The sequence below is a fragment of the Tachypleus tridentatus genome, chromosome 1, assembly GCF_004210375.1.
Source record: "Tachypleus tridentatus isolate NWPU-2018 chromosome 1, ASM421037v1, whole genome shotgun sequence".
Classification (NCBI taxonomy): Eukaryota; Metazoa; Arthropoda; class Merostomata; order Xiphosura; family Limulidae; genus Tachypleus; species Tachypleus tridentatus.
Genome location: NC_134825.1, coordinates 83,943,711 through 84,087,889, shown reverse-complemented (window position 1 = coordinate 84,087,889; position 144,179 = coordinate 83,943,711). Strand labels below are relative to the sequence as shown.

Sequence of the window (144,179 nt, the reverse complement as noted above, 5' to 3'; positions counted from 1 at the left end):
GATAGTAGGACACTTTGTAATGATATTTTGAAGTGCGTTACTGTAAAATTAACAAAGAATTGGTATCAAGCCGTTTATCTTCGTCGATAATTCCACCTAATGTAAACAGTGAACAAACAGTCAAATATTCTGACTTTGGTAATCTTTATACTGATCTTTCTGTTGATTTAAAAAAAAAAAGTCTTACATCAGAAATTTTCACAAATCTGATCAAACAACGATTTGTCCTTGTGGAACATAAATGTTTCTATGGTAATATTGATTTTAAAAGGTTTCACGTCCAACGAATTTTTACAAACTAAGTTTTCTTTCACGACACTGTTTTGTACAATTTACTCAACGTCTCTTTCTATAAACGTGGGTATATGTGCGATAACTTTAACTCACAAACGCATTTATTTAAAAATTAATTTTGATTAAAATTAACTGTTAATAAAGAAGACTACAATATTTTTTACATATTAGTCATGGTTGTAAATTTATTAATAGTATTGTTTTACCAAGATTTATTGCACTTGTAAGCTTATTTAGCAAACAGAATTCACCCTAGAAGAAAGTTATTTCACTATAAATTACGCACATTACTTAGATTTCAATATATCTTTTTTGATGAAAAGTTAAATTTATTACTAAAACACATACTTACAAATAAATAGTTTATACATTTTTTCCGTAATACAAATATTAAAAAGTTACGCAATAGTGTTTACAACTCAGTGCCTAACCGATAAATTGTATTTTAACCTTATAAGATTTCATAGACACGGGCTCATGATTTTACTTCGTCTTGTTTTGTTTTTATTTTTTCACAACATTTCTTCTAACGCTTTTATTTTTAACAGCAAATTTACTCAGTTCCATATAAAATTCAACACTACTTGTGAGCGGTCATGGGAGTATTACGCCCTCTTCAAAACCATCACGACCACACTTCAATTTTTAATTTTTTTAAAAAATTCAACAAGCAAATAATGAACGATGTTAGTTCGGAAACTATTATCACTGCCTTTCTCTAGCTATTATAAGTTATATAATACTTCATTACCGCACATCATGATCTCGTAAATTTAATTAGTTTCTGGTTGTGCTGTTGGTTGTTGTATCTTTCACTGCTGGTACTTCATTATGTATCGTTAAGTAAACTTGCTAGGGCATTCGTTTTTGTATCTATGATAAATATAAATTTACCTCTCTTTTATAAAGATTTTCTTATGTTAGTCATGTTTTTAATACCAGTGTTAGAACTTGGCTTGGGTGTAATTTTCCAGATACATAGCTAGTGTTGTTGTTTTTTTATGACTATTTCGTTTTCTCTGTAACTTCCATCTGTCATTTTTTGTTTTTCAAGAACTACGAACACATGAACGATCACAAACTCGGTAAGGTTTCATTTGTTAGTTTGAGGATTTTTTGTGTAATCTAATTACTGGTATTTCAATGCATTTTGTAAGTAATTATCTTTACTTATATGAAGTTAGTTTTGTATTGCAGAATTAGTATATTGTTTTCAGCTTGAAGTATTTAATCAACCATAGTAACCGTCAACATGATTAAATGCACTTTAACCATTATAGATTTCATATGCGTGTTTATCTCTGACGTTAGTTAATGCTAATCATTTTAACATAAAGGGTTAGCTCCATTTGGTTTAGGGTTTCCTTTTGAGTCGTGATAAAGGTAATAGGAATACGATGTTGCTTGGCTTTTATGTAAGTACAATTATTGAAAACAAAGATATTGTCTTAACCATTCGTGAAAAAGGTTTATTACAATCAAAACAAAGTATACAATTATTTACAAAAAGACTGAAACTTATTCTTTATTTCCTAATATCTAAACTTTCTAATCACTAAATATATATGAATATATGCATAAAATTAATTTAAAATAAAACCATAAAATAGATGAATTTAGGCGTCAATTCGTAAACACTAACTGTACAATAATCTTTTTAAGAGTTTAGACGTAAATTAAAGAAAATAAAATTTAAAAAAGTTAACTTAAAAGTAATCTTTCACATTGGTACGTTGTTGTAAAAAGAAAGCAATGATACTAATCAGGGATCAACTAAAACTTTATTTTGTTGCTGTTTTGTTTTTTATAATCACGTTTCGATACTTAATTATTGGGCTGCTTTTGTTTTTACATCGTAATTCAACTGGATTAATGCATAGAAAACATTCACTGTAATAATGCCCCAAGTCTAATCTTGATCACAGCACAGTTCAACACAAGAATCTAAATATGGATGACTGTTTTATATGCGTCATTTGTGACGTTCGTAAGATATACAATATACTCTTTGTCGATAGTTGATACACATCTAGTCTTTGTCCTTGCAAAATCGTTTAAAGGGATGAGATTTCAGTTATTAAACGTCAAGTTACTGCAGTTTTTCACAGAAAATTGATTTTAAAGGATTTCTGTAATGATACAGTCTTGTGTAGAGCTTAATTTTACTGTGAAAAAGGCTGATAAACCAACTAAATAACACAAAATCTCAGAATTGTAATAGAACTAACCAACAATGGTTCACTTTAAACCATAATAAATTAATCGACCACTAATCATGTAACAAAATAAAACACACACACACTAACCCCACCAACTCATATTTGGAGATTATACCAAAAATAACTACCCATATAACCCCAAAACACTGATAACACTAACTCCAAGGAGCTTCTAGAGCACTGTCAATCAGCACTTTTCCTATAATACTAATCTTTAGATGTACAATCATAAACTCCACTAATAGCATAATACATTATTCTTAATATGTAAAAGTGTCTTCACATTAGAATTTTCAGTCCTTTTTTTCCCCCCATTCTTCTTCCCCTTGAATGAATACAAGTGAATCTAAAAACTATATTTGCAACATAAAGACAAAATATTGTGAAAGAAACAAAACTATAATAAAATAAAGTTGTTTTTTTTAAATGAAGTAATTTAAACACAAATACTACATTTTTTTCTTGGCAGTGGGCTTCATTTATTAATCTAATATTTTTTTTATTACTAACCAGATGGTGTTTTGGCGCATTTTGAATTTCACACAAAGCTACACAAGGGCTATCTGTGCTACCTTCCCTAATTTCACAGCGATAAGGCAGCCAATCAACACCAGTCATCACTAACTCTCAGGCTACTCTTTTACCTGAATAGTAGGATTGATCGTCACATTATAACGCCTTCATGGCTGAAAGGGCGAGCATATTTGAGGTGATGGGTTTCAAACTCGTGACCCTCAGATTGCGAGTTGAGTGCCCAAACCACCAGGTCTACTAATAAAACAAAAAAAAGCTCTGTTTTATTTTAGTGGAGTGAAGGAATAACACATGTATTTACTACTCTCAAGTACCACTTAATTTTTTGAAACAAAAATACAAATAAAAAAACGTTTCATACGATATAACACTGGTAAGAAACAGGTTAACCATTGACATAACTTTTAGTCTGGCAAGATATAATGTGTTTGTAAAACAAAATCAAGCTTATTAAAACATGTCCAACAAACAATTATTTATACATCCGGTCAGTATCGATGATCTCATCATCACTTTTTGTTAACACATGCTCTTGAGTAACAGAAATAAATATAAATCCCGATTCTGTTACAGAGTGACTTCGTTCACCAGCGGCAGCCTCCTGGTGGTAATAGCCACACCTCCATCACTGTTCATACTTTGAACGCTGTTGTGGTCGTCAGTGTCACTTGGGTTGCTATTATAGCCCAATACGTCTATTTCATCTGAAACAAAACAGCACTTTTAGAAACAAATTATACATAATCAACGAGGAACATTTATACAGATCAATGTTCACTTCCTGTAAAAGATGGGGAAAAAATTGCATCCAAATTTACATTTGTTTTGCTGCCTGTACTTCTCAATACTTATTTGCTTCTTAGCCCTAAAGTCATGTTGTTTTTTCACGAAGAAAGCTTGGAAATAGCCATTACCTGACTGTGATGGCAAGCTTTCCGAGACACTGGTGTCTCCACTCTTGAGACTGACAAGAGCTGCTCCTAAATGGTCCCGTCTACGTCTCAGGTAGCGCTGTTCTCGCAAGAGTTGTTCTTTTAGCAATTGTTGTTTCTTTTCCCTCTCCTCCAGACCCTGGTCAACAAAAAGGGTGTTTAATATCTAAAACAATCAAGATCTTTACATCAGATCCTGATAATATATATAATATATTTTAACATGCATACAAAAGTACAGAGTCTAAAAAACACCACTACACAAGTGGCAATTCAATAATTATCTACTACAGGATAATCCAAGACAGAAAAGTCCATTTATCAAGTCACGAAGATTACCTAGGGAAGAGTGTTTTTACATATTATCCAGTTTTAAAATGGAAGAAAGGAAACTGAATAATACATCCCAATTTTTAAAATGGCTTTAAAGTACTTACTTTGATAAACAACTTGGCTTTGGTCAGTAGACCTAACGTGGTGTGTCGACTAGAGTCAGGATCGAGAGGAACCATTTCCTTCAAATTTTCCATACAGTCACGGAGATGTGCCCGTCTGTAAGTTAATGTAATTCAAATATTCACAAATTTTATACCTCTTAGAGTTTAAACAAACATATATCATAAATTTTAATCAATGAACATGTGTGTGAATTACAACTTATAACCAAAATTATTTACTTTGAAGGTTGTAATAAATTATATATAATCACAATTCACTCCACGCTACTGCAAATACCGAACAGACATCTGACGGACGAATTAGGTATACACAAATTAATAATTAAACGAAAGTTTGTGTGTAGTTTAATTATAGCAGTCTTTAGAATAATCCCTGAAGAAAAGCTTTATCTTAATAACGATTTAGCATTTCACAGTTAAATCAAAACTGTTAACTGTAGCATGAAGCACTTTACGAAATATTAAATATATACTAATAATAATCTGTCGACATTCATATTTTCAATTTGCCATTTGATAAACAATAACCTCAACAAAGTATAAAATCGTCACAGTATAGCATACTGATAAATTTCCATTTAATCAATATATTATGGGGACTAACTTCATCGAGAAAGCTCAATAATTTCAAGTTACTGATGGGAAAGTTAGGAGACAGCACACATTAACACGAAAGTGCAATCTATAGCTTGCCACCCATATAGCAAGTACACTTTTATGTCACACCTTCTGTACCATTTCAATTTATCCCTTGTTCAGGTTATAGGCTATCGTAGTTGACATCAAGAAACAAACCAACAAAAAAGATTAGTTTTAATCTCAAAGTCCTTGATGTGTAAAACAGTTAACCACTTCCGATTTGAACGCGTGTAATAATGACCTCGAAAACGATCCAACTATTGACATCAGTCATATAGTGGATAGCTCAATTAAATAAGCATGTCATTGAAACTGTTGATTATACATCGGTTGCAACTTTAATGTTAAAATTCAAAGTCACAAACTGACCGAAACCTGGATCTTTACACCAAGGTCATGACTCTAAACGAGTATTCAACTCCGAGTAAAGGCTTTTTTTTTTCATTTCTACAGAATTACGACTCCCTCATAGTACTGTACAAATGGCTTGGGGGGTATGAATTTCACACTTCTTCATATAAATGTGGAAGGGTGACTTGTTGAACGTTATAGATCACGTACTTCGAGTAGCGATCTGAGTACTTTTAACTTGCATTTATGTCACATGTTTACAAATATATTTTATGAAATTTGTTTCGCCCGCTGCATATAGTTTGCGTTGTACACACGAATTTCGCGCATCATCATATATACTTTTTTAAATGGAAAGGTGGCTCGTTACATGCTGTAGATCGGTCTAACCTCATAATAAAAATCAGTGTAACCAAGAAATAAAATGTTATTAATAAAACATCTGTGTGTTCAACACCCTTTCTAAAATACTATCTAAATTATAATTTACTGATGACGTAACACGTTCTACTAAATTCATGTTTTTTATACGCGAAGTAGCTCCATATTTGTACTTCAAAGAAGATGCTATACCATAAAAAGGTACTGACCTCTTTAACACGTGCTGCAGTGAATTGAGATTAATTCATGCTTGAAGCACGTGATAACAGGCATGTCAGAACAAACAGCGTGATAATGGATATATAGAGAAATACTATATAATATACATACATATTAAAGAAATGCTATAGATTATATATACATATTCATAAGTGTTAGTAATTTGTTTAAACAAAACACTTACAAATGCCGCTTACTTTTTATCACAGTAAAAATGAATGGAAAAATAATGTCTGCAGCAAAGTTGGATAAAACATTTGTTCTTAATATAAAAAACAACACAACTATTCTTATGTATCTATAAGTATAATATATATTTTAAGAAAACGCATCCCTGAGACATCAATCAGAAAGTACACAAATCGTATATTACAGCATCTACTTGGTGAACAATGTTGAATATGCTCAGCTTACACTTGCATTATACCAACTACTCTGGCTAAACGAGATATTTCTGTTTGAAAGGCAAAGCATTGTACTGAAAGGCGAATCCTGTTAAATAAGCTTTCACGTCCAATATATCATTTTGTTTTTATTTCTGTTTCATTAATTGTTCTGAAAGAGACATATGTATACATTTTTATGTAAACATAATTGTGTTTCAATATGGTGTCTTTATTGCTAATTACTTTCAACCGATTGCTTTTAAAATCGCAACACCGTTGGAGTTCACGACGTCGCTTTACTTTTGATGTGGTTAACTGAATATTCTATTTAAATATTACAACGAACTTTTAAGATTTTGGATTTTCATTCCAGTCATTCTTCTCAAAATTAATTTCATCTAAAACACCAGTACTACGAAAGCTTATTTAGACTATATTTTACATATAATTTACTGTTAATTTATTTGTCAGAACAATGTAAAAATTCCAGCATCGGTTCAATTATCAATAAGAAGAGCTTCAGTAAAGACAAAAATAAATTCTTGATACAGCGCTACTCTGAACATCATGTTATTCTTGAAATTTTATTGTTGGTTTGGGTAAGTTGAATATAATACAGATAGACAAGTCACATTCAACTTGTTACACCAAGTTATTACGGGTTATATCAGTGATATTCACAAAACAAGACTGTTTTAAAAACAAACACGCGTACACTTCTGCTGGATTGTGAAAACGACAGTACTGGTGTTTAACTCGTGATTTAAAACAAATAAAATATTCTAAATTCTCCCACTTATAATAGTGACTGACAACAGTAACAATGACACTTAAAGCAAACTATATTACATGTTACACACTAAATGGCTAAACAGAGCAATATACAGATAAGTGTCCGTTTTGGCCTACAAAACTGCTTGTGCTACCTTTAGGCTTCTAATTTTAAATGCGGTCACATCAGCAAATGTATAGCAACACTACATCTAATATACCTTTAGATGCTATGTTCTCTGACATAGTATCTGCTGAATCGAGTTTTTAGCCAGAACTCGAATTTTATCTGTATGATAACTAACATAAAACAAAATATTAAATTCGTTTATAGTTATTTCAAACCTTGTAATTTCTTTTTGGTTTCAGATAATTAAAAAAAAAAATTAACCCGCATTTGTCAACAAAACCAATATCATAACAATCTCAGAACAGCTGTTTCAAGTTATGTCAGCTTTCATATGTCAGGCTAGACTTATCGTATGGTAATCCAACTAAGTAACATTTAAAGTAATTCTGACATATTTCAGTTTAAACTTTTTTTTTCGTCTTCCGAAGCTACAGGCATTAATATAAACACAGCTGCTCATATTACGTTATTTATTATTCAAGTCCCACTCAAATAATATTTCACTCACTGAAAACTTGCACAACTTCCCAAACCATCACGCGACATTTTTATTTTTTTATTTATGTCTTGATAAAGAAAAGCCTTTCCACATGTACACTCAGTGACTAGTGGTCTCAAACAGAATCGTACGAACATTGTATGGGTAAACAAGTAACCTAACGACTGCTTACTACCAGCAGGAAATACATTTCCTATCAGTAAACAACTTATGAACAGTCTGAACAGATATAACCCAGAAATGTTAACATTGTCAATTTAATAAAAACAAAAAATATCGTTAGGTTATTAAACACGTCTTATTTTTTTCCAAACTTTATCTAATTAATAGTTAGATGTAACTAAAAGTAGTAAGTACAAACTAGCTTGATACATCTACATGTAACAACTGAATGTATATATGATAATCACATTATTCATTCAGTTCACTTCCTGTTCAACAGCACTATTCAACTGTCACTATAAATGTCCAGTGGTCTTACTATGAAGATTATTTGTCATGTCACACTCTAGCACTGATTTTATACAATCTTAAACAAAACTGTATACATGTGGTTTATAGGTGCAAAATAATTAATAATTAACTTCTATATACAAAACACACAGACATTTCTTAAGTTTACAGGAAATGATTATGGATAACTAAAGTTTTCATTGTCTCAATATATTATGGGAATCCAAGGTACCTACATAAAACATCAGGTATCATCCAATATATATATAGCTAAATCAGAACTTTTTCACAAAAAATGTATTATGAGATATGGGCAAAAACAAGTTTTGTCAAACCTCATAATGAAAATCAGTGTTACCAAGAAATAAAATGTTATTAATACCCAATATTTAACAGTCTTGAAACAACATACTATGATAAATAAATATGTTTGTTTTGTTTGCAGACACCATACCATGTACAAATGAAGATAGTGTTGTCTAATAATATACTATGGACAACTAATGTTAATCTTGCTAGCAATATATGAAAAATGTATATTTTTCAACCAATATATTTACATTCAAATCTGGTTTTGTCTGACTATGTACTTTACACAACTATGTTTAACCTTGTATAACATATTAACATATCACACTAATAAAGCTAGTGTTATCTAAACATATACTATGGAAAAAATAACATTCTTTAAGAATGAAAGACCATCCAAATTAGTCTTGTATCATAATTTTCTACAGTTAAGTCTTTTCAATTAATCATAAGCATAGGGGCTTGATTTTGTCCAGGGGTCAAACATGTTTTGCATGAAAATACAAGAAAACCATACAGTGCTAGTGAGTTAAAAAGATGCAAGTGAAAATGTTATGTATCAGTAATTTATTTTCTAAAAAACATAATTAATTTGAAAATATAAAGGTTATATATATGTACTGAGCTTTTACACACATATTTTGGGTGATTTTTGCCCAAAAAACTATTGAAGCCAGAATTGAGGGGAGTAATTGCCCTCTTGACCTCCTACTTCCTACACCTATGCCAACAATAAATAAACAGCCAAGTTTGGTCTTACCAGAAAGTGCACGAGTATCTCTGCTTAGTCTTGCAAAACACAACATATATTGAACAACTAAGTACGATCTTGTTTGTACATAGCATGAACAATGTATGATCTTATTAAACAAACTGAATATCCAAACTTTGTCTTTTCTGACAACAGAAATATTGTAGCTTTGTAGCATGATATTGTCTTAGAACATAATAGACAACCAATTTTAATTTATTTTTATAGCAACATATAAATAAGTAGATTCAGTTGTATCAAATTGTAAAAGGGCAGCTATGTTTAATGGTATGTAACAGCATATAAACAACTATATTTTATATTTTCTGAATTTATAGTCTTAAGAAAATAAATAATTGTAGAAGATTCAAGTAAATTTAAACTGTTGCTATAAGAGAACACACACACACTCCTCATAAGTCTTAGCATATGATTTTATATTATTTATATACTTTTAGTGAGAGAGGCTTATGCATCAAAAATCTTTTGTTATCCAAGATTGTTTAATTAACTTTTTACTATAAGTTTAAATTCATTTTGACAAAATAAATATTTTAGAGTTGCATGAAAATGATCACATAAGTAGTTGAAACATCATACCTGTTCTAAAAACAAATTTTATTTACTATAAAACTTGTAAGAACACACACTTAACAAGCAAGAAAATAAATTAATTCTTTGTTTTAACTAGAAATCTCCAGCATCAATCAGTTACTTCAAAAAAACTTTTCCTTTTGCCCTCATCAGAAATGTTTTTAGAAATACTTTTGGGCTTTGCACATTTTTCTTATAAAATTTACAAACTATTGAAAATCTGCTTCTCTACAAAAACACATCTTTTATTTCAAAAGACTACACTGGCTTCACTACTTGATGTTTAAGTCAAATAATTAATGCACTGTCATAACCTATTCAGTTTTATTTTTCTATCAAGGTAGTTAGCTTTTGAAATGGATTCTCTTAACATTTGATGGATAGAGAATTTCAGAATGTTTAAATTAAAGCTTGATGAACATTTGAATGATAAGGGCTGTTTTTTTTTGTTTTTCTTAATTTGGTTTAGAGGGTGAGATGTCAATATAAACAAGCAGGTTCCTGGTTGTCCTTAAATTACAGTTCCTCATGAGTCACCCCCCAGATTTACAATGCTAAAATTACGGGTTTGATTCTTCTCGGTGGGCTCAGCAGATAGCCCGATGTGGCTTTGCTATAAGATAACACACACACACACTCCTCATGAGTCTTAGCATATGATTTTATATTCTTTATATACTTGTAGTGAGAGAGGCTTATGCATCAAAAATCTTTTGTTATCCAAGATTGTTTAATTAACTTTTTACTATAAGTTTAAATTCATTTTGACAACATATTAAAGATCAAAAGCTTGATTATGTGTAAAATAATTGATCTGAATTATGATTTTTTTTAAGTTTCACTGCATGGTTTACACACATAAAATAAAACAAACAAGTTTAACACTCCTACGATAAGACGTTTCTAGTCCTGATTTCTCCAAGCCCGTTCCCCTGGCTGTGGTTTCACTAGATAGTAGATAGGGACAGTGGGAATCTCGTTAATCCATTCATTAATGGATTTAAATGGCAATTTCATTTAAATACAAAATTATTAGCCTAATATTAATAACCTTTCAAGTTGTTCTGGGGCCTATTAGGCCCCACTTTTCGTAGGAGTGTTAAAAAAAATGCAAAAAAGCCAAGTTATTTCACTAAGCCTTTATTAAATAGGTATAAAGCCATCAAACATATTTTTTTAATTTAGTATGAACAGTTGAGAATTTTGGAGATACATTTCTGAAATAAGGCAAAACTAAATATGTAAAAGCTTCCATCTTCTATTTCAAATAAATACCAAAGAGTCAGGGGGCTCATTATAAATATAGGAAATTTCAAATCAAACTTAGGAAGTAAAGTGCCCATACACAATAAGATTTTAAAGTGGTTTTTGTTTTCAAACAATAAATTAGCAAAATAATGGAGCAATATAAACAACTTTTTAAAATTATCATAAAATATTATATATTTTTCAATCATACAATATTCGAATTTACATAACTCATTTGTGTAATACAGCTTTTAGCCTTTTATGTGTATATTAGTATATAACTTTAAAAATATGGCAGAAAAAGTAATGCCAGTGCTTGTGAGAAACTTGTGATAATGTTAGGAAGAAGAATCTACAAACCACACTTGTTAAAAACTCAATATTTTAAGCTTTAATGGAAAAGCTGCACATGAAAGATTTCAGAATAAGTTACTATATTACAGAAGACTCAAAAACACCAGTCCACACCAGTCCATACTAACTACAGTCTAATCAAAGCAGAATAACCTTAACACTATTAACAAGGAAACAGTGATATGTATTTAAAAACTTAAGCAACATACCTGTTTTTTTTCCAACTCATTATGTGTTGTTCTGAAAAAAACAAAAATAAAAACCAACAAACTGTTAACATTAACAATTTACATGAATTACTATATAATATAAGAACTGTTTTATGCAGCAAATATAATTTTTTAAAATGCTTGTGAACATCAAGAAATAAACTATGGGAAAATATCCTGACTGTGTAATTTATCAAGACGGTCAGTCCAACAACAATGATAATAACCTTATATATGGAAGTATATTATGCTAAAGTATTAATAAGTTGCCACATATCAACTTATAACTATAATAATGTGGTTTTACTTTGGAGGAACATATCACAGGTAAATAAACATGTATTTAATGCCCAACAGAGACCTAAGATGTTCTTCGCTTACAAGATATTATGGTGCAATAATACTCAATCAAAACAAGGAAATGTTAGAAGGTTGTAGTTACATGATGCACTACAATAAGTGTCAATTCACAACAACTTAACTACACAATGTATGATTTGTATGCAGTTACTTAAACACACCTGCAGGAAACTATCACTTCTAAACATAACTTTAAAACTCATGCTACACTTAAATGATGCAATTCATAAAATTCACATCACATTTAAATTGAAACAATTGTTTATATCTAACAAAATCACTTCCTGACAATTCACAATGACAAGAATAAAAAATATGTGAAATTGTGTAAATAGCAGGATTCATCAGTTTTTTTCAACAGTAATGAACTAAACTATGCAAAACTGTTAAAACCAAGATTCATTGTAATGTTTCACATTATTCAACAGAAATAGTAATGTTAGAATTACTACAGGAAGTTACACAAATTTGTATCATAAAGAACTGTCAATCCTACCACATTCAAAGAATGGTTCATATGATTAAGTTCTTTCAGCCTTCATCTTAATTCATTTGGTATATTTTTCTGTGAATTATTATAAAAATTTAATCATTTTATAACTTCCTTTTTCTATTAAAATGCACACTTTTCAACATAGCCTCTTTACAATTTTAAATGTGACACTGTCTGATATCAGTAATATGAAAAATAGAATTATTTTCACAAACTTCTGCAAATTCAGGTATTCCAAGTATATTACTCAATATATTCACCTGTTAAAGTGCCCTTGTGAGTCTGACTTTTTTGAAACTGCTCTCCTGTGTCTAAAGTCACATGATAGTGACAATGTTGATGCATAACCATGTTCAGCTTCTGAGAGAGACAAAAAAAAAGAGGAACAATATAAAAAGCATAGTTTTACATGATATATATGTTCCAAAAGCATAGGACTGGTTATGGATGAAATGCACAATCAATTCATGAGAAAATTTAGTGGTCTCATGATTTTAGGTATACCACTTGGAATAAACACCATGATTGATGTTGATGTCAGAACTGATGCAGTTTTTTTCAGGAAGCAAAGTTTTACACAACAGACTGACATCTAAGTGTGCCAGTTATGCACAGAAGGATATAATGAAAAATAGTTTGTCATACAGGGCTTTAATTACATAATAATAATTTTATGTTGTTATTTTTAAAATAAATGATACTCTAATTGATCAAACAATATCCAAATAAATTATGAATATCTAGTATATCTTAAGAAAGGATCAGTGTGATATAAGGCTATATCCCAAATGTAAAATACATGTTAATTCAAGTGCAATTTTTAGTATACTGTTTTAATACATATTATCATATGCTTGAAATATTGTATGATACTTAAGAGTACTGGAAGCAAATATCAAGAAGCTGTTGCAAGAATTATGAATGACTGTTTGAGTGTAATTTTAATCACCTATTACTAGCTAAAACAAATTTTTCATAATGGATAATGACCATCCTGTATCTTAAGAGTTACAATGAGTTTAAAGACACTGGAACTGGTTATGAGGTGTAGTTCTTTCCATTTACACACTTAATACTGACAGTGGAATGGACATGATACTTTCTACACTTATTCATCAATGTTTCCATGCTTTTTGTGCCACTGGAAAACAAAGGTGGATAACATGGTAGTATCTCATCTAGGTCTGATACAAGAATTCACACATTTTTATCACAGTAATTCTTGAGTGGATGAAGAAGCAGAAATAGCTTGAGGACACTTGTTTTGAATTCTATGCAAAACTACTAAAGGATTATTTGTGCTAGCTGTTCCTAACATAACAGTGATAGACAATAGGGAAAGCAGCTGGTCAAAATCACCCATCACCAACTCCTGAGCTACTCTTTCACCAACAAATAGTGGGATTGACTATCACATTATAACACACCTATGGTTGAAAGGGCAAGCACATTCAGAGATTGGAGCTTAATCCACAACTCTCAAATTGCACATCAAGTGCTCTAAGCACAAGACTATGCCAGGATTAAGGGGGCTTGATCAAGTGACATACTTCTTTCAATCGCAGGTGCCTTCCAGCAGCACATGTAGTGTGCTAACTTCCAGGTTTAAATCTGGACCTACACAAAAAGGCATAATTTGAATGTACAATCACTGGAAGAAAATTGATGAGGCATGGTACATCAAGAAAAATTGTCCCTATCAGAAAAACTCTACCCTCTTTATACAGTTCTGGCATTTGTAAAATGTCAATGCCAGTCTTGCTGAAACACAAAGCAAACATTTTGATACATTTACCTGTGAAGGTAAGACATGCTTCAACAGGGTTGGATGACTTAGAATGAGAAGGTCTGGTGAAGATCAAATTAAATGGCATCCATATTAACATTTATATTTTCCTTTCTATGATGAATGTCTCATTAAATAATTGCTTTTGTAACAGTCTACATCCATGCAGAAATAGTATTTTCATACTTGTCAAATGAAAATTATTAGAAATATTTATTTGTAGAAGTAATAAAAAAAACTTTTTTTTTGTCCATGGGCACTGAAGTAACACATAAATCAAGTTCCACTTTGGACTAAAAACACCCCACTTCCAGACCTAGCTACAGGCTTTGTTACCTAATTTTAGGCTTAACAAAAATTTAAATGTATGTTTGGCTTTGTGCAATTTTCCTTAACATTTACCTTAATTATAGTTACAGCATGCTAGTTTAAATTGTAAAATATCACATTTCACTTCAAAAATACGTACTTAAAAAGGACAACAAAGTTTCAATGCAGCATCACAAATAGAGTATTAAGAATCCAGATAAACTAAAAAAGAATCCCATCTTGAAATGAAATCTCAGTTGTCAGCATCATGTGTGTACTTGACTATATTTTCCAAGTCATTAAGAATTATTAATAATAGTGCTCTTTTGAAACACTCTGTCATTGTACTTGTTTGGTTATCATTACTTCAAATAACAGATAACATACTGTTCACAATTAGTATATAGTGGGAGCATATCATTTAGTATTTAGTACAGTACTGCTTACCTTGTAGCTTTAGATAATATGACAAGAATATCACTTCAATACATTTATTCAATACCTTTAATAACATGAGTAGGTTTACCTTTAAAAGCATTTTGGTTTGGTTTACACTTTCTTCTGTGGACATAGTAAGAAGAAATTTTATGTAAGAATGTCTGAAATGATAATTGTGACAGATTTATACAAAATCTTTACCATGTTTTTCTATGTTATTTTCTCTGTTTCTGTACATTTACTGACGATTTAGTACCACTAAACAAGTTGACACCTAGTCGTTTCAAGTTTAACGTGATACATATACAATATTAAACGTAAAATCATGGCTTAAAGTACTGTTATACAACACATTCAAATTTAAACTTTATAATTGTTAGTTTTAAAGAGCTTCACAACAATGGTTACCATGACATATAAGCAATGTCTTAGACCTTTGCTTGTGGCATTTTCTCCGTAACCTCCAACTGTAATTATAACAATATAAGCTGTAAGTTCTAAATGTAAGAAAAACTGCACCATTCTTACAGTTACACATCTACAACCAACCTGGTGTGTACCCCAGAGGTGTCCCTGAACTATAATGCAAACTGTACAACCCAAAATTTTCTTGCAAGTGGGTTGCGCATAATCCTTAAGTTAAAGTACAGTTCATTACCAGAGTGACTGTTAGATTACTAATAACTATAACAAAACAATTGCCCTTTACTTCGACCTAAACAGCGATCCTATCTAACCAACGTGCTTTCCACGTCAAAATCAGCTGATCGCTGTTGCTTCGAAACGTACATCAGACACCATGTTGATTTTTGTTATAAACTGAAAAACAAATATTCTGTATTAGGTGCAATGATTATACTATAGTAAAATTATTTCTAGCACCCACCTCTTTCTCTTCTGTCTAAGTATTCGGCAGCTTGTATAAGTGCTGCAATGCTCATCTCAATCAAATAGAGAACAACAACCAATAACACACAACACGAATATGGCGGTCCCTTAATCCTTCGTTCCCTGACGTTTGTTTTGTTAACATCGTTCGATAACATATTTCGAGTGCACTCGGATTATTTTATTTATTTATTTTTTATTTTTTTACGATCAAACATGAATTTTGTAAACTGATTGGCCACTTTGAAGTAAGTCTGGTGTTCGGAAACCTTCCGAACACACCCGAAGTTGTTGACCAATTAATATCAATGTTTGTAACGTACTCTTCAAAATACCTCCACGTGCTTTTCACGTTTATGACAGGCACTTCTGATAGTTTGGATAGGAGCAATATTATTAAAAAAATTTAAAATTCACTTGAAAATACACCAATATAAAGTACACTCCGATGGAAACGGTTCGACTTAGAAAATTAATGTATAAATCAGTAAAATAAGATAAAACAAATAAGTTTATAATGTATTATGATCTCTGGAATATTTATACTTGCTAACAGAATTTCATGCATTCTATTATTGAGAGAACATTAAAGGTTTATTCCTGAGGCAAGAAAAAGAGTGCTGCAATTTAAATAATCCTAAAAAAGAAAGAGGAGCATAGAATAATGTTTATTTTGTATTAATCGAGATACTTTACAATATCTGCTTAATCGAGTGGAGAATATAAGAAATGTTCACACTGTAACATCTTTCACAGGTTATTTTTCGCTTCAACAGCAGGAGGTTATACTATTACAGCTTTAAAACTAAGGACTACTTTACTCCGTTTTTCACATAACAAACCTCATCAAACAAACTATAACTTTATAATTTGATGTAAGAGATTTATTCTGAGCAGAAAAAATTGAAATTAATTAAGATGCTAGATTTTATTACATAATCAATTTCCTTTTCTGTTGTGCAACTCAAGAATTGAAAACAATTAATTTCACAGCCTGTATTCGCTTCTTCTGTGTTGGTATTTGGGTATGTTAATTTTTGAATACCCAGGAGGGTCAGGTGCACGAGACCTCTTCCTCCATACCCCTTCCTCCTCACAGTCTGTAGTTTCACTGTGTCGGTATTTGGGTATTGATGTTGTTAAATACCCAGGAGGGTCAGGTACATTTGACCTCTTCCTCCTCACAGTCTGTATTAAAGTTTAATTACTTGTTTTGAATTTCGCGCTAAGCTACACGAGGACTATCTGCGCTAGCCGTCCCTAAATTAGCAATGCAAGACTAGAGAGAAGGCAGCTAATCATCACCACCAACCCATAAGCTACTCTTTTACCAACAAATAGTGGGATTGACCGTCACATTATAACGCCTCCACGGCTGAAAGGACGAACATGTTTGGTGTGACGGGGATTCGAACCCACGACCCTTGGATTGCGAGTCGAAAGCTTTAATCACCTAGCCATGCCGGTCCCCGTATTAAAGTTAAATCGACATTTAACATGTATAATATGTATTTACATTTATTATGACAGGATAAAAAATAATTTAAATTCTTTTTTTATAGCTACAAAATAATGTATATAATTAAAATTTTACTTACTTATAATTATTAAAACAGTCCATAACATTATTCATGTAAATAAAAGTTATCCACTATATTTTGATTTATTTCCAAAAGATTGTTGTTGTTGTTGTTTTGAATTAAGTACAAAGCTACACAATGGGCTATCTGTGCTCTGCCCACCATGGGTATCAAAACCCGGTTTTTAGCGTTGTAAGTTCGCAGACGTACCGCTGAGCACTTCCAAAAGAGAGAGAAGAAGAAAAAATAATGCCCAAGTTAAAAAAACTACTAAAATTACTTGAAACATAAACAATCTGATAACCAGTTAATTTAATATTTTCAACAAGTAAAATAACATCAAACATATATGCAAGAATAAATAAGATTGTTCAACATTGAACACAATGAGAAAAAAAAGGCATTTACATAGCTTCTCTAAAACTTGCAAATTCCATTTTGACTAAAGAGAAAAAATTAATTAGTACTTGAAATTGGGCTATATGTGGTCTACCCACCAAAGGTTCATAGCGTTATAAGTCCGTAGACCTGCCGCCGTTCCACTGAGAGCAACATTTATTTATTTATATTTTGACTCAAATCTCAACGTTTCGGTTTATACAACTGCGAAGTATTACTTCCACTATCTATTAGTCATTCTTACGTTATACTGTTTATTCACAGTTATTATAATGTTTTGTGGTGTTGGTGTTGTTGATGATCATTCTTACGTTATATCAATGGTGACTGTTAAACTATAGTTATTGGCCATTGTTACGTTAGTCAAAAAACTTAGACTTTTTTTTAAAATACTTCTTATAATTAAAACACAAAATTATATTGTAACATTTAAACCCTGCATAAATTAAATCTGAAATATGTAATTACAGTTTGAAAAGATCCATGAAATTTAATTATGTACTTGTGTAATTATTACTGTTCTGATAACAACTGTATCGTTTAATTTTTGTTTGTTTGTGGTTGAGCACAAAGTAGGCTATCTGTGTTCTTCCCACAGATATCGAAACTCGGTTTCTAACGTTCCAAATTTGCAGATATAATGCTGTGTCACTAGGAAGCAGACATCATGTAATGCTCATCAAGTGGTCTTCACTCATTTTTGACGTGAAATATTTTATAGTTGATACACGCGCATGATAATGTGTTCTTTACTGTTTACTAATTAATGTTTATGTGGTAACTTGTATTATAGGTTAGACCAGTGGTTTCCAACCGCCTGTCTGAGCAAACATCCAGTGAAAACAATACTTATAATACTAATAATTAAACTGTTATAATTATTTCTACATAAATATTATTAAAGTTTATATCATATATTGCCAACGATCCGGAATATTTTTACGCATGTTCTGTTTCTCTATGGTATATTAATAATAAAAGGTTGGGAATCACTATTTTAGGCGTTACTAAAAATACAACCTTGGATAAGATCAGGTCGTTGTTCAGTTGTATCCTAGTGTAAAACACACCTTACTTAAAGTACCCAAATAGGTCCACGGAATAATAGAAGATTTAAACAAGATATTTACTAGGTTTGAATTTCTTTTTCAGAAACTGACTTGGTTCGCTAGTGACAAATAAATTTTCTCATGGTTTGCTTCTATATTGTTTTTAGCTTGAAAACACAGCTTCAAACTGTTGGAATTATTTCGTACAAGTGCGAACTTGTCTCTCTCTCTCTCCACCTTTTTGTATGAAATTCCTTTCCCTCCACCTGTGAAAATGTAGAAATGTTCTTGCATTAGTCGAAAAAAAGAAAAAAACCACTAGAATATTTAAGAATATGTTAATAGAGTGACAGCATCACGTGGTGACAAAATGATAGTTTCATCCGAGTAGGAAACTTAGTTTTCAGAGTTTTTCCTACTTGGATTTCATTGTGACTCGTTCTGCAGAGATTTAAATTGGGGACAAAAAAAAAAAAAAACTGAAGATATAGTTACTGCTCCAGTACAGGCGATCGTTTACTTATCTAAGCATGTGCACACATTCCTGGTATGTGCGTGTGTTTGTTATAAGGATTGTTTTCTCTCTCCTCAAAACGTGTCCAACCTGTATATTTCTCACGTAACTTAAAAATGCAGACGAGTTTGTAGATTCAAGTAAATCAATGTATATTCTCTTCAACCTTTACATTATTTGCGGCCTCATTCTATTCTTGTAGTGAAATCAGTTTAATTGAGAATATTAGTTTTCGAATTTCATTAGTCAGTATATACATGACTTAAGAGTTGCTGTAATGCTTTCGGATCATTAAAACAAACTCTATAGATCAGATAAAAGCGTATACGAATGTATGAAGAAATTAAAAACGTTTATTTGTGAAAATGTTCCCCGCATTTCAATAAGAAATCCCTATCACAGAAATAGATCAAATGCATCATCATCATAAAAGTTTAAAATTGGTGTATAATCCATCACTTGAATTATTGCTCAGAAAGAAAAAACAAACTATTTATTTGCAGTTAAGCACAAATCTACACATTGGGCTATCTGTGCTCTGCCCATCGTGGATATCGAAACCTGGTTTCTGGTGTTTTAAGTCAAAATACATACCGCTATGCCACTGAGAGGCAAGCACCAAAGAAAACTAACACAAAGTCTCTCTGGTGGGTCAGTAGTTTTTAAGATTTAAAATGTTAAAATCAGAGGTTCAACTTCCTGTAGTGGAAAGATCAAATATAACCCTTTATGCAACTGTGCACGTATGCACATACACACAAAATAACAATAATAACACTTCAACAACAGCTAATACAAAACAGGCTTTAAAGCTTTTCTTACAATAATAAGTTTTCTATTTCTTATTATAAAGAGGTTGCCATTTAAGAAAAAGTAGATTTAATTATTACTCATTATCCACTTGGTTTGTTGGTAGTTGGCCACTTACATATATTTTGTTGCCATGTTGGTTGTCCTTATGTTACGTATGCACAGTACAAAAGCGTTAGGACAAAAATATTTTGTTCTTTCCATTTTATGGGGAAATTCTGCTATGTCATTATAGAATGTAAATTTCAACACTATGGTAATGCTTCCCTAATCCATTTGACAATTGAATGAGCCAGGGTGAGAATACTTATTATTTAGAATTCTCATATACTTGTTACAAAGGCATGTCATACGCGTTCTACTTGAATAAACATACTAATCAAATTTAGGGTTTGAAATAAGTGTCATGGTACCCCATACAGTGTCTTAATCGTGTAAAAAAAAAAGAGCTCGTATATGGTACCAGTATATGCTAGAAAAAAAATCAACTTAATAGCACTTCACAAGTAAACCTTCATAACAATGTTTAACACCATATATTAAGTTTTGTTGTCATGCTATAGCCCAAAATGCATATAGAACTGTCAGTAGAGCAGGAAATTCACATAAACACTCAATGTGGTGCTTTTTGAACTCTGACAAATTGCTGCAGACTTGAAATTCTCCCCAAACACTATCACGTACACTCTAGTTTGTGAGACTAAGACTGGTGAATTTGAAAATAGGTAAAGAATAGGCAGAACATCTAAATTCAATGATACTGATCTTAAGTATATTTGTTTATGCAGCCTTTGGGACAGAAACAAGACTGCTACTGATCTCAAGCACAAGATGAACCACCATGTACCAAATGACAGAAAAGTGTCCAATCTATAGTATCAAGAGACTCAATGATAATGGAAAACTTAAAAAAAAACTCTTTACTTCAATCTCCAAATATTGCTAAAAAGTACAATAACTGGCCTGTTGATGACTGGAAAAGGGTGTTATGGATGCTTGGAGTTCAAATTTGAAACATCTGATTCAAAGCATAAGTTGTACATTCAGTGGAAGAAAGGTGAAAGATACTTACCTCAGAGCATAGTACCTAACAGGAAGCATGGGAGAATCAATATGATGGTTTGGAAGTATTTTTCCCTGAGATGACAGATGTAAAACAGATGGAATAATTAACCAGTGCAAGTACCAATAGATACAAGTCCATCATGGGATACCCAGTGGTTTGCTTATTATCATTATAGGTTTCTACTACCAAGAAGGTAATGACTCCAAACATTCATACAACCTATATAGAAATTACTTAGCTTAGCAAGGAGCTTCAGGAGTCATTCAAATGATACAATAGCCCCGATCTCAACCCAATTGAGCATGTCTGGGAATTGATAGATTTAAATCATGACAAATAAAAAATTGCTTTTAAATAAACTTTACAGAAGTATATTAGAGACTTTTGGAGTAAAATTCCAAATGATGCTTTGATTAAATATGTTACCACAATGCCTGAAAGACTGTCTACAGTTATTAAAGTAAGAGGAGACACACAAAATACCAACTGTTTGCTGAACGGAAACACTTCCACTGAGTTTCTGTTGTACTAAATATGAAGATTAACAAAATTTAATGTTTCACTCTCCACTGTTCTTTGAAAATAGCCATGAATCTACTTTTTTACTTTGTCCCAACACGTTATATGTATATCTATTTGACTACCTGTTATGTGTGTAAAAAAAAAGAAAAACTATTATTTAACCATTTCTATAACCAATTTATCAATCATGTCTCGCATGTTTAGTATTCCTCTGCTTGTCCTTATAAAGCACCATGAAGAAAAAACAGGCAAATTCATATGCATTTAATAAATGAAAGTGAAATATTCCTGAATTTGATCAATTATATATTATTACAGATAGAATTAGCATGCATATGAAACTTTTAATGTACTTTTTATCATATTAATTTGGAACATGCTTATCCCTTTGTTGATTTGATTTTTGATTCAGTTCTTTGATGATTTGTGAAAATTTGGTGTCACGCTTCTTAAATAATGTTTACCCATCAGGAATTTAAATCATCCATATCTTTTGTTTTCACACATACAAGGTTAAGGAACAGATAATAATGTGTTACATTACAGGCCTCCCTTTAACTTCAACTGAGAAACAGCAATAAAAACACAAGTGGTACTTTTAACAATAAGTTAGAAAAATTGTATGGAAGGTAATGATGAAGTGCAACAATGCTATGATTTATTCAACATAACTAGTTGTCTTTATGTGGCTCTCCCATAATTTAATTCATAAAAAAACACATGCACTACATGTGATTTGTGGCAGTCTTTTATAATATTCCCATTTCTTTTACCTCAACAGTGAAACTGTGATTGCCAATCAAGTGATCTATGCATTTCATGTAAATAATCATGTAGGTTTTATCTCCTCATCTAGTATGAGAGAACAAAAAAACATGAACTACTTCCCTGGATTTTCTTCATATAGACAAATTAGCTATATAATATCATTACATATTTTCATTCTTCTCTCTTTATTTAAACTGATGTTACAAATCATGGGATAAAACAAGTTTTATTCATTTTGTTGTTAACATGCAAAGCTCTTATGAAAGAAAATAATATACTGGCAAACTAAAAAATATATAATATATACAGAAATATTCTTATTAATGAAAAACAAATTAGGATTAATAGGATATTTTTTTTTCAAATGAAGAAAAATTATGGAAAGCAAAATAAAGAGTTTGAAAAAGCAAGGCATCTTAGAAGTTTGATAGCTGATGATGTCATCAAGTTGGTTAACTTTTTTGTTACTAAATATTATTGTGTAGCTACTAAAAGAAAGTTAACGTTTTCCTAAACTGAAAATGTGTATTTCTGATGCTTTCCTCCACTTACAAATTTTCAATGCTTGCCACTAGCCTTCCACCTCCTGCTTCTGCAAAACCACATACAAATGGTTCTGCAGCAGCTCTCCACCAATATGAACATGACACAACCCTTATAATAACCAGTTCCTTCTCCACATTTGCACTTGTTAATCACCTTAGGTTTGTTCAGAAGATCTACATCACATATCACCAGAATTGGAGAGGCTGGGTTAGAATGTGAAAGGAAGGAGCTATCTATTTATCTATTAGGAAAATGTTGACTTCCAATACAATATCTTACTTCTGCACAAAAAATAGCTAGAATCCCATATTGAACTGGTGGAGGGGTAGTGGCCAATGAAAAAAAAAAAAAGCGCTCTCTTCAGGAAGCACCCAAAGAGAGACCATGAAGTGTAAAATTAAAATACCTCAGTGGAAGACTACACTACATCTGATCCAGATATACTCTTCACTCTTTTATGACTGTGTCATAAACACAAAAGGCAGAAAAACATGAAGGAATTCCATAATATATATTATCAAGTACCAAGCAGGGGTAGTTCAACCTCATCCAACACTTGGCAGAATGTGGAATTGTTCTTCAGTAGACAGAGGATCACCTACCTCTTCACCATAAATTTGAAGCTGATAGAAAAAGATGAGCTTCCATACCAAAGTCCATCTCCACTTATGCTCATTTCCAACCAACAAGCAGACATGGGTTGGATGGTAGGAAAAAGGAAAACCTGGTTGAATGATGTCACTGGTCCAAACCTGGTCCACTTGGTATGGTTCTGTGAGGCCACAGCAGGAGGAAGATATCCAGCTGTAAAAAGTGGGAATATATGTACTGCATCCAGCAGCAACTAAAACCAGGTCCCTGATTATGAAAAATCCACTTGAAATAAAAATGTATCTCAGACCAGTCGTTCTGAAATATGTAACACCAGATACATAAGGAACTAACACCCAGTAAACATTAGGAAGAGGGACCATCTCCAGTCCAAAACATGGTGGCACTGGGCATTTTTCATCCAGTCCACAGTAAGAGGAGAGATACCCAGTCATAACATGAGAACTTACTTAGATTAATCATTTCCAACCAATACCTGACACCCCAAGAACCACACCTGGAGGATGGTAGGAAGGAGAAATGTTTATTGTATATCAGTTTTGCAGTAGGAAGAGTATCATGGTACTGATACAATTCTAACCATGACCAAGTCATTTCCAACAAACACCAACCTGTGAGGAATGTACATTTGGAGGACAGTAGGAAGAAGTCATGCAATAGCAGGGAAAAGCAATCTGTTAGATTTACAGACATTAATATGGCATAATGCTACAACAAAAACCTGGCAGAGTCTCAAATTGTACATCAGGTCCATGGTAGGAAGTGTTATATGCCATCAAAACCCATGGAATGATATTATCCTACTCTCAAATGAGTGGTATGATGCATCACTTAGGGAGATAGGCCTCCATGATCCACCATCCCAGCAGCTAGAAAGTGGTAAGTGACGAGGAATCCCACACTACATGAGAAGAAATAAGGAAAAAACACATTTAAGAGACCACTGAAAAGTACAAAGGACCATATCACCAGAGACAGTGTAATGGGTGACCTTGATATCCTATTTTGAAAAGTAGAGTTATCACATCAACTGAGCCAATCAACCAATATCAGGCAGTATCTGGAACTGTACATCAGGTCAGCAGTAAGGAGTATTAGATATGGTCAGAAAATCTTGTCTGCTTTACTCATGTGTGTCCATCAATGTACAGCCTTGGATAAACATATTTATGAAACAAACAATTTCTAGAGGGAACTACTATAAGTCCTACAGAACAGACCATCTATACTGTGCATGCAACCAAATCCTGTGATGTAATTGTTTTGGTACAGATAATAAATGAATGGAAACGTACAACCAAGACCTAGTAGCATCTGGAATTGTACATCAGGTCCACAGTAGGAATAGCTACAATGTAAATGGCATTGAGCATAGTAACAGCATGGACAGTTTGAATTTAAAAAAAAAAAGGTCTATCTAGTCAGGTGTCACTTGCCACAAAGTGAGATTCACAATACACTAGTAAAAAAGGCCACTTTGAATAAAGAAATAATAAAAACATAGTAAAGGAAAACATAAGTCTGTAATTTAAAGCAAAACAATGACAAAGTGTAAAACAATGTCTATACAGTACTACTGTCAATCAATAAGTGGTTAATACGTGTAAAATTTGGATAAGATGCTGGGTTGTGACAGGTGTTTTATCACACTCCTATTGGTGAAAACTGTTGCATTACCTCAAACAATAAATCCACAGTTGATATAAAAGTCATTTAATTTTGAAAACCCACACAAATAATATGAAGGTGAAATAAATGGTGTGATGACAAGAACAGAGAGATAAGAAGAACTAAATAGTGATTTATTTCAACATTAAAGCATAAGACAATTTATAAGTTAAATTTCATGCAGTAGGGAATAAAACTTTTAATAAAAAATATGTTTATATGTATGTCCACATGTTCTATAAACAAAAGACACATACTAGAAAAACATTTTACTTTATAAGATGGAATGTTCCAAAAAACATTCAGTCTATAGAAACTGAGTGTCAGAGTAGATACAAAGACCAGTTATATCTACATAGTGTTAATTGAAGTAATAGTGGCATTATAAAAAGTACGAAAATGAACATGGGAGTTCAGCAAAAATTCTACCCACTGAAACCTCATTAGTACAAAAAATTACATTCAAGATTATTCACAATTAAGAGAATCTTTCATACAGATAATCTTTGCAACAGAAAACTTAAAAAAAAAATATATATGAACAGATATTTCTTATAACAAGCATGCATTTTATATAAGTAACTCCACAAAATTGAAATAGGAATTGATTAAAACAAGAAATTAAGAGATTATTACTGATCAAAGAACACCTGCATTTGAAATGGGTACCTGTTTATGACAATTCTTTTAGAATAACCTTCACAGCAGGGATGTACATATTAACCATTACAGGTACCAAGAGGTCAAAATGATTTATATTACAGTCACCTCTCACCTCAAGTTACAGTGCTTCAAAACAAAGATGAATATAAATATTCACATTATTCAAATATGATTTTTTCTTATATATAAGAAATCCAAATGCAAACCATGTTAATGTATGAAAAAAACATAATATGACACCTTGATCATGTAACTTGTACAATTATTGATGATGTATGAAATAATAGACCGATAAATTTATTTTACATAGTTGCTTTTTGTTTACCAGTCCATACCCACCATTACTAGTTTGTATTTTGTGTTTATCAATGAATAATTGATGATAATGTTCTCTATATTAAAAATGGCTGATTAAGCTATTCTATTAGTCTTGATAATGAACAAGGACTAGTTCATTAAAAATGTTTGGATCAATGAGGTTCCACTGTATTTACTTCACAATTCACTTTATAGCTACCTTGGGAGTGCTCTACACAAATTTTCAAATTGACAGCAGTAAGCTTCATCTGGTTTCACTACTATAGAATATCCTTAAAATACTCCAATATGCAAATTTTATGTAAATGTAAAATGCTGTTTAACATTACACTGTTGAAGTATTATAGAAAAGTGCAGTTAAACAGCAGTTGCAGTGACTGATACATTATAATGTAGCCCTATGGACAAATGTTTTTACCACATACAAAATTAAAATTATTTTTGAATATTAACAAAAAACAAAACTGCATTCACATACAAGCAGTAGTTTAAAAGCCATTCCTATGTTTTTTTGAGATTTTAGGTCAAATGTATCAGGTAAGAAAAGTTTCTTTAATTTTTATCATTGTTTTCTGTGCTTTTAGCAAAGCACTTTTAGAAAAATAGTGGATCATATGTCGAGTTTCTATTCCATGATTGGTCAAAAATGGTCTGTTATGGCACTGTTTAAATAGGATATCTGAAATGCTATTTTCTTACCAATCTTATTTATACACATTTTTGTGACAAATTTCCTTGAACAGTGGCAACAAAGTTAAACCCAATTTTTGGTTAAGGTTCATAGGTATCTTTAGTCTACACTCATGGCCTTGTTCTTTGATTGAATTCCATAATTTTCTCAATTTTAGTTAGAAATTTTAAATTTGTTATTAGCCATTCAAAGGCAGACAAGAGCATAAATCATACAAATGTTATCCTGAGTGGTGATCACAATGTTATACATTCTAATTTGTATTGGAAACCAAATAAATACATACACATTTCTTAACTGGTCACACCAACTGTATTTTGTTTAAAAAATCTTTTGAATATTTTGTATAATTTATTAAAATTGCAATAGATAAACAAATACATGCTATAAATACCCACTATAACACCTAGAACACATTTTCAAAGAATGCAAGGAGAACAAATAACTAGCAGCTTCTCTGGTAAACAATGCTAAAACATAACAGTCTTTATAGACTGCAAATAGAATAAAGTTAATTTTTCTGGTATCTATATTTATTGATAGTATCTAAATACTAACAAAACAGACTACCTAACGTTGTTGAACTCTGCATACTTGTTCTATTTCACGTAAAGATAACGGAGGGGTATATGTGCTACCCATCCCTAATCTTGAAATGATAGGTTTCAAGCAAATAGTCAAAACAACCAACTGACAACTCCTGAGCTACTTTTTACTAACAAATATTTGGACTGACCAACATACTATAATTTTCTTGTAACTGAAAAGCTAAGCATGTTCAGTAATGGATTTTGATCTCATGATTTGCATATTATGAGTTAAGCTCTATTCATCAGGCCATGCCATACTGACAAACTCTGAAAGCCAACGAGCACATTACTAGTGAAATGTAATAAGCCTCACTGTCTAGTATTAATACATACAGGTCTCAATTGTATGTGCTTTAAACATAGCATCTGTGACCAGAAGTACTTTATATGCTACATCCTTTTTTGAAACAATAGCTCAAGAAATGTGCTCTAGCAATCCATTTTGTAATTAACTGCATATGGCCATTCCACATATGATTTTATCTCTTCCTACAAATATTCCTGATAAAGTCACAAACTAATACACTGATGGAAATTAAACAAGCTATTCTTATGCAACAATTTTAACCCAAAACTAACAGATACAAAAGTTGGCATATGTAACTACTGTTTTATACCAACATACTTGTTTTTTGTACATCTACTGTATATGCACACTTTTTATGTTTCCTCATTTTGAAAAAAAAAGCCAATATTAATCTGATAAGACTGGGTACAGACATTTTGATTCTTAGTGCCAGTTTTTTGTGTATCAATAAGTACAAATCTATTATCTGATACAAGTTTTTAACCCTGTGTTAGGTTTTCTGTGACATTCATGGATTATAAATATCTGATATCTCTACAAAGTGCATAATTGGAGGTGTCACATTCCTGTGCTTTTGTGGTAAAAAGGAGGACATGGTTCTTTTTTGTGAAGCACAGCTGAACCCTAAAGGACTAATTTCTTGTAGAATTTTCTTCTTTGTACATTTGTAAACATTAGTAAGTATTTCATACTTTATATCACATATAAGCATGTATATAAAATATTTAGATATATATATTTTTTGTTTTCAGATACAGAATGACCAGTGGCAGTAAACAAAGGGAAAATGCCAAAAAATATGAATATGTTGGAGGAATTACTAAGTGACAAATTTGTTTACAAGTCTTCAGACAGTGAAACTGATGTTGTAAAAGAAAGCCCACATATTTATGACACAGAATACAATGAAGAAAGTAGGAAGATGATGATGACCATTTATCAGTACAACTTCTCAAAAGGAAATGAGCCAGAACTGCAAATGGTTGGTTAGGCAAGAACAGTGTCACCAAATTGACCAAAAAAAAACCCCAAAGGAAGTGTACATACTGATATTTATAATTTATAAGAAAGTGTGCATATTCATGTTCATAATGTATAAGGAAGTGAATACACCCATGTTCATAATGTACATAATGGTTGTCCATAGCCAATTTGGCAAGCCATAGGAAAACATCCTTCATTATATGGTCATAGTTTTTTATGCTTCTGTTCCAGATATCTTAGTTAATAATAAAAATGCCACCTCTGCAGGAAATAGAAAATTATATGACCAAAAAAAGTAAAACAAGACCTATCTCCAAAGAAGAAACAAAGGCACGTTTAGAAATTGTGATGCTGAGTGGTGTCTATAAGACCAATAGGATTAATTTGGATTATTTGTAGTGTAAAAATGGTATTGGTCTGCCTTCTGTTTTTGCTTACGTTGAGGTCTAAGTTGCCCAGCATAAGGTTTGACAATAAAAGAAATAGAGACAGATGAAAGGTATTCGACAAGTTAGCTGCTATAAGAAAGACTTGTGATAAATTTGCTGTTACTTGAAAAGTTAATTATTTCCTTTCAGACAGTGTGAGAGTGGATGAAAAGTTTGCATGTCAGGCAATATATCCCTACTAATCCAGGAAAATATGGGATAAAGATACTTATCAGGGCAGATGCATCATTTTACATATGCAACTTGGAGGTTTAAGCTGGTAAGCATTCTCCTAGATTAAATCAAATTAAGAACTCCTCTGTAGTCCCATGGTTAACTACTCCCATCTCAGGGTCAGATAGGAATGCAACATTTAACAACTGGTTCACAATCTATAAACTTGTTACAGAAATTCTAGACGATCATTGCTTGACATCAGTTGTTGTCCTTAAAGAATCACAGACAAGAAATCCTAAGAGAATTCTTGGATGTCAGTAAGAGATCTGCACACTCCAACTTTTGATTTTAGGAATGATGTAGCACTGGTTTTGTACATCACTAAGAAATGGAAAAATGTTATCTTATTTAGTAGTATGCTTCATCATGATGCAGTTGACCCCATATCAAAGAAAGCTGAAATAATTCATTTTTATAAATAAACCAAAGGCAGGGTTTACATGGCTGACAAACTCGTTGCATTGTACAATTGTTCAAGGAATAATACAATTGGGCCCTTGAGAGTCCCTTTTTCAATTATGCAATATAAGTTGCAACAACTTACATGCTACATACAAACATAACACCACACATCCACTCCCTCAATGTACATTCATGGGCCTGGTACAAGACTAAATGAATATCAGAATAAATACTAAGTGTATGAAATAGTCTGTCAAAGAGAACATATCCAGGTTTACACCAAGAGTAGGACTTTCATCATCTTAACACAATCACAGTGAAACCATCAAAAGTCAGTGCCATTACTATGAAAAATCCAAGGACAGAGAAAGTAAAGTAACATGCAAAGTGTGTAAGTTTGTTTGCAAGAAGCACTCTATAACTCAGATCATATGCAAGTCATGATGAGGTGTATCAGATGAAGATACTTCTGATGAAGTATATTTTTGGGTTATAAATGTTCATGTTAATACAAAAGTATCCAACTAGTTTGTGTTAAATTGTTACACTTAGTTTAGGTGGTAAAAAAAAAGTTGTAATATTCAATGTTCATTCATTGATTAATAAAATAAAAGATTTTGAGTACTAGTTTTTTTGTTTCCAAAATAATAGTTCATTATTATTTAAGTATTTTTAAATTAATATTTTATGATGGGATCCATTTGAGCTTCTGAAGAGTGACTATGGAAAATACCAACAGAGGGCTAACAGCAATATAACACATACACACTTAAATATTCTGATAATGTTAAATCACTTCAGGCTTAGCATTATGAGCTTCAGGATTTGTAAAATTGCTCCCAGAGATGCTGTAAAGTGAAATGCTGAGCAGATGTGGTGTATTTCTTCTGAAACAGTATATTTCATGCTTTTTAGAAAGACCATTTCTTTAATTCTGTTATGCTGAAATAAAACAACTTTTTTGAAAAAAAAATCAACATTATATTATACCTACAGCTCCTTATTACACTTAGATTACATGTCACAAATAACAATCATGAATAGATATTTTTAATACTCAAGTTAATACATTTTGTATTTCTTTTAATATATTTCATTAATGGATTGTTTTCTAATCACAACAAAAATTTCAATTACAAACTTAGAACAATGTTTTATTAATACTCTGTTACTGTTCTTCACACAAATATTCAATCTCTTTCTTCAAGTCATTCCCTTTCTCTCCAACCATCTCACAATAATGCAGTGCTCCCCAACGGTTGTTCACAGATAGCAAGTAATGTGCATAGTCTAGTAGCACTGTATCAATAATGTCTAGTGAATTCAGTAAAGGAATAGCAGAGTTCATTAATTTGATTAAAAAAAACTGTTCCTTTCCATTCAAAGAAATCACACCTTCTGACAACCATTCAACCATCAACTGAACTTAATGAAACAAAACTAATCTATCTTCTATTAGTTTCTTACCAACCATGTGAATTGTGTCTTATACGAACAAAATAAAAATATTTTTTATAAATTGTCTCACCAATCATTCTACTTGCATTTTATGTGAATAAAATAAATTACTTTCATTCTATATTTGTACTCAGAGCAAAACTATCTGCTGCTGTCCCTAATTTGGAGCTACTGACCAGAAAGAAAACAGCCAGTCATCAGTTTGGTTTGTTATGAACATTGTGTGAAAATACACAAGGGCTATCTGCATTAGCTGTCCCTAATTTAGCTGTACAAAATTAGATGTAAAGCAGCTAGTCATCACCACTCACCTCCAACTCTTGGGCTACTCTTTTACTAACAGATAGTGGGATTAACTGTTTCTACAAACAAAATATATTCTATGAACTACACCACAAACTACTAAGTGTACATCATGTACCAACAAATTATTTTAAAAAATCAGGTCAACAGTAATTAAAATTATGTACAAAACAATTTATATTTAAATAAATATGTCACTAAGTATTCAATTCCAAGAACTTGTAACTTAAAGTGAAGAAGAATGTATAAAAATATTTCAACTATTCTCTGTTTGCTTTATCTAATACCAGGGATCATAAGATCAGCTGAAATACAACAGACAGAGTAGTGGTTGAGATGCTAATTCAATTATTAAATGGCATAAACACAAATTATATTGTGTGAACTAGATTAAATTAGTTAAGTGTAATGTTTAAAGTTACATTTCATACTAATAACATGAGTTTTGTTTAAAAATTAGATCAACAATCATTCAGTTATATCTTGTGGGAGCAATGTAAATCCAATTCTATGTATTAATGTCTCCATGTAAAATCATTCAACAACAAAATGTTTTATCAAACTTCCACATTATACATCTCATAAAAAAGACGGATTTTTCTGTTAACTGCCTCACTAACTTAAATTAAATCATTTATTAACTCTCTTGCTATGGGTATCCTTCACTGTGCATAACAAAGTCTTAAATGTCTTACAGTCAAAATTTTACTAAACTGATTTTTGTTTATGTTATATCATTTAGTATAAAGTCTTAGCTAATAATCCACATTTTAATAGTATGTAAGTTTTAATTTCTTAATTCTACAAAACAATATTACAAACAATCATGAAATTAATTTCCCCTAGTGTGGCATACACGATACATTTTTTCTAGATATCTTGTTCTCTCTATTTTATCCATCGTCCCTTCAAAAGGTATGAAATTAAATGCAAATTATATACTATAAAATCGTTATTCCTCAGACAAACCATAATTTTTATCTTTCAATTTTATTTGGTTACAGAGCTATCAAATAGAAAATCAGTTCCCTTCTGTCACATCCTTTTTTTGGGGATTTATTAACAGTTTTCTCTTATGCTTAATTACATATTACCTAAAACCATGAGTAAGTCAATGTTTCCATCTGTAAAATAATGTATTGTATAACATTGTGTTCTAAACAGATAATTGTCAATTTCAGTCAGAGTACAAACATCATTCCCATGAAGAAGTTAATGACTAGCTTGAATGAATTTTTAATAGCTCATCTTGCATAGTTAGAAAGTTAGAAACATTTTGTGAGTTAGGAGAATTTATCTATTTTTGCATGCTGTTACTCTATGTTTACAGTGCATTATTTGATTACATAAAAAAATATTTAGTTCATTATTATCATTAGTGTAAAAAATAGAGGCCTAAGTGCTCTTGACTCTTGATAGTCTGAAAAAAGATTAGTTAAGTACTTTATTTCTTGTTTTTCATGTTTATTCTTTATGTATAATTATAAAAGAGACTAAATTATAAAAATAGGGATATTTTTAAAGTAAGTTAAGATTAGATTAAGTAAACTAAATAATATTAACTTGATAAAAATGTTTCATGAGGCATGCATTCAAGGAGCTCATAGTAGGTCATGGGTAGTGTAATTTGAGAGCATTGTGAGAACTGTACATGCCCTAACGGATTTAAAACTTATAATTGTATAAACAGCAGTTAGATATAGTTCAAAGGGCAATGAAACAACAAAATTTAATTGTAAATAATAGATGTATACTGTTACAAATTTAAAGTTACTTAGGATAAATGAATGTAGTTTTATGTTACAATTTGAAGTCATTCTATAAAGGAAAACAAGTAATTTAGATTGTTTTGTTTTCAGTTTACAAGGTCAATGAAATACAGAGATCCTATTGAGAGATAGGGTAAGGAAAATAATAGATAAAATAATATAGGTCATATGGTTTGTCAATTTGACGGAGGCCATGCTGAGAGAGTTAATAATATAAAAATCCTGTGTCTATATATAAAAAGAGCAATAACAACAAAAAAGATATCATTTTGTTCATTCTTCTTCATAGCACCAAATTCTTGGCATGCTTGGAGGAACAGTGCTGCCCTCTCTGTCATGCGTAAAGTACGAAGCATTTCCAACACTTTCTCAAACTGTCCCATTGACAGAAGAACTAGAAGAGCTTTAGTCTAGAAGTAAATGTTCAAGTTCTTGTTAGGTACATAAGCCACCCAGCAATGTTATGCAGTAATAATTTAATATGAAAGTAAATTTCATAAATTATTTAAAAAGTCAAAATTTAAGTGATTTTCTGTTAATTGGTAAAATTTACCCTTGGGTTCATGATTCAAAACTCAAGATTGGCTATATAATATTTATTCACTAATCAAGGTAAGTTTAATTGTCTGCAATTAGAGGTGAAATATAGATTATTTAAAGTATCAATGTGTTCATGAAGTATTTTCACCAACAAGTCAAAATTAACCACAAGTTACAGTTAAATTCATTCAAGAATCAGAATTAACTATGAAATATAAATACACACATCACTGTCAAACATGAGCTATCTATGAATTATTTTGTTTACTTACGAGTTTGTAAACTTTTGTTTGTAAGTTTACTTACGAGTTTGAGTTATTCACTCATAAATATTGGTTACCTAATACAATATTTACTCACAAGTCAAAGTTTAAGTACAAATCCAGATAAAGTAGTGGTTATTTATCCAATAATTATGATTATTTATAGGCTAATTAGTGGTTATATATGAGTTATTTACCAATCAAAATTAAGTACCAATTATTTTTTCATAAATCAAGATTAACAAGTTGGGTTACTACAGTGCTACAGATTGTATCTCAGAATGGCTGGTATGGGTATTAACACTTTTATTGACAAGCAAAGTAAAATGTTTCGACCTTCCTAGGTCATCTATATGTTAACAAAAAAAACCTGTTTTTGTTAACCCTAGAATGGTCAAAATTTTGTTCTCTGCTTATCAATAAAAGTGTTAATACCAATACCAGCTGTTCTGAGATACATTTTTGTTTCAAATGAGTTTCTTGTCATGAAAATGCACTACATATTCAACCACAAGCATTCACTAACCATAATTATGTATTTCTGTAGATGTTAAAATATAAATGGACATAAAAAAAACAGCACACACTCTTTCTGTGATTTTTTGTGAGATTTATTTTATTTACACAAAGATACACATGCATGTTTTAAATTACCAAGCAATTAAAAATATCATTTCATTAATTTAAAAAAATCAATAAAATTTGTGATTAAAATGTATCTTAAAAAACAACTTATATGCATATTCATGCAAACATTAAATACTTTTCATCATTCTGTATATGTTTAGTAGTAAAACAAAATTAATAAAAACTTACCTTTTGATTCATGTGAGAAGAACAAAGATAATCAGTCCATCGTTTTAGGACTTCCTGGCATTCTGTGTAAGGAAGTATGACCTAAAAAACACACTTCATAATAAATATTTATGCACAAATGTTTTTCTTCGTCCTTTAATGACTACTTGAGACTTGTGTTGTAGTAAAGGTTTTACCTGGTACAAATTACATATCAAGTTAATGAAATATCTCACACACTTGAACATTTTCATTACATGGAACATATTCAACAAAGTTTGAAGAGTTTGTCTTATAAACAGAAAGGGAAAAGCATAAAATTAAAGATACATTTAAACAAGTAGAACTATTAACAAATAAAATGCAAGGTAGTAGTTCACATTTTTATTTCCTTTCATGAAATGGCTATGCCACCTTGATGTATTGACTGGCTGTGCTGTTGATGTGCTTTTCTCCAAACTGATGATGCCACATTAATATAGTGATATTTTGTGTTGTTGTTTTTTTAAACGTTACTTAACTGTTCTCAGCTCTTCTCATGACTTCTTCAAAAGCAACAAACTAATTTTAGTGCAGTAAAAATTTTTAAGTTAGTTAACTAGTTTACTCATTTTCACAATCAAGTTTTAAATCTAAGAAAACAAGATTTGTAGACTGCTTGACAAAATAAAAAGTACCTTGGCTAATCGAACTGATTTCTCCCATTGGCCTGCTGCTTGTAGATATCGACATGCATCACTCCCCTTATCAATCAGGCACAACAGCTCTACTCCTTCTGAAATAGCACCACTAGCAATAAGATTTGTAGCAACCAACTTGATCACAGACTGGGAAGCTCCAGATGATCGAATGGTAGCAATCAAGCAGGCTCTAGCAGGTACATGAAATCATTATATAACTAAATGTGAAGAATAATTGGTAAACATTTAAATACCCCTTTAAAAATAAGTTACGACTTGATTTAATTTATCTAGCTTTACCCTTAACTATCCAGACACATTGATTTGATGGATTTGTCACTTGCTTTGATACATTGTATGAAACAAAATTACTTGATAAAATTGTTTAAAACTTAAAGCAAACTTCTATATGTGATTAGCTTTTTAAATTTGAATGTTTTTTTGTGAAATATGTTTTAAGAAATAGTTAAAAATGTTTACTTTGATTCTAGATTTCAATTACTAATTTCTGTTTTCCTATATTCTTACGAAGCATTTCGTTTTGGTTTATAAAAACAGAATAAACCTGTTTATGATCACCAACACATAACAAAATTAACATTTTTCTTCACTACCCCAATCATTAAAGAGCTTGTTTTTTTAACCGTTAATCAAAACATTTCATTTAAAATATTTACTACATTTTGAAGACACTTTACATTTGTTTTTGTGTACATTTTTACAGTTCTTTGCAGTGATTTTCTTTGCTCATTCATGCTGAACTCATGTAAACATGGTAAAACAAAACCTACTAGAGTCCGGTGTAACACGACCTAAACAAGCCTCTTAATGCTCTACATATTACAACCACATTCCGTGTAATCCATCCCAATGACGTATTTACCACACAGTCTTTTACTGTTCATCTTGCTACTTAGATTGTACTGTCCTTCTTTGCAGCTCATATCATATTTATTAGTGGTGGCTGCAGTCTATGTTGTTGTGTTCTAACTATATCTAATAGATTTCTCTCTGCACACACAGATATACTCTCACATCTCCAAATATTTGTAGTTTCTATAACATTTCATGCTATCTCCTTACTGCCTCTACCATATCTTGAACTATTTACACACTATTTCTAATATCTTCAATTATTTTCATGGTGTTTCACTATTTTTTAAATTATATACACAGCATTTACACTTTACTTTTATTACAATTCAGACTGAATAGTATTCCACAATATTTCAAGCAAGTTATGAAGTACCATTAGTAAACATTAGTCTATCCACATTGCATTTTAATCATATATATATATATAAATATATCAACAATCTAGAAGTTTATAATATATTTCAGGTTATTTCTATCACATCATGAGCTAACTATATATATGCATATTTTTTTATTATAATTTACACTATCTACAAGGTGTGCATCTTTCATTTCTGTAGCTATTTAGTGTTTTTAATACACCTCACACTGTTATTTTTACTGTATATTAGGCTATTATAGCATTTTGATACATTTGAAACTGCATAAGCAGTGGTTCATTATAAATATCTTGACTGTCTATGAAGAATACACCTTTTAAGTCTCAGGCTATTTACAAAAAAGTGTATTTGTCATATTTTACTTTTATTGCCCTATTAAACTTCAGGTTATCTCTACCATGTTCTTCTCACCTATATTAGGCAATCTTCATTGTATTTCAGTAATGCATTTTAGACTCTCATAACAGTGTTTCAAGCATTTATTTACCTTAGCAATCTGTGCAGTATTTAAGTTGCATCTAAGGCTTTACAAACTACACTACAGTCACATCTTTGGCTAACTAAACAATATTTTACAGTCTAGATTATTTACAATATATCTTTTACGTGTCATTTGAGTTGCATCTAAGGCTTTACAAACTACACTACAGTCACATCTTTGGCTAACTAAACAATATTTTACAGCCTAGATTATTTACAATATATCTTTTACGTGTCATTTGAGTTGCATCTAAGGCTTTACAAACTACACTACAGTCACATCTTTGGCTAACTAAACAATATTTTACAGTCTAGATTATTTACAATATATCTTTTACGTGTCATTTGAGTTGCATTTAAGGCTTTACAAACTACACTACAGTCACATCTTTGGCTAACTAAACAATATTTTACAGTCTAGATTATTTACAATATATCTTTTACGTGTCAAGCTCTTTGTACATTATCTAAGATAGCTCAAGTTACATATAAAGTATTTCTAGCATACCTCAGTTTACATACTTAATGATTTACTATGCTTCAGTTTATCTACACAGCTTTTTATCATACCTCAGACTATCCACATAATAGTGCTCCTGTCCTGTTTCAGCCTCTAGAAGTAACTGAACAGCTCGATCAGTCTGTCCAAGAAGTAAGAACTGTTCTGCACATTTCCTGCTCTGGCTGTGAGTTGTTCTTTTTGAATCATGGAGAAGCAGCCTCTCAAGTTGAAGTTTCTTTACAAAAAAACAGCATAGTATAGCAATGCCACTGAGAAATATCAAGTCAGTAAAAGGAAAAGTTTGTTTGTTTGTTTGTAATTGAGCCCAAAGCTACTCAATGGATTATCTTGTATTCTGCCCATCACTGGTATTGAAATCTACTTTCTAGAGTTATAAAGTCTACAGATTTATCTCTCTGCCACTAGGAAATATTATAAATAATAAGTACAATATCAGATGTGGCAGCAATAGTGAATTCAGGTGGATCAAAACTGATAACAAAAAAAATGTATATATATAAAGGGGATGTTAATAAATTTTATTATAAATACATAATAGAAAGATCATATCATCAATACATAATAGAAATATTATATCATCAATAAATTAGTGCCAAAAAAAGCATGAGCCTTAAATGACAAGACATTATACCAATGATTCCAAGCATGTCTGATCAATCAACCATGATTATGAAGTGGCAGAAAGAGGCAGCTAATTCTCTCAAAATATATTACAAAAACAGCATTATTAAATTATAAAAAGTCAGTTTTAAAATTTTTCAAACAATTACTTACTAAAATTTTACTTAAAGGTTCAAGAAACTATTAAAAACTAGGGTGATTGAGATAAAGAGTTTGACATCCAAGTGGACTTCATCTTAGCTGGTTAACAAAAGTATACATATTGAAGATTCAATGAAGACAGTAAAAACAATTTAAATGCTGCACAATTTTTAAATCCTATACAATATTTAGTTGTGAACTGGCTTCATCCTGAATACAAAAAAATGGATATTCCACAGCTGATACTTTACACTTACCTCAAGTTTATTATTGCCATTCTGACCACATACATTAAAACAGATGAAGTACAGAAAATATTGAACATTGTTGTAACTAGTTGATCATTTTTCTAAGAACCAACATTATCACAAGTTGTCTATAAATGTTTCTTCTTTTATTTACAAGATTATTTATTTTACTTACAAATGTGAGAGAGTTCTTATTATAAGAATATAAAACAATATATATGCATGGAAATATCTTGAAAATTCTAGATCTCACATTTAACATACATCAATTAAAAACCATCCATAAGGGGAAAAAAAAGGAACACATCTACACTAACAACATATACTGAAAAAAATTCAAAAGTATTTACATGACAAAATGAGTACAAATATCTTTCAAACCTATCACAAAAACAAAATGTCAACTTGTAACTTCAACCAGATAAAATTATCTTTTCATTATGCACTTGAAATATTTGCTTTAAGATGAGGTTTTGTAGCTTCTGGCAAATACGACAATTAAAAAAAAAATATATATATATATAGAAAAACAAACAAAGCATACCTGATATACGTGGTTATCACATATGGTGTCAAAACAAGTGTCCAGGTATTCTTTATTGAAGGGAGATGAAATATTTTGATTATCTACACAGCTTTGTTTTTGTCTGGGTTTAAATGTATCTCCACTAAGTTCCTGTAAGTCGTTCTCTTCTTGTTTATCTAAAGTCTAATAATGTGCAACACTAAATATTCAAATTTATGATTTAATACAATTTTAAAACTAAATTTACTCTCATTTATGTTCTAGTAAGACTATGTCTAAAACCCTTATAATGCACAACACACATGACAGATTGTTTTATACTATTTACACTTTCATTAAAGTTTTGGTAAACTTCTATTCAGTTGTTTAGATAAAGATTACCAATACATAACATTAATATATTAAAAATATTTAACTTTTTATTAAAGAGTATCTCTTTCAACGTAAACAAATACACATAACTTCATATTTAATTTTTCTATCAATTTGTAAGCAATGAAATTTCAGAAGTTATATTGTGAAACACTTTTTGGAAAAAAAAATTAAAGAATACTTTCTCTAATCTTAACATTTCTGTTATAATAAACAATGTGGTTTATCTTTAGTATCATTATATCTTTTATTATTAATTTGAGCACTTTAAATTTTTTCTTTGTGAATTAGACTGAATAAATGTTACAAATTCATAATATATCCAGTCTACAATATTTTTGAGTAAAAAAGTGTTGAAATCATTATTTTTACTTAAGTTTTGAAATCTGATATGTAAATTTGCACTTGTTACTTAAAATGTGCTCATCATTCTTCAGTTATTTCAAATTACACTCACATTTATACATCCTACTAATTCACATTTTTTAGCTACACCCACATCATAGGTTTAATTTTCTTAAACTGCACAGAAATTTCTACTCTGTTCTTTCAAAACTACATTAGTGCAGTTTAACACCAGGTATCAGCTTCATCTTGATACATACTAATAACTTCCTCTTGATAAATCTAGGTTTCTAAGTAAAGCATATCAGCCAACCTTCACTTCCAAAGTTAATTCTTCTTGCTTCAAATAATGTACAGCTACCTTCCAGAATTGATATGCTTCTTTGTCTCCAATTAACCTGATAGATAACCAGAAAATATTTACAAAATGTGCATATTAGTTAGACCTTTCAGAAATAACAAGGTTCATGATATACTCACCAGTTGTTATTCATGCATGACTGCTCTCATTATAGTAGCAAAAAAGTCAACTATTTAATCATATTATTTGCATCATAACTCTCAGATAAAATGTAAAATATTAACAACATTCCCAAACTAACTTTTAAATAAAATATAAAAACAATTCACATTACAAACATAATCCCTTAGTATCATCAAGTTACTGGTTTCCTCAATTAGGAAAACTTTATTTCCAAAAAAATTTAATTAGTAATGATAAAAAGGATAGTATTTCTACAAAAATATTTATGCCTTGTTTTGTTGTCAAGCCCATCCTAAAATGAAATTATAACAAGTTTCATTAAATTAGTAACTACTGTACTTCATATTTTACTATTTTATATTTGAAATACCACACCTAGCAACTAGTAAACAACGTTCAGCTATTCCAAATGGACAGTGCTTTAAGTATTCCTGGATTTCCAAATCAATTGTTTCTATCTGTTTCTGAAGAATGCTAACTTCATCTGAACTAAACCCATCCTCTTCTTTGATGCTAAGTGTGTAACTTTGTTGCCATGGTTGATGTTGGAGAATACTCTTGAAGTGAAAGGCAGATTTTACTGACAGCATATGAAGGCTGAGGGGAATTTCTGAAAAATTTGTAACATTACAGAACTGAACCTTCTAGAATTTTAAAAAAAGGAAACAAATTAATAGTATCTTTAGGAAATGAACTTATATTGTATTTCTACAGATGAACACTGATGAAAGATACATGGTTAATACAACAATCAATTTTAAACATACTAAACAAGTACATTTTGTATTTACTAAATATGATTGTTTTTTCTAGATCCAAATTTTGATAAAATATACAAATTCTTTTTTATGTAAAACACAAAAAATAGCCATCTTTTCTAATTTGTAAAAATACAGCTGCTGAGCTGAAAACCATAGAATGTTGAGTGCCTCCAGAAATAGAAATATTCAAAAAGCCACATATTATTTCTGTAAAACTTTTGTTCGCTCAGCAATTAAAGTTTTTAAAACCCTAAATCTTTGGCAAACTTTCACTTACTGCAACATAATCCAGCAAAACCTGTAAATACTGTTATTTTTAAATAACAACTGATCAAAAAGTTGAAATCAACAAAAATACAAGGTACTTGGCTCCAGATAACTATACAGAGAGACAGAAATAACTAATCACTGCCATCTCTCTCAAGGGAAACAGTAATAATTAACAGAGTTTAAAAATGATACATTCAAGTTCTTTTTATGATTTTTAAACAGAAGAAACCTGTTGGATGATAGTCTTGAAGAGGAGAAGAGCAAACTTTCAGGTTAATATCAGTGATCTTAAAACATCCATCTGCTGTTGCTAATACAGGTCTATCAGACCCAGCCCAATCTATATCTTGAACCTTTGGCCTGTCCTTTGCACATTTTTTCTGACTAATTAGTTGAGCCTGAAAACATAAGAAGAAAATGTTTTACATTTTTCTTTTTTGTTATTTATTTCATGTAAAAACTTTTAGTTTAGCAATAATAAAATTCAACAGATAAATTTGTAATAGTAATATTTTTCTACATATCTACAAATAAAATCCTGAAGGACCAGTAATATGGTTAGGGTTAAAATAAGTAACATATATTAGTTTCTAGTGAAAATTATATTGAGGGCAATACATATTCACGTTACAGATTTAGGGAGAATAATAAATGTACACAAATTGTTGAATAATTGACTGAAATAGTAAACAGTTAGAATTTATAAAACTATTCTGTTTATCTGGAGTTCTCTTTTAAAATAACTTTCACATAAGTAGATTAACATAACAGCTTGAATCAGTGGGAAAAGTTATATGACAACAGCTTATATTCATATTTGTTAATTCAGTATTACGACTTTCCACCTAACAGTATAGAAAATCTTTGTTTAAATTATTGGGTAACAATAACAATAAAAGAAATTCCAAGTTTTCAATATTTAATCTTAATCAGAATAACACTACTTAAAAAACAAAAACTGAACGACATTTAAAGAGATTTGAAGATAACATAGCTTTACGTACTTAAGAAATATTAAAAGTTTACAATATGTAAAAACCAAAAGTTACCATCTGAAATGTTACCAGATTTCAAACACAATATTTATGTTCAAACAATTTACCTATCTCTTTCTCTTCAAAATTAAAGTTATATTGCTTAAAAATTCTGATAATACCAATGGAATATTACACAGGATAAAAACAAAGAAACAAAGTTGTGCTTAGCTTTATATTTCTATAAATACTAATAAGTCCACTGTTTTCTGCATAAGTCTTCATAAACACTCACCTCCAAATATTTTGAAATAATATACAATTATTCACATTTATTAGTGAATTTCAAGTTATTTACTTACATTTTTGGAAGTTGTATTCTTTCTTAGGAGATAATATTTGTTTAAAAAATTTACTTCACAAAATTCAATTAATATTCCTAACATGACCTTTCAATCTTTAAGTCTCATGTAACTGGATGTATAGATGCTTCACATAAATGGGCATTTAAATATTTTATATAATTTAATATAGATTATGTATCTCAAAAAATAATTTAAAATGTGAACACGATTTGTCAATAAGCCTCTACATTACCAGCATTTAAAGGTTTTAATATATTTTTAATGCCATTTTTTTTCTTAAAATACATGATCCAGAAGAACTGACACAAATATGTATAACAATGATATCTTTATCTATGTTATTGATTTGGTTGGGGAAAACTTTTAACATAAGGTTGTTACTGTTATATTTCCTCTCTCTTAGTTTAAAATACACATATATTATTTGAGAAACAAATGGTCAAAGTTATTTATTACATGAAGTTTTTTTTTAATTTATTGTGTGTATAAAAATATTAACAATTACACATTGTTATTACGACTTGAAAGACTACAGGAACAGAAATGTTTAACCTTTATAAAATATTATTTTACTTATTTTACTACTGAAGATAATAAAATATAACTTCACAGAATAATAAATAGTTACTGAATAAAAATAAATCCTTAGTTACCTCTTTGATATCCCAGAGATCCACCCCATCATTAAACAGCACTAACACTTTTAGGTTACCTCTACCAGGGCCAAATCTAATCTTCTTTATCCACCCTCGATGTGTGGGGATTCCTCTATAAAAAATTGCCAGAGCTTGTACATATAAACGTTTTATAACCTAAAAATGAATATACTCTAATTTTATATTATCTTTGTAATATAAAATACAAGTATCATTACTACCTGATCTTCATAATTTAGTACACAACATGACAGGTTAAATTTGCACTTTATAATCTATTAAAAAAAATCAAAACAGTTTAAGCTCCAGTGTTATAACCCAGCAAACATTCAACAAATCCTAAAGTGAAATGATTATTTTAATTATTTTAAATAGTGTTAATTTTGTCGAAGATCAAAGCCAAGATGATTTGTTCAGAAATATCTCTAATAGTTACATCTAAATCTTGAAACATAAAACTTACTTGTAAACAACTCTTAAAACTTATTAAAAACTAAAAAGCTGTTTTATGAAAAAGCAAATAAAATCAATAGTGCAGTACCTGTAAATAACAAGAAAACCTCAGTAGCACTAATAATCCAAAACAAAATATCAATATCATAATTATCTATATCTCAAAGACTTAAATCACCTAGAAACTTTATTCTTTAGATCCCACAGATTTAAGTTTCCATCAACATCACCAAGAACAATGTGGTCACTCTTCCAAGCTATGCAGGTTATAGTCCCCATACCAGCCTGTAGAAAGTTTTAAGTAATTTAATTAAATCATATGATTTACTTTTTAATTTGAATTATATTTCATGAATTGTAAGACCAAAATTTCATAAAATTAACTTTTGTTCTTAGAAAGTCTGAATTCTGTCTAAAATCAGGGTTGAATTCATATCTAATTTACAGTCAGCCTCAGAATACCAAAATAAATAAGTAAAAGTCCAAATTGTATAAATACATGCCATCTTAATATAATTTTTGTAACTAAAAATATGTTAATGTTCTATACAAATTCTAATACTTAAGCTACTTTCGTGTTTAAAATTGAACAGGCATTTTATAGTCCAGTTTGATAAACATTTGTGTGTGTGTGTGTACAATAGATACACAAGAAAATAAATTCCCAGATGTAGAGTCATTTATGCCTCACTGAAAAGCAATAATTGCCCTGTCTATTTCATTCTATTGTCTGACCTTAGCAAATGGATCAGGTAATATGGCCTTTTGCAATATTATGTATTCATAATGTGCAAAAACATGGTTTAAATTACAGTGTTCAGTGCATTAATTCAAAATGATTTTGAATATGCAAATCAGCATAACACATGACAACCAAAGCAAATATAAATTTTCAGTGTAATGAAGTTTATACAAACTACATTTTCACATTTTTGGTATTTCATGTCATTGAGAACTGATTACTTTTGGGTAGGGTGTATAACAGCCCTTTCCAACACTAAATATCTATTCACTCAGATCATAACAATTTGTTTTTAGATCACAAATTTAGAATTTCTATGACAAAAATATTTTTTAACTTAATGATGCTGGAAAAAAAGAATATAGATCTACTTGAGGAAACAGGCCTATTCAGAAAGAAAAACTTTCAACAAGGCGTACTACAGCAATGTCAAGCATAGTGTACTATCATATAACAGATGAGAATCCAATAAAAGCCAAAGCAAGTGGCAAAAGCCATCCACGCAATACAGTGCACAACATAATTAAGAATGATCTTCCTCTGGGAATGTAGTCCAGAGAGTACAAGTTGTCCATTAAGATAAGAGTTGCAGATATACTTCCCATTTACCAAGTGCAAACTTCAAATATTTAAAAAATGAAAAAAGGATCCATACTATTCCACAGGAATGCACATTGATAGAATTACTGGGCACATTGCCTGTGGGTTTCTGTGTGACTGAATAGTTGAAACAGGTTCTGAGAAACCACCATCTTCATACGAGGTATTTAGGACAAGACAGCCTTAAGAAAGAGGCTTTTATAATAGAAAGTATGTTGCAGGGTTATTGTTAAGGTGCATCATTGTCGAGTACAACATGACAGGATGTTGCAATATAAAGGCATAACAAGGTGCTGAGACTCAAAAAATTATTTTTGATATAATATACCAAATCCTCTGTAACCACATTAATTGTGAATAACAGTATTATCAAAAATTATATGTTATAGTATTGTAATGGATTTACTGTTATATGCTTATTTTAATAACTACATTTCTTTCAGTTTGATGCATGTGATGTATACTGTTAGATGTGTATTGTGCAAGATCCACCTGTTCTCTAAATTTGTTGAGGGTGAGAATCAACAACATCTGTTTTATGAAAACACTAGCATTTTTTCAAACATTGTTGAGAGTTTGAGAATCTTGTGTGATTGGTATACAAAATGAGAGACAGTTATTACTGGTTAGCTACAGTCAGTGTCCTAGAGGCCTTGGAAGCTATAACTGTGATTAATGCTTATTAATCAGAGAAACTACAGAATCTGATGAGGAATCTGTGTATATTTTGAAAATTACAATCCATTTAATTTCAGTGAATTAATTTCAGACATTAGTATTTCTACAGACATTAATTATCATGATTGGTAAAAGTCAGCTTATAAAAAACATGAGGCCTACTGAGCTAGCCAGCTTTAGCAAAGTATATGCTTGTTATGGACCTGGATTGTCAATAAAATATTCAGTTCTAGACTGAATATAAGACTCAGTATTGTCTGTAAGTTTGTATATTAAAATATATTTATGCTAAGAAAGAAAACTTTGCATATCAATTTTATTGACAAATGTCATAAATATGATACATATCAAAATTCAATTAACTTCTAAATTAAAATTAAACATCCTGACTATTTAAAATTTTAATGCATCAAAATGTGAAATATAATAAATTGAAAACTTATCCAAGATTAAATTAAAATATGTAACAGTATTTTGTTTAAACATTATATTTTTATAGAATAGATAAATAACTATTAAACACAGGTTCAAAACAGTTTACTAGAATAGACTATTCTTGTTATTTATGGAAGTTTTATCAACCCCTATTGGATAAGAAAGTTCTTAACCAATGGAATTCATTATGTTTAAGCTTGACATTAGTTGACAGATGCATTAGAATACTGGTTCCCAAGCAGTGGTAAACAAATCCCAAAGGGAAACACGAAGGTGATAGAAGGAATAGATGAGCTACTTCTGAAACAATATGCAAAAATTAATGAAATAAAATACCTTCCTGGCAAAATAAAGAAGATAATCTGGCAAAACTATGAGTCTCAAGTAGCACATCATATGTTCTTTAAGATGTTTGTTTTTTTTTTACTTGCAAGTTTGCAGTTATTATCTGTTTGAATTCAGCAAAATACATTTATACCACTACATATGTTATATGAAAACTATATTCAGTGGCTGATCAGATTAATAACAGAATCTGCAGATAGAGATAAGAACATGAGCAAGCAGGCCTTAGACATGATGATGTTAATAATCTTTTAGTTGCTAGACCTACACAGAAGTGGAAAGCATGAATGAACAATGAACAGTTTAGGGGCATTTAGTCAAACACAATTTGGGACCCCTGTGTTGAAACACTATATTGGTCAGAGCTCTCTATAAAACTGTTTGAACCCTGGTTTTACATATTATGGTTATTTTAGAACTGTTTTGAATTTAATTGAGTATTTATAGACGAACATTTCTATTGGGTACACATTGACATATTATTCTACAGACACAAATAAACAGAGTGCGTGCATGCGTGAGTGAGTGCGCGTGCGTGTTGTATAGAATATAAAATTAAGATTATCTGTGTTACTGTCAGTGAAAATTTTGAAATTTCCCAAAATACCCTGTACTAGGTTTTAAAAAAGTGATGTTACAGCTTGTGCTTGTATATCATTCCTGACTTAACAAAACTATGTTTGATTATAGAAAAACCACTGGAAATTTTAAACTTGCAACTGAGAAGGTAAAACAGTTAAAATGCATGTGCTGTACAGCTCATGTATATAACCCATGTTGACCTTATAATAAATATTTAATCAATGCTTGTCATATGTGTGCTGTGTCTATAAAGAAGAGAATTCAAGAGAGACATGAAAATAAAGACAATGTATCATCAAAACATCACTCTGAAAAAGATTACACCTGATGAAATAGGTGTGCTGTGTCTGTGAAGAAGAGAATTAGAAAGAAATATGAAAACAAAGAAAATATACCATCAAAACATCAATCTTAAAAAGAAAGATCACACCTGATGAAATAGATGATGATGAAACTTACAGTATGAATGAGGAAAATGGAGCTCTTTCATCATTTTAAGTTCCAGAAATTTGAATTACGCTATCAGTACTGGATTCATGAATAGAATATTGCTTGAAATAAATACACAGTTACTGCACAGTTCTTCCTTTATTCAAGCAATACTTCATTCCCCATTCTGAAAACCCTAGGCCTTTTTTCTATGGCTGTGCCCATTTTACAAATTTCCAAACCATAACATGCTAGGTTAACAAAAAACTCTTAACACTGATAATACAAACATATGACAGAAGATCAGTGTCTCAGTCAGGGAAGCTCTTAATGAGCACAAAAATTCATCTAGTTTATTCTTATTTAAATTTCAACACAATCATCTGAGAAAATGGAAAAACTACAGCAATATCAGCCACAAATTTTCCATCATACAACACATACAATGGCAAACAAAAATAGTCCTTTCATCAAAGCTGAAAGTGAATAGATGAAGAACAATATTCAAGAGTGATATGAGAATGTTACCACCCCCTATCAAATACAGTATACCAAGTTAAGTTATGTTATCAATGGAATAATATAACTGAGGAGGAATACTTCATCATTCAACCAAATGATTACAGCAAACTTAGAACAGTCATAAAAATGGCTTTATAGGTTTAGTTAATTTTACATCACTTAGTCAAAAATCTAAATGGGATGCCATTTCCTCAGGGAAATTCAAAGATTTCTCTCTATTAATATGATGAAAAGTCCCGAGTCCTCTCTGTATTTTAGCTTTGTAACAAATATATTTCTGTATTTTCTTTGTACCACAGCTTGCCTTGAATGATGATATTTTGACAGCACCAGTAACAAGAGCATTGTTCAGTGTCAATTTGTAAAACAGATCTTCAGACTTGTAGACATTAACTCATGTTTGGGATGCTGACTGCTCTTGGATACTTCTGTTACATAATGCATATGTCACCTCTCCACTGGCTTTCAAGGATTATATTTTGCCTTTATAGGTCTAATGAGTCAACTTATATTGAAATATGTCCATTTATTATGTTATAATGTAAAATAACTAATTAAACATAAACTTTGGTGGAACATGAAATATTTAAGAGTTTACTGTATGCTAAAATAATTACAACAAGCCATTATTTAAATTATTCTGTTTTTCTCAAAATTACTTTTTAATACCAAATCCTGCTCATTGAAATTATTTTAAATTTGCAATTATAACCCTTGACTTATCTATAGAATGCTTTCATTAGTAAACTTTAAAACCTTACATCTGGAGGTATCTTGGAACCATCTCGCACTACATTTCCTTCCACTGAAAAATGATACAGCTGGCCATCAGTGTCAGTAAAGACAAAGTGTTCACGGGTAAGAACCATGGTCTTTGAAGTTCTAGAGTCAAAATATGAGATACAAATTAAGAATGCATTGAGAACCATCATTACTTTAAATAAACCTAACAAATATCTTGTGAGGTTCAACAGAAGTAATATTATTTATTTTCATATTAAAATAAAACAATTTAGATGAAAACTTCCAGAACTGCCATTCAAGTTCTCAGAATACTGAAAATCGTAACTAAACAATCATGCATGATCTGATCTATGACCTCTTTAAATATTTAATTCAGTAAAAACTGCAATTTACCTCCTATAATTTCAATGAATATTTTGTCTTACAATTTATTGATAAACAAGTTTTTAAAAAATAATCAGTTGCTAATGTACGTTAAAACGAGGGAATTCTCAACAGCCACAGCTAGAATTAGATTTCAAGCCAGTCAATAGATGAGGCAATGAGCTAAATACTTGGAAAAAAAACAACAACTCCTAGCCACAAGAGTCACTATGCCACAGTCAAAATATAGTGGTTGGTATATTAACCCTGAAAATAAGATAAATAATATCCAAAAAAATTCCACAGGCATGTTAAGCATTGTTAAATTTAGTATAATAAGACTCCAAAATTAAAAGCAAAAAAAACATCAGTAACAAATAAAGGCAAACATTCAAATTCATCTACACTGCATAGTTAACCCTATACAGGTCTTCCTACAGTCACAGGTCAAATGTTATATCACTGCATTTGCTGACTTGCATTTAACATTTACTTGAATGACTATTTTATTTATTTACATTTATAAGTGTGGTAGCACAATATAGATAATGATTCAAATTTTAGTATCACACATTTGTTAATTTCTTAATTTAAAAGTAAATATTAAAAAAACAAACAATACCTAAACATTAATTTTTGTATATCACATGGCATGTTGAATGCAACAATGGTTCAAATTAGATGTTTGTGGTGTCGAAATATAAAAGCTATAGTTTCGTAAAATAATAAGTCAGGGACTCCATTCACCTCTTTTCATTTTTGAAAATCCTCCCTTATATACTTACTTCTGTCTATGACATGTAAATAACCAATTAAAAGCTCAGAATGTCCCCCTAATGAATTTCTCAGTCAATTTTAAATGGTACAACACCATCTCCTTTCAACACAAGATATGAGGATGACATGTTAAGTGTTTGGTCTGCTTGTAATTTCATATTTTTTTAGACTCAAACAAAGTTTAGTTACAAAGCTCTATAAATTATAGTGGAATTCTATATTATCAATATAGTTATTTATACTTTTTTGGCATTTCAAGTTTGTATACGAAACCTAATAAAAATATTTTGTTTCACAACCTTCACATGTGAAATTTTAAAAAGCTTAGCAACCACATACAAGGTCATAACTATAAGATATTATTGTTTGCTATACTTATTTACTTACTGTTTTACAAAAATATGATTAGAACTTGTGTGTTTTTCTTATAGCAAAGTTACATCAGGCTATCTTCTGAGCCTACCAAGGAGAATCAAACCCCAATTTTAGCTTTGTAAATCCACAGACTTACAGCTGTACTAGCAGGGGGCAAAACTTACTTGTAAATATGAATAATGTGAATGCATACATAATATATTATAACTGAAATAAGACTGTATTTTACAAAATACCAGTCCACCATAACAGGTAACTTTTATATTACTGGATAAGGTTACATGAGTGCACATGCACTGTGTCATTGCAACTTTTGAGATGTTAGTCAGTAATAGAAGTAAGGTCAAAATAATAAGTGTATATAAATGTAAATATTATGACATTTAAGCAATTTATATTTATTTGTCTGTTTGGAATTAAGCACAAAACTACAGAATGGGCAATCTGCGCTCTGCCCACCGTAGGTATCAAAACCCAACAAGCTAGAGGTGCAAGCCTGTAGACATACCTCTGTACCACTGGATAGCAGCTATTTAGACTAACTATTTGTAATTTTAAGTTATAATCTAGTCATTCAAGAAAAAAAAAAAACATAATTTATATTTATTTCATTTTTTTTCTGGTAGTTAAAACTCAGTTAAATCTACCAAACACATAAATAGATTATGAATGAATAGTGAAAAATAACAAATGATATATCACTTTTCTTAACAGAACCATTTGATAATTATCTGAAAGTTATACTGATTTCACATGCAAAGTGTTCTGATGCATACAAGTACTTTTAATCTTAAAATCAAAATGGCTCTACATGTTGTATAGTAAATATTCTGAAAGAAAAAAAAACAACAAATTTTTAATTACAAATATTAATACTTAATTCAAAAACCTGATATTTTGTGTATGAAAGTCTTGTAATTTTTACCAATAGCTCGCAAATGTTTATAAACACATGCATACATCATAAAAAATCATAGTATAATCACTCTCATAGATACTTTCTGGTTAACGACCTGGGTGGATTTCACCCAACTAAAATTAAAAAGTTATTTAGTTCTTTTTAAAAACTTACACAGATGATTTAGAGACAAGGCTGGAAACTGAAAATGAAGACATAAAATCTTGTATATCACTTCCATCTACTTCATTACTTATGTGATGTTTTTTGGTGTGTAATGGGGACCACTCCTAAAGTAAAAGACAGAAAGTTTTATAGCAAATTAAATATAGTTCCAACATTCTAGTAAAAATGCCTTTTCTTTACAATAATATTCAGTATTATAATGTTAAATAAACTCTATAATATACAAAGTAAGCAAGAGAAGTTAAACAAGTTACATTCAAAAGAATCAATAATTTGATAATGTTTGAAAAACAAGAAACATTGTGCATAAATAATCACATACAATAAGCAGGTTAAATATTACAGTAAAAAAATAATCAATGTAGAAAATATAGCTTCATCATTAAATATTAAAACATGAAATCAGCTAAAATTACAGAATACTAACATATATATTTCAGCAACTAACCATTAAGATACTGTGTGTGTTTGATACAATTTAGTAAAGTACATTTAAATTTTTATATCAATATAAAACCAATATTTTAAATTAAATAATAAAGTACTATAATATATAATTTTACCCATTCATCTTTATTGTAATAAGAAGTCGTAACGAATATTCATGCTCACCAAAGCAGTAATTGTTGGGAAAGTTTTGGGCATGATTCTCAATAAAGACAATGTTCTCAAATCCCAAATCTCACAAGGTTCTTCTTTGAAGACAATGATAAAATACTGTCTTTAAAGAAAATTACTTAAGTAATTAATCATCCTCTGTCCTGAAATACATCTTGTAGTAAGTTGTTATTCCAATATATATTAAACTCTAAGTAATATGTGCCTATTTTATGTAGCTAGTTTTGTGTAACAGTTCACTAGTATCTAGTGCTTGGTTTTTATTTTTAAAAAAATACAATTCGGTTTTATTCTGATAACTTTTCTCGAGCAAATTATAGCTATGATCTACATAATTCATACATTTAATGAACATCACCCTTACTTCACATGGTTAGTATTATATCATTGTGGAAGCACTACTTTGTGTAGTTATCTTACTATAATGACTTAAAAATATTGTCTGTGACTATTTATTATTTATGTGTAATCACTCAGTACAGTTTGAATGTAGAATAGCTACCGTATTGAATAATTTATATTAAAAAGATAATTTCCCTTAAATTTTTCAACAACAGTCAAATTTCTAAAACATTGTTCATAATTACAGGATCAGTTTAAATTTGCAGTGTTGTAGAACAAGTATAATTTGTCTGGTTATTTCTAACAACAAAGAGTCTTATCTCATGTAGTTAAGTTTCTTTTAAAACATAACCATATTTAATGATCAAAATTACTTTAACACAAACATATATGTCATCTAACCAATACATAAATCCTGTTTTATAAAACATACAGAAGTATAATTATCCAAATCATAAACAACAGATTTACTTTATGTGTTGTAATTAACTTCTCCAACACATATAAAATCCCTACTTGATGAGCTCACATTTTCTAAACATAAATAGAAAACTTACTTCATGTTATTCACTTTCCTAATCAACAGAACATTTTTTTATGATACTAACTCTTCCAAGCATAAATAGAACATTTCTTTTATGTTTGTAACTTTTCTAAATAGAAACAGAACATTTATTTATGTTACTAATGTTTCTAAAACCTAAAGAGAAAACTTTATGTTACTATCTTTCCTAAACATGAATTGAACATTTTTTATGTTATTAAATTTTATAAACTTACACTTACTTCATGTAGGATACACGTAGCATTTCAATTGGAGACTCCTCATTTTTTTCACTTCGTAACACTTTTGTTCGACCTGACTGCACATCTGTTAGAACAAGCTCATTACGGACTTTGCCACAACTAGCCATTGTATTGGGATAAGCATAAGATAAAAATGCTGTCAGGCTCACCCATTCAATTCCTCTATGGAATGCACAATAAAGAACATTTCAGTTGTAATGAAGCTTTCACCAACATATAAAATACATATCTTTCATAAAGTTACAAACGACAAAAAAAAAAATATGTAAAGTTTTAATAATACAATACTACCCTGTAACATAAAACTTACATAACCCTATGTTCTTATGCAAGAACTTTAATGTCATATTATAACTTTTAATGATATAATATTAAAAGCTTCTTTACATTTTAAAATTGTAATCAGAGCTGGGCAGCTAGTGGGCTTTGCTAATCAATTAATAACTAATTTATTCTCAGAAAACTCCATTACTCTCATTTGAAATAGATAAAAACAAAATAAAAAAATGGTAGGACTTTGGTTTTGATATCAGAATAGCAAGAGCACAGCTAGTCCATTGTATAACTAACAACAAACAAAACATGATAATATTTCAATTATTTGAACAGTTGAAATAAAAAAATATAACTGTATACCCTAATTTCAATTATTTGATTATTTTCATATCACTAACTATAATTTCAACTACTGGATTGTTGGAAAAATGGAAACAATAATCATTAGAAACACTAATGTTATTAGTGCTCATGGATAATTGGTTATAGCAATTAATCAAGTTAATCAGCTAGTTCTATTAATGATGTAGCTTTACAATTTTACATAAAGCTTCCTACTTTAATTACACATCCTTTTTATGATGCCTATACATAAAAATTTAGAATACATATTATTGCTCTACTGCTTAAATCTAAGGTCTTTACTGATACTTTGTTAATCTAGCATCTACTGTCTTTAGTCAGAACCATTAATATTTTCTCATATAGAAAATGTATATTTATATATTAGCTTTCCTTGACTTGTACTATCCTCTATATGCACTATTTTTGTTTGCCACTAATTGTGATGCTCTCATTTATCCTCACACAATTTCTTGTGCTGTAGCATACAAATGAGTGTGGAACAACTCCCCACCAAAAGGAGTGCAACACAACCTTTTATTGCAGTTGACTCCCTCTGTACTTTAAAGTACTATCATTATTTTGAGATTAAACATAAAAGATGCACTGAAAATGGGGAGGGCAAGTAGGAAGTACGAGTAGATATGATTATCTATCTGATAGATAATTTTATGTATAGGAAAATGTCAATTTCTGATACCATACCTTACCACTTGTCACATAATAGTTACAATCCCACCTTGAAATGGTGGAAGGTCTAATGCAAAAGTTACAATGATAAGCATTTTTCAGAAGGTACCCAAAGAGAGCTCAAGGAGTACGATAACACCATGTAGGGTGACATTTGTGGAGACCATACTTTGTTCATTTGATGCAACAGATGGTGTAGAGTTGATAGGGCACATCAAACCATATTCAGAGGGTCAACTCCAGTCCAAGACCAGGTGGCATCTAGTATTTGTTTTCCAGTTCATAGGAGAAGAGTCCCAACAGTCTTCACCTCAATACCAGGAAGTAGAAGGGAAAACCAATTTCTGTTCTGACAACCCAGATAGTGCACACGTGCATACCCTTTACACAACCAACAATACGTCCCCCAGGAACCTGACATCCAGATGACAGTAGGAAGGGGGGGCTTGCAAATGTGATGTGTCAATTCCAGTTCCAGGAATTTGTTGTCTGCTCTGCAGTAGGAAGAAGAGCCCTACTAACCACCTGTGTGAGGATTTACACTGGCTTGTTTTGTGTTGATCCATTACCAGACCACCTGGGAACTAATATCAGGGCAGCAGTAGAATAAGGGAAAGACAGCCAGAGAGCTGAACTGCATGTGGTAGATTAATCCAGTCCAAAGCAAGACACCATCAATAATTTTTCTTCCAATCCATGATAAGAGGAGAGTACTTATAATCTAAACCAGTGGTTCCCAACCAGGGTGCGTGATAGCGTTCCACGGGTGCAAGATAACATTTGTTTTGACCACCTTCACCTTTATTCTTAAATAAATAATCACTGTGAGGGGTGCGAGAACATATTAAAATTTTTTAGGGGTGCAGGACATAAAAAAGGTTGGGAACCACTGATCTAAACCAATAAACCACCAACATCCTTCTCTCAACTGAGTGTAATCAGTTACATTCAAAAACAAGCCTCAATGGTCCACCACCCAAGTAGCTAGGAACTTGAAAGTGGCAATGACTCCCATGCTCCACTGGGAGAGGGGCAAGGGGACAATGCAGTTGGAAATACATAGGAATGCAACACTGAAAGGCAGTGCAATGAGCACCACAAAACCTTGTTTTGAAAAGCAGGCAAATTCCAATTATTCAGTTAGAACTGGAGGTACTGACAATGATTTTGACACTGCACTACTCATGACAGTCCATGATTTGGTACAGTCCCATGCAGAGATACAGTAAGGCAAACTCACATAGCCTTGTGGAACACTCCATCTCTTCAGTGAGTGTTATAGATGTAAGGTAACATGATGTAGATTTACATTTAAGTATACCTAATCAGACACCACTTATTACAGAGTGGGATACAGTAAAGGAGAAAGAGCCACTAAAAATGGAAGAATTAAAAGGAAGAAGTCACCCTTTCAAAGTCAAAATTATGTATGGAGAATGGCAACAGGAAACAATTGATAGTCGGATGAGAAAGAGATGGTCAAGTGATGCGGGTATGAGAACACAAATGTGTGAGGCATAATCCACATGTTAGCTTGCACAATCTCCTCTAATGAATAACAGAATTTGGCAACTAGAGAAAAAGTGAAATGATGTGTGATGGGATAAAATATGGAAAATGCAAGGCAAATCCTAAGATAACGATGCATAAGTATTACAAGTAAAGTAGCAAATCCATTCAGTAAAGGTGATAGCAGAAAGGTTACAGGTAGAGGAAGTATTTTGTGGTATAAAATGATGATAATGGGATCAACAGTAGGAAACAATGTGAATGACATAAAACAAAGCACATTCAAGACATAAGAGATTATCCTAACTGGAATGTGAAAAAAGTGAAAAATGGAGTATAAGAAAATAGGAAAGAATGTGATATCCCTTTTCTGTGCCTATGACATCTGGGATAAAAAACTACCATTCAGATAAAGGAGAGCATAGGAATGGTGATAAAGGATACAAGAGATGTCAACAGTGAAGATACCTGACTTACAAGACCACTCAATAGGTAGAATGTTGTCAGAATTTATAACTAATCTACTTCAAGATTAAGTTGTCAGAATGGATCATAGCCAAATTATCCATTACTAAATGTAGGAAATTATCCAAAACCCAACAAATTGCAAGAAGTTCCAAAACTTTGATGTTGAAGGAAGATTCGACTACTGTCCAATGACTGGAGATCTCCTGAGATTCCAGATATTCTTACTACTTTTTAAGAGAAGTGTCTAAAAAAGATGCAAATCAAGACAGAGAGGAAGCAGAGAATGTTAGTCAAAGTGTTGTCTCTGTCAAACTAACAGACAGTGCCAACTCATAAGGAAGGAGAAAGGAGAATGGTGGAGCCCAAAGGATCCTGAACAACATTACATTGATTGTACAATGCCCCATCCACATAAGCACATCCATGTAGGCCCAGATTTCCTAAAGAGACAGAAATGCAATGCAGGTAAAAAAGGATGGGACTTGGCTTTGGAAACCAAGAGTTCCACTGACATCACATGAAGAGGAGAAGGCTGGGCCTGCTGAGGCAGATGTTGAAAAACACCCCAAAATGAATAAGATACTACATGTGAGTTAGAAAAGACTTCTCCAGCTTGATGCTAGCTGCCTCCTATAGGATGAAATGGGTATTTTAGCAAACAGATTGTTGAGATGAAGCTAAAAGAAAGCCAGTTGTTCATACAATGATGGAAACACAAACACTGAATGTGAAGATGATTGGCAAAGGCTCTGAGCACACAACAGATGACAAATGGTACCAATGCTAGACCAAAAGGAGAAGCATGGAACTCAAACACTCAACCCTGTGAACAAACCAAAAGGTAACATCTAGATGCAGTATAAACAGAGATATGAAGGCAAGCATCCAAGATATCAACCTTGGTCATCCAAGAACCTGGAGTCAACAACAAATGACAGCTGAAGAAAACCTCCATGGTAAACTGCAGAAGGTTGCTGAAGCAGTTGCGGTTGGAAAGATCAATGACAGAATACCAATCCCTGGTTTTCTTATATATCATGAACAACCAGGAATAAAACTTGAAGGAAGTTACTTGTTCAATGGCATCCTTGTGCAAAATATCATGAATTGCCTCTGAGAGATGCTGGCATGTAATGTAATCCTGAGAAGGAGGAAAGAAACAGCAGAAATATTCCTTCTGTTAGAGCCTGAAGAACCCAGGAGTCCACTGTGAATGGGTGTCACAAATGAGAAAATCTGGTTAACTGTACCCCCATAGTGCCAGAATCCACAAGATATTCAACAACAAAATTGGCCTCAGAAAACAAGACAATGAGCAATTTGGTGACTTGCCACAGAAATCTGGAAAGGTGGCATTGGTAGTGAAGAGGATGAAGGAGGGTGAGATATAGGAACAGTAGGAGAGTTTTGGGAAAGATAAGAAGTGAGGGAGTACCAGGAAAATTTCCAAAAACAGACAGTCATAGTAAAAAAGGGCTAGGCAAACGTTTTGCAAATATAAAGCAGATAGATTCACAGGAGACAAGAAAGCATACCTGCCAAGGAAATCCCAACAACAAAAGGAATTATGCATAAAGGGACAAAACTGATGGAGATAAATGCACCAATACAGAAAAAGAGAAGGGAACATATATCTACCAAAAACTCTTCAAGGAACAATTGATAGCCTTAGAAAGTAGATGGATGGAAGAAAGACAATATGTAACATAGTGGGAACACCATATTAAAAAAAAGTAAAAAAAAGAATAGGAAAATTCATAGTGGTAGCATAAGATGGTGCAGCAAAGGCTGGAGATTGGAGTAGGCTGTCCACTTCATCAAGACCAGATTCCCCCAGAAATTGGAGATCCTGCTGAGTTTCCAGAGACACAGAGGCTACAAGATAGTTTACAACCTCCACTGTAAAAAAAGTGTGGAGCCTAAAACCACAGAAGTTACAAATTGTGATAGATCAGTAATGTCCAGATTCAAAAAAGAAGACATGTGGAAATGAAAAAGAAACAAAAAACAATTTCACGAACAGTAAGCAAGAACAAATATATGACAACAAACCAAGAGCTGTCAAAACACATAAGAATTAATTGAAAGTACACAAGAGAATTGTAAGCAAAGAACAAAACTAAGCACAACTGCACACTTGAATACCAAATCAAGAAGTGATGATAGTACTCTATAGTATAGATAGAGCCAACTCTGCTAGAAGGGAGTGTTGTACTCCTGTTGGTGGAGGGTTTTTTATACTTATTTGTGTACTAACAAGCAGCTATACCATGAGAAATTATGTGAGGGAAGGAGGGGATATCAAAGCTAGTGGGGAGAAAAAAACTGCATATAGAGGAGGGAGGGCACAAGTTGAGAAAAGCTATTAATAACAGAAGGAGACAGAAGTATTTTCTTAAAGAAAGCCACTTTCAATGAATAAGATGATTTGTTCGAGAAACAAAATTGGAATATTCACAGGAAAATTAAAGCTTCCATTATACACAAAGTATCATGCACAAAAAACTGTTACCTGACAGGTGCAGTTAATAAGCTAAATTCTCGTTCGATAATTCCAGTTGCCATATTGAAAACTTGTACTCCTCCCAGTGCATTTCCTGAGAAAAAAATATCAAAACAAGACTTCTAATATTTGTTTTAATCTAAAGGCAGCCTACATCCATTCATTATTAATCAAATTTATTTATAAAAAAAAAAAAAAAGAGGCAAAAGTAAAACCAAATAAAGTTGATACACTATCTGGTATTATATTCCCCAACTTAAGATTAATACAGATGCAATATGGTATTATATTGTGGCTAATATTTATTCATACTGCAGTCATTACTAAAACTCAAGAAATTCTAGCAAAAATAAACCAGGAGTAAGAAAATGCTAAGTAACTAACTACTGATAATTAAAACCAGAAACATAGATGTTAATGATGGTTATTCAAGCCATATACTATTAGTTCACATTAAAAATTAATTCCTAATTAATTTTTACTTGCTCCTTAACTTATAGTAACACTGTCAGTTTAAAATTATCAGTGCATTCTGTTATAACATGTTGAGCAATTCTAGGTATATATCTGGGTTCAACTGGAATGCATGCCTATGAAAGTAGGCATCTTGTATGTATCTTTATGCCATAGGAATGTAAGATATCAGACAGGACCACTTACTCTTGTGAATCACATTTTTACATTTCTGATTATAAACACTACATACAGATCTAGTTTAACATAAATATGGATATAAAAAATTAAGAAACAACTAATGCTTTTTCTTTTATTAACCCAACTTTAATGAGGGATCTTGAATTGTTTAAAATGTAAGGTTTCATAAAACCAGTTTAAAACTTTGCATGTTAGCATAATATTTGCAGAATTACTATCTTTTGCATCTTTAGCTTATCATAATGGTCTAACATCATTTCATGTACATCACAGCAGTACTTAATTAAAATAATTTTTTTAAATTTACACATAAAATTTTGCAATGCATTTTTATTGTTCTTCAATTTCTGCACCTCAAATATAATTCTAGTATTTTCTCAGTTGTTTTAGTAAACAGTTACTATTTAAGTTAAAAAGATAACTTGAATTTAATGGAATTTATTGGGTACAATGAGTATTTTGAGTACCCTGTTGATGTCAGAGTTAAAACTTGTCATCCCAGTATTAGTATCCTTTCATGAGTATTGTCTCTTTCAAACAAAACCAGAAACAGTAAAATACTAAAACTTAACTTCATACTATTAACAAGCTTCATTAGTTCCGAATAAAAACTTGTTAAGTGTAAAATTTGTTAAATGAATATAGGATTTCTATAATAATGTCTTCTTCTCAGGTCCTAAAATCCCAGTATGTGTAACTTAAAATGCAGATGTTACACACTAATTTAATAAATACAATATGTGAGTACTGTTAAGGAAGAATTACAAATACAAATAAATAAAAAACTACTTTTAATCTTAGTATAATAAATATCACACTTCCTTTAAAATATGAAGAATTTTGCTTGTAGATTTAGAAAGGTATTGATGGATGAAAAGAAATTAATGTTTCTTGGAAAAGAAATCACCTTCCATAATGACAACCAGATGTAACAGAACCACAAGTAACAAATGACATTCAGTTTCTTACAAAACTTTTATAATTGCCTTTTAGCGGAAAAAAAAACTGTCTAAAGTTTGTTGAGTGTCTCTCTTTCTTCTGCTTACAAACTGATTTTTGAAGTATGACACCACCTTGTCCTCCATCTCACAACACAAGTTCAGTTCTTCAATGTTAGGATGTCTTGCATCCAGCAGCCTGAACTTCTCCCAGGAGTAGATAGTTTTTTTATGTCTGATATACAGGAGTAATCATCCTTCTCTGTTTCGCCTCCACTGTCTTCTTCATTCATCTCCCTTAACTGCTACAGAATCTGAGGAGAAACTTCCTTCTCATGGGACTGCACCAGTTCTTTAACATCTTCCACAGCTACTTCATGTCCAATCAAACAACCTATTGAAACAACCTCCTTATCCATGTTTCCTGTTGCCTCCTTATCTTGAAAACTTTCAACATTATGGACTGCCTCTGACCACAATGGCTTTCATGATGAATTCATACAGCAAGTTGAAACATCTTGCCATGCAGCTACAATCAATCTTACAGCTACCAAAATGTTGCAAGACTTAAATTAGAATCTGTTAAAGTTACTCGGTGACATCTCCTGAACATCTTTTTCATATACAGTTTCTTAAAGCTGCAGATCATATTTTGGTCCATAGATTGTAAAATTGGAGTTGTGTTGATATGGTAAAAATATCACTTTAACAATGCCAAATTGAGCTTTCAAAAAACACACAAGTTGAGGGTCATGGTTAGAAGCTTTGTCAATGAGAAACAGAGCCATCAAAGGCAGTTTATTTATTATTATGTACTTTGCCACAGAAGGGTAAAAAACTTCTGATGCCCATTCACTAAACAGCTCCCTAGTCAAAACTGCCCTGTAGTTTGACTTCCAATAAACCCCAAGTTGCCTTCTGTGTACCTTCTGTTGCTGGAACATACTGGTATTCTCTGAATGGTACACAAGCACTGGCTTCAATTTGAAGTCTCCAGAGGCATTAACACCAAGCAATAAAGTCAACCAGTTCTCCATGAGATTACGTCCTAGTAAAGCAGCTTCATTTTTAGTAATACAAGTTCTCTGAGGCATTTTCTTCCAAAAGAGCCCTGTTTCATCAACATTAACAACTTGTTGTGGAACATAATCCTGCATATCCATCAGCTTACAAAATTCAATATTAAATTCATCAGCTGCATCTTTGTCAGCTCTTGCAGCTTCAACATGCCTTACTACACTTACAATTTCAGTTACTTACTTGTCTTAAATGCATCAATTACAGTGTCTGAACTACTGGGCAAGTTTCTCTTCAAATGTTCATAAATCTCTCGGGCCTTTTCACAAATAAATTCAGAACTTGTGGAATAGCCTTTCATTTGCTTCTCTCTGATCCAAATTAATAAATGTTTCTCCATGTCAACTATCAATAACCTGCTTTTGAACACCCTGGTTAATTTATCATTCACCTTTACTGACTTCAGTTTTTCTTTGTGAGCAAGTATGCTTGAAACAGCCAAAGAAGGGAGCCCATATTTGGCAAAAAGAGCATTTGCTCTGATACTTTCTTCCTGCTTCTTAATAATTTCCTGCTTTTGCTGGATTGTAATGGCTTTCCAAGTTCTCTTTGTTTGGGGTTTTTGTAGCCATGATCACTTAGGGTTTAACACTTATTATGGGAAATCACAAAAAGTTCACTTCTCAAAGCAGTGAAAAAGGACAAGGAACCATGTCTGTGAAACTGACTGGTGCTGTAAGCACAACAGTTATTTTAAACTATCAGCACAAATCTCCACGTAACATGTTTGAGTAAATTCATTTATATATTGTAGCAATAAAGGCAAGTCATATGTATACCTTTTACTCTTGGTCTATTGATTTAAAAGCATCATATCATTTTAAGACAGTCATCAGTTAGCCAATCAGTAAGGTTTAAAGCCAATTTTATATATTATATGTAGTGTTACTTTTCCCTTTATCAGTACTACACACAAATGCAGCATACATCAGAGCCACAGAAAAATGTTTTTTATGGCAAAACCTTCTCAGGCCACTGTAAGTGGCTAAGAGGAAAGTGTAGAAATTTTCATATCATGTCAATGGTTGAGCCAGCAAGTATGGAAAGTTTCACAAAGTGAAAATGTGACCTTGTACAGTACTCATTAAAAGGAATTTCTGTCATTAGATGAACTGAAAAATATTGGGGAGGATAAAACATTAAATGAAATCTTGTTATGGAGAGTGCATGTTAAACAAAGTACCACAATATTACAAATTTGTTCATTTATGTTTAGCCAGAACAGAAAGTGTTTATAGAAGAGAAAATCCATAACTTGAATATATTGTACTATACAACATGCTCTCATGAAAAAAAAAGGAACAAAAATGTCTTACATTTATATCAATTTAAACTTACCTATTGCCATTAGTGGCTTGTAGACTGTCCAGTTGCGAAAGGTAACAGGTGGGCACATGCGAATGACATGAGGTGGAGGTGCTAACCCATTAAGGTATCCAGTTATAAGAAACTTTAATGACATTGAATTTGGCAGTATATCCTTTCCAATGTCACAGTATTGGTCTAAATTCTGTACTAACGATACAATCATGTCCGATAACCACAAGCAAGGTGAAGGAACTGAAGATGAATATGGCAACTGGCAGAAACTTGTTGGTTGCTCTCTTTCCTTTGATTCTTCTTTCTCTTTAACAAGTAGATCCACTTTCTACATAAATATACATATATGCATTAAAAAGTGTCTTAATTTTTCACATTCATAAAAAAAGAAACAACGTAGATACCCACAAGAATAATATTATAATTCACTACAAAACTTTCCTAATACAGCAGAATAATTAATAAATTGAAAAATTATGTTACATCTTCATAAAATTTTATATAAATTGTATAACGAAAATACGAAGTACAGTCTCATGAAAGAATTGTATAGTCATCTTCAGATGACCTAGGAAGGTCGAAATATTTTTCTCTGCTTATCGATAAAAGTGTTAATACTCATACCAACCATTATGAGATACAACCTGTTTTCATGTTACAATGAAATTTATCAACATATGTTTCTGAAAAAATGTTTTTGAATGGCCTGTATTACTCCCTACAGTTCAATTAAGTTATTCAGTGGCATTTTAACCTTTTCAGGTTTTATACAAGTCTGTTCAACTTCAAGAGTATTTGTATTAGGACTTCATGCAGACCAAGACATGACTGTGAATGTTCCACTGACCTTGGGATTATTGCCTTGCTGAAAGATGAATTGCTACCTGGCAAATCACATTCCTGAAGGAATGGAACAACAGATAGAAAGTGTATGTACTTGCCATGAATCAGGATATAATCAGTTTTGTATGGATCACAAACATCACCGGCTAAGGTGCAGCCCCATATTGTACAGATTCTCTCACCATGCTTCACTGTATATGTTGTACCTCAACCATAAACCCTTCCTTCTATCCATCACTTAACAAATTGTCCTTGACTGATGACAAACAATTTTACCTTGAATTTATCTGTAAAGAACAATCTCCAGTTTTGCTAACTCCACTGTTTGTGGTATAATACCAATTTTGACCTTTCTCCTCAGTAATGATTTTCCAGCAGCTACATAACCCATGAAACCATTCTAAGCTTCTCTCTATCTTATCTTATTCCTTTGTTCACCCCTACAGATGCTACAGGTTGTCAATTTCTCAAGAACCATACAGTGATGTAAAGAGTTCATAATCTTTTCTACTCAATGGTATTCAGTTACTGGCTCAAGCTTTCTTCAAGGATGAGTTTTATTAATATTTGTTCAGACCATATGCAATGACATAATAAAAAACGTTTCTAATGAGGGTCCGTAGTAATAATAGAGAAGGAAATACACATAAAAAAACTAGACATGAATAATATTATTCTAAAGGGATGATGGTTGTTTAACAAATATATATCAATTATATAACAAAAATATATCAAATCAACAAACAGAAAACTCTTATGACTTAGCATGTAAAACATGATTCACAAATCTTTAATATCTACCTGCTGAGATGGAATCAATTCCACAATTAAGAGCCTTCCATCACTGATTAACACTGCAACTCTACACTCAGATTTTGGACAGACAGCCATTCCCATCAAACGTGCATGTTTAGTAAGACGTAAAGCATCAGACTGACAGCGAATATCATAACACAGTTCTATAGTGTTATCAAAAGATCCAACTGAGACTGTATCTGAAATACAGCAACAAAGGAAATATCCATATACAATTAAAATGATAAATCACAAAATATGCATTCCTGAATCATAAAAATACATACATTTAACTATTTCCACACAACTGGGTTAAAATGCACATCATGAAATTTTACAGTGTTCAAAATTTAATTAAAAATCTTTATTATCAATATATGTCAATAGAAATGCTATGAAAATGTACAATAAAAATTTATATTATCTAAATTTTATCTTCTTAATTAAATTAAGAAATATACATTAAGAAACTTAAAACATCTTTTTTCTAAGTCAAGTGATCCATCTGAGTTCCAGATTCTTCATTTCAGAATTTTCTAACATCTAAAATATACTGCTGCATTTTACATCCCTTACAAACACATTATTACAAGCAACAATCAGAAAGTAAACATTTCCCTTAACTAAAAGCATGTGTCAAATACAGACACAAATCTCTGAAGAACAGAGAGAACAAATTCTGTGTCACTGCCACAGATTGTTGAGCATGCCAAAAGCCTTGAATGAAGACGTTCCCTACATGTATTAACCTGTTCTGTGTCAGCTTATGATGTGATCAGATAAAGATAAAGAAATTACTAAGTTAACCTCCCTTCAGAAAAACACAGCATCAGAAAGGGAGATCAATACAGTGTATTACCCACTAAAAGTGGGGGAAGGGGTAGCCTGATGAGGCATCACTAAGTGGAAGACTGCATCATTCTTATGCAAGAAATACTTTTCACCCAATAAATGTAATATACCAAAAGATATTATCAATGAAATATTCTGTGTGGTGCTAAAGTGTCACTTAGGTTGGTGAAATATGTGATTAATCAACTGGTAATTTTCTATCAGGTGGTCAAGCTAAGCATAAATGTGTAGTATTGCTTATACGTCAGGTCATACCATATTGAAGAAATATTTATGAGGTAGTTACTAGAATAATCAGATGCTGAAAGAAACTACCCCAAGGGAATAAAAGACTCATCTCACTTGCATAATCACCATGGATTGCCTGGTCCCTGGTGCAGCGAAAGTGCCCTGTTCTACATTCCAGGCAACAATCCAGCTCTACTTCACATTAGGGGGTGTCTCCACTCTGTCTAGTACACATATCCAATGGAGAACCTGCATACCACCCTTCCCAGTAGCTTGGTACTGGGGAAGCAAGGGTTTTCCCATTACTTCATTCAAAGATAAGGGCAGAAGTCACTTTGGTGCCAATGTCAAAGAGGGTGAACTGAGTGAAAGGAGATCATCACATACGTATAAGGGTCGACATCCATAACTGTGCCATGGGTTATCCTACATACGGGCCGTGGGTACTAGACCTGGCGTAGTTTGTTTTTTGCTCTTTTGTGTGTGTGTGTGTGTCTGTCTGTCTGTCTGTGTATTGGTGAATCAGTTTTATGGAAACCTCCATCCAAACACTAGGCACTGAGAAGAGGCAGAGGGGCTTAATACTTTCTGTTATCCAGCACTCAATGAAGATTTTGGGAAAAAGAGAGGTATCCACTGTAAAAGCAACACCAATCGTTTAGTAGATCCCATTATCTCCACAACATAGATGTATATATTGAATAAAGTTTGTTACAAGAATCATACAAAGAAAAATAATTTACTTTTATAAATCTTCTAGGAAGAGTATAGAATGAGAACTGGAGGGAGATAAAACCCAGTGTAGATGAAACAGTAATGTGATCTAATTAATATGACACTAAAATGTCAGGGTTCATTCACATCCCCATCTGCAAGATCTCATACAGAAGACACTGGCAGTTGTAAACAAGGGAAGCTGTGAAATAAACTCGATGGGAGAAGACATTAAAAACAAGAAAAGTAGCATCACCTGTAAAAGAACAAATTACATGGATGAGTTGCTTAATCTAATCATTCACAGCAGAATGTTCTGTTTGTTTGTAGCTAAGCACAGAACTAAACAATTTGCCAAAGCACAATGAGATATGAGAAATCTCACAGCAACAAAAGACATTGTCAACTGCCCTGTAAAGAATCAATATGAATTAAATATCAATGAACAACTAATAAAAAAATATGTAAAACTTAATAAATAATAAAATATGCATTCCTGATTTTAAAATTCTGAGGCAACAAAAAGGATATAGGTACCCGAGATAATGGAAGAGGGAAAAGGAAGTGGATGACAAGTCCCTTGGATAAGTAATTCAAAAGATCTGTGGCAAAAATCATACCACAGATGAACAAAATTGGTCATGCAAGGCCCCCTCACTGGATCAAAAAATACAGGATAGTCACCGGTACTGCAGGCAAAGTGTCCATATTTGTGTTGAATAATATGACAAACAGAAAAACCCCAAAAGGTAGGAGCTGATATGAAGCAGGATGAGAAAAAATAATAGGAGATTGTCTAGGCTCACAATGAGACAAATGATCAACCAAAAATGCAAGGATTGATTGCTATCTCACAGATTCATATGGGATTTTATGGTTTCAGTAATATCTCCACAAGCATAGAATTGAAGAAAAAGGACCATACACAAGTCATGAAGATAAGTAGGTGGTAAGCAAACTTGGGAAAATGCAGAATCTCTCCTCAGAAGATCCCAACAACAGAGAAACCTGTGTATAAAAAGGGCCAAATAAGATGAATGTGCTAATGCAGAAGTAAACATAGAAAGAGTATTCCTCAAAACACCCTCAGGATCTTGGAACAGTGCCTAGGAAAGGAAGTGTAAAGTGGACAAGTACTATAGGAAAAATGACAGGATAAGATTAAAGTAGAAAAACTGGACATGGGATAAATGAACAGAACAGGGGCAAAAGTGATTCCAATTGGGGAAAATCAAGAAATGGAAATTCAAATTGATGGTAAGGTAAGGCTAGTGCCATTTGAGATACAAAACACTCTGCATGAATCCTAATATCTGGGGAAGGGGGAAACACAAAATACTGAGAGGAAGGGGTATCATGCAACAAGGAAGGAAGATTATCATAAGAAGTCAGGAAAACTGATAAAACAGAGAAATGAAGTCCAAGAAAGCCATATTAGGTCTAGCTGATTCCACATTAGGGGCATAGAAAAACATAGGAAAATCAGCTGAAGGAAAAAGGTTGTCCAATTCCTCGTCATCCCGAAGAGATTTTGCATGTTCAGGATAAAAATGGGTAACATCAGGAGAAGGAGGATGACTGATGTAAATAGAGTATTACCTCTGAAGTGTTAACTTAAAACTTTGGCAATCATCAGTAACAATGAATGACCAAACACAAAAGTGTTAGAATAAATAAATAAATGAAAAAAGTAGAAAAAAAAAGTAAGTTATCCTCAAGTTCACTGAATGTTTGAAAAATGAGAATAACAATTCCACTTTACAATACATTAAAAAAATTACAAAAAAATTCACTTAGTTTTAAAAAAAAAGCATAATAGAAGAGTACAATGAAGAACACCTTGACATGAGCACTTCCAAATAAGTAATAGATTGGTAACATTAAATAGCCATATACGTCAGGAGGGTGAGTCACACTCCTATACATAGAAGGTTGTTGCATGATGATTCACATGCAAGATGCATTTGAATCATGTTGTTCATAGAGTAGATGGGAGTTTAATACTTGTATAATGTGAAAAAAGTTTTGAATATAGAATGCAGCAGTGAACAATAGCTATTTCTTTGAGTAGAGGTCAGGTACCTTATCTTAATTAACTTGTTCTTGTTGTGAACAGTGTGGGAGGTGTCCAAGGCAAAAATGAGAATGAGACTCATGCTAGTGAGTAGAAGAGGAAAATATGTTTCAAGCACATAAAGAGATCACACTAATTCATAACAAAGCTTCCTCAGACAAAGTCATAAAGACTGGAATTGAAACACAAAAAAGTGGAAACTTGGTACTGAAGGAAGTCAAAAAGACAGCAATGATAAAATTACATATTAGAAACAAGTCCACTGAAAATACCAAAGGATGGAAAGATCACTCTATGAAATAGATCTGGTCTAACTGAGATGGTCAATCTGTTACTAGGATCCAAGCTCTCAAGATAAGATAGTCCAAGAACTGAAAGTGATGGTTAATGGCTAAAACAATAAAATCTAGAGCAAGAAAAAGAGATCCTGAGAGCAAGTGTCTCTCTCTCAGTGGGTGGAATAAACATCAGAAGAGGTATCTCAACAGACCATGATAATTAGATGAGACAGAAGATCATGGAAAGTCTGCCTGGCAGCCAACATCTCCAGGAAACCACTCCTCTAGAGACCAAACTTTGGAAATGGATTGGACATCTATCTAAAACAGTAAACCACCGGAAAAGAGGCATTGGTTGACTCTCATCAAACACAAAGTAACACAAACTGCCACCCATGCTGTCTGTGCTCACCACAGGTGTGAAAACCCACATACATGAGCATTATATGCACTCCAAGTGAAGTGGGGGAACTCTGGATGCCTGAACTAGCCATCCAAAACAAGACAATTCCTGAAGGATAAAGAAGATCACAACATTGAAAGCCACATTGGATGGAGCAATTAGAGACCAAATGTACAAAAATTAGTGATACAGTAGGTATCAGAAATTTAACCACTGAAATAAAGCCCACTGGACCCAAGGTGGAATATATGAGGCCATAGAGAAGGGCTTGAAATTGAATATTCAACAAAAGTAGATGAACTGAAGGAAGTAAAAGAAGAGAGGACAAATCAGGATCTGGAGGCAACATCTGAGACACTGATCCAGGAAAGTACTAACCAGAAAGGGAGAACACTGTCTGTTTTGAACTGAGGAAAGACCCTAGTTGGTACAAGAGAGACGAATATATGACAAAACCCCAACCCCACATCTTCACGGAAATGACAGTAAGTTAAGAGAAAAACCCCACAGTGGTGATAAGAGAGTGCTCCATAATGTTTTATTCAAGTGAGATAGAGAGTGGAAGGACAGGAAAACAACTCTGAATAACCTATTAGTCTGCAGCAAAGAAGTCTACAGGCATACAAAGTGTGAAAGCTGATCTCCTGCCAGACTTGAACCAAATGGTAGCTCTAGAAACAAGTCACCTAGAAGATCCACAATGATCTACTCTCAGAGAAAAACTGAATAGTAACAACAGGAACAGAAGAGATGACAGCTCCACAAGATAGTAAAGGATGAGAAAACTGGTGGGACTCCCTGATCAAAAACACAAGAGACCAAAGTTATCTGGAACACAATGGAAAATAAACAGCAAGATGGAAAACAGGTATGTACAGATTTTCCTGCAACTGATGGTGAGACATAGAAAGAGATTAAAATAGTTGAATAAATAAGAAACAAAAATGAATAGATGAAGAGTGAGAGAGAAAAATGTAAGAAAAAAAATCCCCAAACTGAAATAAGAGACTCGTGATAGAAGCTCAAGCAACAAGGTAACCAAAAATTCAGTAAAAAGCAACTGAAGAAAGAAGATAAAAAACACATACCTGTGTAGTCCAAGCAGTGAATATCTGAATGGAATTACATGGCTTTTATCAGGAAAAGGAAACTAGAAACAAAAGTATGCAAGGCAACAGCATTAGTAAAATTAATCAACAGATGGAGCAGGATTAGCTGACATAACAGAAGAAGAAAAAGGTCAATAATCCTGGTTCTAAAATTAGAATGTAAACAAGCCACCTGGTGCACAATGGCAGTAACATCACTACTGCCAACTGAAGAAGCAACTGAAGAAAGAAGATAAAAGACACATACCTGTGTAGTCCAAGCAGTGAATATCTGAATGGAATTACATGGTTTTTATCAGGAAAAGGAAACTAGAAACAAAAGTATGCAAGACAACAGCATTAGTAAAATTAATCAAAAGATGGAGCAGGATTAGCTGACATAACAGAAGAAGAATAAGGTCAATAATCCTGGTTCTAAAATTAGAATGTAAACAAGCCACCTGGTGCACAATGGCAGTAACATCACTACCCACCAGAGTAATGTTAGTTAGCATTCCAGTATTGGAATACTCCTGTTGAGAAATTTCAGAAACATGGAAATTCTCAAAAATGTGAAAATGTGAATTTATAATCCATATGATCAACAAAACATATTTTTATTTTAGTCCTGGTATGTTGATGCCTGCATAGGTCTAAGTCACTGCCCTAATGATGAAACTGAAAAGAAATTAACAAAACCCATACACCAGGTTAAAACAATGTGAAATAAGACTGTCAGAGAACTCTTAGAGATAATGGGGTATGTATCTCAAAATTATAAATTTTATCAAAACATCAAATTAAAAATAAGTTGAATCAAAATTTTGTTTAAAACATTTAAAATTTTGTATATCTCTCTTTCTCATAATCAAGAAAATTAAGAACAGAAAGATTACACTAGCTTTTCCTTCTATTTTATCATTCCAATGTTATACTTACCCTAATTGTTAAATATAAGTTTAAAATAAAGGGAAATGAAATGCCATTAATTTCTCAGAAAAAATATATCTGAACAAAGTATTATAGTGAGAATACAATATTGTATTTCAAATGTCTTATTTTTACCCATAGGCTTATTACCAATACTAGTGCTCATTTTAAGACTTCAATCTTTTTTTCCAATTAATGTACCCACACCACGTAAAACAGTTACACTTCATCAATATCTTTATTTGGGTTAGTTTACATTGAGAATGTGTTGCCCATATATTGGTGAAGGGCTACTGTTTAATGATTGTGTAGGAATGAAAGCTTTGTCCAAAAACTTCAAAAGATCTTCACAGAAGTGGTATGATGTAACAAATTTTGTTGTGCAGAGCAGATTCTCCTATATATCATGCTTATAATCATCCTTCTGTATATGGTATATACAGTACTCACTTGACAAAAATGTCTTGTTGTATGATCATGGTTTTGTTGCAATTAACAGTTAACAGAAATGTTTTAAGTTATTTATTACTTAGTCAGATAAATCACAGTAGTTTGTCAACATTTGATCCTAGTGCCTGACATATATTTTTTTGCATTTTAAAATACACATTTCAAAGATAAATCAATTTTCTTTTGGACACCTAAGCCTGTGAGACTCAACAAGGAATGTAAAATACTTCTACCTGAGTGCAAACAACTCAAATAAGTGGAGAACTATAAATCCTTGTTTCTTATGCATATTTTTACATAATTGTTTTCAATAACAGACAAAAAGTAAAAATGATAAACTTTTAGTATTACAGAAACATAATGGGCTCCTGCTGTGATATATTGTACTTGGCACAAGAATAACTATTCTAGTGATACAAATTACAGCAGTAAAAGAATAAAATTGAAGAACATATTTGAAAAACATGATCAGTTCAAAATGTTAAGATAAATAATTTTGAGCTTTCTGATAAAATATCCAGTAACTACAGAGCAAAAAATAGTATTATTCATTTTATTTCATTGTACATTTAGTGTTGGAACTGTTCTAGAAAAACAAGAGAGAATCCTCAATAGCTGTGGTACTTGAAATTCTTTTAGGCAGGATTAGAGTAGATTAATCTATAAGATTTTTTTTTTCATTTTTATTAGCTACACTTGCATTCACCAGCAATAAATACCAAACATTGGATGCATACAGAATTACAGTTTATTTTGTTTATTGAATCTAATAGATTTTGAGCTAGTGACTTAGACATTAAGTAACTTGACTGGGATTTAGTAGTAGCATGTGAAAATTATTACCCTATAGTTTGTTGAAAGACAGACTCAAATAACCTGTGCATCAAGCATAGCTAATAATATGCCTCAAGGCATCCAGGAAAGCTGCAAATGTCTCAACCTGAGAAAAGGAAGTCACTGTGAAGAAAAAGGCTCAAACTATTGATACAGAAAAGTGACATGGATTTCTGATACAGAACAAAGTTGTGAAGAAAGTAACAAAATAAACAAAACATGGAAATTAAAGAATTTTTAGTCAACTAATAGTTGTTTTAATGCAACATATACTACATTTTATGCATTATTTGTATCCAGAGAGAATTACCTTATTAGGTATTAGTTAGATTCTAGCAATAATTGAGTTCAGATGTTTATTCTTATTTCTTCACCAATTCTTTTCAATTTGCAGAATGGTAATTTTCATAGCTGAGATCAAAGGATCCAAGTTTCAAGGTGAAATTTTGGTTTACATAACTTATGATGTTTGGTTCTTTGTTTAAAATTACAGCATTTTGTATAAATATTTTTGGAATTGGATTTTTGAGTTACAATGACGATTAATTAATAAGAATTTTTTTATGTTTGATTAATCTGGCTTCCAATTTTCTTCAGGCTTCTCTGATGAAGAATTCTAGACATTTATTGCATGTTATTTCATAAACTGACACAAGACACTTTTTGATATAACTGTCACTTTTGTGAACATTCATACCAACTCTTAACTTAAATTCTACGGTCAGTTTGTAATATTTTATATGTGGTCACCGAATAAATTATTTTACATAAATCACAAACAACACAGTTTTAAGTTATCTTTATTGAACTGTTATCCATCATAACTATTATTTGCACAGGGTACCAGTTGCTACATTATCTAACTACCTACATAATATATAAACCATTATGTTCAACCCCTGGGAATAGCAACTCGCGTGGTTTGAACTTGGTCATTCATTATCTAGTTACTAATCCTTTGAATACTAACTTCCTGTCAAATGCAACTTTATCATGGGAGATAGGTTGTATCTCCAGTAAGACTACTGTAATTACATTTTAGAAAAACACATTATAGGAGAGCAGCAAATGTTCCACATGAATATATGTGTGTGTGTATTATAGTGCTAATATTATTTCTGTTCAGAAAATACACTAGTTCTATACCAATTCGTACCTTCACAAGGTGTACAGGCAGAAGCAAGTGATGTTCCTTTATGACGTACTCTTAAGCTGACACTTCCTGTTTCATGAAGACAAAATACTGCTTCTCTCTGCCAGCAGGGATACATCTGTGTTACTGCTGCTCCATTTCTTTCTACTGCTATTATACCTATAGTCTGAATTGAACTTACAAATATTACTTTCTAAAATCATTAAATATAACAACACTGTCATAATAAAACATAATTGAATACAATGTTTATTTGGTGCCTTTCTATTTTATACTAATAAGCATAACTCTTATTCCTGTTTTCCTCAATTTTGTTATTAATCCTTGTATAAAAATGTCTTATCATATACACATACCACTTGTTAACTTGTACTACATACTGAGTAAATTGTTTACTGTGTAAAATAGACAAAATCCTTATATAAGAGTCCTGTGAGCAAATTTCTGTAAGTTATTTATTCAAAACTACATAACTTTTTATTGAAATTTAGTTTTTAATATAAATATTATCATAATAAAGACCAACCTGTGACACAACAGATTACTCCAAAATATACAGTCAATAAACTGTTGAGTAATAAGAAACAGTTATATCACATGTTAAAACTTCCCTACCAATTCAAATAACTTAATCAGTCTCAATTAATTCACAGTTACATACATGTTAATATTACAAAAAAAAAAAGTTAAGACTGTATAAGTATGAATGAAGACAATCAAGGTTACCTGATTTATTTCCAAGTCCAGTATTAGCACTTCTTTAGGGTACAATAAAAGTAAATGATGTCGATGTGCAGGATGGAAAGCCAGCTGAAGACAGTCATTCAAGCTTATAGCTTCTTCTGTGCTAGAATTACAGAAAATTAATCACTTTAGGTGCACCACCTTTCCAAGTGTATCACACATTTTTTTAACTGTATGATCAATGCACAAAAAAAATAACACATTCTTACAATGGTAAAAAAAAATTGATTCTTTACTCACTTGTTCAGCAAAAATCTTTTAAGGATAAATATACAGAAGTCTTCTCAATAAATAAACCATTTTTTTAAATTTAAACTGTTCAGCAAAAAATTCTTAGTAAAGAATAAATAATTTAGTCAAAAATGGCATAAACAGTGAAATGTGAAACTACTCGAAGACAGGAACAAATATAGAGAAACTTGAGTACATTATTTTGGAGGTACAAAGAGTATTATTTCAAATAGCTGTTTTGATAAAACTTTTGTTACATGTCTGTTCACTGTGCATTTTTAGCTTCCTATTATGCTTATATTCATTTTCGAAGAACAATATTATTTCAGACCAAACAATGAGAAGTATTAAAAGATCCAAAATAATATTCAAGACATTTAATGAAGCATACAAATAAATATAAAAAACTGCAGAGTTAATAAAGACAGCTCAATTTGACAGCACTTATTATTTGATGTTTAAACAAAATATTTGAAAGGATAAGTTGAATGTCTCTTACCCACTCTTTGACTCTTCTCTAATTAGAAACTTCATTCTTCGGGGAAGAAGGCTACGAGGCTTGCTTTTTTCTTCACTTATGTTGCGATTACTACTTCCAGTACTCAATGTATTCAAAGACTGTAAACTTAAAGTCATAGTTGATGGGTTGGATATATAGCATTTCCTGCCATTACTAGATGGCACTTTAGACACACTGAAGTCATCAACAAATAATATACAGTCTGTTGCTAGAACTGAATCAGAGAATAAAAGAAAAAGGGTCAAATTTTCTCCATGTCCAATCTATCAACCTAATTCTTATCTTTAAGAAATTAACAACAAAAATGAATTAATTAATCTTACTTTGAAGCCAGTAAAAATATTTAATAAAATTTTGTGTCCTTGTTGTAATTCTTGTGTATTGTCTTATTCTCCAACACTTATGCATTGTTTCAAACAAACAGATAAAATCTATTTGCTTATTTACTGTGATAAACTTCTAACACTGCATTTTTAGTCACCATTGTAGTGCACTTTGCCTTTTTCATTATGGCCATAAACTGTGATTATTTATTATAAGCTGAAACATGCCAATTTAAAATATAATAATTTTAAGAATTTAAGAGTAAACGTAAAAACTATGTATGAAAAATAAGGCTATATGCTTCCTAGATATCATTTACAAAAGTTAGCTTTACTTTATTTGATTATTAATCTGAGAGAGAGGCAAACCTCAATTTTATGTAGCATCAATCCATACTACAAACAATTGAAATCCTTTTTTTAATTTGAATTATAATTAAATTTGTAAAATTTGAACTTTTAGTAACAAATGTAGTCTATTAATGTCTCCCAACCAACTACACAACGAAAAACATGAAATAGAAAAAAATGTATAAGAAAAAATCTGAATTGTAATTTAATACACTGTTACTGTTTTTATTACTTGCTAATCCTTTATTAAGAGTATGAAGGTGACTTATTACAATATTTTTACTAATCACTACCAAACATCCACATGACCAAATGTATGGTTTTGATTTAGATAAGTGAGACATCACTACATGAAATGAAAAATTAAAAACCAATTCAGTGAATTCTCTGCTCAATGCATCTCTAAAAATTTCAAAGAAAAGAAATTACAAATATAAAATGAGTAAGTGCTGAAGAAAATATTGAGCTCTCAAGTTTAGTTCATAAGTCAATAAGCTAATGAGAACAGTTTGAGTAACAACTCGACATCTTATAATTTAAATCACTTAATACCCATTTGATGTTTCCAAATTTATCTAAAAAAAAGCACACTTTAAACAACAGACACATTTTACAACACTTTCTCAGAAATTCAAATAACAGAAAATTTTTACAAACATTGTGACTTATGACGAAAAAAAATCAACAAGAAAACATATATTTGGTACAGATGAAGTTGTGTATAAATAAGAAAGAAAAATTACATGTGTGTAATAAAGAAACAAAGATATCCTACAAGATACAAAAACTGTAACATCCATACTTAGCTTATGATAGTTGTCAATTTTAAAACAGTACTTCTGGCATCTGAATATATGATACAGAAAGCAATAGATTACTCTTTTCAGTTATGTGCTATTTGATGATTGTGCAAAAGCTCTGTTACAAGGCTATCATGTTAAAGCACACTCATTTTCCCTAGAGCTTTCCATAATCAGCCTAATGTACAAGAATAATGATCTTCCAGCAGTTGTTTTAAGTCTGATCTTACACAAGCACATAGGTGCTATGTCTGGCAACATCAGCATGTCTTTGTATGAAATAGTATAAATACCCATTTCATTCATCAGTTGAACTAATGTATCAAGGAAGAAACATGTGTACATGACTCCTGTTGCTTTTCCAGACAGAGACACATTTTGATGATGTTACATACTGATAGCTTGGACACGTGGATGGCTTTTGCCACTGACCTTTGTGCTAATATATTATCACTTGCTAGAAGATGCTACACTTTGCTTACCATGGCTGGGGTATGTATAAAATTGTTGAAAGCTTCTTTTTGGATGACTTTGGTTCTCCAAGTTTACCTAGATTGCTTTACTTTCCCATGCCATTAAATCCAAAGAATATTCTTGTCATAGAAATTCTAAATCCCTGATCTGAATATGCCTTTATAATCTGAGTGTGTGTGAATATTTTACAACAAAAAAGGGGATCACATGTCATTTCTAAAAGGCAAAACACCCTACGAAATACCAAAACCTTTCAAAATGTAACTCTGATACATGCCAATCCATTGCTATTTTATGCTTGAATGCAGATGACATGTAACTTACTATTATACATACTTAAAATTATTTCCATATAACATACTCAACCCTGTAGTATTGAGTGTCATTTGAACATCAACGTGTGTGTGTGTGTGTGTGTGTGTGTGTGTGTGTGGTGTTTATTTAAATTACAAATCACAGGTAAACTAATTTATTCATTAAGTAGCACTTCCTAAGCAACAATGTCAGTTGCACTCCTAGCCTTATGGAATGTGTAATTGCAAGAAAGATTAATATGGCATGTTAAGGTATGGAACATCATTTGTAATATGAGTATTTTTATGATTCTTTTAAGTATAGTATCTTTCTAAAGCTACAAAAGTAACCATTAAAATTAATTATTTAATGCAAATCGTACTTCATCTTATGTCTATAAAATTTTGCATATAAAATTGTAATTATAAGGAAAAGTTAACATTTTTGATGGATACTTACCTCTCACACAATGGCTTTTCATGACAACTACTGCCCTCTATATGCAGACTTTGTTTGCCAAAAGCATTGTGCCCCCACCTATATTCAAGTGTTTGCACATGTTACAACTGCACCATATTATGCAAATGAGCACGCAACAATCCTTTACCAAGAGGATTGCAACACACTCTCCTAGTGCAGCTAACTTCCTCTACATTATATAACCCAATCTTCACTTCAAAATTGGGCCACACAAATGCATCAAAAGTGAGAGGGGTAAGTAACAATGAGAAATACACTTCTGATGTTAACTTTTTATACAATAACTTACCTGTACCCACATAATAGCTAGAATCCTATAATGAAATAGCAAAGGGACCAAAGCCAAGTTACTTAGAACAGCACCCTTCAAAAAGTGTTCAAAAAAAGCTCATGATGTGAGTAGGAAAACATATATATAGAAGACCAGACCTGCACCAAATATACTCCTCACTCATCATTGTGTCACTAAATAGACAGAAAAAGAAGCATTTAAAAAAGAAACTTTGATATGTCTGATGGTGTAGAGTGGCTAGGGTGCAGTAGACAACAATTAGTAGATCAACTCCAGTAAAATCCTGGCAAAACCAGAAATAGATCATTTGGACCACAGTAAGAGAGGAGTCCCTCATGTCTTTATCCTCAGACTCAGGAGTCAGAAGGAAAAAAAGGACTTCCATTCTAAAAACCCAGATAAACATGTGCATGCAAACATACAAGTAACACCAGCCACCTGGGAACCTGACCTTAAAGCAGTGATTCTCAACCTGTGTGCCATGAGAGATTGGTAGGTGTGCCTTGGTGTTTTTGAAACACATTCAACTTTCCTGGTATTTTACAAGCAAGTCTAAAACATCAGTTAATAAAAGCTACTACAGAGACACTCTGATACCTTCCAAAACATTCAATGGTTTTCATTGAACTCGAGCACTGAGAAGTTCATATTTAAATTTCATTCTCGACTGCAACGGTTCGACTGTTAGTTTAACTGTGGAGCAACAAGTGCTTCATACGTCATAAATGATGCATCAAACAATCAAACTGCTTTCTGGAATACGTTCTCATTTTGGGGTAAGCTACAGCTACTACGCTGTAGGTAGGAATTTTATATCAACTGCAGAACTTCGTGCTTATCGTGTATGAATTAGCTTTATCATTTATCCATGGAAAAATATTTAAGTAAGTCTGGTGCTGCAAAGGAGAATGTGTTGCAGGGTTTGAAATTTTCTATTTAAAGCCGGACATGTCCATTAAAAAATCAAGTTTCACTGGCACTTTCCCATCTATCCCTGGACATTGTGACCGGTGGTCATATTCCTAACATATCAGACACAAATACGTCGTCCCCTCAAAAATAAGTGAGGCAAAAGCTGTGTATGCACAGCCCAAAAATTTTGCTTAAAAGTATATTCTATAATGAGTGGAAAATAACTTGCAAAATTTAAGATTTAATTTAAAACAAAAAAAAGGAAATTTTAAAAAATGGTCATGAATGCTCACAAAATGCGCTTTTTAGGTTGCCTTATCCGTGCTGTCCCGGATAGTCACGTGACTGCCAAGCATTCATGACAATCTGACCATGGCATTTGATAGTAAAAAAATGGGAAAGTCTTACAATCTATTTCAGTTTGGCTTCATGAGCAACACTAATGAATCAGAAGATAATACTATTGAACCCCGAGTGAAAAAAAAAACCCAAGCTTGTTGCCCCAAGCCCAAGTGTTAAAGCAAAAACTGTTACTGCTAGTACTGGCACTAAGCCTACTTGTCATTTCCAGGATGAATGGAATAGAGGTTGACCATGGCTGGAGTATAATAACGCTACCGGACTGATGTTTTGCTCAATTTGTCAAAAATATGACCAAAATAGTGGAAGGCAGAAGAACATCTTCATAACAGGATCTTCCAACCTGAGAGCAAGTGCTGTTAAGGAGCATGAAAACAGTCGCACCCACAGTCTAAAGTTGTCAAGCTAAAACAGCAAAAGAAACACCTGATTTAACTCCCATGATGAAAGAATTGAACAAACTTAACCAGACTGAGAAAGATTGTTTGCTTGTGCTGTTCAGGACTGCCCTTTACATGGCTTTGAATGCCAAACCATTCAGCAATTTTCAAGAGCTTCTGTTGCTGCAGGAGCACAACTTTGGTATGAACTTAACAGAACATTATGCCAATGACAAACAAGCAGTTATCTTTACAAAATATATTGCAAAAACAATTAGAATTAATGTCAGATCTTGTCTGTACACCTCATTATTCTTTGGCATTATGACTGACGGCTCAACAGACACTGCCAACATTGAGCAGAAGATAGTCTATGTAAGATACTTGGACAGTGACTGTTACCCAGCAACCCACTTCCTGTGTCTGCAGTCAGTTAGGAAGGCTGATTCTGAACACTTGCTACAGGCACTTAGTTCAGGTAAAGGTTTCTTAATTACCTGGGATGAGAATTTTCTGGATTTATCCTGAATTCCTAATTAAGAAAAATTAAAATGGACAATATTTCATGTACATTTGTGTTTTAATTCAGGTTTACATAGTCATTCCATTATTAATATACATCAGTGAAAACTCAAGCATTTTCCAATTGATTTAAACCAAGAAGAACCATGTATTTACCACTGACAGAATTGGAGCTTAACCTAGCACAACTAGCATAATAGATAATGGAGCAATTGAATTTTCCAAAGTACAAATTTACATTTTGTTTTGTTTTTTTTCACAGAAAGTAACTAATATTGGTTACTAATGTTTTATGCTTTCAGCATTGTCCATATATAGCAAGTTTCCAAACTGGCTTGAATGAATTGTATGCCTGACAGCTGATGGGGCAACTGTCAATTTTGGCACAAATAAAGGACTTGCCAACAGATTGAAGGTGCAAAAACCTTATTTGATAGGGATCCACTGTGTTAGTCACAGATTGGAACTTGCAATTAAGAAGACCATCAAGGACATCCTTTACCTTGATAGTTTCCAAACCTTTTTAGAAAACCTATGGAAGTTTTATAACAATTTGCCACAGAACTGGGCTGGCCTCAAAGAAGCTGGTAAAGCCAACAAAAGGGACAGGAACCTGGTGGGTGGCCTGCAAAGAGCGTGCTCTGGAGTCAGTTTTTCATAACTGGCCAGCTTTAGCAGAGCATTTGTATCAAGTAAAGCTGCATGACAAAGGGGAACGTGGACAGAAAGCTGCAGGATTATACAGTACTTTGAAAAGCCTTGAAGTTCTGCCTGTTTTGACATCTCTCAGTCTCAAAATGCAAAACAATTCTGCTACTGTGAACATTGTTTCTGACAAACTCACTGTTTGCAAAGAGAAGCTGAGCAATCTAAATCATGTTGAGAGATCCAAAAAAATTGTTAAAGAGCTCACAACATGTGAACAAACTGGCAAGTGGTTACTTAGAGGAAAGGTGATTGCTATTAGTGGTCAGACAAGGGCCAGAAGCTCAAAAAGTGCCACAAAAGAGACAGTTGCTCAATCCATGGCTGAAGAAACTGCCATCTTCATAGGTAAAATTGTCACATATCTTAATGAGAGATCTGAAGAATTTGATAAGGATTTTATTGGTACCTTTCAAATTTTTTAAACCAAGCAACTGGCCTAAAAGCATCATATGGCCATAATGAACTCCAGACACTATTGGACCACTTTGGTGATCTGCTAGAAGCTAAGGGTTTCAACATTGCAGCTGATATTTGCCAAGCTGACTTACATGAGACACTGCTCAAAGCCATAAGACTTGCTAAATCAGATGAGTCCCTGGCTAGTAGTGCAAGTGGATTGTGGGCCCACATGTTAAGTCAAATTACTGTTGAGTACGGTAAACCTTTCCCTGGATCAACAGTGTTGGCCTTGGTATGCCTCATGCAGGTGATTTCAGTGTCATCTGCTGAACCAGAACGTGGATTTTCCCAGATGGCAGTTATTAAGAATGACTGGTAGTCCAAACTAATAAATGATTCTCTTAATGACTTGATGACAATAAAATTAGCTAAGAATAAGACCTGTGATCTTGCAAGCACAGAATTACTATGCAAGTCTGTAGAATTCTGGTGGAAGGACAGTAAAAAAACCAGACGATTTGTGAGTCCACATGGACTCACACACATAGAGACAATCGAGATACTGAGTCTACATCAGCTGGTGTCTTAGTGCTGGATGACTAAGTCTACGAGTTTGATTAATGTCATTTTTTATGGATACAAAGCTTGTTGCCACTTGCTCTGAAATAATGTTTCAGTGCCATAAATAAAATGATTCTGTTTCATATAATAATTGTCTGTACTTGATTTCTTGTTTTTGGTAATGTCAAGTGACAATTTTGAGATGTCCTGCTAAAATTTCAAATGTCTGGCAAGTTTCACTGTCCAGCAGGACATGTGTCCTGCTGAAAATTTAGAATATTTCTACCCCTGTGTTGAATCAAAAGCAAGGAATCAAATACAAAAACAAATACATTGAATATGGTTTTATCACTTTGGAATCAGAACATTCTCAATTACCATTCTGTCTACTCTGCAATGCAGCTTTATCGAATGAGCTGCTTGTTCCTAGAAAACTGAAGAGACACTTGGAAACAAAACATTCAGCTGTGAAGGATAAACCAAAAGAATACTTCAAGAATCTTGTGGCTCAACAACATGAACAATCAAGGAAGCTTGTGAACTACATGAAGCTGCCCAACAAAGGACTGATTGCAAGTTATAAGGTTGCTGAATTGTTGGCAAAATGCAAGAAAGCTCACATGGAAACCAAATCAGTCATTGCACCAGCGTTAGCAATCATCATTGAAATTATGCTTGGAATTGGTGCTGCCAAAAAGGTTAAGTAAGATTCACTGTCCAATGACACAATTTCACACAGAATTGTAGACTTGTCATCAGATTTGAATGATCAAGTTTGTAAACACTTTGAAGCACCTGAAGATGAATTGTCTCTGCTATGGTCTCTTCCAGTTGATTAATCTACTGACATTAGTGGAAAAGCTCAAGTTTTGGCTTTTGTTCGATTCATAAAAGATGGATAAATCGTAAGCAAATACTTATTTTGCAAAGATTTAAAAAGTATAGCGAAAGGCCAACATATTTTCGAGTTGGTGAATGAAAACATTTTGCTCTTCAAATTACATTGGAATAACTGTGTCAGCGTTTGCACCGATGGCTGTCCTTCAATGCAAGGAAAAAGAAGGGATTCATCACTCTGGTGCACCAACAATATCCAAATATTAGGATTGTTCACTGCATGATTTACAGAGAAGTGCTCGCCTCCAAATCTTTGCCGAAAGGTTTGTAGTGTGTTATGAATAAAGTTATTCAAGTGGTGAATTTCATCAAGTCTCGGCCACTTCAATCTCGACTTTTTTCTTTTCTCTGTGAGGCAATGGATTCAAACTACAAAAAGCTACTGTATCACACTGAAGTTTGATGGCTTTTGAAAGGAAAGGTGTTAAAGCATCTTGTCCAACTAAAAACTGAAGTAATTTCTTTCTTGGAGGTTGAGGAAGCAAATTGAATATTCTTTTCATGATGAGATCTGGTGGCTGAAGGTTCAATTTCTCTCTGACTTGTTTAACAAATTAAATTCTTTGAACTTAAGTCTCCAAAGACCATCTGAAAACATTATTACTACAACGTCCAAACCGAAGGCCTTCAATGAAAATGTGACGCTGTGGAAGAATAAGATCTCGAAAGGAGTCCTTGATTGTTTTCCTTTTGTTAACAAATGTCCATCAAAGAACAAAATTGTCCCTCTAATTTTGAACACATTAAGTGACCTACAGTCCGCACTAAAACATTATTTCCGTCACTTGCTGTCGACGAATATAACAGAGTAACCTATTCATTCAGAATCAACAAGACAACAAATCTTACAACTGAGGAGAAAGAACAGCTCATTGATTTATGAAACGTTGAATTTTATCAGTCATTGTTTCCCGAAAAAAGCTTGGATGAGTTTTGGATCTCCATGAAAAATTTATATCCTGCAATCAGTTCAAAAGTTGTTGAAGTTCTGCTTTCATTTGTATCTTCATGGTTTTGCAAAATTGGATTTTCAGCATTGACTGAACTTAAAGCCAGAAAGACAGAGAGGCTTCTTACAGTTGATGATGAAATGCGAGCTTGTTTGTCTACATTAGAGCCTCACTTCGATTTGTTCTCGGAAGCAGGCACAAGCGTTACATTGAAAACATATGTAAAAATAAAAAGTTTTGATTTTCCTGCTATATCACAAAATCGTTAAAAAGCCTTAGAACGACACTCACGGCCAAAGCAAGCAATAGTATTGTCAATGTGCAGATGACATTAATATCACTTGCTTTGACCATGATTTTCATTCTAAGGCTTTTTAAGTTAACTCTTCTGTGTTACGTGTATCTAAACGTGATGCAAAATGGCATTATTATCATTTGCTTTGGCTCTGATTTTCATTCTAAGGCTTTTAACACTTGTCGTATAACATGTACCTAAAAAATCATTAAGGCTTTCCAAGTGTGCCACGAAAATTTTCAGATTGTCATAGTGTGCCGCAAGTCAGAAAAAGTTGAGAACCACTGCCTTAAAGACTGTACAGTAGGGATTTAAGTGGCTGGTTTAATTCCCATCCAAAACCAGACCACTTGGAAATCAACATTCAGGAAATGGTAGGATGGGAGCTCATCATTGCTACTATTAAAGAAGGAAATGAATGGGATGGGAAAAAGAAAAAAACAAACTTATCCACTCAAAGCTGAACCAAGAGGTGTAGTATGGCAACATGCAGTAGTTGGTATCCATGAGGGGGGGGGGAGAAGGTGGCCAAATGCAAGTAATATGTGATGAAAGTGTGTGATACAGTCTGTTTGCCAGCTTGGAAGATCTATACCAATAGATAATGGAAAGGGAAACACCATAGACATGGTGAGACAGCAGATACAGTGGAAGTATATGATGAAAGTACAATGGGGAACCAAAGATAAGAAAGAATAAGTCAACTGAATGAGTGGTTGATACAACTAATATAAGTCAAGGAAAAGGCACGTCTTCCCTAAAAAGAGCCATAAAGGTCCAGTGAATATAATGATGAGTAGAAGTGGACAGGAAAAAATAACAAAGAATGTGGGGAAGGGGTAGATATAAACAGGAAAACTGGGCTTGAGAAAAGTACATTACATTGTCAGTGTGTAACCACCATGACAGAATGAAAAACTTGAAGGTCTGAGAGTCTAAAAAAAATGTGGAACACAGAATGTAATTAGGTTATGAATTTCACAGCTTGAATCCTAAAATCCATACAGAAATAGCAAACTAAAAAAACAGACATAAATATCATACCTGTAATATTGTATCATGAAGTGGTAGACAAAAAATATGGGAACCATTAACTGCACAGCAAAGGAAGGGGGTTGTAAAAGGCTGACCCAAATGTCATCATACAAACAAAACACACCAGGTAGTGCTACATCTGATGCTGGTACAAAAGCCATATAATGCTGCATAATAAAAGAAGTCTAAACCACCTCAGTGAAACAATGAAGCCTGGGTACACAAAAACAACAGATGTTGTAGAGTCACAAACAATACAAAAGAAGTGGTAGTTACAGTGATATTTTGAGAATCCAAAGAAAAGAAACTTGAGTAAATAAAATAAATTATAAATTACCCATTGCTAAATGAAAAAACAAACAAGTCATTTGTTGGACAGAATTAGGTGAAATATAAAAAAAGTAAAACACATATGCACTCAAATGCTAAATGAAGAAGTGAAGATTGGGTTTTACAGTATATAGAAAATCAACTGTGAAAGCAGAGTGAGTTATAATCCTATTGATGGAGAATTGTTCCATGCTTATTTGCATGCTACAATGCACCTCTAACACATCCAAACAAGGTTAGTGGCAAGTGAACATTTCTATGTATAGAGGGCATTAGTTGTCAAGAAATACTATTACGTTACAGGAGGTACCTTATCACTTTGGAATAGATTTTTCAAAAGACAAATATGTAAATATTCACTTATTTAAAAATCAGCAGACATATACTTTAGTAATAAATAATTGACTGGTCATGATTCTTACCCTGCTTGCCCATGTTTGGAAATTGTATAAAAGTAGTTATCAAGGAGTAATATTTACTTAAAACAAAATTTGACACAGAAATATGGCTGCTTGTTTAAACCATTTTGCTCAGGTAAGCATCAACGTTTCTTCAAATTACTAATTTAAAGTCAATCTATATATCAAACCAACAGTGCTACACAGCAAAGAGTTGTGAAAATGTGTAGAATGAAATGCAGAAAGAAATATACCAGATATGGAAAAAGTACCATGTGCAAAATAATACTTACAGATATGAATTACAATGAGCATTTTAAGATATTCTGAATAAATATGCTAGAAAGTTATAGTAAAACTGAAGTATTTGAATGTTATACAAATATGTTTCTACAAAATTGCTTAAATTAAAAATTTGCATTTTTTACAAATACCAGATATTTTCAATTTAACAAATACTTTTAACTACATTACATTCTTTTGAAAAAAAGTAGCATTAGTTACAAACATTGAAACTCTTCATTAAAAAATGAACAATTTTTACCAATTAAAACTTGTATCATGCCAAAACTGATGTGTAAAGCTACTTTTCATGAACTTGTGAAGTTCTTGTTTAGATTCACTAATTTTATCTCTATGATCTTCACTCATAAATTGATTTGCCAGTAATGATGTGAAAAATATTTCCTGATACCTCTTAGGTATTACTCCTATACTATTAATCAATAACTAATCCTACCAAAAACTTCTGAAAGAAATATAGTCAGAAAATTATAACTTTCTTATTGAATCAGACTTTCCACAAAGATAAAGAAATCACTAATACTTACAAACAACATTGCTGTCACAGAATGGATCAAAACTAAAAGACAGCAACACTTCAGTGTAAGATTTCTTCCAGACCTTGCTTCCAGTTTCTGTGTTCCAGATGATAATTGAGTATGGAGGATGCAATGCTGCAAGGAAGTTCTGACAGGAATCATTTCCTGACAACCACTCAAGATCTGCAAAAAACAATCATCAAGTGGTGTACTTTTTTGACACAATTCTGATTGTTTTTACAGTGTGTGTGTGTGTGTGTGTGTGTGCATGTTTGGTACAAGAATTTTTCAAAAACAGCTGAACAAACTTTGAAGAAAATCAGTATACATTTGGACTATAACTCAACTTAGAAGTGATTAGTTTTTGGAGGATCAAGATCAAAAGTCAAAGTAAGATCATGAAAATAAAAACCCTATTTTGTAACACTAAGTCCAATTTTTCATACAATTTTGCTCAATAATTAAGTAAAAATGATCAGATTTTGATGAAATTTGGTGGATGTATTTAAAATATTTTTCCTCATTATCCTGCTGAAAATAGACTGTGTCTATTAATGACAATGGACACAAACATTTTCCTATTTTTCTGTGAACCAAATATAATCAACATTGCTTGGCAGAGGTATGTGCTCTCCTGAGTGCCCCTATAGTTTTGATAGTATTCTTAGAGCAACCTCTGAGAAATTTACCATTTAAGAAACAACCCCAACCATATTTACTACATTTCTTTCAACTCTTAAACAATTTCATAAATCTATGCTTATCATGCAAAAGCTCCATGAAACATTCATAATTATGAAGTCTTCATACCTCAAGTAACTTAAAAATTTCTACAGATCTAGCTAGTTTAGGGTATTACTTTTCCTTCTAATGAACCCTAAGTAACACATTTATAAAATGATAGTTTGGAATCTGATCTTTAAGCCAAAAGTCATATTTTCTTATTTTAAGACTTAACATTTTACTTTAAAAAATTGTGACAGTCTTTCATTCAATAACTAAAGTTCCTAATGCAAGAATATAACTTTACTATAACACTGCAGTTCATTACCTAAGTTTCAAAACCACTAAAATAAGTTGTTAATGATTTTACAGCAGAGTTCTTTGTTTCTCGATGTCATATTTCATCTTTCAGTATCATTCAAAAATTCACTTCCATAACATTTTCCTAACCCTGCTATTAATTATGTAATTTTTTCATCTTGAGACATGCACATTTTACATGCATTCAGTATTAAAGACTTATTTTAAATAAACCTTGAAATGATAGGAAAAAAACCTTTTATACACTCTTAAATACTTCAACCAGATCCTCTTTCTTTTTCTTTTCTTTTTAATAAAGAAACAACTTTCAGAGATCTTAACTTCTTCTTATATAAAACAACATTTCCATCCCATAAATCATTCTAGTATCCATGATCTGAACCATTTCCAACTGTTAAGTGTCCTTTGAAAATAAAGAAGTCCAATAGTGAATACAATACTCAAGTATAAATATGGTCTAACCAGTAGCCGATACAATGAAATTATAAACTCTTTAGACTTTTATTCAGTATTTCTGTAAATACACCATAAAATCCTATTTGCTCTACTACTAGTAATAGCATACTGCTTGGATATATGAAAATAATGATAAAATAGATGCATCAAGATCCTATTCTTCTACAGTATTGTTAAGGTTTCTTCCACCAAAATTATACTTATAATTGAAATTTTGATAACTCATTCCAATCAGCTTGTATTTATTATAATTAAAACTCATTTGCCATTTATTTGCCTAGTTCTACAAACAATAATATCAGTAAGTTTTAATACTTTATTGTGTATTTCTCAATTGATGTCACTGATGTAAATCTAAATGATTAAAGATCCTAACACCAAGCCCTGAGATGGTCAATGATGATATTAATCCTATTTGACTGGAATCCTTTATCACAGCTTTCTGCTTTCATCCATACAGTTTTCTATTTCATGGGTCAAATGATCTACAATACCTAGAGATTAACTTTTACCAAATCTTTTATGTAGCCTCTTGTCAGTTTATTTCTGAAAATCCATATACATGAAATCCACATCTTATCTTTATATGTTCATAAACATTAAGCAAAATGATTATAACTACCAAACATAATCTTAAAATAAGTTTGTAAACCATCTTTTGCTGGAGTTTCTAAAACATTTCCCACCACTGATGTAAAATTAATAGGTTATAAATTACTGGAACAACTTCCAGTCCTTGAGGACTTAAAATAAAATAAAGCAAGCAGCTCTCATGTACAGTCCTTATCCTTCAAAACTCTTTGAAAAATATTGTCTGGCTAAAGATATTTATCATTCTTTAAACTTTCTCTTATTTTTTTGTAACAAGATCAGAATTATTATGAATATCTTGTTTAGTCCTGTTTCCATCTAGCAACTGTTCAGGACAAGAAATATTGCCCAAATTTCTATTGGCAAAAATGAAAGAAAAAAGTATAATTTAATAACCCAGCTATCTCATAACCATAAAATATGAACCTTCCTTTAATATTCCTTAAAAACCCTATTTCCATCCTAACATCTTGCTAACTCTTAGCATATTTAAAGAAACCATTACTGTTAATTTTTACACTTTCAGTCAGTCTTTTTTTTTTTCATATGCCCTCTTTGATTTCCAAATTTCCCATCAATCAATTCTCTTGGTTTTCTACAATCCTTTAAGTCTCCCATTATAGCAGGCAATTTAAACTTCTTAAACTTGTGATGCTTTTCTTAACTTTTATCCCTTACAACCATACTGAGCCAACTTGATTTTTTACTTCTCTAATCTTAATATTCAAAAATATTTTAAATATTTGACCTTTTATCAACTCAGTTGTCCAATTCACATGAAATAATTCTTGTAACATTTAACATTTTATTATTGCATATATCACTGAACACATGTAAAAATAGAAAAAAGAGAAACAGCTGAATTTTAAAGTTGTGAAGTAACTAAAATAATTTATGAGTGAACATGAAAGGCAGCTCCTCAGAATTTGCAGAAGCATCTATAGCAGCAATAATAAAAAATAAAAAAAATGTTTTTCACCCATGTGATATTCATTTCTTGGGTAATTAATTTTTTTTAAAGAAAAATTATAAACAAAGAGGGTCTCAATTTTTAATTAAAAATATACATTTAACTCTAATATACATGCAAGTTATAAAATTTTCAAGATTGTTTTCAATGCCATTAAGAAATGGGATTTTCTAAAGCTGCCCCAGTGCCTGGATTAAATTCAAACTATGAAATTCATTATGCATATAATAATTAATGGCAACAAAATCACTTCTAATGACAACACTGATAACACATGCCTGCAAATTTAAACTTCATAAAAGTTGTTTTGGTTCTAATAATGAATTTTTCTTTCTATCATGTGAGGATTTTTTTTACAAATCAGGAAGAAAAACTTACTTAGATAATATTATTTCATTTACTACAAGGAACACTTTTAATCATTATGTTTGTTAATAAAAATACAAACAAACTGAATAAAGTAGAAGAACATGGATGTTAATCAAATATATATTATCATCCATCCTGATTTATTTTGTGAAGTCAACATCTTTTAATCTTAAAACTATGCATTGTGATTTTTCTTTTATGTATAGTATCTGGAGCATGTAGTTTTAATGACAAGCATTAATCAGCCATAGTGCTGATATTCCAGCTTTTGTGATGCCTCCTCTCCATTTTCCTGATATCTTTAAGAAACCTTTCCAGATGTTTCAGATTTAAAACAATCCCTATCATGATTTCTATTGAAATCAGATTCAGAATCAGAATAAACTGTATCAAGAGTCTTCTAGGCAGTAGGTACAAGTAAATCAGGTCCATGAGCAACAGGTCTTATAGCAGACTAAAGGGGTGGTAAAATTGTTTGTTTGTTTTTTATTTCTAGTGCTGTAGCCTTGCACCTTACATGAGAAAAAAAAAAAGCAAGCATCTTGATGGTTTCTAGGGCTCACCACAAATTGTTGGAATTCTAAAAGGCAAAGACTTTTGTTTTATCCTCAGTACATTGTCTCAACTCTTTAACAGAAATGGTGCAAACATTATTCAGAGCCCATAATTTGTCTTTATCCATAAGTTCCATTCCAGAACTTAACATTTTCCAAAACTGAAAGTGCATTTTCAATAATACCTCCACTACCAATATAGCTATTTCTTGATCTCTAGGTTTCCACTCTTTGCCCATCTAAGCATTGAAAACGTTTACTCCAGTTTTTTTATATCCCACTCAAATGTCCTAGGTAAATTCTAATTTTACAAGTTTCTCCACCATCTTCAACATGCCCTCTGTCTTGGCACTTTATATAAGCACCTCATTTAGATAATATATTCACTTTTTTGCAAAATAAACTACTTTTTAGTGAGAAGGTAGAGTGGGAGAATGTCCAGAATGAGAAAGTGGAGGGACCCCTTCCCTGGCCACTAGAGCTTTGGAGAGAAAAAGCCTATCAGGGTAAAGCAGAAGAAATGTGGAATGATAAAGAGTCTTCTGCACATGGATTGCACACAACTCTAAGTGACCACATACAGAAACCAATAAAAACAAAAAATGCAAGTTGAAAGAAATGTGAAACAAAAAACACAAAGCTATGGACTCAAAAGAAGGATGAGACAATGTATGTAAAACAACTGCAAAATCCCAATTCAGTAACTGAAAAGGTTGTTTGGGCTTAAGAATGCAAAAGGGCTTTAGCAGATCAGATAGAACTTGGGATTCAAAAAATTTTTGATATTTGGAATACCTTAAAATAATAAGTAAAGATGTCTTACATAAAGCCACCATAGAGGAAGCAAGAACCCCCTCAAATACTCAAGTCATAAAACTGGATATGGTAGATAACTTTGTATGAAGAGGGTTTAAATTCCTTTTAATACATCACTGACAACAAATATACCATTTCCATTGATAAAAGGAGAAATTTAGTTAAATACCAAGAAACCTTAGAAATTAAACCCTTATGTAGGGCTAAGGACCACATAACTTCCAAGTATGAAGATAGAGTTTCCAAACATCTGGATGGAGAATGTCTGATCAAGGATGTCTTAAGAGAGGCTGCCAATGTGAAATAGGTAGAGGTAGGTATTTCTTGCAGAAACTGAAAAAGTGAAAACCACATTTAAGCTGACCAATATAGTACAACCAAGAGAACAGGAAGTAGAACAAACCATAGTCAGAGCCAGGGACAAAAGCCAAAGTGGGAGAAAGACATATAGACATAAACCTGACCAGTTCTGATTGAGCACATATACTGCCAACACTTGAGGATGAGGTATTGGAGACCAAAATAACTGCAACCGAGAACTCCAACAAGTTGCAAAGGCATTGATCACTGAGAGAAAATCTACTGAAAAACTTTGTGAAGTAGCATCCATTCCATCAGAAGAATTTAGCTGGGCCAAAACAAGTGATCTACAATTAAATTCATCACTCCTGGAACATGACATATTAAAAGACTGATATGACTGGAAGGAGCCCAAAAGAGGAGATCCAAGGTACAAATACATAGGTCTCAAGAATATCTTGACAAAAATCTGAGATACCACCATATAACTGTGGAAATATATCATGACAGTTTTTCCCATCAGGTGAGACAGACCTTGAATCACTGCCTGGTATCCTGCAAGAAGTTAGAGAATATTGATACAGAGGGTAGACTCATCTTCTATCCAAGTACCCTGGAACTTTTGACCTTGAAGATAAGCTTCCCATCCCTGAACAAATAAATCTTTGGAATGAGATGGTGGAATAGTTACCCCAATACTTGTGTTGTTCTGATCCAAACACCATTAACAATCAATTATGCTGTTCCTGAGTAACAAGACAGGATGCATGATCCATTAGTCATGCAGTGACTGCTGAAGGGACATCATATGTACTTGTTTCAATGTAATGAGCAGCTCGAGGGAAGCCCACATCCTCAAAGGAGACAGAATAATCTGCACAATAGGAGAAAAAGGCACAAGTAAAAGTCTGATAGGAGTTGGTTAAGCATGACATAAATGAGTATTGAAAAAGATAAACAAGATATTGCACTGGTGAAAAAAACAGATTTCTTCAGTCTGATCAGGAAGCCCACTTTTGTGGCTTTTAAAAGAAGAATCTGAGAGAATTGTTCTGCTAATTGATGTGAAGGTGCCATAAAGAGCCAGTCATCCTTATAATGATGTGTGCACAGGCCCAAAAATGCAAGTGATGAGAAAAGCTTCAATCAATTCTCCAGAAGACATAAGGTGCTGATACAAGACAAAAAGTAGAGCCTTGAACTGCAGCACTAAACCCTTGTGCATAAACCAGAGAAACCTCTGAGAAGACTCAGCTATGGGAATATGGAAATGAATGTCAGCAGTATCAAACTATCAAACTTGGTCATCCAGAGCCTTGGTGCAAAGTGCCATTGTAGGTTAGAAATTATTCCATTGTAAACAGAGAAGGATAAAAAAAAAAATTGGTTAAGCAGAGGCAGATCAAAAATGGAATGCCAATCTCCTGTTTTCTTGGGTACAACAAATGAACAGGAATAAAGTCCTGGAAGAATGGGATAAACCGTCTCTGATTTTAATTTAGGAGAATCTAGAATATGAAAACTGTAAGATAAAAAGAAGTGTTTTTATTCTTAGCAGAAAAATGACCTTTCACCCAAACTAATTCAATAAATGCTTTGTACGTTTTATAATATTGTTCTGTACAAAATAAAGTATAATGTAAATAAAATGTGTATACTGAATGATACATTTACATTTGTAATATATAAAATAATGTGATTAAAAAAACTGGAATGCCTAAGAAATTAACAAATAGCACTTTGCAGATATTTGCCCTGCAGTAAGAGTTGCATTTCAAAACATGTCAGAATGTGCTTGTCAAAACTTCCAGCAGGACATAAATTCAAACAAACTAGAGGTGTGGTGTTACAAACATAGTACACATACAATATAAAAAAAACTTGTAGCTTATTCAACATTAAAGAATACAGTTACACAAGTTATAAGTTACAAGGTAATGCAATATAGGAGCAGTAATTTTATGTTATTCCAGGTTTAAAGAAAAACACTTATAAATTAGAAGCATGATGCAATGTTAAAAAACTAAATTTTTCAAGAAAAGCACCTCAAAATCTGGCAGTTATGGTGGAAGATAGACTTAGTAGCTATACCATAGTTTAAAAGCAAAGAAAAAATATATAACATTCCTGTAGCTAAAGGGGTGAGTATATTTTATGAAAATTGGAATCAAAACAGAGACCTTTAAACCATGAGAAAACTTCTTTTAATCACCAGGCTATGCCTGTCCAATGCTGATTAAACTTGTATCAGTCAGATAATTATAAGACATCATTGTGACAAAATATTAATGACTTGGATAGTTGGAATAAGCAGATGTTCACATCCTCCTTACCTGCAAATGTATTTCATGTGTATATCTACCTCTTCACAACAAGTCTTAGACAAACTATCAGCCCTACACATCAATGTGCATTTAGCCAGCTTTTAATACAATCACATAAAGCTGTAAATCTCCACCAATATGAGGGGATCATGACCACCATGAAAGGTAATTTTGAAGTATTGGGAAATTATCACAGACTCATTTTTCATAAGACAAAAAAACACACTGAAAATGAAAAAGAATGTGATGGTGGTGCAGAAGTGGGGAAAATGTTAACTTTAAATGCTACCTACCTCTTTGCACCATTAAACAACAGACTCCCATACTGAAAATGTTTGGCAGGTCAGTGCAAACAAATTATAAAAATGATCTCTTTTCAGAAAAAGTGAGAGAAAGGGAATACCCATTATGCATGATTTCCATAAGACTGGGTGGAGCGATCAACTCGTGAAGCAGCACCCAATGAGAGATCACATTCTTCTCATATAGAAAATACTCTTCACCCAAGTTGTTATTGGTACACTGATATAATTCATATACATTACAGAGACTTACAGTAAAGGATATCAGGTAAATTCTGTGCTAGGGGTAGTAGGTCACAATGGTGGACAGAACAGTGTGTAGTGTTGTTTGGGTGTTAAGCTGTTCTGTGTTGCTAAATCAGTTACATAACAGATATTTTTATAACAGATAGAGAAATGAGGAGCTTTTACCTGCAAATTCAAGCCCCATATCACCTATGCATATCCACTGGGAACTGCATGAGAGATATTGTAAGAGAAATGTCCTGCATAATGCTACCAGGGAACATCCCAGCCTTACATTTCAAACAAGGAGTAAGCCCAGCTGGTCTTTTATAAGGTAGAAAGTGCTATTTGTAAAGGAATATCTCCCTATCAACATCTCTAGTGCTTGAGACTAGGCAAGTAAGGGATTTCTAACACCCCACAACAGAGAAAGTAATATAAAACAGTTCATGTTACTTTTTATCTGGTGAATTTATCTACTTCTGCTCAGTTTATATATTTTGCATTCTTTGTTATAGTCAAAGAACTTACAGTCACTTGGAAAGTATAAAAAATCTAGACACACATAATGATATGTTATGAAACATTTTGAATGATATGGAGATATTTAAAAAAAACAAACAGGCAAACCACAACACACTAGAGCTTTTAGGTAGACTAGAGAATGAAGGATAGCAAAACCAGACATATGTGACTGTCCAGTGGTTCAAGTAAATGTAAAATGTGTTATATGTAACATACCATTCAGACTATATGTACTTCTCCAAAGACCAGTGATGAAAAGAAGCAACAGAGAATATAACACACCATATCTGGTGGGAAGAGACATAAAAAAGTGTATAATTACACTCATCTACAAAACAATTTGTGAAACAGAAGAAATGGTGAGCCCAATCAGTTAACATGGAAGGGGACAAAGTCCTAGAGAAGGAAGTCTGATACAACAAAAATAAGTGATGGCCATTACCATACAGGACACAAAAGATGATTGGGATCAGAATAACTGTACAAGGAGGAAACAAATAAGAAAAAAATAAAAGAAAACACCAAATCTTCCTCCTGCTCAGTCCAGATCTTTGGAAGAAAGAAGTGCTTTTGAAATAACATCAACCAGTCCTACAATAGAGAATACAAGAAATTTTCAAGTTTAAATAATTATCACAAGGAAGGGCAAGAAAATATGATTTGGGAGACAATGATATATAGAGCAGGAAAGGTGCCTCCAGTCACCATTCAGTCAGTTAAAGAAAATGCCTGAAATGTCTTGACTTCGAAAATTTTTCTTTAATGTTTTACATGGCAGACAGTGTTGAAAAAAGCATAAAGCAGTAATATGACGGATAATAAAAATCAAATTGCAATCAGTTGAATGAAACAAAAGTGCAAAATGAAAGAAAGCAGCATAACAGTAAAGAGAGAAAAGTAATCAGTTATGTTGACTAATAAATAAAAAAGCAAAGTAAAAAATATACAGATACTGCAGAAGAAAGAATGAGCCTGTTATCATGTGCTAGTATTCTCAAAGATTAACTCAAATGGAGGTCATATCACCCTCCTATTGGTGAAGGGCTTCAGTATTATGATAATTATGTTGCAGGTTGGCACAATAAAAGTAAACCCATGATTATAAGGGTGGGAGGTTGTTCATGGCTTATGAAACATAAATTCCATGGCAATTGCATTCAAGATAACAGCTCTTAGTGATACAGAGAAGTAATGATTATTTTTCATGACATTAATTAATCTAATCACAGTTTCAGTTAACTCATTATCTTGCACTAAATTAATTCAAGTAATTAATGCTCATATGTAATCAGTTATATCCATTTACCATCTTATCTCAGGTATTCTTTAATGAGCATGACACAAAGTTTTAGTGTTTTACATTCAAAAATTTATTAAACTACTTTTTATTTATATTATACCTTTTAGCATATCATAAAATCTTAACTAATGATCCACATTTTAATAGCATATTAGTTTCAAGTTCTTAATTCTACAGGACAATATTTTAAAAAATCCTGAACTTCCCCTAGTGTGGTAAGGACACATTTTCTCTATTTTATCCACCACCCCTTTAAAAACCACAAAATTAAATGTGAATTATTCACTATAAAATCATTGCTCAGATAAACCATAACTGTTGTAGCCTTCAATTTTATTTGCTTACAGAACTACCAAATAAAAAATCTGAATCCTCCTGCAACACCCACACATCATATCCTCTCTTTCATGATTTGTTGATGGTTCTCTTATATTTAATTAAGTACTACCTATAACAAATAGAAAGTCAAGATTTTCATTTATCATATGATGCATTACATAATCTTATGTTTTGAACAGATAAGCAACAATTTCACTTATAATACAACTTTAATTTTCAAGGGAATCACAATGACTAGCTTGAATAAATTTTTAATGACTCTTTTCTCAGTTAGAAAGCCAGAAAGATTATGATTGTTAGAGAAAAATGTCTGCTTTTTGCATGTTACTAGTCTAGGTTCTTTGGTGTGTTATTTAATTAAATAAAGATCATTGAGTGCATTACTACCATTAGTATAAGAAGATAGGCTTAAGTTTCATACTTTATTTTTTGTTTTTCATGTTTATTTTTTATCTATTATTACAAAAGTAACTAAAATATAAAAACAGGAATATTTTTAGGTTAGTTAAGAACAGATTAAGTAAAATAAATAATAATAATTATAATAATATACTCTTCAAGAAAAGAAACACAAAAGGGATATTTTTGTTATTTTAAAGAGAAATATATGTAATAACATTACAAGCGCAGAGTATGTGATGTTACACGTGTTAAGGCACTGATTGTCAGACAAAATGACAATAAAAGTTGTGCACTTTGAAAACGGAGGAAAACATCGGATTTTTCGCCAAAACGCATTCGTGTCCAATAACTCTGTTTGAGAGATTTCCATGTTCTGCAAGTACAACATGTGCAAAATCCCTATAAAAGTGACGGGTTCTCGGTTTCCATAGCTCAGTGTTAAGCCATCGACACGCAATACAGTTACACCAAGACTGACTGAAGCACAAAACAACAATGCCATTGGTCGCTTGGAAGCAGGCGAATCTCGATCAAATGTTGCCAGAGCTGTGAATGTCCACCCAAGCACCATCACAAGGCTATGGAATCGTCACCAACAACGTGAATCAACTTGTGACCGTCCACGATCTGGCAGACCTCGTGTGACCACGCCCGCACAAGATCGCAACATCTGGTTACGTCACCTTCGAGATAGGACCACCACTGCAACGCCTACTGCCTCAACCATACCAGGGCTGCGTAGGATTTCTGATCAGACCATACACAACCGTCGACGAGATTCTTAGGCCCCATGTGCAACCCATCATGGTGAAAGTCAACAACGTTTTTCAACATGACAATGCCCGTCCTCACACAGCCCAACTCACCACTGTTTTCTTGAGACACCACAACATCAACATTCTTCCCTGGCCCTCCAGATCACCAGATTTAAACCCCATCAAACATCTTTGGGACGAGTTGGACCGACGGCTACAACCTCAACCGCAGACTCTACCTCAGCTTGCAGCAGCTTTGCAGGATGAGTGGACAGCCATTCCACAGGATGTGATTCATCATCTCATCATTTCCATGGGCAGGAGATGCCAAGCAGTTATTGATGCTCACGGGGGGCATACTCGTTATTGACGTTGAGTGACGTTAAACTTCAACTAGTGAGCGTGGACTTCGCCTTTGCAGACTTTGATGTTCAGCAGTGAATGTGCAAAGTTTCACGCATATCATACAGAACTACCCAGAATAAACTTGTCAACAATATGTCTCAAATTTTGCCTTTTGCGTTTCTTTTTTTGAAGAGTATATAATAAAAACATTCACAAGTCATGCACGTGACCAATTTGTAACAGTCACGGGTAACATACTTCAATAATATAACATGAGCTACATGAATCCCAAGTGATTTAGAGCTTATAATGGTGCAGATAGTAGCTATACACAGTTCAGTAGGGTAATAAAACAATAAAATTTAATTACAAATAGTGTATACTGTTATGAGCCTAAAGCTGCTCAGAATAAAGAAATGTAGTTCAATGTTATAATTTGAAATCATTTTAAAAAGTAAAAAAAAAGGATAATTTAGATTTATTTTGATTTTCTTTGGTGGTTACAACCTCAGTCAAATTGACTGATCTTGTTTTGAGATAGGGAAGAGAAAATAAAGTTCTACTTGGAAAAAAAAACATTTGAAATGTATTAAGAAGGTTTCAGGGATTACAAAATGGAAATATAAAATTAGGGCAAATATTTTTAATCTTAGCATGAAATTACTTTGCACGTAGATTTTTTTCAAAACAAATACTCAATATATTCATGGAGAAATCTTTATTTTAGTTTGTTAAAAATACTTCACTAAAAAAAATATTATTTTTGTATGTAAAAGACATAATGTTAACTGAAAGATTGCCAAATTTTGTAAAGATACATATATACTATATTGAAAGTTATATGTACTGAACCTATAAAGGCTTTAAGTGACTATAAGGAGGTCACATGGTCAGTTAAACTGACCAAGTTAATTGCCCAGCATTGCATACAAGTAGCATTATCACATTTCCAGTAAAGTGTTTTATTTACCTGTTACAGCTCTGGTTCCATCAGAAAATGATGCCTTCACTGTTGCTTCAGTCACATTCCACACAACAATATTACCACCAGTATCAGCAGAAGCCAATCTTAGGGTGTATGGAAACCACTGATCATGGTAGTGGGCTTCCTTAGCCCACTTCACCTAATATTAAAAAACATTATGCATAGCTTTGTTATAATAAAAAGCCCATACAACTAAAATCAAAACTAACAATAAATATGCAACAAAATCTTTTATGTGAAGCTAAAGACAATAGCTACTATGAAATACTATATGAAACTATAAAAGACAAACCATCATTTCTTTTTTCACAAATAACTTATTTTGTTACTGAAGATTTTGAAGTCATTACTAGAGTTTTTAACAGACATAATAATGTTACCTTAATATGATAAATACTACCCATATCACCAGCTCTACAACTTCAAATTAAATAGATGAAAGACAGAAGTACAAATGACACCAATTTATAATTACAATACCTGGTACTTATCCTCATTATTTTTATAAGTTTTAATTCCATACCTCATACAGTCATATTACTTTCATTCTGAATTTCACACTAATAAATACCATGTTAATTATAAAAACTAGATATATAATCACCTTTACTATGTCATGTTTGTGGTTCTCCAAGGTTTGAAAAACCTGAAAAGAAAAATAATTAATAAAAATAAAAAGATAAATTAACAGGTGTTACACACAGGACAAAAAATATTTGAGCAGGCTGACTAAAGTGTTTTTATTCTGCTTGAAAGACTAAAGAACTTCAAGGGTAAGGAAACTAAAAATGTTTCAAGCCTTCATTGTAAATATTTTTCCAATTCTTAAAATATATGTTTTATTGTTTTCTGGCAAATAAATTCTGATTCTCTCTAAAAGTGCAAAACAGTAATCATTTAATGCTTGATGGATTGTTTAACACAGTATCATTTTATTATAATCAGCTAATACCTCCAAATACTTCCACTTGTAAAATCAGTAAGAAAGACCATTACAAATACATAAAGTAAGCAATCAGTGCAGGTAAGGTTTCAACATTTTATTTTAAAAATGAATACAACAGTTTTTGTTGCATACCTTAACATTAAAAAAACTTGATAAAACTCCACACAAAACAATTAGAAGGTTAGATACTTACAGAATTTATGTGACTTTAACACATTAGAATTCTCTCTATATATCAAATATAACTAAAACAACCAATTATTTAAAATAATAAATTGCTTGTTTCACCTCTTACCTCAAGACATCTATTTAAAAAATGTGGTATTTCCTTTATTTCCTTATTTTTTTATTGATCTATTTGTACCATCTTCTTCATATCTTGCTATTTTTATTTACATGTTATTCACACATATAACATATCACCAAGGAACTTGTACTACTTTACTGCTGTTGGAAGCATTAAAAGAAACATCTGAAAAATGATTTTCAAAATACTGGTTAACCACTATGGTTAAAATCTTCTTGAACTGCTTTGTATAATTTATTCAGTGATTTTTTCAAATGTATTTCTAGTCTCATCTGCCATAAAAGTTAAAAGACATGTGCTATCATGTTGCTTTATAATCTTTCTTTCATAACAATAAGGTTATATGATCTGGCAGTTGATATTACTGTACCTGACAAACTGGTTTTAATATCTCACCTTTTTCATATTTATATCTCTTTTATTGTTTTACTTTTCATACTTCCTCAAATTATATTTCCAGTAAAGTTACCTACAAAATGAGCTTTTAATATTAAGACAGCTTGATATTGCATTTAAAGCACTTAATACAGATTACAGTATTTTTGCAATTGTCTTTTATCCATTTCATCTGTGTGACAATATAAGCTATATTAAAGTGACATTTAACAATACATTAAAAGACAGAAAGAAACCTTTTGATCCATTTAGAATGTTCTAGCCATTAAATTGCACCCTTAAAAAAACCCAAAAACAGCATGTTTATTCTGCACAAAACCTTAAGTTACTACAAAAAATATGTATGATTGTTATACCATGTTAAATCAGTTTCTTAAATGCACTTAAAACAATATTTTGTAGTTATTAGTTTGATCACTACCACATTTCAATATGAATAATATATTAAAAGACCATCAGGTTAACTGAAGTTTTCCTCCCTTACAAAAAATAACCAATTAGTACATATTAAATTAAGTAACACAACATTTTGGAACAACATTAGGCCTATCTGTCCATCTCAACTGTTCCATCCTCTAAATAAACTTAAAATGATATTTTAAAACTAATCTTAAAGCCAGCCCTAATCAGTTACATATTTATCAAGTGTTTTCTTAACCTCACTTAAATTTATTACCTCTACAACACCTGAAGGCAACCCATTCAAGAGGCCAACCACCCTATCAGAAAAATAAAACTGTCTTAGCTGAAAATGACTCCTACCCTGCCAAATTGTGTTAAATACGAAAAAAGATGATGCACCAACACTGTCAATTCCCTTTACAATCCGAAACACCTGAATTAGATCCCTACTAGCTTTTTCAACCTCTCCTCATATGACAATCACTCCATCCTAGGCACTATTCTAGTAACCCTTCTCCGAGACCTTTCTAACAATTCAATGTCTTTCCTGAGGTAAGAAGCAAAGACTGAACACAATATTCCAAATGTGGCCTAACCAGTGATCTTTAGAATGAAAGTTTAACCTTTTGAGACTTATATTCAATATTTCTGTAAATATAACCTAAGTTCTATTTGTCTTACCACTAACAACAGCACATTACTTGGATGGCTTTAAGAGACTGATCAACTATTATACCAAGATCCCTTTCCTTCATAACACTGTCCAATAAAATTCTAAACATTGTTAAATGACTTTGCAAAGCATCTTTTTACAGACTTTCCCAAATATTTCTCACAATTGATGTGAGACTAACAGGTCTGTAATTACTAGAACAATTTTTATCACCTTCCTTGAAAAGATCTGTTACATTAGCTAGCTTCCAATCCTCTGGTACCTGCCCTCCATTCAATGACTGAATAAAATTAGTAGTAAGTGGTTTACATATCCAAACTTTAACCTCTTTCAAAACCCTTGAAGAAATGTTACATAATCCAGCCTTATCATTTTTTAAACTTTCCTATTTTTTTCTTAACCAGCTCAGAATTAATTGCATAATCTTGTTTGATCTCATTTCTATTTATTAACTGTTCAAGGTGTGAAATACTGCTTAAAATGTCATTAGCAAAAAAAGAAGAAGAAAAAGCAAAATTTAATAACCCAATCATCTGATAATCATCAGTTGCTAGGCTTCCTTTATCATCCCTCAAGGGTTCTACCCCAATTTTAATATTTTGTTTATCCTTACTTAAAGTAAGTAAAGAAATCCTTACTATTAATTTTTACATTTTCAGCTAACATTTCTTTTTTTGTACATCCTTTTTTGAGTCCTAATTTTCTGTTTCACCAACTTTCTTGATCTTCTGTAATTTCTGTATTTCTTGTCATGCCAGTCAATTTAAAATTCTTAAATTTGTGATGCTTTCCTTTAATTTTATATCATATACTATTTATGAGCCAACCTGGTTTTTATTTGCAGCCTTTTCTTTGTATAAGAAATATGTTTATCCTGAATATTTAAATATTTTCCATATCTGATCAGTGTCTCCAGATACTTCAGCTGTCCAATTCACAACACATAATTCTTGTTACATCCCTTCAATGTTTTTTTTCAATTTTTAACCAAGATATCATTATTTCTTATCTCCATATGTAACAAAACCTCAAATGTAACAACGAGCAACTGCACCCAGATATTCTCCAATTTCTACCCTCTCGAGTATTTCTATATTTGAAGTTAACAATAAATCTAAAATAGCATTGTTTCTAGTAGATTTCTTGAATAACTAGTGAAGAAAGACATCATGAACAGTTTCCAACAACCTTCTTCCCTTGTGGTTTAAATCTAGCATTTCCCAAGAACTTCCATAAAAACACATGGTTTAAGAAACATAAAGCCTATTACTTTTGATAAATTTAGTTCATTTGCATTATCATCATTAAAATCCTAGAAATTTACATTAGGAAATTATATTTATAGGATATGATCACTAAATTTATATTTGTTCCAAATTTAAACTTATTACTTTTTATGTTTTAGTACATTCTTTCAAAATCTCTAAAAATGTTCTATTGTTCATAAAATGCAAAATTTGCCTATATTTAATAATCATGTATTCTCCTTATAGTTTCAAGTAATATACAAGACTGAAATTAATATTTCTAAATAAACTTAACAATAAACAAATATTTTCTATTTTTAAATAAGATTTCACATTTATATATATATATATATATGTATATAAAAACATTTTATTTTTGTTTCATAAATGTATTTTTATTTCAAATTTATGTTTCATTGTAGTCATAGTTTTATTTATTATGCTGAAAAATCATGAAGTTAACAACATGAACTTCATACGTTTGCCATAAACTATCATGCCTGTTGAAAGTCATCACTCTTGCTCATTCCAACACAGGTGAATTTGAAGATTATTGCAGATATAATAGCAAGAAGGCTTTTCAGTACTTGAATATTATTTCTTTAAACTTTCAAACAAATTTATTTCAACACATCCCTATTTATTGTTTCACTACCTAGACAAAACTTTAATCATCACTATTAGTGAATGTATGAAATAGTTTACCATACAGGTGGTTTGAATAATACTGCTTGACTCTAGTTACATGATATATCCTATTACAAGAGATTACAAAAGAATACATACACCACAAATTACAAGGAAATCACCTTACAGCACTTAAAAAGTTAGTACTGGTCACATTCCTCTCATTATAGGCAAGATTTATTTGGAATTTGAAACTTAAGCTCTTCAGAATATTGACAGCCAAACTGTGAGAGTATAACAGCTTCCCTGTATTATTGAGACCAACATGTTTAGTCTGTTTCACAAATGTACAAGTTTTAATGTTGTCACTTGTACATTGAGTTTAAACACTTTGCAAAAGAGCAAAATAAAATTTTCATATGTCAGGCTGTTTTAAGTATAAAACAACAACAACAGAAGTGTGGATCTTTCTACAAAGTAAAGATGGTAAGAATGAAGAATATAAAATTCTTACATAGTACTAGTAGTATGTACAAATCACACAAAGTTATAATTCTAAATTCTTAATAATATTTGTATTATGAACTAAATGTAAAATTATTCTAAATTATTGAACTTAATTTTGCTAATTTAAAGACAAAAATAATATAAAAATCACAAACACTCAGGTCAAAATGCTAAGCCTAATTCACAAAAAGATCATGCACTTGCCACTAAAGAGACTATAACCCTAACATTCATGGACCAACTTTTTTCCTAAAAATATATATCTATTTTGAGTTATTTTTTCTATATAATAATTAATATAAATTGATATACAATATACCATGATTTAAGCTATCATAGAAAAATAATAAAAGTCTCATCCCATGTAGTGTTTTCCAGAAGCAAATTTTCCAAGGCTTATAAAAAAAAATACTATGTAAAATTGTATTTAGTGGTGGTTAATAAAGTGATAATTACTATAATAAGCACCATCCATGTCCATATTGTAAAATCCAGAGAACAAAGTTTTGTCACATGCTTTGTTTATCATCCTATAATTTGTTAAACTTGAAATAAAGCAATTGGAATAACATGGCACTGAAATTTATACCTTCAACTAGGGTTGACTATGAGTTTTACAACTGAAGCTTAACACAGCCATACACTATTTTATGAAGAAAATAGACTAGAAAAAGGTTTAGACAACAAGCAAAAATGACAAAACCAGACCCAAATTGCAAAGAAAATATTTTTTCTAAATGTTGAAAAACAACTTTCCTCATTGGTTGCTTATTTATAGTCTCAACCGTATATTTTGAACATTTTTCATTATATTTTTCTTCAAACTTCATTAAACAATACAATTTAGTATAAATAATTGAATGTTGCTATTATTTACAAAAATAAAATAAGAAAACCAATAAAAGTTATCTATAATTTTTTTTTAAATTCACAAATGCAATTTTGCACTCATGATAATACAAAATGGTCCCAGTAGGTAAGGGATTAAATAGTCTGTAACTTTGTATTTCTAAGAAACTTCTGTCATCAAAATCACCTACAGTTAACCATGTTTCAGTTATTCCCATTGTAACAAAATCCTCCACTCTTACCAGTGCTATAAAGTGACATATTTTATTTCTTATACTTCTAGCATTACAACAGTAACAATTATGCCTATCCTTACAACTCCTTCTATAATCATTTCCTATGTTAAACTTTTCTCCACCTGTTATCCTTTTCATATTTAGTTTTTCATAGCCCTCATCACTGTTTAGTCCTAATTTACAACTTTCCTTACAGCTGAGTTAATGGCCTTAGGAAACAAGTCAGCCCCTACCTTATTTTAATGTAAGCCATCCATTCCAAAAAGCTTCCTTCTACTGAACTGATCCCACACTAGCCAATATGCTCACCCTTACATATTAACTTATGCTTCGCATTTAGCTCTAGTGACTTACAACTTCATCCCCACAGTTAATTCTGGGCAGTATCCCTGACAAAATTAAGTTATGGTCTTTTACTTTAAATACCTTAATAAACTCCCTGTGCTTATTAATTAGCTCCTTTGAACTACCTTTCCCTACATCATGAGACCCTACATATACCACAAAAACTGCATCTCTGCTGGGTTCTTTATTATATCTCCTGCTCTGTCAGTTATATTCTTCCCCTGTGCCCCTTGATGAACGTAGCCTTCTATAGTTATTGTTTTTGCTAAAGCCAAATTCTAATCCCCCAAGTCTTGCACAGTGAGAATAACAACCACACCATACTTCTAAAAAACTTCAACATTCTTGATTCTTATACCACAGATTATGAAGTGTGTTAAAGAAAGCCTCTCCATTTTCAATAATCACCCAACACTAATTAATAACATCAACTGTTCTGTTGTTGTAATAAATTCTAGATTCTTAGCAGTTTTATTTGATATTTATTATTATTTTAAAGATACATTGTTTATACTTGTATTTAGACTTTTTCCTATAACAGTTTCTCTGAACAATGTTATTTATTATACATGTTGCTACAAGTTTCATTGTAGATTCTTTTAAGTTGTTACTGTTTAAATCTGTTCTTTCTAAACTTTTGAATGAATTTGAAAACTCACTCAACTCTAATGTTGTTTTTTGCAGTTCAGATATCATGAATTTTTTTTGAGATATTAATGTTGATGATGTAATTTAAGGAAATTCTGAAATGTCCATATTAGATGTATTTTTTTTATATTACTGTATTTTTAATATTTATTATAAAACTTTGTTTTCCACCTGATGAATCAGTTGCACATATACAAATACAAATACCTAGTATCTTACTTTTAATTCAGAGAGTAAGTTAGTGAAATGGATAAACATTAGGACAGTGAAAAATGGGAATTCAATATTTTTTCCAAAAGCATCAATATATTATTTACATGCTTTTAGTCTTAGTTCCCTAAAGGACACATTTTTCTTTTCCAATAATCACCCACTAAGCAAATTTCTGTACCCCCTTGAAAGTTAAACTGGATAATGAAGGAGTCCTTCAATAAAACACACAAAATATTTACTTACAAAAACATAAATATACAAAAAAAGATAACTTCAAACATACCTTCATATGCTGAGTATCTACAACAACAACAAAATTGTGGCAACCATATGCAACAAAAGACTGCCATCCCCTGATAAAGAAAATTAACAGTGAGTTGACACAATATATTAAATTGAAATTAATTAACCATTAACTTGAAGATATTGAAATATATGTTGGGAACGACAATGTCAGATGTTTTTATTAATCTCTCTCAAAAAAATCTTTAAACTTTTGTCAAAAACACATTTGATGCAAATAAAAGAAATATCAGGCAGTCTAAGAGAATACAGAAATAGCAATACACCATACTATTAAAATGCTATTGTTTATTCAATGATCATTTATATTCTGAAAATGTTATTGTGACAATCCCCACTAGTAAATTCTTAGTAATAATGGCTAGAACAGAATAATAAATATATATGCACACAAACATATAACCAGTAGAAATAATTTTCTGTAATATTTACTGCTGATATTCAAAATATCTATAGGACAACTATGCACACATGCACCCTACCTGTGGTTTTAAAATTGCTCTAGAATTTAAAAACACAGTAACATAAAAATATGAATCAGTATATATCCCTAAATACTCAGTGGAGTTGTATTTGCTACATATTAATCAGTGGCCCCATTAATTTATCAGTACAATGTTTCTCTCTAACCTTGTTGCAAACAAATGAAAAAAGTTGTTGCCAGATGTTGTCAAACAGCTTGTTTTTCTTTTAGTCAGCAGTTCATTAAAAGAACAAAATTTGCAGATGATTCTTCAGCTAATTATCTTCCTTCCTAGATAGCAGTTAAATATTATAATAGCCTCCATAAATTTACCATGATAAAGACATGAGAGCAAGTTTATGCAAAATATTTCAATTAATGAGATAATTGAATAATCGAAAATAGTAATGATCAGAAACCTTGATTTCAATTTGTTGATTATTTTGAAAATAATTATTTCAGTCACAATCTCCATTAACTGTCATAAAAATAATCAATTAATGGAGATTGTGACTGGTCAGTTGGTCGAGTAATGAAAATTATTAATAAGCAACCAATTTTATGACACTAATCAAAGTAATCACTGCTCATAAGTGATTGATTAAATTGTCCAGCCTAGTACTCAGTGCTAATTCATTCCCACTAAAATTACCCCCTTCATGTAAACAGCATTACAAATAATCATGGAAATACACATACACAGGTATTTAATAATCATGGTCACAAACAGTGAGTAATTGTGACTAGATAATCAATTTTTCATTAGTACAATACATTATTACAAAAAACACAGAGGAAAATTGAGAAAGTTTTACAATACATTAATTATTGGATTTGCTTTAGAAAAAATTAGCAGTATACCTTGTTTTAACATTACAATATGCTTTTAAGTGTATAATTGTGAAATGCTATTCCAAATGTTAATATTTTCTTTACCTAAAAATGTATTTATGATAAGTACACACCTTACACTCAGAATAGCTTAAAACCTCATGCATCTGCTTACAAGATTTGTACACCATTAGTCTCGAGTTCATTCCCACCTAAAAATTGTGTTTATTGTGAACTGTGCTAGTGTATATATGATGATACCATCACGTAAAGATAGCCCTTCACCAATAGGAAGACAATACAACATCCTAACACAGTCACTAAGCACCTGCACTTGAAATAACTTAATTTCATACAAGGCAGAACAAAGTGCAACAGAAGCGGGGAGGATAAGTGTAAAGGTGTGTTGAAGTAAATATACATCAGAAATACATTTTCAGAGAAGTAAAATGTTAACTAACAAGAACTCCTCACACCAAATACCTAGAATCCCACACTGAAATGAAAGATTAAACATTACACCTAGATAACCTGCCTTCTTAAAATGTTCTCCAAAGGGAAAGGCCATGCAATGTTACACCTGACAGTATGAGGTAAGTACAGGCACACCCATGGAAAACACATCATCTGAACTAGGGTATACCCTTTGCCTAAAGGGAAGAGAGTAAAAGGCAAGAGATCCCCAAGTATTGCAGGGATAGGCACAATGTTTGCATGACTAAACAAACACCAGTACACAAAAGGTTGGTGAGTCAAGAAGAACTAAATAAGAGATTGAACAGTAGCCAAGTTTTTTTTTTAATATTTTTATTAGAATAAGAATTATAACTTTACTGTAAGCTATAAAACCTGATGAGAGCACTTGTTTAAAACATCATTTATCTTTTAATACAAAATTTAAAAAACTTTGTAATTGTTCAACCTATTATTTAATTTTTATACTTTTGTCACCTATACAGTTTTAACTGTCATATATTTAATTCAATTATTACTGTGTTGTTAGAGCATCATTAGACTTTACTGTGTGTGTCTTACCTTGACTCGACTAAACACATCAATATGTGAATGACAAATCCATCTTACCGCAGAAGGAGGGCACACTAGCTGTTTGAGGGAGATGCATTACAGACACCACCATTTTACTTCCCACCATACTGTACTCTACATAATCAGTGGGTAACTCTTCAAGGTTCTACACCCCAGTAGCTAGAAACTGATAAATAGCAAGAGTTTCCTGTGCTCTATTTGAAGAAGGTGGAAGAGAGAATTCATATTGGAAAGAATTAAACAAGTGTTCAAGTTTCCATCAAATACCTATCTGAAAGGTTTTTTTTTTTTTTTTTTACAAGAGGCAGTGCAGTAAGTGATTGCAAAACCCTATTTGAAAAGGCATCAAGCAGAAGCCAAAGAAGGGGGCAGTCAATTTCTTTGTGCCAATGTTTTCCATGATAGTCTATAGAATGTTATCATCTGAATTACGTAACTAAGCAAATTTAATATCAGAATGTTACCTCTTGTGGTCTTAGAGAACACCACATCTTGACAACAGGTACTAGTACAACCAGGAAGTATCGATAGCACATACAACCAAATGACGGCTACTGCAAGCAAGAAGAACAAGAAAGCATGTCTTCACAGAAAGATGGTGAAAAGAATGAGGAGCCAACAGTCAAACAAATCATGTATGCATAAGACAACATTAAGGTCCTAGACAAGCATGGGGGTCAGACAATAAAAAAGTTAGTGAAGAAGAAAGAACTAATGACAGATTACCTCAGATCTGGTCTTCAGAGATTAAGGATTGTCACTAAAAACTTCTAGACAACAAAAAAGTCCAATGACAATAACACACATAATAGTGAGGTGGGCAAACATTAGTCAGAAGAACATCCTAAAATCAGGAAACCAAGTAAAAAGAAATGGCATAAAAGTAGTCATATAGTCCCAAGTGATAAAAATAAGAGAATGAACCTCATCAGAAAATCCCTTCAGGAGTACAAAGAAGTGCCTCAGAAATAAGGTGGAAAGATAAGAGATAACATAGGAGGGTGAGAAAAACAGTGTAATACATGAAAGTTTAACACTAGAAAGTGAAACAGAAGTCAAGGGGTCAACCTTATGCAAGTAAAAAGAGGTTACAAGGACTGGGAATCAATGAATGGCTGTAAGCCAGGCCAGTAGAGTCAAGTAAGTAAAGAGGACGGGGCATGTTAATATGATTATGCAACAGTTCAAAAACAAGTCAACATAGACCCTAACAAGAGAAGAAGGAGGGAGGGCAAAGTAATCTTGAATGCAGGTTTCATTTAGTAAAGAATGGAAGGAATCGAAAGACACTAGAGAGAGAGAAAAAAAATACCTGCAAAATTATGTTAAGAAGGTGATTAGAAGGACAAGTAATTTCCTCCACTGATAGAGCAGTACCCAGAGCAAATTCTGGTGAGGGTACACCCATTCAAAATAATCATCATCCCAATCAAATCCAAACTATGGAGAAGAAACATTAGCCAAATGTGTGGAAGAAGAAAGTTCTGTATGCATAAGGGAAACCATAACTCATTGAACAATGGCTATCATTTGCTCCACAGACAATGAGCTTCCAGTAGCCACAGTACAAACAGTTACCATGTTAGTAACATCATCACCATCATGGAACAAAGATACCATTACCTGAGAATTCATAATTGGTAAGCAGGAAATATTGTTCTTATTCTCTATTAAAAAGAAACAATTAAACTTCAATAAAATTTGAGTTTTATAAATTATCTCAAATCTCATAATTAATCAACACATTTCAAACACATCCATACGAGACAATGCTGAAGTAAATAATAAAGAAACTTCGTGTTAAAATGCTTAGAGGTAGTTACTGTACAAGGAAGTTGTATCACTTGTATTTGTAAAGAGCTATTGTTACATGAATGTATGACATTAAACACATTATTTTTAGTTTAGATTTAGCTGAAGGCTAGTGGCATGCAAGTACTATAGGCAGATGCATGAGAGATCAAGCTACTCTGTGTCTGAATGTGTGGTATCCCAAAAACCCTGTATTACCTCCACAATTCATTCAAGTTATTTAGTTCCCATTTAACCTAACTTTCCACATACACCCATACAATCCTAATAATATTCACATTTAGATTCTATGCAGCCTGAGCCACATTTGTGAGTATTCCATTGACTTGTTTTTTTCATTCATATGGTAAATACTGTTTTACTGAAAGGTGAATATTTTCCTAACAGGTCTTGTTCCAAAGGGAATAATATGATGCATAAAAATCTATTTATACCATTAGCAGTCAAAGTGCTACCATATCTGTATATGCCTCTATCACCATGGTTGAGACGCAGCCTGTACTTTTATTGATCCCCAAGTATGCTTCACCTTAAATGTATACTGATTGTGATGATGTTTGTTTTTTTAATTCTCTGCCTTTAAACAAACTGTCACTAATGATGCCAAGTAACTGGATTTTGGATTAATCTATAAAGATCCTCTACTGCCAGTTTTGCTCATTCCATTTTTTAAAACCTACTGCCCATTTCAGTCTTTTGACTTGGTTATCACTTTCAAGCAGTGGTTTCTTAGCAACTACATATCCATTGAAGCCATTCTCAACTAAGGTGTATCTTAACATACAAAAGGCAACATTCACACCTGTACTTAAAATCAGGCCATGGAAAGATCTCCAAAAGATTACTGTTTATCACTCAAATGCAAATCCTGAGTTACTAGATATCGCATTTGAAATTTCTGGGATTTCTATCCAAACTACTTCTATTATCAGTACTATTCTCACAAATGCAATTTCCATATGACTCCTACTGAAACATGAAATTTTGTTGCAGAGAGTAACCTTTACCTACCAAAACTTGAATTTCTGCACATTTCAATTTTCCCATATGCCCTTGGATCAATAAGTGCTTTAAAAGTATTATGCTCTTATGAGAGGTTAAATGTCAATCATATTGTAAACCACACACTATATTCTGATGCAGTTCATTTTCTTAGAAAAGAGAAGGAATAATTTAACAATATTTACACAGTATATCTATTTTATTCACTGCTTCTATAATTATTTATAATACTTTATATATCCATATATTATAAAGTAGCAGAAGAAAATAATATAAAACTAATTTGACAAAGAAATAAGTTTCACAGATCAGAAGATAATGACACAGAACAACAATTAAATTTTGTATTAAACCATCCATTCTTATCATCAGTGTCACAACATATTCTTCCTCAAAGAAGACTATGGGAATTATAAGCCTGAAATTTTCATTGTTTTTATGATGAACATAAATACACCAATATGATTAAAGCTGTACAGAAACAACAAATATTTGGTTTTAACACATAATAAACTAAGAAGCTATTAATATTACTTAACTAACCACTACAAAAACTAAATTTTCACTCAGATAAAAATAAATGAAATTTAAAGAATCTATCAGAAATACACTTTTAGTGTGTGATAACGTCCACAATAATATCTTACCTTCTCTCACAGAATAGCTACAATCCCATACAGTCCTAGTGGAAGTACTCTTATTAAGAGTACCTAGATTAGCTCCCTTCAGAAAGCACTCAAATGAAGCATATGGGGTATGTGAACAAGGAGTACATAAGACATCTGTGGGAGACTGCACAACTTCTAAGCAAGGTATACTTTTTGCCCGTGAACATGATGCATCAAAATAAAGGCAGAATCATAGGTGGAACCCAAAAAATAATAAAGGAACCCCTGATGTAGAGTGACTAGAACATGGCAGGCTGTAAAAGAAAATTTAATCTCATCCTACACCAACAATATTTTGACATGAATATCCAGCCCATGGTAGGAGAGGGTCCTCTACCATTCACTACAGAAACAGGAACTGGAAGGGAAGATTTTCCATTGTAAGGATGGATGTGCAAGTATCCAAAAAACCAACATCTGTCCCCTCCCATGGAACTAGTAACCAGGCTATAGTACGACAGAAAATAGTAATGTAGCAGCTCAACTCCAGTCCAGAGCCAGGTGGCATTGGAGATGAATAATCTAGTCCCTGATAGAAGAAGGGTGGCTGTTCACAGGTAAAAATTTATATGGCTGGTCCAGCTACAACAATTGCACCACTTGGAAAACAACATTTGATAGTTGGAATGAGAGTGCCCAGCAAAATGGGTGAACTGCATTTTGACAAAAATCATCCAGTCCATAACCAGGCAGCATCTGGAATAGTACATCAGGTTCATGGCAAGAGAAGTACCTCTACACCATTTACAGCAGCTGAATGCTAACACCGTGCTCTCAAATGAGTTTTATGTTACACCTTGCTTAGGTCAGAGTACAAATAGTCGTTTCATTTTTCATTTACTTAGATACCATCATTATCAACACCCTGTTGACAAATATTGTATTTCTACTAGTACTAAAGCAGAACAGACGCAACCTTCACTTAAATAACACTATTTATGATGCAATTTAACCCACAATACTATAAATTATGTTTAAATTAAAGAAAGAAAAAACGTCCACCCACCAATCGATTGCACCTTTGTTTAAGGGTGATAATGCTCCTGTTGCAGATCGAGGAGAAACTCTTTGAATAACAGGGGTTGCATTTGAATCCATTAATTGTTTATCAGAATTTTGCACTTATTACGATGTAATAACGTTGGACATAAAACTTCATACAAAATTTGGGTTAAGATACTATCAACAACTGAAAAGACACAAAATAATCAGTTTCAATTTTCTGTATTTATTTACAAGTGTCTACTTTAGACTCGTTTTGCCATCTCGTGGTTTAAAATTTCTAAATCTAATTTGAAAGAAAATAATAAAGTTGCAAACTTTTATATGGTTCATAATGATAATCCAATGAACTTATTTTGAGAGTAATCACTAATCACTATAATTAAAATAATAAAACTGCCCCCCGCTAGTACAGCGGTATGTCCACAGATTTACAACACTAAAATCAGTGGTTCGATTCCCCTCGGTGGGCTCAGCAAGTAGCCCGATGTGGCTTTGCTGTAAGAAAACACACACACAAGCAAGAAAACTGATGAGATTATTGAAATGGAAAAAAAAAATCCCTAGTTACAAATGAGCTACTGCGGCTACATATAAAATTGAGATATACATATTAAGTTCTCATAGAATGTTTTAACTTTATAACAAAAAATAGTATCATTGAAAGAGATGCGGGGTCAGATATTTCAATATACCATCGAACAATAATATAAGAACCTGTTTTAGAAGTAAAAAAGTAGAATACGTTGTTTTCAAAATTCATTCAGTGTAATTTTGTCTATTTGTTTTGAATTTCATGCAAACCTTCGCGAAGATTGTTTGCGCTAACTGTCCTTAATTTAGCAGTGATAGATTAGTGGAAATTTATAATATGGTTTTCTTCATTACCCAGTCCAAATGTTTACCAACATTTATAGATTAGGTGGAATGCAGCTAGTCAATGCCATCCACCACTATATTTAGGGCTATTCTTTTACCAACGAATAGTAAGATTGACTGTGACATTTTAACGTCCTTGCGGCTAAACGAGCAAGCATGTTTGATGATGAGGATACAAACCTGCTACCTGTAAATTGCCTATCAATCGGAATAATCACTAGACTATGCTAGGTTATATGCAATATAATGCACATAGGGTGTTATAATGAGCTGACTTATGAGTGGTAGAAAATACGTTATTATTATTTTTTTAATATTAGAATCAGAATGAATCTCGAAGGCTATATCAAAAATATTTTACCTAATATGAGATTTTATTTCTTTTCTCTCTCTCTCTCCCTCTCTTTGAAGCAAAAGAAGTCGCTCAATACTGTGGAATTTTCAAAATAAATGTCTAAGTATTTAAGATAAAAATGTTCCTTACTGAAGCCTGCCAGTGGCTCAACATTAAGTCTACCCCATTGAAACATTCACTTTTTGGCCACAGTACTTCGTGCCACCTTCCTAAACTATTTCCAGATATGTTTAAAAATGTCGATCAATGTTGATCTCATGCTCTATATATACTTTAGCGGACACTGAGGGACCTCTCCTCATCGGGTAGAATTAAACATCACCTCCAATTCCTTGTTGAACATCAGTATGTTCAGTGAACAGCCTGTTTTTTGTTCTATATACCATCAACATACATGGCAAGTATAAATATATTCTCAAGATGGCTGGTATTGTATGTTATAAATTTGATATTTTTTAACATTTAATTAACTTCTAAATCTAAATTCAAATTTCCAGTTATTTGAAATCGTAATACATAACATAATAAATCGGAGACTCGTCCAAGATAAACATAACATCAGTGAAAACTCCTTCAGTCACTTAAAAGTATCTGATGTATTACACAGACCAGATGGAATGATGTATGATTCCTATAAGCCATCATTTGCGCCAAAAGCAGTCTTAGTCATGCCTTAGTCATCCATCTAAACTTACCACTATCCATATGCGAGATCGAAGTTGTTAAATCAATGAGAACACTTTAATGCAACATTCACATGTTTTCAGTAAGGAAAAGATATTAGCGTGAGATACCACCCATTAAAAGTCAACAGAAAAACTTTGGCTTGCCTTTTTCTTTCTGTAAATTACTATTGGAAATAAACAACCACTCTTTGATAGTTTTTTGGATCTGTCCTACCATATCTACCTTATTTCGACAATTGTAACTTCCATAGTATTTCAAAGGTGATCGTTACTTCATTAGAATGTGTGTTGCCGAGCCACCATTGTTCGAATAAGTCATCTATCTGGTCCAAAAAATACATTAATGTATTAATTCAACAAGATAATGAGACGTTTCCACTGCAGTAAAAAACAACCCTAGCATAACCTCAAGTGTTGGTTATTTTCACTTTATTTTCTGTATCTATTACAAATATATCATTTAACTAAACAGCCAATGATTTACAATTATAATAGAACATCAGAAATTTATTCATTGTTCAAGAGATCACTGTCCGAGTTAGTGCTAGACAAGAAACAGTTTATTTTATGTGTAGATTTTATAACCATACTATGGACGTATTAGACTTCATCAGAATTAAATCACGGAACACCACTTGTGTATAAGGAGATACTAGAGGTACTCTTATTTCCTCTGCTATAGACACTAATTCATTATGCTCTTGGGCTCGATGTGGTCATTATTGGATGACGTTTCTGTGGAACATTAGCTCACCGATTACATAGGCAAAATTGATGGATATGATGCGCATTTTATCCATCTATAGAATGTACATTGCAAATATAAGATCAGAAACAACCACTTTCATTCTGTGGATGAAACATCCACAAGTAAGCCAAAAATCTACTTCTCCTTTAATATTATGTCTGCCATCTCTTTCAAAACGAAGTTGGCTGTAGTGATGATCTCACTTGGAGGATTAAAAGATCACGTGATTCACCTATTTTATTACTCATGATTGTATGAATAACTTAACTTCTTGTTCTTAAACCCTCATTAGCATATACTAAGTTCCATTTAAGTCTAACAGAGCTGGGCAGAACACTAAACTATTTTATGCAAAAAGTTTGTTGCACTACTTTAAATGAATGGCTAAGCCAGTCTTTGGTTCTCTTATTTTGTGGAGCATTTATCATAGTGTACATTAGTTATCCTGGAGCTACTCATCCCACAGCCACTGCTAATAACCTTGCTTAATTCACTGCTCAGGAAAGTGGTTGTGTTGTGGGTTGGCTGAAACCAATAGCTCTGATATCTTTGCAGCTTGGTGGAGTATGGGCACTTTTTGGCCAGTACTCCAACTGTCCAAAAGCAAAGCCAATAATTTTCTCTATTTATCCTGGGTTATATCCAGACAGAAGTTGAAGCATTTGTTGTGTTGTTTATTCCATGGGCTAACCTTGCAGTGCCATTCACCATCTGTGCAATTCTTGCTGTGGCATGAACTCAGTGGGTGAACCTAGATAAACCTGACCACTTACTGTAAAAAAGTATGCAATTCCAAATGTTTTACTGGCTAACCCTTAGTGTTCATAGAATCTAATGTCGTGTAGCAGGGGCGTAGATCCTGGGGGAATGGGGTATACATTCCCCCTTCATTTTAGGTGAGGGTATGGTGCATACAATCATCCCCCCTACAGTTTGGTCTGTTGAATTGTTTTATTGCATCACAGGCCTACAAATTGTGTGTTTGTTCTTGTGATTCTCGTGTTCTTACCAATTGAATTACATAATTAGGCCTAGATGTAGGCTTTTTCAGTAGCCGAATGTACATCTTTAATATAGGCGTGCTTCTAAGCTTTTCGACCTAAGTGATAGTTCGTAAGTATCAATCAGTAGACCTAGGTATACATGCAAGTATCGTGGCAACAAGATTACTATGTGACTGCATGTTTACAGTTTCAGGTTCACGTAATCAGAGATTCCCAATTTGCAAATTGAACAGTCCACATAAATGGTTGCAAAAATCATCCCCCCATCGGGTGTAAAAAATCCACGCCCCTGTGGTGTAAGTGCCTGAATAAGTTTGTTCATATGAGAGTTAGCCACAACAGCTGTCACTGTAAGTTTTCTTCTCTCTACAATGACTGACCTGAAGCTACCATTTTAAATCTTGCTGCCATGGAAACTTCTTTGATTAAGGGAAGATGTCCTCTACATCCAGGTGTTGTCATACAGGATCAATGAGAATTACTCAATAAACTTATTGTCTGGAATGTCCTCCAAATCTGTGGATGCCATTGTTGGGTAGGCATTCTCTTTAATATCTTCTGTATAGGTGATCAGTCCCTTCGAGCAAATTTTATTCCAAGCTTTGAATTTGGCCTGATAAATTATCTAATTTTCCACTGGGTCAAGTCAGCAATTTTCCCTGCTGTTCTTCATACAGTTCTTCAATGACATCGAGGGTCATATCATCTAAGCTCAGGCTCAAGTATTGCATAGTTTGATGAGCTGTTGGGAAGAGTTCCTGAATGCTTCAGAAGCTAGCCTGGGCCCTCTTTCACTGTCTTCTTGAATATCAGGGTATAGCATCTTAATTTGCTCAGTGGGATTTCTATGAACTGGCTAAAGCATCTTCTTTCTGGAATCCCAACTAATCCTGTGCAGAAGTTGTTAGCACGGAATTTGATACTCTGGTGAGTGTTGGTTACTGTTCTAGATCCACAGGCAGAGTAGTATTTACGTAAGGGTTAGAGGGGATCAGTCCCAGGGTCCAATAATAATTTTATTCTATGTCAAATTACATAGGATGTAGGGCCCACAAAAATTATTAACCCCTGGGCCCACACAACCTTAAAGTTGCCACTGTTTACAGGGTTAATAGTTACTCATAGTAATTCGTTGTACAGCACTGCACAATCCCAGGTATCTCAAGTTGCTTTCAAGGAGAGCCTTTTAGTCCTGAAACTTACATCTCAAAATAAATCACAGTCTTCACCCATAAATACCTAATGTTTCACATTCTCTGAAATCAATTCTGAATAGCTATACATCCAGCCTTTACTCGGTGGTTGCTGGTGGCATGGACCAGAGCTGGGGCTGATGTGCGCTGAGAGATCTTCCCATGCTGTTTCAGACTCATCAGAAGCCATTCCACTCTGTTGACCTTCAGTCATCCACATTTTCCTTTCACCAAGATCCAGTTATTTCAAGAACAGTTTGCTTTTCTAGTACATTTTCTTTTTGTTTTATTTAAAAGATTGGGTGACGGTCAGTTATTCGTTTTTATGGATGGGATCGTTGAACAGACCGTCCATTTTACGTTTCTCAGGATGAATCTCTGGTGAACTGTTGACGGTAATAAAGCATCCTTGTAGGACTGAAGGCGAAAAGTTTTGATTTTAAAGAAAATTTCGAATTTTTTCTGTTGGGAAGGCGTCGCCACAAGACAATAACAACGTTCTCTGATTTTTAAAATACGGTATACATTCTTGACCATTAAAAGGCATTACAGTCGCTTATCCTTCTTACTTTTTTTTTTTTTTCCGGGATCATCTGTTTCCTCTTCAAATTCCTGAGAAATACATATGGGAGATGAGGAAAACGTAACCTTTCACAACTTTTAAGAAATAATATATATTTTAATCTATTATATATTTAAAATTATTCAGTACAAATGGAAATCATTATAAAAGAGTATGTTAATCATTACCATTGAAATTATATCAACTATTAATCTTTAATACTATATTCTAATATTGAATAAAATGTTCGGGGCAAGTTACTTTTATCTCATCCAATACATGCCTCTCAGAAATATCTCAAGTTGGTGAAATAAAATCATTCTGCTTCCGTTGGTTTACGCATATTATTATTATAATACTTTAACAACTCCTATAAAACAATTATTTGAGAAATTTCGTTTATTTAATTAGTGATAATATTAACATTAATTAGGGCCAGTTTTCAGTTCATTATTTATTAAAACTAATTTGATTTAACAAACCGTGCTAATTCTAATGAGAGGATAAAGAGAAGGAACTGTTGTTTCTAATCTTAGCTCTGGCTTGTGCCCATATAGAGGGGTTTGCTTTAAAGTCCATGAGATCATAAGCACGCACGCTTTATCGTTCGTTGTACTCTGCTTGTATTGATCGCAAGAATTATCTTCATGCCGCATATTTTAACATCAGTAGATTCAGAAATTACAGATTATTTAAGCAAGTAAGTGCAGGTTTGTTTTGTAACAATAGTAAAATAAATATATAACTTTAATGATCCTTCATTACAACTGTAAGTTAAAAACTGTATAACTATTTTTGCTCTGTATGGGTGTTGTAAGGTTAACACTGTATATCATAAAATTTATTTCTTTTTTTTTTAATTAATACAAATAGTTGTAAGAATCACAATTTCTACTTTAAGTTCTATATAACAATCGAAACACAGTCTTGAGAAGAAGTTAAACATTATTTTCTGTACTCGAAAAACTAACCCGATTTAAATTAAAGTGTGTTTTTTTGCATCTATAGTGGATGCATAATATTTGATTTTAAAGTTTAATAACTTAAATAAATACTGGCTTTATATCTCATAATTTTAACTTTGATTTAGAATAACTAATAATGTAGCATTCTTACTTCCAGAACATACAAATAATCGTTGTCTAAGAGTTGCATAAAACGATTTGTATTGAAAAACTAGTGTCATAATTTTAGTTTAAAATATTTTGAAAGTTTTATAATAATCTACCGTTTTGGCTTATTCAGGTTGAAGATATTTAAAAGTAAAATCTTATGCGTTCGTAATGCAATGAATAAATTTTTAAATTTATATGTATATATATGTATAATTTAATATTTTTATTAATTTGGTTTTCAAACTATATCTTAGCGTTGTGTTGTCTGTCACATCGGTTACATTATTTGCTATTACTTTTTTTTTAAAGAAAAAATTAAAGCTGGTGTGTTATTACAAGTTACAGCTTTTAAGGTAAGGGAGAATATTTTTAAGTAAGGTAAGACATTTCGATCATTTGTGTAATCATTCTCAGTAGCACAAGTTTTATTGGTATAGATCAAAGGTTATAGTAAATATATCAACTTTCAACAAGCCAAACTTAGTAATTATAAATGTTATTCTATTGCAAGTTACCCATGCTACGTTAACAAAACATAATACTTATAATCAGTAAGTAAACTCAAAACGAAACTATTAAGCTAGTATTTGTTTTTTGAAGTTTCTAACAATCCCAGACCTGTGGTAAATATTGTATTTGTATCAAATGCTCCTTTTTATTTTAGGTATTACTTTCGTTTGTTATAGCAAAAAAATATTTACGATAAATTAATATTTTAATTATGAATGAACAGCGCGTAAGAAAGCTGATAATAATCTCATTAATATAGTTCCAGAAAATAATAGAAAAGTTTTCGTGAACCCTGATTAAGATTATTCATGTTATAAGACTGGAGGTTTCCGAATATACAATATAATAAACATAAATTGTTTACGGTAACTTAGTTAATTAACGAAAGTAGAATTCTTCACATTTAATAATTTATATTGTAATAAACTGAGAAAAGTAATTGACACATGTATTGTTGGAGGGATCAAGCAAACCTGTCTTCTCTATATATCTTTTAAATGACAACACAAATTTTGCTTAATACCAATTACATGACTGCTGAGAGTTCAAAATCAAACTACACGTCTAAAAGCAACGAAATTAATTATATTTCAATTTTTAAATAATACAATAATCCTAATGCTAATGTTTTATGACGAGTATAAACTATTAACTATATTAGGTGAATTCTGATAACGCCAATGCTCTTGTTCTTTAACTTTATTATGTACTATATTTCTTAGGTGATGACAAGAATTCACGGTTTTTGTATAGAGCTTAGGCATAACAACAAATGTGAATCATGTACGATGTAGAATATCTTTCTAGCTCTTGCAAATTATTTTTAATTTATTTATTTTTCCCTCAACAAGTTACGTTATGGCTATTTACATTTATAGTTTAGTGTTTGGGAAAGCTTTAGTTAAAAATCAGAGGGATAGACACGTGAAAAGTGTTTTGTTTTCTCCCACAGCTGTCTACGGATGGACGAAATGTTTACCAAAGCGTCAAACGGGTTTCGAGAAATTCGAGCAGCTGGAGTTCATGTTAAAAACGGTTTTCGGATTTGTACCAATGGTTTATCTCAAGATGTGAAAAGCAGTCATTTCAAGACAAGATATTACCCCCCTTTCTTACCAGAAAATGAAAGTAAAATGCAGCCAATAGAAGTGGCAAAAAAAGCAGCTGCATGGAAAGCGGTCGATCATCATGTGATGGTAAGTTCAACTTCAGACTTCTTATTTCTCTGAGCGAAACATACCCAGTCCTAAAAAAGTAGGTAAATAAGAAAACACTTACCAACAGTAAGGTGACATAAGAGAAAAGTAACAGAAAGACATTTGGTTTATCATGGCCTCTTATTTAAAACTTGCATGGAATAATAATAGCTATAATATTCATCCTATTTTTAAACCAATGTATGCCATTCAAAGCTCGATTAATAGAGCTGATTTATCATCCTAACTAGTATTTCTAGTAGTAGTAGTAACTTTAGGCCCTTCATATCCTAATTCTTATGCAAGTTTCAAAAACTGTTAATATTAAATTCAGAATAAATAATGTGTCATGTGTAAACCACAACATAATTTAACAATTCAATACTTAGGTTTTAAAACCTTAATTTTATTAGCGTATTGCCTCTTATTTCCAGGAACCCTCTACTAAAATTCTCACCATCAAATATTTCTTATGGTATTTTAGCTTCTATGACTAAGCCTTATTTCTGTATGTCAATGTTTTACCAGCCTTATGTGCCTCCAACTTATTAATCACTTTTGTGAGGCACCTTCTCATAATAGCCTGTGAAAAAAGCAATGATTGTATATTATATCAGTTGAAATGACATAATGCAAAATGGAGGAGACTCAGTGAAAAAAAAAACAAATTTGGTAAGGTAAGATTTCTTAAACCTTGCTGATAAATGAGCCATTTTCCAATTTTTTTAAAATAACTTTTGGCAAGAAAAATCTAAATATACCTAAAATTTTCTAGATTCTCCCTTTCATAAAAATAAGTATCACAGTGGGATCTTTCAGTCATCAGGAAGTTTAGAGAAAAAAAACAGTTTTAAGTTTTCACCCATCTTTTCCCTGAGCTTCTTTTCAAATTTTACAAAAAATCTTGTCAGGACTTAGTTTCATTCTGAAATTCATCAAACATTTTCTGAACAGCTGCTACTTCAATAAAATTTAAGGAAAATCCCTCCTACACTTAAAGAATGATAGTTTTTTATCTCTCTCCTTTGTTTGATATATATAAATTTTAGTGTCCTCCATTTTAGAAGAAAAAAATGCTTTTTAGAAGTTAATATTTGGATAAACTACTACTATAAAACTCCAGGTATGTTTAAATATCTGTGTTAATAAATTATTGTTGTTTTCACAAAGCATATTTTGGCATACATCTCAGACGTAATTGTAAGATGAAAAAGGCTAAGGTAGAAATATATATTGTTGTATATCTAGTTCACTGATGCTTGTTTTGCTCTAGCTAACTCAGTATATTTTCTAAATCCATTTCTTAGGATAACTTTATTGTAGGAGTTGGAAGTGGATCAACTGCTGTTTATGCAATGGAAAGATTGGGTAAATACTCTTGTTCTAGATAACTGATTGGAATCACAGTGAACCTAATAATATGCTAGTTCTAAGAAGATTTCAGCACCTGTTTTGTATTTTGTTTCTTCTGTTGCAACGAATAATGTTTCTGTTTTATGAACTTGTATTTTTTACTGCTTTGTGTCATTGTTGAAATAGGTAGCTTTGTAAAATAAGGATCTTAAAGAGGTACAATTGGAAAAATTATTTTGAAGATTTTTAAATCCTGTTTTATATTTAATTTGGTGAAAAATATCACCTCTTAACCATAATTTCTCAAGAGAAAATAAGAGGGCTAACCTATACCCATAAAATACATAACCTTTCATCCATGGAATCATCTTCTCTGAACTCTTTCCAATAAGACAATATCATTTTTTAAATAAAGAAACCAGAACTTTGCAGAGCATTTGATATGAGTTCAACTAGTGGTTTGTATATAAATAATTCTCTCTTTTGATTTATTACTATAATTTCCATTTATAACCTTAAAATTCCATCACCTTTACTACTGAGAACAGATAAGTGCTTCGATGGCTTAAATGATTTATCCATCATTATGCCAAGGATCTTTTCTTCAGTCAATGTACTAATTATGACTCAAAATTATTAATGTAAATAAGAAAAAGCACTGGCTTATGAGGCTCTCTACCTGTAACAAGTGACTAGTTTGCCTGGACTTTCTCACCCAGCCACCCTATAGTCCAACTAACTAGTCTTTCTCCAACTCTTGCTGATCTAATATTTCTTATCTTCTGTGTGGCACAAAATCAAAAGCTTTATGAAAATGTTAATGTTTTTGACCCTACCATGAACCAGATAAAAAAAAATGATGTTTGTGAAAAAATCTAATAGATTACTAAGTCATGATTTTGCTTTAATGATTTTTTTTATTGGTGTGACTTTCTCTTGTATAATATTTCACTAAATAATTATGCAAAACTTCTTTTATTAGACCATAGAATTTATATCATTAAAGTAGTATGACTTAACTGGCTTACCATTTTCAGTAGTGACCCTCATCAATTCCTTTTAAAAATAGGAGTAACTGTAATTTTACAATCCTAAAGCACTTGCCCACTAACTACTTAGCAAAACTGAAAAATAAAGAGGTTACCTGTAAATCATGGGGAAAACTTGCTTATATTTAACATTTTTGTTATACAATACAGAAACCTCAGTGTTGTTATAAAGTGAAATGTATAGATCATTGTTTTTATTAAGTATATTTGGTTTTAATTGACATGAGCCCCTCCCCTGTAGTTTGACATTAAATATGAAGGCTTATAATGTTAAAAATCAGGTTTGAATACCCATGGTGGGCACAACACAGACAGTCTACCATGTGGGTTTGTGCTTAATAAGAAACTGATGTTTTTATTAACTTGACAAAGGAACAGTGTGCTACATATATTATAGTGTACAAATAAGGAACAGAAGAAGTGAAATCTGAAAAACAGTTATTACTTTGTGCTTGAATAAGTTATTAATTTCACAGATATTTGTCTCACCTAAGTTTTTTATAATTATTTGAAACTGTATTCATCACAAGTCAATGCAGTAAAATTGTTAAAGTGTTCAGTCTCTTTTATGTATAGCTTTGAGAGTTAAAGAAGAAGGACTAAAGATTTTATGTGTTCCAACTTCATTTCAGGTAAATTTTATTTAAGCTATTTTTTTTCACCTACTTAATAAGATGTACAGTTCTAAGTTCTGATAAGTGGTTTAGTCATCATTGATTTGTTACACGTACAGTACTGTATTCAGGTACAGTTTTATTTTTACTGAAAATGAAATAAAGTGTAAAACTGCAAAAACTTTTCAGAGACTTAAGAAAGTATCTACTGTCATTATTCATCATAATTTGAGTGACTGGCTATGTTTTGACCCACAACATGATTTTTAATAGTGTATTATTTCTTTTTATCAATGGCTGTGTTATGTCACAGGAACTTATCCGATAACATTTGACTGGCACTCTTAGCTATTGTATTTCAATAACCATATAAAAATATACACATTTGATAATATTTTACTGCTATATTACTTGATAATTTATTACTGACATTCAATTGGTAATTATTTATCAATGTTTTTCTGTATTTCATTGACTTAAATTACAATATTCAGGTAATATCTAATATATATTTATCAAGTATATGAATAGTAATAAGTGTTTAACAATAGTACTTCATATTTAGTCTCGACAGATCGTGAAACAGCTAGGCTTGTCTCTGACTGATTTGGAAGAACATCCTCAGGTAAGTAAAAATAAACTTTATTTCATTTTGAATAATTATAACTAATATTTGTTGTTTAACTGTTTTGTACCATTCAGCTTTGTACTTATAGCAACATAAGGATCCTTATGAAGAGTTTAACGTTTAATATTTTTTTAAATGTTTATACATTTTGTGCAGATTTTTGAAAATTATATTAATGTTACTTGTAAAACAAAGTGTAATTACAACCTATTATAGTAGAATTGTTCTTTTGTTATACCGATTCTTTTCAGTTATTTGGTGTTAATAATTAAATGTCCAGCACATATAAACAATAACAAATTCATTTATTTCTTCCTTAACACTTTTGCAAACTTGAACATGTGGTAACTTTTAGGATACATTTACAAATGATGCTAACTACACTACACTAATGTAAGTCAGTTTACAAAGTAACTCAATATGCATGGTAGCTAACACAGTTTCAAATACTTCACTAAAAATGAAAACACATTTAGGTATTAATTGTCTCTTTACCACAAAAAGGATATTGGCTTGATGGAGAGGATGCAGAGAAAGACTAGAAGAATGATACCTGATTTAAATAAACTTGAGTCATTAAGCCATCACAGGATGGTGTACCAGTTTTGTGCCCTACCCATTAGGCTTGGTTCTGCACCATGTGCTTATTACTGGGTAGTTGGGGTTTTGCTTTTCGTCTTCATGTCTTGGGTCTTTGTTTCTATTATTATATTGATAACTGGTTTTTTCTGGCCCATTTTGAACTAAAATTGGTCAGTCATACTTGTCAGCTTCCTCAAGTGGCTGCCTGGGTGAGATAGTTAATCAGAGTGCTACCTCTGTCATACCTTGTTCATTTGGATGCCTTTTTTTTTTTTAACATTGACCTCAGTCTGGCCCAACCTTCTTTTCCTTTCCTAGTTTGTTCCATGAAATTGTTAGTTTGCCACTCCCTGTCTGCTCACCTTCTCGGTGTGGATATCTGTGCATGGTGAAGGAACCTCCCAGGGAGGTTATGTTCTTTCAATTTACCTCCTCTGGGATCTGAACATCCACTTACATGTTTGCTGTGCGTGGTGACCCATGAAGGGGAGGAGAGGATCCTGGTGGATGAGAAGTCCAACCCTAACACACCATTTTGGCCTTGAATTTCTGCAGATGGGCTGTCTTGGGGTGACCCCCTTTGGGTTAATCAGCTGGTCTATTTGGGCAAAGTCAACCAAATACCAGTGTTGGATGTTCTCAGCAGGTGTTGTGGACATTGTATCTGATGTTGATGTTTGGGTATAGTGCTCGCAAACCCTGGCATTGCTGCAGTGTCTTTGTTTAGCATTGTAGTGCATCCCCTCATGGGCTCCAATGTGGGTGTGGTCAGTGGACACTGAAATATTCTTTTTTTTATTATGGATCCTCCAAATAAAAAATAAAATACTGAAAAAAATGGTCCATAAGTAAACAACTACGTCTTGAAGATCCTGAGCAGCAATCTTCAACATCTGTAATACCTGTACCTCATTTTCTTATATTAAATTCTCTTTCAGACAAACCTTTAGGGTAGATGTCTCCCTTTTTCATTCAGAAGGAACTAGAGGGACTTGGTGGCTCTCCAGAGTCAGTAAAAAAGCTTCACTCTGGTAACATATTGGTGGAAATATCCACGTCTAAACACAGTGAACTCCTCTTGCATTCAAAGGCGATTGGGGATATACCTATTGAGGTTACGCCTCATGCTACTTTGAATTCACCATGATAAGGTTTTGTTGAGAGAGATTCAAATAATGACAGCAAAGTAAAAAGATGTGATCGTAAACAGAAGGGCTCTCCACCCAATTTGCTTACACGTAAATAAAAGTGGCCACCTTGATACAATGGAACTGTCGAGGTTTACGTTCTAATCTGGATAACATCAAAGCACTGATTGCTTCCTACAGTCCTGTATGTCTTTCCTTACAGGAAATATTTCTAAAACCTGCCAGTACAGTCACCTTTTAGCAGTTTTCTTTGCACAGAAATGACAGGCTGTGTAATAGATGAGTGCATGGAGGGGTGGCACTGTTGGTTGATCAGCATGTGCCCACCCTGTCTTTGCCACTTGGAGGCTGTAGCCATCCCTGTTTCCTTGGGTCGTACCATCACTGTTTGTTCTCTCTATCTGTTGCCTGGAGAGACCTGTGATCAGTCAGACATTGATGCTCTCATTGAACAGTTGCCATCTCCTTTTTTAATCCTGGGGGACTTTGATGGACCTCATCCTGTCTGGGGAAGTGTTGATATTGATGGGACGGGTTGCTCCAGAGAGCATATGCTCTTAGATTACAAGCTTTCTCTCTTCAGTAGTGGTTTTTATAATTATATTTATGCACCTAGTTTGTCCTTTAGTGCTATTAATGTCTCAAGTTGCTCTACTTCACTATTCTCCCACATGTCTCCACAAGGCAGTGATAATTTTCTTATAATTTTGAGAGAAACTGGCCGTCTTTGATGCCATTCGACCCGTGTGCTCTGTGGAAGCTGGATCAAGCAAACTGGCCTTCTTTCACTGCTTTCACAAAACTAGATTCTGCCATTATCTGTAAGCCATCAATAGACGATTGAGTAGCAGCAGTAACTAAGTGTATTTACAGACAGCTGCTTAGTGTATTCCTAAAAATTCAATGCATTTTCCACAATATTCTCATCCGTGGTGGAATTCTTCTTGCTACAATGTTTGGAAGGCTCAAAAATGGGCCTGAGATACTTTTCGTAGGTATCCCACACTCTCGCACTGTATCGCTTTCCAGCAGGCCCGTGCACATGTTCGGTGGGTAAGACATCAAAGCTAGAAGAACTCTTGGATTAAGTTCACAGCCAGCATATTTTCTACCACCAGTTCCAAAGTCATATAGGACAAGATTTGAAAGGTCAGTTGGCAATATAATTCTGACCCCTCTTGATCTTGCTCTCTGATGGCCAGGAAATAGCTGATACACAGAGCATCACCAATACTCTAGGTGAAAGCTTTTGCCAGCTATCTAGCACTTCTACTTCATCTTTCACCTTTTTAGCCATCAAGACTTGGGCAGAGTGATCACATTTTTTCTTTCGAGCTGATTGTCTCTGTGACTATAATCGTCCCTTTACACTGGTGGAACTCAAAATGCTTCTTCACCAGTCTGGTAGTCCATCTGTCAAACCTGATGATATATACTACGAGATGCTGCACCTTTTACCTCCTGCTTTTCTTGCTATTCTTCTGATTGTTTTTAACTGGAACTGGCAGGAGAATGTTCTTCCTGATGCCTAGCACCAGGCTATTGTTCTACTTTTTACTAAACCTGGGAAGGATCCCAAGATTCCTTCAAACTACCTTCCAGTTGCTTTGACAAGCTGTCTCTGTAAGCCGTTAGAGAGGATAGTTAATGCTCGTCTTGTTTGGTTTCTTGAATCAAACAACCTTCTCTCGCCCATTCAGTGTGGGTTCTGATGATAGTGCTCTACCATGGACCATGTGATTCGACTTGGAATATTAATCGGAAAAGTCTTTCTCAAATGACAACATATTGTATCAATATTCTTTGACATTAAGAAGGCTTATGATACAACTTGGAGGTATGGCATTTTGCGAGACCTCCATATATATGGGTTACATGGCCATTTGCCCATTTTTATTAAAAATTGTTTAATGGACAGGTGATTCCAAGTTCATAAGGGTTCAATACTTTCCCGTTCTTTTCTACGGGAATTTGGAGTCCCTCAGGGATGTGCCTTGATTGTCACACTTTTCAGTATGTAAATTAATGCCATCACTGAACAACTCCCTCTTATTGTTGCAAACAGGCTCTTATGTCTAACTTTCACATCTCGTGTCAGTTATTGAACTTGAGATATATTGCGTGGCAGCTACAAACTGCTCTCAATTGTTTACTGAAGTAGACCACAGCAAATGGCTTTAATTTCTCTCTCTCTAAAACCATTTGTATGCACTTTTGCTGCCAATGGGGTATTCACTCTGATCCTGAACTCTGTATCGGTGAATTTGTGCTGCCTGTGGTCCCTGAGACAAAGTTCTTTGGGCTTATCTTTGATTGTAAGCTGACCTTTATACCTCACATGAAGCAGCTATGGGTCAAATGTACAAGAGCACTGAACATCTCTTCCACCACTTGGGGAGCAGATCGATGTTCTGTGCTAAAGATATATCATGCTCTTGTGGAATCAAAATTACACTATCGATCACTTGTCCGTAGCTCTGCCAGGATCTTAGCATTAAAGATGCACCAACTCCAGTTATTTCCTCCTGTCCCCTCGTCCTTATTCTCCACCCTCCTTTACCAACTCCAGTTATTGGTTCTACATCCCACAGCTCACTTCTTCTGTCTTCATGCGAGACCTTTGTCTTGTCCTTGGCAAAGAGATCAAGTTTTTCCTATTGCATAGCTTTCCACATGGCTCAGTCTGTATGTCCTTCTCCCATAGAGGTATATTAACAGAAATGAAAAGTATTTCACACATGCTTGGGGATTTCCAGCTATATGACCTATTGTGGTTGGTGTGTCTGAGTGTCTGATTCAGCTTTTCAATGAGGGGTTTTCAGTTTCCCAAGTTCTAGTGCACTGGGTTATAGTGCATCCTTGTCCCATATCTTTTTTATGTTTTACATTACTATAGAGTCTTTGCTTCACCTGTTCTTATCATGTTAATCTGTTCCTCCTCAATTTGTCACCTTCCTGACAACCTACTCTTCCAAATTGGGATGTGGATGTGGTCTTACTTTATCTATATTTGAACCTCTTTCTTGAGTTCTTTGTTTCACCATTCCCTTAAAGCATATTTCTTTTTCCTCTTGGTCTTACTTGTTCACCATCATTGTTACATGCACACTTTATCACCATGTCTGTTTTCTCCTGTATCTGGATTGTTTCTTCATTTCAGAAACCTCAGTGGCTCATGAAGGTATTTCTGCCTTTCTGCCTGTTTTTTCCCTCTATTTCTAATATCTACCCTTGTCCTGATCTGCATAGACTTCTATGTCTGCATGCCCTATGTTGTACTATTGACCTTTGGCTTCCTTCTGTGGTTCCTGTTCCTGGCTTCTATCCTGTGGCAATGTTCTTCTCGATATTTGTTCCCTTCTGTCACCATTTGGGTTCATTATTTCATCTAGTTAGCATATTCCTAGTTGTCTCCTTCCCATAAGAATTTATTCTGAGTAACTTCTTATCAAACACAACACCATACCTTTTCTCTTGCTTCTTGTATTCTTTGGCCTTTGGAAGAAATCCTCCAATCAGGCATGTGAACCACAGTAAAACATTCATCTACCATTATTTACATCATATTGTGGTTTCATCTTCCTCTGCTTTTTGTCTCACACCTGTGGCTGTTTTTTAAGCTTTGAGACTCTAAGACTGGGTGAGTCTTTATTAATGCTTTATTTTATTTTAGGAGCTTTTTTCTTACCTTCATTACATGGCAGGTGGTGCCTGGACAAGTATTCTACAATTCAAAATCTACAATGTATAGCCATGTTAATTCTTATTTACCATTACGTGGCTTCACAATGATTGTTGTTAAGATGGGATGATTCACAAATCAAGTATGATCTGTCTCGCCCTAGTTATTGTGGGGCTCATGCTGTTATTACTCACATTTCTTCTTCATGGGGTTGATTTGTGTATATCTAATTATGGGTTCAGATACTTAACCTCCCTCGACTCCTTTCCACTTGGATGTACATGTATCCTTTTTTTCCCCACTCTTTATGGATGAGCAAAGAGCATACCTGGTTAGAAGCAGTGCAGATGCTCTCTTTCAATCTGACTCTCTCTTTTACTCTTTTACAGAAGTATCCTTTGGATGCTTTTGGGGGAAGAATAGTCTGTCCTTCCTACAAACTAATGTTCAATTCTAGCTAATCTTGTGAGAAGAGGAAAGCACTATGTTAGAAGTTACTATTTTTCTGTACTGAAAATGTATTTCAGATAAGTGTTTCCCTCCATATTTCCCACCCTTCTTCCCCATACCTTTCCAATTATTTCGTCTTCTGCCAAATTTTGAATTGATAGTTCAGTAGAGGCACTTAGAGGGAGTCTCATGAGTATACTATGCTGCTATTAGTGGAGAGTTGATGCATGATGATTTAGATGAAAAAGGCATTGGAATTACTTTATCCAAATGGGGTTGAGAGAATGGAAGCTTGTGGCATGCATAAATGAAATGTTTGCATATATGGGGCCACAGTTAACAAGAATAGCTAATCTTGTAAGTGGAGGGAAGTACTTGTTAAAAATGCATTTTCAGTATAGGAAATTTTATACCTTCTAGAAACTGAGTTATTTTCTTTGTTTTTTTCAATATTAAAAATACAAGTTTGTCTAACAAGGAATCTCTTAGAAAAATTTTAAAATGTTGTAAAATATTTTCTAATTTTTTCTCAATGTTTGTGTACATTATTGTTAGTTTGAAAATATTTATTTCCAGGTAGATGTAGCCATTGATGGTGCTGATGAAGTGGACTACAATATGACTTTGATCAAAGGAGGAGGAGGTTGCCTTACTCAAGAAAAAATTGTTTCCTCTTGTTCACAAAATTTTATTGTCATTGCTGATCATAGGTATCAATATAAATTCTTTGATTGTTTTGTTCGAAGAGAAAATTCTCATTCTTTAATGCTTTTCACTTCTGCTTAACTTGCATCAAGCTTGCTTGATTTATTGTAAGTAGAATGCTGTTACTTTGTTTCTCATATCACTTGTAACCAAAGTTAGTACTAATGTGTATCTTGATACCTTTGTATTTTGAAGTGTTTTTTTTACTATAAATTTTATTACTGAAGTTTGAAACTATGTGATAGGACAGATTTACATAACAATATGAAATTTTCAGGAAATCCTTTGAATAACTGCTTTTAACTTTTTTCTTGGATATAGGAAAGATTCCAAAGAACTTGGACAAAATTGGACAAAAGGTATTCCTATTGAAGTTATTCCAATGGCTTTCGTACCAGTTCAGAGACGACTTGAAAAGCTTGGAGGTACTCCTGTTCTTAGAATGGCTTTAGCTAAAGCAGTAAGTATACAAATTGACTCAAAGACCAAAAAATTACAATAGAATATCAGAAATTAAAGGTTAACAGGCATACCTACTAGGGTTTAACTGTTGTGTGTGTTGTAATAGAGTATGGGGTAAACTGAATTAAAAACCAAAATATCAGTTGTAGCATTGCATTGCCTTTATATATGGACTTTTGTATTATTTTAGTTTTAACAGTCAATCCTTTTGCTGGAAAACAAAGTTTTTAACAATAAAAAAGGATAATGACACTTGTGAAAAACATTATCAGCTGCTAAATTTTTTCCTTCCTTTGCTCATCTAAGCATTGGTTTGAATGTCTCTTGCTTGCTTCAGCCTTGTATTCTCCTCTTCATTACTCTTGGTGATACCTATCATGTGAATCTCCACCTACATCAATGGAAAACCTCAACCATAGATTCATGGACACTACAGTTTCTTGATGGTCAGGAATTCCAGGGTCTATACATAGGCAATAGGCTTTCCTACATGATGTTTTAGAACTTCTTGCTGTTAAAAGGGTAATGTCTCATGGACTGGCATTATTAAGGGGAAAATAGGCTACACTTCAACAATTCTATGGTGGTGTCTTACATTTCTTGTCACAGAGTCACTTGCTCCAAAGCTCTTTGTTTTAGAACCTTGGATCTTATTTTTTGAGATCACCCTACTAGCTTACCATGTTTCTGAAGTGGTGAATTCAATGGCAGATTAGTTGTCTTGACCCAAATGGATTCTACCGAGAGAATGGATGTTGCATCGTGAGGTTTTCTGTTGAATTGATTCTTGTTTCAAAAAATTGATGATTTGTGTATTCACCACTTACTGGAATATCAAACTAACAGCATTTTGGTCTGTGGTACCTCACCCTCAGTCATTGGCATAAAGATGTATTTTGTCAGGAAAGAATGGGATTACACCTTTAGGCCTTTTCACCAATTTGTATGTTATCAAAGATACTAGCTGTGATTTGTTTCAACCTGTTGTTGGATCCTGTTGATAGCACCCATTTGACAGCTAAACCCTAGTTTCTACTTCTGCAGTACTTTCAGGAGTGCTCACCTCTTTCACTACCTTTTTGGCCATCTCTGTTGTGGTGGCCACAATGCAACATTATACACCCAGTCATCCAGATGCTTGAGCTTTAGGTATGAAGATTATGTGGTTGGTCATTTGCACAATGTTTTAGTTTTATTTCTGAGGTTGTCATGGATCTTTCTCAATCTTTGCTTAGTCCCATGATGGACATTTGTCAACAGAAATGGCATACATATTGCAATGGTATATCAAGAAGAGGTTGAACCTACTTTGACAAAAGTGCCAACCATAACTTGGCTCTTAGGCAAGGATTTTCCATCCTCCATAGTTACTTTTACAAGTCATCCTTATTAACTACCTTTAGATCCTTGAAACAAAAATAATTTGAGTCCTCAGCACTCTTCAGCTTCCGTGCATTGCTTGGGTCCTTCATCTCAAACAATCATTTCATTTACTTAACTGATATATTAAAATGGTATTACATGCCTTCTTTCAAAATTCAAGATCTCAGCCTCCTGTATCATGCATCACCTTTCTCTCAAGGTTTAATTTTCATTGTTGCTGGACTACTGATGTCACCAGTTGGAGATCATGCACAGTATGTCTTATCATTCTACCTACATCCTCACAGGTTTTTATCCCTAAGGACTGGTAGCCAAGGAAGAGGATAAGTCCTTTTCGCTGATTCAACTGACAACTATCTCTCACTTCTATAACCACTCAGATCTCAATCATTTTTTATGTTCAATGAGGGTCTTGAAGTGTTATTTGCTTACTGATTCCATTAAAGGTATTATACAATGACTTTTTATTCATTGAGATCCTTCAGTTCCCCATGATTTCTTTTTGATTACGTTGTCAAGGTGGTTATAGAGTTTAATCCGTATTTCTTATTTTGGTGGCTGGTATGTGGACCTCCCCCAATACTATTATTTCACATTATTTGCATGATCTGGCAGTATTTTCCCTGAGGGTTTTCATCTATTCTCATTACTTATCTTAACCACATCCTCTACATTATTAGGTGGAAGTATCTTGATTACTAATATTGCCTCTTCTTTATCTTCCAGGGTCTGTAACCCCCACTTTTCTTTTCTTTTTTACAGGATTCCACTCTGTGGCTAGTGTTGCCCAGGCAGGTGTGATATCATCAAATCAATTCCACATTACCAACCACTAACACAATATTCTTTACCCAGATTGGAGTAGAATTTTTATGAAGGAAGGATGGATGATATTACTGTACTGAACTGGACTGCCACTCGTGGACTATCATGAGTAAAGCATAAGAGGATTCTACATGTACCTGTCAGTCATTATATTAAATAAATCGGGGTCAGTTTCCTTTAAAAAAAAAAAGCCATGAAACGTGGTTCACCTATTGCACTGTGTCCAGAGTATTGTTCCTTTATATATAAATATTGCAGTCCAAATGCCCTAGCCACCAATATGAGAATTAAGAACCATGACTATATCTCCAACCCCTAGTAGTGGGGCCTCAGCTATATGGTTGAAGGGATGACAGATCACATCAACTTTCATTCAAGTAGCATGATTTAGGTTCTGGGTGAAGATTATACTTATTCTGGATGTAGTGCAGTTCCTTCACTAGGATGCTAAGCTTCTATTGACACACCCATGGTCTATGCAGTTTGATTTTGTAGAGAGAATAGCCTCACCTGTTCCTCTATCTTATCAGTATAGGTTAACTTTTGGAAGTTAAGATTTTCTTAAATCAGAAATGTATTTCCAATAATGCCTACTTCTGCTCTTGCTCTTCATTTCCACTAAGAGCTGGTGTTTGAGACTATGGATTGGATCAGTCTTAAAAAAAAAATGATTATTATCTGAATGAGGTGCTAACATTACCAGGATAGAGGGCACATTAATGTAGTTGGAAAGTGTCATGTGACAGATATTGCCAAGTGCAATTAACTGGAGAATGAAAACTGGAGCAAGTAAGAAAAATTCAAACTAATACTTAGATGGGCAAAGGAAGGAAATCCTAGCAGTTAAGTAATAGCTGTAGTGGGAGAAGAAGTAAGTATTATTGGAAATGCATTTTTATTTAAGAAAACTTTTGAATGATTCTATGACAAAACAAAGAATGTAGTGCTTGCTTAGTGATATTTAAAGCATTTAACGTTTTAAACTTAAATATGCCCATGATTTTAAATAACTAACTTTCAGTAATTGGGGGGACCCCACTTAATAATTCTGTTTATTTGATGTTTCTTTCTTATATAAAGTACTTTTTGTATTTCTAGTTCTGTATCACAAACAATAAAAACTTTAGAAAACTAAAAAAATACTGTAACTAATTTGTATAAGATAAAGGCCTGTCCTTTGGGTAACAAACACCAAGTCTACTGATTCACTAACTAAATACTCAGTAACCATCTGCTCTAGCATAACTCGTGCTTTGTACTTCTCTTAACTGTTTTTAGACCTGGGAGACAATTAAAATTTTAGAATTTAGGCCATGTTCTTATCATGTGACATGAAACTCTCTCGTGGTCAAACAGCTGTTCAAACATTTATCAATATTTAGCTGATAAACAGAGTAATAGCCTATTTCACTACAATTAACCAAAGCACCCCAAGCTTAATGTGTTTTTTTTAAAGCATTTGAAAACAAATTTACAATATTTTGTATGGCAAAATAAGAAATTTTAGATTTGATGAAAAAATTATAAATACAGTAATTAAATTTAAGAATCTTGTGTGGAAATTGCCTTTATAAAAGAAAAAGTATTGGCAGTTTTTGAATAACTATTACCACTTCTTAAGCAGTAATTTAACATTTTACTATAATTTTTTAGGGTCCAGTGATTACTGATAATGGTAACTTTATTATTGACTGGAAATTTTCTGAGGTTAGAGAGTGGACAGTTATAAACCAGACAATCAAGATGATTCCAGGTGGGTGTCAATAAAATAACCTCAAGAAACTAATGTGAAATACTTTGTAATAATTTTATCAGTTCAAAAATATTTTGAAATATAGATAATGTCAGGTTTTATGTGTGATCCTAATGTTTTACAGTTGGTGTCTGTGACTTGCTGACAATAAAGTTCAGTAATAATTAAACAGTATACTGCTCACTTGCTTTAAAAGTTTATATTAAAACAAATCAAACATATGTGCAAGTCCTCCAGTGGGACAGTGATAAGTCTTCAGATTTACAATTCTAAAATAAGGGTTCAATTCCCCTTGGTTGAAACAGCAGATAGCCAGATGTGGCTTTGCTATAAGAAAGCACACACACACAAATGTTTGTAACATTGTTTAATACCACACTGGTATCCAGAGGTTTTAACAGTTGTCTCTTGCTCTTCAAAGTTCACACAGACTGCTATAGTTACTTTAGAACACAATTTGACAAGGTTAATTATTTTTCATGCTCTGTTATTACAATATACTGTGTGAGAATTTCACTTTAAAAATTGTTATGATACACTATTTATGACTGAACTCGCAATCATGTCATATAGATGTAATTATATATTTATATTGGACTGCATTTTGGATGTGTATTTATACCCCAGCAGATCTCTAGAACATTCCACACACTACTAGATAATATGTTGCAATAATAGTTAGTTAAAAGAACAAGAAAATTCAAGAGATACTAGAAACATGAGGCAATAATATATCAAACACCAATTCATAACTTGTGAAATATACAATCTGTGTCCATAAAGAGATCTAATTAAACTTGTGCTAAACTCTTTCTTTTAAAAATAACAAAATTCTGTTAAATGGAATCAGTTGTGTATATACAACATAAAACTATATTTTTAAAATTTCCAATAAACCCCTGGCTATGCTCTCAAAGAGAAGGTATTGTCGTTGTCATATTATTATGTTACAAAAAAAGAAGCTAGTTGATGAACTTGTTTGAAATTTGAAAAGAAAGTTCATAAAAGTATATAAAATATTTAATTTTGGTCTTTTGTTACTATTTGTTATAAAAAAAAATTAATGTAGTTCTTTGAACTTAGACTTTGAATAGTTTACCTGCAAGATGATTTTCATTTCAAGTATAAAAAATAATACTTGTTACCATACAGTTTTCACTTTTTCATTTGCATAATCTCAAGAACCTCCTGAATGAATATCATTTGTTGTTTCTAAGAATATTTTTTTCTCACATACATAATTTCACATCTTTATCTTTTCACATATAGTTTATTTTTAACTTTCAATTTCTATGTCTTTTATTGTTTATTCTGGTATGTCAACTAATGCCCGTGGTGTTTTACGAAGTTACTCTTGGTTCATAGTTCTTGTACATGTCCTGTGTTTATAAGCTTTCATAACCCAGATGACAAATTTATAAAAATTGCTAAACCTTTCAATTTAATTTTTAAAACACAAAGAATACATAATTAACTAAAATATAAGAGTAAGACTTAAATATAATTTAACTATTTCTATAGCATATTTAGGTAAGAAACCACTAAGTTTTGTATTCAATCAAGCAATGTTATTAATGGCAGTTACATTTACTTCATGACAAAACTGCAGGCCAATTTCAAATTAATTGTTAGTGGAGTATAGAGTAAACTGAGCTCTTTCTAACAACTGTATATGCTTGTGTCAACTATGTACATGCATGTTGCAAATCTCACTGCAATGTATAGAAGGTAGGTGTGGCACCCATAAAGTTTTGTTAACATTTCTGTTTCCCAGTGGATGTAGCTGAAGAACTATCTTGTGTCAGTAGTTCATACAGAAGTTGCAACTCTCTATTCCTGTAGATTCCACCAAAACCTTTTGATTTTATATTCTAATTGTATATTGTTAAAAAACTAACATCATATCTTTCCAAGATGATTAGTACTATCCACGTGACTGTAATTCTCATTAGAAAATAAGATAAGTTGTAACTGCAAGATATTATTTCACCTACCTTTGGAGGAAACTGCTGTCTACTTTCATACATTATGTGCAACCTTACAGGTATCTTCCTAATAGGCAAATCAGGTGTTATCCTGGAGGAGTGACACAAAACAATGAGTAACTAAAGCAAAAGGTGATTAATAATTTTCTTAACCACATGAAATTTAGCTGAGTGGATGGCAACTGCCTGTTGTAGAAACAGAAGTATAGAGAAGGACATTTTGAGTGCCATCCATTCAACTAAGTTTTATTATGAATTCTCTTCTTAAGCAAGCTGTCAAAGAATTCTAAACTACATGTTATGTGAAAAACTGTACATATTTGAAACAGATGAACAATTTTGAACACTTCTACATAAAGTAAGGGTGTTGCAAACATTATACACAACAATATTAAATTTCCAGTCTTGAGAAACCATGAAGAAAATATATTATTACTTTGTATGTCTTGTATAGATAGATTACTTTATTGAGATTCAACTTTTTCTTTCAGTTTCTGAGAAAAAGAACTGGCAAACTATAATGAAATGCAGAGACACTCTTATATAAATCTTTCCTTTTTATTTATAAGTTTGATTAAAATTGTTTTTTCAGGGGTTGTGGAGACTGGACTTTTTGTAGACATGGCTAAGAGAGCTTACTTTGGACAAGAAGATGGCAGTGTAATAGAGAAAGAGATTCCAGTATGATCTCAGGTTACAGTTACAAAAACTGTTTGCTACAATGCAGATGGGGTTCATAAGAGACATCTGTACATGTGTGAAAGTGATTAATGTTAAAATATATAGATGGTATAAACTATTTTATGTTATTTAAAGTTTATTTCAGCATGTATTTAAAATATGAGTGAAGTTTGATAGAGTCATAAAAGTTTATGAAATTGTTTTTTATTGTAAACATCTGAGACTGAAAAAAATAGTTCCACTTCAATTGAAGATTTATTATATGTGAAACCGTAGAATGTAGTTTACTGTAAATTTAAATTGACCAGTGTTGACAATTGTTGGAAGGAAGTATATAGTGATTCATTATTGTTATAATAAGATACTATATAATTTTTATAAATAAAGTTTTTTAACTTTTAAAGCAATATGATCTGACACTTTCTTTAAATTCATAAATTTAGTGAAGTATGGAAATATGATGAGGTATGTACTCTGATACGTCCTTGTGATTAAAGAAGTTACTCTTTTGATGTAAAACACTATTTTTTAGAAAAATAGCAGACTGGTTAGAAAATGTCTTGTAGCAGAGCCTGAATTAATTAATTAATTACATTATGTAATGAGTGGCCTAGATTCAACATTATCAGTAAGATTTCTAAGTGCATTGACTGTTAGAGATGAATGTTTACATACTGTGTATGACAAAACCTTTATTTATTTAAAAACACTGCCCACAAACATAAAGCAAACAATATGAATGTGTTGTTGTGTTGTTTTCTATTGAGATATGTTGTGTAAAAAATTAGGCCCATTCCAGTTTACATCTGAGCATTAGCCTTTAGTACTTACCAACTTGATAACTTTAAGGTGTAACTGACATCAGTGAAGATTACATTTTAATGCTTTTATCTTTAGTTGATAATGATTTGGTCAAGTATAAATTTTAAATTTTTATTAGTGAAACTGTCATTTAGAAATAAAAATACATTGCTCATTACACTGATTTGTGAAGAGACTGTAATGTATTGTTATAAACTTATTTTATAGGAATTGTCTTCCGAGTCTTTTGTATCTGTTTACATGTACAAATAATTAACATATTACAACTGTAGTTTGTATTTAGATATATCTACTATAGAGTATTATTGTTTTGAACACTCGCTAATTGATTTAGTTTGTTTTTAATTCTTCACTTGCTTCCATTGTTACTTTGTGTCTTTTAACTCTTCTGTTTTATCTTCCTATTTTACAACTTATTAGGCTACTGTCTCTGACCCATATTTCATATAAAAATATTTATATGCATTCTCTTTCCTTTTTTTGTAGTTTGGAGGCAGAACCTAATTGTCACATGTGATTTGAGGTCACACTTTTCTGAGCAGTTCCATTTCAGTAATTACTGCCTTCATAACTAATGTAATTTGGTCCATTACACTGCTAGTTGTGAAGCTTTCTGATCACCATTAATAATTAAAATCTTGATCAAATGTTAAACTAGCTCTTTAATAAACATATTGAATTAAACCTACTTATGAATGCAAGGAAACAAAATTTGTTTGTTTCTTTTACAAAACTGTTTTTGTTGGTTTTTTTTTCAATTTGAAATTGAGTGCTTATAAAGTATGTTTCGCAATCTTTACATCAAACAAAAAATATAAGAAATTATATCCTCATTCTTAAAAATCCAGTTATGATTTTCTGTTAGATGTTTTTGGTATTTGTCTTTCATTAAAAAATAAAGGTATGTTTAATGCTATAATGATTTTATGAATACATACATCTTAGAACTCAAACTGTTGTATTCTCTTAAAATCTAGTGTTTGGTTTTCTGATACTCACAGTAGATTAGAAATTTATGTGAGAGGACCAAGGTAAAAATATTGAAATGTTGATTTTTTTTTTTTGCCAGCTCAGAAGTCTCCTGTCAAAAATCTTATATGAAAAACTTTGTGTATTTATGCAAAACATCTCTCTCCAAGCTGCTGTTGTCATGTGCTGTTTTATTTTCTCACTTAAACATCTTAATGTGTTTTTTCCTTTTTCAGCTTAATGTTGATTTGTTTGGTTATAGGATGTAAAATGTGATTATAAAAAGATGTGAATGAAACTTCAAACTTGTGCCTAGTGGCATTGATAGAAACAATACATGGATTGTTAGTATGAATAAATATATTTGTTTGATAAAGTTTTGAATTATGTTTTACTTATCACCATTCTTTGTTGAGAGTGGAAAGACTTAAAAGCTTGATTAATTTTTCATATGTTATTACTTCAGTGAGTTAAACATATTTTGGAGATTAACATTCTGAAATATACGAGTTTAAGTTTAATAAACTTCTGTTTAAAACTGCATTTAATTAGAATTATTGGTGTTGAAATGTCTTTTTTTAAATGTTCCACTCTCCCTGACTGCTGTTTTATACTACAGTGTGTTTAATCAATCTCATATTCAGTGATTGAAGTTCATGTTTTGCTTTTTCTCTTTGCATTTTTATAAATGGAGATTGTAATTGTTGTGTGCTCATTTTCTTGCTAAGAGCTGGTTTTTTTGTTCACTTCATGGCGAGAGATTCTAGTCTCTAAAATGGAATTTTTTTGCAGATGAAGAGAGATTTGGAAAATTGGAAGTAGGAAAAACATCACATTTTTGGTAACACTACTGAGTTGTAGGTTTTGATAGTACAATGTTCTTTGATTCTGTTGCCAGGACTTGTGTTATGAGGTTCAGAGTTAAAGTATATCTGTTTGCATTTAAGTGACACCTTAAGTACAGAATGAGTGAGTGTATACTTTTTCAAATAGTAGGAAATTATTTCTAATGGAGCCTCTTTCCAACCATCCTTAAAACGAGAATTAGGGAGCTAGATAATACATATCTTAAACAGAAGTAAGAAATGAACTTTTGAGAAATGCACTTTATTCTGTGTTGTATGTTTTTTGTTTTTTGAAATGCATCCTACTACCTTAACTTTTTTTTTGGTCCTGGCATAGCCAGATGGGTTAAGGCATTTGATTGGTAATCTGAAAGTCATGGGTTTAAATGCCGGTCAGACCAAACTTGCTCGCCCTTTCAGCCATGGGGGCATTATAATGTGATGGTCAATCCCACTATTCATTGTTAAAAAGTAGCCCAAGAGTTGACAGTGGGTGGTGATGACAAGCTGCCTTCTCTCTAGTCTTACACTGCTGAATTAGGGACAGCTAGCGCAGATAGCCCTTGAATAGCTTTGCGCAAAATTCAAAATAAACCTTACTAAAGCCTCTCCCCCCTTTAACCATAAAATTCACTTTCAGTAAAAGTGATTCAAACCATGCAATGCACTTTCAATTGTAAACACGCACAATATAACTAGACAGAATATTTCATAAAATGTAACCAGCTTTTTAATTTGACCAGTTTCTATTATTGGATTGATACTTTTTTACTGCATACTGTAATTTTAAGCAGGTGTTCTTGTATAACATAATTTTAACCAGGTGTTCTTGTGTAATGAATTCTACAAGGGTTGCTGGGGATGTATATCAGTGGGTTGGGGTCTTGGATGTAAAGTTCTAAATCTATCTGCAGGCTTCAGTTGTTGGGACTTCTGTGAAGAGGGAGATTACATCAAAACTGGCCATTAAGGCTTTATGATTTAGTTGATTAAGAATAGATTTAAAGTTAAGAGTCTTTGAGAAAGGAGCCATTAAAATATGATTGATTCATTGTAAAATATAAAAGGTGAGCATACTGCCACTACATCTTCAGTTGTAAAAATGAACAGAAAAGAATATGACCATTACATTCTGCATATATTTATATAATTGATAATGTTTAATAGTATCACTCAGTGAAGAAAAAAACTAAATAAATTTAAGTCACATTGATCAGAACCAATTCTTTAAAAAATGGACCAAATTGTATCTTTTTCCTGTTGCCTGTCATTGGATTAATAGTGAAAGCTGATATTCCCCAAAACTAGTTTAATCCAGTCTAACAGGTCAAAATAACTTACATTTAGTATTTTCTTTCACAAAAAATTGATGGAAAAATGTAACCCTTTTGAAAACACTAATGGCCCCATTACATTGAGGAATCAGTATTTTGCAGTGTGAAAAAAACAAAGAATGATTCACAGGAATTTAAATTATTGTTAATTTAT

At 32.3% G+C, this 144,179-nt stretch overlaps 3 protein-coding genes across 11 annotated transcripts; 1 reads left to right on the top strand and 2 right to left on the bottom strand.

The window, feature by feature from the left end:
• Window positions 1-1,742: 1,742 nt before the first annotated feature.
• LOC143254109 (max dimerization protein 1-like) lies at window positions 1,743-16,147 on the bottom strand. Of its 2 annotated transcripts, none has more exons than XM_076508900.1 (6): window positions 16,004-16,147; window positions 12,845-12,944; window positions 11,737-11,762; window positions 4,417-4,535; window positions 3,962-4,118; window positions 1,743-3,751 (listed from the first exon to the last, which is right to left on the bottom strand). In XM_076508900.1, the coding sequence occupies exons 1-6, from the start codon at window positions 16,056-16,058 to the stop codon at window positions 3,615-3,617; spliced, it is 594 nt and encodes a 197-aa protein (XP_076365015.1). In that variant the 5' UTR covers window positions 16,059-16,147; the 3' UTR covers window positions 1,743-3,614. The 2 variants fall into 2 exon arrangements, with proteins under 2 accessions (XP_076365015.1, XP_076365022.1); XM_076508907.1 differs by having other exon boundaries at window positions 4,417-4,531; window positions 11,732-11,762; window positions 16,004-16,142.
• A 9,505-nt stretch (window positions 16,148-25,652) lies between these two features.
• Window positions 25,653-114,771, bottom strand: LOC143254102 (WD repeat-containing protein 11-like). 2 transcript variants are annotated; one of them, XM_076508880.1, is made up of 26 exons: window positions 114,512-114,771; window positions 107,663-107,732; window positions 100,588-100,629; window positions 99,969-100,122; window positions 87,391-87,564; window positions 75,779-76,013; window positions 75,031-75,151; window positions 74,308-74,470; window positions 65,307-65,500; window positions 63,681-63,990; window positions 59,683-59,767; window positions 53,865-54,047; window positions 52,731-52,839; window positions 52,107-52,222; window positions 49,537-49,657; window positions 44,621-44,727; window positions 43,987-44,101; window positions 42,224-42,392; window positions 41,339-41,573; window positions 40,793-40,877; window positions 39,781-39,945; window positions 38,274-38,440; window positions 35,965-36,157; window positions 35,309-35,389; window positions 33,955-34,099; window positions 25,653-31,476 (listed from the first exon to the last, which is right to left on the bottom strand). In XM_076508880.1, exons 1-26 carry the CDS (start codon window positions 114,601-114,603, stop codon window positions 31,328-31,330), a joined length of 3,780 nt encoding a protein of 1,259 aa, XP_076364995.1. In that variant the 5' UTR covers window positions 114,604-114,771; the 3' UTR covers window positions 25,653-31,327. The 2 variants fall into 2 exon arrangements, with proteins under 2 accessions (XP_076364995.1, XP_076365005.1); XM_076508890.1 differs by having other exon boundaries at window positions 113,485-114,769.
• Window positions 114,772-120,477: 5,706 nt separating this feature from the next.
• Window positions 120,478-142,222, top strand: LOC143254063 (ribose-5-phosphate isomerase-like). 7 transcript variants are annotated; one of them, XR_013029950.1, is made up of 10 exons: window positions 120,478-120,634; window positions 122,512-122,755; window positions 124,063-124,123; window positions 125,734-125,789; window positions 126,337-126,396; window positions 132,838-132,971; window positions 133,288-133,426; window positions 135,574-135,802; window positions 137,290-137,389; window positions 139,967-142,222. XR_013029950.1 is itself a non-coding variant. In XM_076508812.1 (9 exons), the coding sequence occupies exons 1-9, from the start codon at window positions 120,582-120,584 to the stop codon at window positions 140,059-140,061; spliced, it is 942 nt and encodes a 313-aa protein (XP_076364927.1). In that variant the 5' UTR covers window positions 120,478-120,581; the 3' UTR covers window positions 140,062-142,222. The 7 variants fall into 7 exon arrangements, 6 of the variants coding, with proteins under 6 accessions (XP_076364927.1, XP_076364968.1, XP_076364940.1 ...); XM_076508812.1 differs by lacking the exon at window positions 135,574-135,802; XM_076508853.1 differs by lacking the exons at window positions 120,478-120,634; window positions 135,574-135,802 and adding an exon at window positions 121,305-121,402.
• Window positions 142,223-144,179: the final 1,957 nt, after the last annotated feature.

What these genes read in the sequence shown, in the direction of transcription:
- LOC143254109 (XM_076508900.1), bottom strand. Translation starts at nt 16,058, where the DNA reads ATGAGCATTGCAGCACTTATACAAGCTGCCGAATACTTAGACAGAAGA. An exon ending in TCACAAGGGCACTTTAACAG is followed by an intron (nt 11,763 to 12,844) that starts GTGAATATATTG and finishes TGTTTTTTTCAG; the next exon opens with AACAACACATAATGAGTTGG. An exon ending in AAGCTTGCCATCACAGTCAG is followed by an intron (nt 3,752 to 3,961) that starts GTAATGGCTATT and finishes GTTTTGTTTCAG; the next exon opens with ATGAAATAGACGTATTGGGC.
- LOC143254102 (XM_076508880.1), bottom strand. Translation starts at nt 114,603, where the DNA reads ATGGATTCAAATGCAACCCCTGTTATTCAAAGAGTTTCTCCTCGATCT. An exon ending in AATTGATTCCATCTCAGCAG is followed by an intron (nt 63,991 to 65,306) that starts GTAGATATTAAA and finishes ATATTTATGTAG; the next exon opens with AAAGTGGATCTACTTGTTAA. An exon ending in AATTAACTTTGGAAGTGAAG is followed by an intron (nt 39,946 to 40,792) that starts GTTGGCTGATAT and finishes GCACATTATTAG; the next exon opens with ACTTTAGATAAACAAGAAGA.
- LOC143254063 (XM_076508812.1), top strand. Translation starts at nt 120,582, where the DNA reads ATGCCGCATATTTTAACATCAGTAGATTCAGAAATTACAGATTATTTA. An exon ending in ATTGTCATTGCTGATCATAG is followed by an intron (nt 132,972 to 133,287) that starts GTATCAATATAA and finishes TCTTGGATATAG; the next exon opens with GAAAGATTCCAAAGAACTTG. An exon ending in GAATGGCTTTAGCTAAAGCA is followed by an intron (nt 133,427 to 137,289) that starts GTAAGTATACAA and finishes ATAATTTTTTAG; the next exon opens with GGTCCAGTGATTACTGATAA.